At 40.5% G+C, this 144,179-nt stretch overlaps 1 protein-coding gene, 1 non-coding gene and 1 pseudogene across 4 annotated transcripts; 1 reads left to right on the forward strand and 2 right to left on the reverse strand.

The window, feature by feature from the left end:
• Nucleotides 1-10,827: 10,827 nt before the first annotated feature.
• LOC136332704 (U6 spliceosomal RNA) lies at nucleotides 10,828-10,936 on the reverse strand. Its single transcript, XR_010730866.1, has one exon. It is a non-coding gene; the product is annotated as a U6 spliceosomal RNA (small nuclear RNA).
• Nucleotides 10,937-17,293: 6,357 nt separating this feature from the next.
• MTDH (metadherin) lies at nucleotides 17,294-91,462 on the reverse strand. 3 transcript variants are annotated; one of them, XM_066266002.1, is made up of 13 exons: nucleotides 90,768-91,462; nucleotides 70,761-70,859; nucleotides 54,225-54,309; nucleotides 52,242-52,420; nucleotides 50,787-50,850; nucleotides 49,128-49,364; nucleotides 46,472-46,561; nucleotides 43,175-43,273; nucleotides 35,748-35,872; nucleotides 27,288-27,395; nucleotides 23,163-23,303; nucleotides 21,002-21,158; nucleotides 17,294-20,382 (listed from the first exon to the last, which is right to left on the reverse strand). In XM_066266002.1, exons 1-13 carry the CDS (start codon nucleotides 91,146-91,148, stop codon nucleotides 20,312-20,314), a joined length of 1,836 nt encoding a protein of 611 aa, XP_066122099.1. In that variant the 5' UTR covers nucleotides 91,149-91,462; the 3' UTR covers nucleotides 17,294-20,311. The 3 variants fall into 3 exon arrangements, with proteins under 3 accessions (XP_066122099.1, XP_066122100.1, XP_066122101.1); XM_066266003.1 differs by lacking the exon at nucleotides 46,472-46,561 and having other exon boundaries at nucleotides 90,768-91,460; XM_066266004.1 differs by lacking the exons at nucleotides 43,175-43,273; nucleotides 46,472-46,561 and having other exon boundaries at nucleotides 90,768-91,461.
• LOC136328501 (small ribosomal subunit protein eS12-like) lies at nucleotides 81,624-82,118 on the forward strand (annotated as a pseudogene).
• Nucleotides 91,463-144,179: the final 52,717 nt, after the last annotated feature.

Raw genomic sequence — 144,179 nt, forward strand, 5'->3', positions numbered from 1 at the left:
AGCAGCCAGAGCTAATGGGGGGGGGGGGAAGAGGGGCCAGAGCTGACCTTGGTCTAAAGAAAATTTACTTTAATAAAACACTTGATTTTCAACAGGATTTGAACTTATTTTCAAATTGGCCCTTATTTAAAAAAATTTTTTTTTTAAATTGACACTCATTTTAAAAGTGTTGCTTTTGAGACCCTGGCTGGTTGGCTCAGTGGTAGAGTGTTGGCCTGGCGTGCAGAAGTCCTGGGTTCGATTCCCGGCCAGGGCTCACAGGAGAAGCGCCCATCTGCTTCTCCACCCCTCCCCCCTCCTTCCTCTCTGTCTCTCTCTTCCCCTCCTGCAGCGAGGCTCCATTGGAGCAAAGATGGCCCGGGCGCTGGGGATGCTCCTTGGCCTCTGCCCCAGGCGCTAGAGTGGCTCTGGTCACAACAGAGCGATGCCCGGGAGGGGCAGAGCATCGCCCCCTGGTGGGCAGAGCGTTGCCCCCTGGGGGCGTGCCGGGTGGATCCCGGTCGGGCACATGCGGGAGTCTGTCTGACTGTCTCTCCCCGTTTCCAGCTTCAGAAAAAAAAAAAAAGTGTTGCTTTTGAGGAATGTAGAATGGTGCAGCCACTCTGGAAAAGAGTTGAGCACTTTCTCATAAAGTGAAACAAACAATTACCACACAGCACAGCAACTGCACTCCTGAGCATTTATCACAGACTAATATAAACTTATATTCATACAAAAATATATGCATGAATGCTCATTGCACCTTTATTCATAATGGCTCAAGCCTGGAAACTATCCAGATGTCCTCAGTGGATGAATGGTTAAACAAACTGGTACATATGTGCCTTGGAAAGCTATACCACAACGTGAATGAACTACTGGCACAATAATTTAGATTGATCTCAAGGGAACTATGTTGAGCGAAAAAAAGCCAATCCACAAAGGTACATACTGTATGATTTAATTTAGATAACAGTTTGCAATGATAAAATTATAGAGACAAAGAACAGAGTACATACTGCCATGGGTTAGGGACGGGTAGGGTTGGGGGAAAGTGTGGTTGTGACGGACAGCACAGGGGAAACTTGTGGTGTTGGGGCTGATCAGTATCTTGACTGGTGCTGATTATATTAATCTATACCAAGTAAAATTACAGCGTTGGATACTGACACAGAAGGACACCTAAGACTGAGGAAATATGAATGAGATGGTGGACTGTATCAATGTCAGTTTCCTGCTTGTGATATTGTACTATAGCTGCAAGGTATTACTTTTGAGAGAAACTGGGTGAAGAGTTCTGTATTATTTCTTACAACTGCATATGAATCTGTAATAATCTCAAAATAAAAAGGCTTAGTTTTAAAAAGGCTTTGCTTATAGTTGAAGATATTGCAGGATACGCAATTCTTTAAAAGAGCAAAGAAAAAATTTCATTGGTTGCTACTGAGGAACAGCACATATTGCAAAACTGAACCGAAGGCCTCGGGAAAGTTATAAATCACTTCTATTCTTGAGAAAACAACTGAGTATCATATCAGTATCCGCCATAATTCAGTGCAAGGATAAGAACAGCATGAGATGAAAGTAACCTAGATAAATTCTCAATATATTCTAAAGGTGAACTTTTACTTACCTTTCTTATTCTTTAAGCTCAAGATTAAACTGTACACTTGTGGAGGTCCAGATGGCAAATTTGCTGTTGGCCAATTTCTATGTTTGGACATTGGCAATTATTCTTGTCAAATGTAACCATTCATCCAAAAACAGCTCTTGCATTGCTACTGTGCTGAAGGCACTGTGGGTGCAGAAGTAGGTGTCAAAGAGTTTACATGAATCCACAGAGGAAGACAGGGCGTCAGTAGTACAGAGTGTAATGAATACCTTTGGACAAGTACAGATACAGCCCAGGGTTGTGCAGACGGCGAAGAGACTCCGTGTGTGTATGTGTGTGTGTAGAGTTAGGGATGAGGACTGAAGACATCAGGGAAAGATTCTAGGAGACAGTATTTAAACTAATCTTTTTTTTAAAAACAATTTTATTCATTTTAGAGAGAATGGGGGAGAAGCAGGAAGCATCAACTCCCATACGTGCCTTGACCAGGCAAGCCCAGGGTTTTGAACCGGCGACCTCAGCGTTCCAGGCTGACGCCTTATCCACTGCACCACCACAGGTCTAAACTAATCTTGAAGAGATTGCCTATGTAGCTCTTTAAATTTAAATACAAGTGAATTATAAGTTTAGTTTCTCTGTTGTATTAACCATATTTTAAGTGCTCAATAACTTCATGTAGTGAGTGGGTTTCATATTTGACAGCATGGATGTAGGACATTTCTATGATTGAGAAAGTTCTGGCCCTGGCCGGTTGGCTCAGTGGTAGAGCATCGGCCTGGCATGCAGGAGTCCCGGGTTCGATTCCCAGCCAGGGCACACAGGAGAAGCCCCCATCTGCTTCTCCACCCTTCCTCTCTGTCTCTCTCTTCCCCTCCCGCAGCCAAGCCTCCATTGGAGCAAAGTTGGCCCGGGCACTGAGGATGGCTCTGTGGCCTCTGCCTCAGGCGCTAGAATGGCTCTGGTTGCAACAGAGCGGCACCCCAGATGGGCAGAGCATCGCCCCCTGGTGGGCATGCCGGATGGATCCCAGTTGGGCCCATGTGGGAGTCTGTCTGACTGCCTCCCCGTTTCCAACTTCAGAAAGAAAAAAAAAAAAAACCCAGAAAGTTTTATAGGTCTGCACTTGCCTAGAATTTAACTATGCAGAGGTGAACAGCCAAGAAGAGATGTGCACAGGGCAGCAGTGAAAGATAATGGTGAACGGTAAGTGGAATCAGATCATGAATGACCTGCCTGGGAGTTTTAGGGGTACCAAGAGCATCACCCTTTCTTTCTCCATTTCACAATATATCCTGGTTACTATGAGATATCAATATATAGAGATTTTCCTTATTCCTTTCTATAGACATGTAGAACTCCATTATTTATTATTATTATATTTTTTTGGAGAGAGGGAGAGGGGGAAAAGCAGGAAGCATCTACTCATAGTAGTTGCTTCCCGTATGTGCCTTGACCAGGCAAGTCCAGGGATTTGAACCAGTGACCTCAGCATTCCAGGTTGACGTTTTACCCACTGCACCACCACAGGTCAGGTCTAGAACTCCATTATTCAATGTAATATAAATTATTCAACCAGACAGTACAGATAGATAGCTGTACTATTTCCAGTCTTTCACTATTACAGGTAAAATAATGCATCAGACATTTTATATTCTAGGCAGTGTCCTCTTGAACTTAGTGTTTCCGGTGGTGACCTCCTAGTGGCCCAGCCTAGATAGAACCCCCTTCTCTGTCTCCTCCTTGTTGGACTTGTGGCAGTCAAAGGATGGGTTGTGGGCTGCAAATGTTCTGTGTTCAAATCGCCATCTTGTGGTAGGCAATGGTAGGCACACAAGGCTGGAAGGCTATAGAGGTCAGTCATCAGCATTTACCAGCGTAATAATCTTTTGCTTGGACTCAAAGACGCCCTCAGTACCTTGTTAGCGTCATTGTCTTCTCGAGCTGTTACTTTGACTGTAATGCCTTGCCTGCCACTTAAGTCTTAAAAAGTCTTTGCATTGCTCTGGCTTTGCATTCAAGCCCCAGTGAAAGGGGTAGGGTTGCTCCATATTTGACTTAGTCTGCCAAGGAGTTTAGATAGAGTGCCTGGCCTTCTCTAAAGTGCCCTCAGCTTTATTTTTCTTTGCTTACTGCCTTAAAGGAATCATAAGATGACCTCCAGCCTATAACAAGGCTACATGGCTTTGCCTCGGTTCCATTCTGTAATTCTCAGTACTATACTTCATACTCCAAAAATCACACTTATAAATACTTTAAATTTATGTATTTGCTCATGTAATGCTATTTGTAATTTATTTATTGATTTTACAGAGAAGGGGGGGGATGAGAAGTATCAACTCATAGTTGCTTCACCTTAGTTGTCCATTGATTATTTATTGTATGTGCCTTGACTGGGCAAGCCCAGGGTTTCAAATTGGCAACCTCAAAATTCCAGGTTGATGTTTTGACAACAGCACCACCACAGACCAGGCTGAAACTTACTTTAAAACACTTCACCAGCCCTGGCCTGTGGTTCAGTGGATACAGCGTCAGCCTGGCATATGGACATGCCAGATTCGGTTCCCAGTCAGGTCACATAGGAGAAGCGATCATCTGTTTCTCTCCCCGTCCTTTTCCCCCTTCTCTCTCTTTTCTCTTTCCACAGCCAGTGGCTTGACTGGTTGGAGCACGGCCCCAGGCACTGAGGATAGCTCGGTTGGTCCATGTGCAATCAGCCGCAAGTGCTAAAAAAATAGCTCGGGTCTGACCTGTGGTGGCGCAGTGGATAAAGCGTCAACCTAGAAACACTGAGGTTGCCGGTTCAAAAAAAACCCTGGCTTGCCTGGTCAAGGCATATATGGCAGTTGATGCTTCCTGCTCCTCTCCTTTCTCTCTCTCTCTCTCTCTTTCTCTCTCTCTCTCCCCTTCTAAAATGAATAAAAAAAAAAAAATAGCTCGGTACCTGAGTGTTGGCCCCAGACAAGGTTGCCAGGTAGATCCTGGTTGGGACACCTGTGGGAGTCTACCTATTTCCCCTCCTCTACCTCAAAAACAAAAAAACAAACAAAAAAGTGAAGAGTGTGAAATAAATTTGTGTGTTAGTTTAAGCTACAGTAGGGGGAGCTGGCTATTCTAATTCTGGTGGTGATTTGCTAGCGCGGTATCATTAGATCCTGATCCAGAGAAAGTTACCATAAATATTTCCATTTCCCATATTTGTAGTCAGCACTGGCTTTGTCATTTGGCTTTTGATATTGCTTCAGGTTATTTATTTATTTTTTGAGAGAGAGGCAGGGAGAGAGACAGGAACATCAAGCTGCTCCTGGAAGCCCTGACTGGGAAATCGAACTGGCAACCTCCGTACTCTGGACAACGTTCCGACCCACTGAGCTATCTGGCCAGGGCTTCTGGTTTGTTTTCTGTAGAGTCAAAAATTTTTTTTCTTTTTTTTTAATATTTTATTTATTGATTTTTAGAGAGAGGGGGGAGAGAGAGAGAGAGAGAGAGAGAGAGAGAAGGGGGAAGAGCAGGAAGCATCAACTCCCATATGTGCCTTGACCAGGCAAGCCCAAGGTTTCGAACCGGCAACCTCGGTGTTCCAGGTCGACGCTTTATCCCACTGTGCCACCACAGGTCAGGCCACTTTTTATTTTTTATTCAGTGAGAGGAAGGGTGGCAGAGACAGACTCCCGCATGTGCCCCAACTGGGATCCACCTGACAAGACCACTAGGGGGTGATGTTTGCCCATCTTGGGTGTTGCTCCATTGCTTAACAACTAAATTCTTCTGAGTGCCTGAGTTGGGGGCCATGGAGCCATCCTCAACAAATGAGGCCAACTCACTCTAATCGAGCCATGGTTGCAGGAAGGAGAGAGAGAAAGAGGGAGAGAGAAGCGAGAGGGGAAGGGGTGGAGAAGCAGATGGGTGCTTCTCCTGTGTACCCTGACTGGAAATTGAACCCAGGACATCCACATGCCGGGCCGATGCTCTACCATTGAGCCAACTAGCCAGGGCCTGAAATATCTTTCAATGGATGATTGGTTAAACTGTGGTATATTTATACACAGTGGAATATAATTAAACAATAAAAGAGGAAGAATGATTGATACTTGCAACAACATGGATGGATCCCAAGGAATGCTGAATGAAAAAAGTCAATCACAAAAGGTGATATACGATTCCACTTATATAGTAGTCTCAGAATAACAAAATTGTAGAGCAGATTAATGATTGTCAGAGGAGTAGAATGAGGGCATGCTGGAGGTAAAGAGGAGTGTGTGTATGACTATAAATAGATGGCACAAGGTAATTCCTTTGTGGGGACAGACAGTTCTGTATCTTGGTCATGGTGGTAATTATACACATCCACAGGTGATAAAATTGCACAGGCTGCATATACATACACACATACATACACAAGTAAAAACTGGCAAAATCTGAATAAGCTCTGCCTGACCAGGCAGTGGCACAGTGGATAGAGCATCAGATTGAGATGCGGAGGACCCAGGTTCAAGACCCCCGAGGTCGCCATTGAGTGTAGGCTCATCTGGTTTGAGCAAAGCTCACCAGCTTGGACCCAAGGTCACTGGCTTGAGCAGGGGGTTACTCAGTCTGCTGAAGGCCCGCGGTCAAGGCACATAGGAGAAAGCAATCAATGAACAACTAAGGTGTCGCAATGAAAAACTGATGATTGATGCTTCTCATCTCTTCATTCCAGCCTGTCTGTCCTTATCTATCCCTCTCTCTGACTCTCTGTCTCTGTAAATAAAAAAAAAATCTGAATAAGCTCTGTTAGTTTATACCAATCAGAGTTATTGCCTGGTTTGGATATTGGACGGTGGTGGGATTCAGCCAGTTCTCACCAGTTCAGCAGAACCGATACCTAATTTTTTGTTGAGTTTGGCGAACTGGTTGTTAAAATGGCACTTGTAATCAGGGTTCTCTCTAAGGTGGGTGCCTGGGAAGCCGCCTAATGTGGAAATCACAAATTTGCATTCCTTACTCTTTTTTTATTTTTTAATATTTATTTATTTATTTTTTCAGAGACAGAGAGAGAGTCAAAGAGAGGAATAGATAGGGACAGACAGACAGGAATGGAGAGAGATGAGAAGCATCAATCATCAGTTTTTCGTTGGGACTTCTTAGTTGTTCATTGATTGCTTTCTCATATGTACCTTGACCGTGGGCCTTCTGCAGACCAAGTAATCCCTTGCTCAAGCCAGCAACCTTGGATCCAAGCTGGTGAGCTTTTTGCTCACACCAGATGAGCCTGCGCTCAAGCTGAGGACCTTGGGGTCTCGAACCTGAGTCTTCCACATCCCAGTCTGATGCTCTGTCCACTGCACCATCGCCTGGTCAGGCTCCTTACTCTTTTTTTTTGTATTTTTCTGAAGCTGGAAACGGGGAGGCAGTCAGACAGACTCCCACATGCGCCCGACCTGGATCCACCCAGCATGCCCACCAGGGGGCGATGCTCTGCCCATCTGGGGCGTCACTCTGTTGCGACCAGAGCCACTCTAGCGCCTGGAGCAGAGGCCATGGAGCCATCCCCAGCGCCCAGGCCATCTTTTGCTCCAATGGAGCCTCAGCTGCAGGAGGGGAAGAGAGAGACAGAGAGGAAGGAGAGGGGAAGGGGTGGAGAAGCAGATGGGCGCCTCTCCTGTGTGCCATGGCCGGGAATCAAACCTGGGACTTCCGCACGCCAGGCCGACGCTCTACCACTGAGCCAACCGGCCAGGGCCACCTTACTCTTTTTTAATGTTCATTGTTCAACAGCGTATTCTAAGCACCTGTAGTAATATTCATTCTGTCCATAAGTGAAAAGAAATTGATGGAACTATACTTGTAATATTTATTCATTTCATAAAACTCATTATACCTTTGATGAAATATTACATTTTAATTCCCTTGCATTTGTTACTTCAGTAAACAAACATACAACGTAAAAAGTGTAAAAAGTGCCAAACAACCAAGGGGTGACAAGTTGTCATTTGTTTCAGCTTTGTGTTATGCCAAAATTCCAAGATATTATGACTGCACTGGTGTTAATAGGACACAACGAACCCCGGGGTCTCAAACCTGGGTCTTCCGCATTCCAGTCCAACACTCTATCCACTGCGCCACCACCTGGTCAGGCACAATGAACCAATTGAAACAGATTTCAAGGGTTATCTTATCGCCCATTTTGGAAGCTGTGGAAGAATGCTCACCACTTTCCCATGACAAACAGGTTTGTTGTACACATAATTCTTTTGTATTTAATCTGCATAGCTTATGCCATTTATTAATTCAGCCTAGAAATTTTCATTTAGTGTCAATAAAATGAAGAAAATGCATGTTCTGACTGATGTTTAAGCACTCTTACAGTGAAAAGATGGTTAAGGATAATTCACACATAAGCTGATGATGCTCAGATAAAAGCGAAGAAAATTGCAAGTGAGGATGCCAATCAAGAAGCAATGTGGAAATATCTTAAATAACAGTTTTATTGTTTTTTGTCAGATATTATTTAATATTTTTAATATTTTAAAACTCTTACAACATAATCTAGTTTTGTGTCCCTCTTTTATTGTTCCTAAGTATTAAATGCATGAAATAATAAACTACCTTTCGGTATGTTGGTTTTTTATACTTAAAATGGTCATTGGGGCAGAGAACCAGTTGTTAAATTATTTGAATCCCACCACTGACATTGGACCATAGTTATGTAAGATGTTACAATCAGGATGTTGATGTGAAGGGTACACAAGAACTCTCTGGACTATTTTTTGCAACTTCCTCTAATTATTTTGAAATACATTTAGAAACGTAAAAAAATTGTTTCTAGTTAAACATGGCCAATCTTCTCTTTTACAGCTTTTAGGTTTCCAGTCTTGGTTAAGAGTATCTCCCTCACTCCTAGACTGCAATATAGTTTTCTGTGTTGTCTTTTAAGATTTTCTTTTAACATTTCAGTCTTTTTTTTTTTAAGTGAGAGCAAAGGAGTTAGAGAGACAGACTCCCACATGTGCCCCAATTGGAATCTACCTGGCAATCCCAGTCTGAAGCCGATGCTCGAATCAATTGAGCTATCCTTAGCACCTGGGCCGACACTCAAACTAATCGAGCCAATGGCAGTGAGATGGGAAGAGAAGCAGATGGTCACCTCTCATATATGCCCTGACCAGTGATTAAACCTGGGCCGTATTTGGCCTGACCTGTGGTGGCGCAGTGGATAAAGCGTTGACCTGGAAATGCTGAGGTCGCCGGTTCGAAACCCTGGGCTTGCCTGGTCAAGGCACATATGGGAGTTGATGCTTCCAGCTCCTCCCCACCTCCTCTCTCTCTCTCTCCCTTTCTCTCTCCTCTCTAAAATGAATTAAAAAAATAAAAACAAAAACAAAATCAAATAAACCTGGGCCGTACTCTGGGCCTACGCTCTATCCAGTCAGCCAACTGACCAGGGCCAACATTTTAATCTTTAATCCATCTGGAATTAATTTTCATATAAGATATTATGGGGCCCAGTTTTATTTTCTTCTGGGTAAGTTGTGCCAGTACCATTGTTACCAAACTAAAAGGGTTTGTTTGCCTGTGTGCATGAAAACCCAGTAGGATGTGAATAGGAGTTTGCAGCAAAGAAAGTAAAGGTTTATTTAAGGAAATGGGGCCAAACCTGGAGGCATGGGTTAACTAGTGTTCTAAAACCAGGCTACCTGCCTGACCGGGTGGTGGCACAGTGGATAGTGTCGGACTGGGATGCGGAGGACCCAGGTTTGAAACACCGAGGTCACCGGCTTGAGCGCAGAGTCACTTGCTTTGCTGTAGCCTACCCCCCCACCCGGTCAAGGCACATATGAGAAAGCAATCAATGAACAACTAAGGTGCTGCAACGAAGAATTGATGCTTCTCAACTCTCTCCTTTCCTGTCTGTCTGTCCCTCTCTCTGTCTCTGTCACAAAAAAACAAAACAAAACAAAAAAAAAACAAAACCCCAAACCTGGTTGCCTGATAGCCCAAATGGGGCCAGAACATATGTGGGAAAAATTACTAATCATGGCGATTAATGGAGTTGCGGTCATGGTCTCTACTATTTAGTTGGGGCAAGGGTAGGGAGTAAGTTGATCGTTGTATCAGGTCCTGGTGTCAAACATGGCATCTCTCTAGTTTTGTGAGGATGTGGTAGGAAAAGATTGGTCATTTCTGTGAGCCCGGGGCGGAAACACACTGAAGTCCAGAGTTATCTTTTTTTTTTTGGTGACAGACACAGAGACAGAGAGAGGGACAGATAGGAACAGACAGACAGGAAGGGAGAGATGAGAAGCATCAATTCTTCGTTGTGGCAACATAGTTGTTCATTGATTGCTTTCTCAGTGCCTTGACCAGGAAGCTACAGCAGAGCGAGTGACCCCTTGCTCAAGCCAGAGACTTTGGGCTCAAGCTGGTGAGCTGTGCTCAAACTGGATGAGCCGTGCTCAAGCCGGTGACCTTGGGGTTTTGAACCCAGGTCTTCTGCGTCCAAGTCCGATGTTCTATCCACTGTGCCATCGCCTGGTCAGGCTAGAGTTAGCTTTTTTTTTTTTTTTTTTTTTTTGTATTTTTCTGAAGCTGGAATCGGGAAGAGACAGACAGACTCCCGCATGCGCCCTACTGGGATCCACCCGGCACGCGCCCACCAGGGGGCGATGCTCTGCCCCTCCGGGCCGTCGCTCTGCCACGACCAGAGCCACTCTAGAGCCTGGGGCAGAGGCCAAGGAGCCATCCCTAGCGCCTGGGCCATCTTTGCTCCAATGGAGCCTTGGCTGCGGGAGGGGAAGAGAGAGACAGAGAGGAAGGGGGGGGTGGAGAAGCAAATGGGCGCTTCTCCTATGTGCCCTGGCCGGGAATCGAACCCGGGTCCCCCGCACGCCAGGCCAATGCTCTACCGCTGAGCCAACCGGCCAGGGCCTAGAGTTATCTTTAGTGTGACCAAAACTCTATTTCTGTGTCAACAGACCTGATGCTTTGTTAAGACAGTGTGATGCTGACTAGAATCTGATGTTTTACACTCACTTACAGGCTTAATGATTAAGGAAGGAAGTGAACTGAAAGAGAAAGGGTCATGGTAAGAAAATGGAGTTGCTGCATGGTTATGCTATCTACTATAAACCATTCTTTTACCACTGAACTAAAACACCATCTAAATTGTATACAAAATTCCTAGGTAAATGGGAAGGTATTTCTAGATTCTCTACCCTGGTTTCCCGACCTATTTTGACTATCTTTTTTTTTTTTGAGTTAAAAATATGGAACGCTTCACGAATTTGCATGTCATCCTTGCGCAGGGGCCATGCTAATCTCTGTATCATTCCAATTTTTTTTTTTTTTGTATTTTTCTGAAGTTGGAAACAGGGAGGCAGTCAGACTCCCGCATGCGCCCGACTGGGATCCACCCAGCACGCCCACCAGGGGGCGATGCTCTGCCCATCTGGGGCATCGCTCTGTCGTGACCAGAGCCATTCTAGCGCCCATCTGGGGCATCGCTCTGTCGTGACTAGAGCCATTCTAGCGCCTGAGGCAGAGGCCACAGAGCCATCCTCAGTGCCCGGGCCAACTTTGCTCCAGTGGAGCCTCGGCTGCAGGAGGGGAAGAGAGAGACAGAGAGGAAGGAGAAGGGGAGAGGTGAAGAAGCAGATGGGTGCTTCAGGCTGATGCTCTACCACTGAGCCAACCAGCCAGGGCCTCGTTCCAATTTTAGTATATGTGCTGTCAAAGTGAACACAACTATCCTTTTTTTTTAAACTTTTTTATTTTATTTATTCATTTTAGAGAGGGGAGAGAGAGAGAGAGGAAGAGAAAGAGAGGAAAGGGGGGAGGAGCAGGAAGCATCAACTCCCATATGGGCCTTGCCCAGACAAGTGCAGGGTTTTGAACCGGTGACCTCAGCATTCCAGGTCGACACTTGATCCACTGTGCCACCATAGGTCAGGCTCGACTATCCTTTTTTTGATAACTTATTATATTGGGTATAGAAGATATTAGTCAGGTTCCAGCTGCTCCATAAATGAATTTTGAATATCCTGTATGATTGGCATTACCCAGATAGCCAAAAGTAGATCTTCAGTATCCCTTGTTGCTGACAGACATGGGTGTGACTTGCTTCTGCCAAACACTAACAAGGAAAGGTCAGCAGAGGCCTGAGCAGAGCCAGTTGTTAGGGATGTTGGGGAGACCCTGGGGTACAGAGACAGCAGCCCCGAGCCCAGGTGTTCAGTCCTCCTCACAGGAGCAGTGGGCAGATGGGTTTTGCTGGATGAGCTTCTGAACATGTCCTAACCCTATTCCTGGTGGGTGAGTCCTTTTCAGCTTAAACTAGCCAAAGGGGGTCCTGGGTTCTACAACTAAGAATCCTGACAGATAACAAGCCATTTTATGCTTTATTCTGACTCCTGATATTCATAAGGCTGGTCCTCTACCCATCTCCTGCCACTGCCCACTTTTTTTTTTTTTTTTTTTTGGTGACAGACAGAGAAAGACAGAGAGGGGGACAGATAGGAACAGACAGGAAGGGGGAGAGAGAGATGAGGAGCATCAATTCTTCATTGTGGCACCTTAGTCATTGATTGCTCTCTCATATGTGCCTTGACTGGGGGGCTACAGCAGATCGAGTGACCTCTTGCTCAAGCCAGTGACCTTGGGCCCAAACTGGTGAACCTTGCTAAAATCATATGAGTCCGTGCTCAAGCTGGCGACCTTGGGGCTAAAAACCTGGGTTCTTCACTTCCCAGTCCGATGCCCTATCCACTGCGCCACCGCCTGGTCAGGCCCACTCCTTTTTCTTACTTGATTCTTTTCAAATACATAATTTGTTTCCACAATCTTTGAGGTACTTAAAAAAAATCTATTGCAGTCTTCCTGACCAGGCGGTGGCGCAGTGGATAGAGCATTGGACTGGGACGCTGAGAACTCAGGTTCGAAACCCCGAGGTTGCCAGTTTGAGTATACAGGCTCATCTGGTTTGAGCAAGGCTCACCAGCTTGAGCCCAAGGTTGCTGGCTTGAGCAAGGAGTTACTCAGTCTGCTGTAGCCCCGCTGTAGCCTCCCAATCAAGGCACATATGAGAAAGCAATCACTGAGAAACTAAGGTGCTGCAACAAAAGAATTGATGCTTCTCATCTCTCTCCCTTCCAGTCTGTCTGTTTCTCTCTGTCCCTGTCACACACAAAAAAAATCTATTGCATTCTAGCCCTGGCCGGTTGGCTCAGTGGTAGAGCGTCGGCCTGTCATGCAGGAGTCCCAGGTTCGATTCTCAGCCAGGGCACACAGGAGAAGCACCCATCTGCTTCTCCACCCCTCCCCCTCTCCTTCCTCTCTGTCTCTCTCCTCCCCTCCCACAGCCAAGGCTCCATTGGAGCAAAGTTAGCCCGGGCACTGAGGATGGCTCTGTGGCCTCTGCCTCAGGCGCTAGAATGGCTTTGATTGTGGCAGAGTGACGCCCCAGATGGGCAGAGCATCGCCCCTGGTGGGTGTGCCGGGTGGATCCTGGTCGGGTGCATGCGGGAGTCTGTCTGCCTCCCCGTTTCCAACTTCAGAAAAATACACACACACAAAAAAAATCTATTGCATTCTAATTAAAACTGAACTCAACTTATATATTAAAACTTGGAAAGATTGGTATTTAAAAAAATTTATGAAATATTTTATTTATTGACTTTAGAGAGAGGAGAGGTGAGCTGTGGGAAGCATCAACTCGTAGTAGTTGCTTCTCAGAGGTGCCCTGACCAGGCAAGCCCGGGTTTCCAACTGGCGACCTCAGCGCTCCAGGTTGATGCTCATCCACCATACACCACAGGGCAGGCAAGAGACTGGTATTTTTGTTTTTCAAATAATGAGCTTTTCATTTGTTAGACTGTCTTCTGTCCTTCGATAAGAGAGACTTCAGTTTTCATTTGGTCTTGTCTTTCTTGAAAATTTTATTTCTAGTTAGGATGGTTTCTGTTGTGCTGTAATCATAAGGTTTTCCCTATTTTTTTTTAAAGATTTTATTTGTATTCATTTTAGAGAGAGGAGGGAGAGAAAGAAAGAAAGGGGGAGGAGCAGGAAGCATTAACTCCCATATGTGCCTTGACCAGGCAAACCCAGGGTTTTGAACCGGTGACCTCAGTGTTCCAGGTCAATGCTGTACCCACTGCACCACCACAGGTCAGGCTGTTTCACTTCTTTCTCGAGGTGCTTATTCCAGGATAGGGAACTCGGTTTTTGTGTATCAGCCACTTCAGCATATTCTTGTCTCAGTGCTGGCAACTTTTATCTTGGCTTTTCCTCGTACGTGTACACAATCAGGGGAAAAAAGAATCTTTTCTGATGTTATACCCATTGTCAAATGTTTATATGTTAGTAAGTCTTGCAGAGGATAATGGTTCATAAAAACCGCTGCTGGTCCCTCAAAATAGATCTTCCCAGAGTAGAGATTCCTATAGAGCCCCCGAGACTGACCGTCGGAGTCTCCCCTGCACCCCATGCGTGCTGCCTCTGGAACAGGCTCCTGCCCTGCTCCCAGCAAGCCTGTGAGGCATGGCCCCTTACCTGGGCTGGGTCAAGCACCAGTACCCCTTTCTATACTGCCCTCTTCTATATAATACTGTATTTCTTCATTGCCTGCCATGCACCTTGTAAGTAAGTTCCCTTAATCAACTCCTGATGTATTTTTTTATAAGTGAGAGGAGGGGAGATAGTGAGACAGACTCCCTCATGGACCCTTACTGGGATCCACATGGCAACCCCCGCCTGGGGCTATGCTGTAATTAACTGAGCTATTTTTAAATTTTATTCATTTTAGAGAGGAGAGACAGTGACAGAGAGAGAGAGAAGAGGAGGGTGGGGAGGAGCAGGAAGCATCAACTCCCATATGTGCCTTGACCAGACAAGTGCAGGGTTTCGAACCAGCAACCTCAGCGTTCCAGGTCTAGGCTTTAGCACCTGAGGCTGACTGCTAGGACCAACTGAGCTATCCTAAGTGCCCTGGGCCAATGCTCCAACCAATCGAGCCACTGGCTGCAGGAGGGGAGGAGGGAGAGAACTGGGATCCTGATGCGATTAATGATGGAACTGTCAGCCTTTCTTTGGTTCTCTAGGCTCTGGGAAATTTTTCCAACACATCTATCTCTAAGACAATGTCACCTAGCAGGTAATCCAGTCTTGTTCTGATTTTACTCAAAATGACTTTAGTACTTCAACTATTTCAAGCTTAAAAAATTAAATTTCATATGATTATTGGATTTTTACAAACTTCTTTAGCAGTGTCGCCATCACTTTTTCTGCTTTAATTTTATAAAATGAAGTGTTTTAATAGATTTCCTGATACTGGCTGACACTTGCATCTTTGATGGGTGTTTTATTCTTTTGATAAATTACTTGATTTTATTTGATAACAGAAATGCCTTTCCTCATTCCTCTACTAAGGAAGGTTTTCTTCCATCTTTCATTGTGGTCATTTTACTTAAAATTTTTTTTTTTTTTTAATTTATTGACTTTAGAGGGGGCGGGGGGAGAGAGACAGAAAGACAGGAACACAGATCTCTTCCTGAATGGGCCCTGACCAGGAATCAAACCGACCACCTCTGTGCTTCGGGATGATGCTCTAACCAACAAAGCTATCTGGCCAGTGCTCATTTCATTTCTGACAAGAAATGAGAATAGTTGCAGGTAATCCAATATATATATTTTTAATTACAGACATTTTAGAACAGAAAGAAATCACTCCTAATCCCCCAATCTTAGGTGACTGACAGCTCTTGCTACTTTGCCATAAACCCTCTGGTGGTTTGTCAGGAAGTTTGCAGCCCCTCAACAGACTTCACAAGAAACCCTGCCCTAAGCTGGGCGCTTGCTGCTCTACTGAATCCCTCGGGGAAGCTCGTCTTGAGCCTTGCTATCCTCTTTGCTCGTGAAAAGGCCACCGTGTCATGTACAATACACTAACGCAACTCTGGGGGCACTACTCACATGCAGTCACTGTCCCCAAACATTACAATTTCCCAACACATTGTATGACTTGAAAAGGAGCACCAGGTAGGCTGCCCTGACACCATTCCAAGATGAAGTTAGATGTTACCTGGGACCCTTAGCCGGTTCTGGCATTAAAAAGGACCTGTGACAATTGGGGCACTTAACAACAGCTATTTTCATCCATGGCTTTCCCCCCTTGATCCTGTTACCAAACAACAACAAAAATCAAGTTACCCCCAAGAACTCCACTGGTAATGTTCTATTTCTTAAGCAGAATGCTGGTTTCAGGTGTTCATTTTATTATGCTATATAATTTATGTACATGTTACATATATATATATTCACTTTAAATGCTTTGACACAATAAATAAAAAAGGAAAGCACATATATACAAAAATGAATGTATTATCATGGGGATGACCTTGAATTTGCTTAAATTTTTCTTCAAATTAGTCTCTTCATAAACCTCAATACTAGAATGATTATTAGTCAGCAAACATCTACAATGCACCTCCTATACCTGTCCTGACATTAGGGTTAGAAGAAATTATTCTCGTTATTTAGAAAAAAATAGTAGTAATGGCTTATTGTTTTTTCAAGATTACTTTACATTCTATTAAGACCTGTTATAATCTACACTTGCTATATAGGTGTTACCGGCTACTGAGTTTCTTCAGCTGTTTTCTGGAATTTAAAGCTTTCACTGAGTGGCAGAAATTTCTTCCAGAATCTATTACATATAAATTGGACATTCTTCTTTTTTTATTTATTCATTTTAGAGAGAGGAGATATATATATAGGGGGGGGGGAGGAGCAGAAAGCATCATCTCCCATATGTGCCTTGACCAGGCAAGCCTGGGGTTTCGAACCGGCAACCTCAGCATTCCAGGTCGACGCTTTCACGCACTGTGCCATACAGGTCAGGCATAAATTGGACATTATTAGCTGCTACTTGGAGCAGCATATAATATTTCAGAATTTCGGCTGAATTGGACAAGCTAAAACCTGATCTTAAAAATGATGCTTGGGTACAGGATATGCAGCATGTCAACCCTATGACAGATACCACTGTGCTTCAGATCCAATTCTCTGCTGCTTCCCCAGTAATGAATCCTGAAATGTTAACTTGGCCCATGACAGCCCAGAGTAAAGAGTACTTCCCATTTCTCTTTGTAGCTAGGGATTAAGTGATAAATTTGGGTTGCTAAGCCTAGTTGGTATGAATAATCTGAAAGATGTGTTCTTAAAAGGAAAAGGGAAGATGCTGACAGGACATTGCCAGCTGGTGCAACTTTCTGCAACCATGATGTGAAAGCCACATGTTGAGACTAGGGAGGAGCAACACAGAATGAATGTGGCGCCCTGACCCTGTGGGGCCACCGTAGCCCTGGACTGCCTTCCAGACTTTTACATGCGAGAGAGATAAACTATCTTGTTTAAGTTGCTATTATTACTGGGGGACACAGCCAAACTATATAATGCCAAGTTTTAGTTGTTTTCTTAACCTAAAAGGTTGATAAGATTGATATAATGCATTTGGTGGCAGTTACATCTACTGCTAACATGATGAAAGATAGAAGCTGCTTTTCCTACAGAGAACACTGTGTGTCACAAACAAGGACAGTCTAAGAGGTGCTTAATCCAAATATTTGCAGGTAAGGCCTGCAAGTGCATTTTTGGCTTTAGATAGGAACATCAAGAACATAAGATGCAGAATGGACTGAAAATTCCCTCCCATAAGAGAACTATAATGAGCAATTTAAACAAAACAAAAATGGTTTGTTTTATTTACAATACTCAATGCATTTTACAAATAACATATTTGCATTCCCTAAGTCTTTTGGAAAGTAATTCCAGTTTGTGCAATGAGTTTACAGTAAAGACTTAAGACATCTATTAGACATTAATTTAGAATTAATTTCTAAATTTTGAAAGATATTTCACACTATATTAATAGAGGAGTGTTTTTAATTAAGAAAAACTAAACTCTGTAGTTAAATATTGCCCTTCAATATTTTTAGCCCAAATACAAACCAGATCAACCTATGAAATAATACCATTATATTTGAATGAATTATTTCCACAGCCCCTACCCCAACAAAATGCATGCACAAAGTAAATGGCAAATTACGTTAATGACATTTTATTTCAATATTTTTGGACTCTCTCAACTACCGTTTTGCTTAGTCCAGAATACAGATAGGCAGGATTCTCATCTGGGAAATCCTAAATCACTACTCCCTGATTTGGAATAGGGAAGAATTTTCAGTAGGTGGAGACAAAAGGGATCAGAAATATTTTAAAGTAGTTTCTCTAGGAGCTTTATTTGCTAATCAGAATAACGTTCCCCCTCCAGGCCTGATAAGACTAAAGGGATCGGTTATCTCCCTACTAACAGTTTGAGGAGCAGGTAATCCAAGCTCCCAGAGGACACCAGCCCCTTCTCTCTCCTCCTCCCTGAATAACTACTTGATTTTGTGCCTTCTGAGTTGATGACGGGGAACAATTCCTGTGTTCAGATTTGAGAAACTACTTTCATGTCACATAAAGACCTCTGAATCAAGCAAAGAGCAATCAACAATAACACTGTAATTTTGCAAGAGTTGCACCTCGTGTATGTGAAAGAGAGTGAACACTCAGAGCTGTCATCTTGTAAAATAAAAACCCCATGTCCTAGCTCTTGGGCAGGGAAAGGACAGAGGCTTCTCCACATCCTGGACCCACCCCAATGTAGCAATGCACTTCTCTGTCTCCTTAAAAGACAGTTTAACACCTGGTAGACATGGCAGACTGGGAGATGTTCAACTGGAGAAATAAAGTCCAACACTTGAAGCAGCCAACAAAATTTTAAGATAAAAAAATAGTGAGGTAGAGTTGAGAGAGTTCAATTAAATTTTTTGAGCACAGGTCTTTTGGCACACACTAAAATTAGACTAGACTCCTCACTGAACTTTCTCTTGTCAGACCTTTACAAAGTGCTGGCAACTTAGGAATCCTTGGATCTATTTAGGAATCATTTATGTAAAGCTAACAAAATAAAGTCATTTGAAGAAATCCATTCCTGCCACTTTAGCATATTTACCCCAATATCGAAACAAATAAAACAATGCTATCCATTTGCTGAATTTATTTAAACAAATCAATTTAGAAATATCATGTAATTAAACAAAACTTCTGACATGTAAACATACTGCCATGTTCCTGAAACAGATGTTAACGCCTGATAAGAGTTAATAATTGCTTGTTAGGAAAGCTGTCCATTAATAAGGCCAATCTTTAGCAAAACTAAAACCATTCTGTTTCTTTAGCTTTCCTAAGCTGACAATGCAATATTATAAACCACAATCAAATATAATAAAAACAACAACAACGCTGGATGGATAGATCAGTACCATTGGTTACAGCTACACAGTTTCATTCTTGGTGCCACATAAGAACAATTAAGCCAATCACATCAAATAAATCATGGCTTTTTTCTTTATCACAATTCACTAAGTGATGTTAATTATGGTCCTTGTCAAACACGTTTGGTAAAGGCTATTTACAGTGTACATGGCTAGGCATGCACTATTTATAGTTACAAAGATACCTGCCTGTTTGTTACAATAGAATTACACAGTGCCTGACAATGGTGAAACAGTTCACACATCATTTAAATCAATACCGTTTCAAGCAGGAAACGCTCCTTAGTTGACCATGACTGCAATAATTACATGAAAATTCTTATAAAAACACGAATCCCCTTCAAGAAATTGATGCATATTCTATGCACTACAGGTTAAGGCAGTAAAAAAATGTATTCCTGATAACTGGAGGTCTTGACATTGTCAATTAAAGCTGTCTGACTCTAGTTTTTCATTTTCCATCATATGTTCAAAGTTCTGTCTGTAGAACTAGTTTGTGAAAGATTTCATTTTTACAGTCAAAAAAGTATTAGTATGAAGGAGAGATGATGCTGGAAAAAAGTAATTGCTAGGGAAAAAATATAAGTTGCATTTTGCCTGAAAGTCTTCAAATCATAACAAGAGCATTATTTGTGAGCCTCATCCTTAAAAGTATAAAACAAATACATATAGTTTACCTTTCTTAATTTAAAATATATTGTTCTTTGAACAATTCAAGTAATGTAAGACTATCAAAAATAACTTCATAAGCCATAAGTGTCAACTGCATTTTTAATGTTTTAATTAAAAACTTTTTAAAAACTGTAAACTAAACCATGACAGTTTAGTTAAATAAATGATAAATGACTTATTTGCACTTGTGATTCCTTTAATACAAATTGCTACCAACAAATATGTAAAGATATGGCAGATTATGCATTTGATCAAAGCACTTTGATTTAAGCATAAAACAGATTCAAATGGTATCAGTTCCGTGCATAAGATCCAAGAAGTTGCCTACGAATTTGTAGGCAACCCTCTCTCTAATCAGAATCCTTTATTCCTCAGTTGCAGATGAGATAGGGCACAGTCTGTTGTAAACAGGGCACTGCTGTAAAACCAGAATAATTTTCTTAAATTAAGGTCATTCTCATTAAATTGAAAAGACTTTCCCCAAGTGTCTTCCAGCACTGTAGAATATTCTGCTGACCTCTTAATTTCATAAATTAACTTTCCTTTGATTCCATTTTTATGGTGGTTGTGTTCACAGTTTTGTTTTAAAAATTGGTTTAAATTTATATAAAACTCTGTACATGTTCACAAATTATTGCATAAACAGCATAATCTTCAAGACAGTGTTTGCAAACACGTGTCCAATTCAGGAAAAGAAAATTCACGTTTCCCGCCTTGCTTTTTTCTTCTTTTTTATTTGTTTGGGAGATTCCCAGCTAGTTTCAGACTTGGCTGAAAGGGAAGGCAGGGGAAACAAAAACGTTAGGAATAGAAGGACAGTAAATACTGTTACATCTCAAAAATATAAAAGTAGTATCAATTAAAACATGCTTTGAAATCCACTAAGAATGCCTTAAATGTTCAGTTTTCAAGTTGTAGACATGTTTTAGGTTATTCTATGTCTGCCTTTTTCTTTCCATTCCAATGTATTATTTGCTTTAACCATATAATGACATTTTAACAGTTTTGACCTAGAGAAATAATCAGTTAATGCTCGATCTAAGAATAACAGTGAAGATGGGTAAAAGGACACTAGCAGTAGCTGAGGGAGCAAAGGCGTGGGGAGGCACAGAACAGTCTGCAGGTCTGGAACATCTGTACCCAGAAGGGAGGGACCGAAGGACCAGGGCAGGCGCCAAGTCCTCTGTGTGTGTCTTCAGCCTGTTCTCACCTGGAGTGATTTCAGCTCCTTGGCCCTCACAGCTGAATCCACAAGGTTTCAAGGAACTGAGCTTTTGCAAGGGAAAGACAAGGCTGCTCTAAAATCAGAAGTCTATTTAGACTTCTGGGACAGTAACACTTTCAAACAGTACAGAGAACACACAAAAGAACCCTGAATGAGATTACTTACTTTGTGAAGGAGGCACACTATTTTGTTTAGTATTTGACTTAGATTTATCTGCCTCTTGTAGCACTGGTGGCACTTGGGAAGGGCTCTTGTCAGAATCACTTTTTGATAAAATAACGGATGGCTCGGTAGAAACAGCAGGTGGAAGAGTCTTGATAGGCTATTTTGGAATACAAATATTTTAGAATTTTGTAAGAAATTTCACAGAAAATTAAATACCATAGTAGTATCAAGAGACTGTTTAGCAGCAAATAAATACTGATGCTTTCCAGAAACAGCACAACTAGTACCTGCCCTCTAGTGACAAAATCAAGTTTACCTAAAATACTCACAAATACAGGTTGAGATAAAAATGGGTGAAGGGTTAAAATTACAAGATATTTATTGACTCTCAATAGGAGTAAATAATTTTCATTAACTTTCATGTTTTTTTTTCTTATAAATTGCATGATTTTATATTTGTTAGCAATTCAGTGGTTCTGTCCACTTCCCACCAACTTTGACTGACCTCCTCAAAACTTTTTCATGTGAAAGACAAAAAGAAAATGACTAACTTCAGAAATATCTGTGGGTGTGTAGGTGACACTCCTTCTCCTCCGTCTAAGGAGGCAGGGATATCTCAAACAGCAGCAGCAATAGCTTTAGTTTCCTACCCCAAGAAAAAGATGACCTGAGACAAAAGCTGACCATGGCTACTAGTCCTGCCAACCAAAACAACTTACAGTCAGGTCCAAATCTTTTATCCAGTCTTGTTCTGAAATCATAAAGCTTATTTAGGGCATAGATTCTGAGCTGTGACTCTCCTCTTTAACCTGGGGGCAGAAGGGAGGTAAACAAACTGACCTGCCTCACTGAGGTCTGTTAATGAACTGTCAGAACCAGGTAATAATAGAGTCCCTAATGTTTGGAGAACGTGAGGCTTTACCAGATGAATAGGTAATCATTTCATCCCTTAGCTTTACCTTGGATCATTATTTTGAATATAAAAACAAGGGTAAGTAATGTTTCCCTTGCCCTTTGTTCTTCTAGGCCTCGTGGGCTCTAGAGAACAGGGCGAAAACAAGAGGAGGAAGCTGTGTCCGCCTGGGCAATGGCTGGGACTCCTTCCTACGTCAGGTATCTGAAGCATCATTTCTGTTGTTCAGTTCAGTTTTCTTAATGTTCCCCATATTTATTTCATACCCAAAAGTCTTATTACTTATTTTTAATCTCCATTCCTCCTCTGTTCTTTCATTTGTTTATGTTCAATCACAAAAGGACTCTGAAATCACAAAAATCGCTTCTGAAAATAAGCAAAACATCAAAATGTCAAATGACCCTTTGTAGTCCTACTATTAAACCTATAAATGTATTGAACCCCTAATTCTTTTATCTCAAAATATTGTTAGGAAAATAAAAGCATAAAATGCACATAGGAAAAATGGTTAAGGTTTTGTTTTAGTACAAGACTTACAAACTCTTTCTCTTACTGGTAATTCAGGTTCTTGTCTAAAACGGTATTATTACGGTACAGATACTCCATAAGGGCAGAGGTTTTTCTTTTGACACCTTTGTTCTCTGATGTGTCCCCAGAATCTAAAAGGGTAGCATATAGCACCCAATACATTTTTTTGAAAGAGTATATAAATGAACCATGCAAGTCCAGTAGAATTTAATATACTTCAATATGATGTAAATTTACCTACACAGGAATCAGTTTAAAGTGCTATGGTCTGTGTCAGTGGCCTGGTCCTTTTGTAAAATGATGCCTCTGACACATCAAATATTTCCACAGAAGGCACATATTTCAAGAACCTGTCACCAAATTTAAACAAATGTTACACTTTGAGAGGTTGGACCATAGTCATTTTATGTGCAAGCTGTGGGGAAAGTGCAACCAGTCACATTTTCTCTAAGTTACCTATCAATCCCTTATATGCCTACATATTTAACAGGAGAAAATGCAGCCTTGCAGATCTGGTTTCGCCATTGATACTCATGTGACTCTGGACAACTTTATTAACTTCTCTAACCTCATTTACATAAAGGGCCTTACTTTTCTCACAGGGTTGTTGTGAGGGGTAAACCGAGTATTTTAAATGCTTAGCCCAATACTTTAATTAATTAATTATAATACAATTCTTCAAGTCATCAAAATTTTATTCCTTAAATATAAAAAAGTTACCTGGCTATTTTTGACGAGTGCTTCTCCTGAATCACTAGTGCTTATGGTTTTCAAAATAAAAGCTTTTTCCTGTTTTGGACGAACTTTAGAGGTACTCACTAGAAGCTCTTCTTTAATCTCTTTTTCTAATTCTTCTGGGTCCTACAGAGAAAAGTTGTCTATTAGATGGCATAAACCACCCATTTTTACTAATTAAAATCTATTTGGCCTGACCAGGCAGTGGTGCAGTGGATAGAGTGTCGGACTGGGACACAGAAGACCCAGGTTCAAAACCCCGAGGTCACCGGCTTGAGCACGGGCTTATCTGGTTTGAGCAAGAGGTCACTTTCTCTGCTGTAGACCCCCTCCCCATCAAGGCACATATGAGAAAGCAATCAATGGACAATTAAGGTGCCGCAATTAAGATGATGCTTCTCATCGCTCTCCCTTTCTGTCACCAAAAAAAAAAAAAAAAAAAAAAAAAAAAAAAAAAAAATCTATTTAGTTTGTTGTACTAATGTCAAGATATTTCAAAAAAAAGTTCTGGTTCATAAACTGTTCAAACAGCTTAAAAGAGCATATAAAAACAATTATTTAAAATTTATAATACATAGTTACATTTGGAACATACATTCATCATACCTGCTTGCTTTAGGGATTTAAATCAATTCTGAATTAAAAAATAATACACTCACATCCCAAAATAGAAACCACTCTAATTTACTAAACCAACTCAAACTGAATAAACTAAACTAGTATTTTTTCTTTTAAAAAGATTTTAGTTATTGATTCTAGAAAGAGGGGTGAGGAAAAGAGGGCAAGAGAGAGAAAGCTGTGGTGGGGGTATATGAGCGGAGGAGTGGGAAGTATCAACTCACATCAACTAGTAATTGATTCTAGTATGTTCCTTGACCTGGGCAAGCCTAGGGCTTTAAACCGGCACCCTGAGCATCCTAGGTTGATGCCATAGCCATTGCACCACCACAGGTCAGGCCTAAACTACTATATTTTCTTTAAAAAAAAAAAAAAAGTACATAGTCAATAGTCAATTAGTTGATATTTAGATTTTAGAAATTGCATTTCACTTAATGACTTCCTTAAAGTAATGAAAAATTTATATGTATATACAAATACATTTTCTAGACAAATTAAGTTTACATAGTAAAAAGGACAGATATAGGAATTTCAGTTTTGGGACACAGTCTATTTGTATAATTTCAAGGATAAATCATTTCTTGTTTCCCCGAACTTTAGTTTCCTTAACTATAAAATAAAAATTCCTAGATAATTTCTAAGGTCCTATCCAAATTTTAATAGGTTTTTGTTTGTTTTTTTGTTAGATTTTATTTATTCATTTGAGAGAAGAGAGAGAAACAGAGAGAAAGAGAGAGACAGAGCGAGAGAGAGGAGAGAAAGAGAAGGGAGACACAAGGGGGGAGGAGCAGAAGCATCAACTCCCGTATGTGCCTTGACCGGGTAAACTCAGGGGTTTGAACCTGCAACCTCAGCTTTCCAGGTCTACGCTTTATCCACTGCACCACCACAGGTCAGGCCGATCCTATCTAAGTTTTAATATTTCCATTCTTAGGCCTTCAGACTTTTAAAAAGTTTCAACAAAATAATCCTAAAACACATTTGATGCTGAGGTATGTGAAGTAAGTATGAACTAGGATATATTAAATAGGATCATCATTGTGAATTGCATTGTTCATTAGCGAACTCATACATATAAGTGACCACTTTTTTAAACTGGTTAAGATGATCTTGAAAGTTTCTTTCCAACACTGATATTCTATAAAACTTGCTCAGAATGATAGTGGGCTTTGGACTGTTATTGAAAATTTTGTTGTGAATTTAAGATGAGCAAGCAGCTTTGGAAGTATGTATGTAAGATTTGCAATCTGTACAAAGTTAATGAGAACAGCCGGTTCTATGCTAAATTAAATTCTAACAGTAAAAATCCCCCACCAAACCTATACCAAAAGCTAAATATAACTTTACTGAAAAAAGGACAAATTAAAACATGTAATCATTTATGGATAGGGTTTTATGTGTGATATACTTCACAAAGAACCTCAAGATACCTCATTTAAATAATGGCGAAACCAAAATTTAAAGAAAGATCTGGCCTGACCAGGCAGTGGCGCAGTGGATAGAGCATCGAACTGGGATGCGGAGGACCCAGGTTCAAGACCCCGAGGTCGCCAGCTTGAGTGCAGGCTGAGCAAAAAAAAAAAAAAGCTCACCAAAAAAAAAAAAAAAAAAAAAGCTCACCAGCTTGGACCCAAGGTTGCTGGCTCGAGCAAGGGGTTACTCGGTCTGCTGAAGGCCCATGGTCAAAGCACATATGAGAAAGCAATCAATGAACTAAGGTCTTCGCAACGAAAAACTGATGATTGATGCTTCTCATCTCTCTCCATTCCTGTCTGTTCCTATCTATCCCTCTCTCTTTCTGTCCCTGTAAAAAAATTAAAAAAAAAAAATTAAAAAAGAAAGATTTGACTTTTAAAGCCTTTATACTTATATATATATTTTCATTTATTTATTATAGAGAGAGAGTGAGAGAGTGAGAGTGTGAGAGTGAGAGAGTGAGAGAGAGAGAGAGAGAGGAGCAGGAAGCATCAACTCCCATATGTGCCTTGACCAGACAAGTGTAGGGTTTTGAATCGGTGACCTCGGCATTCCAGGTCAACGCTTTATCCATAGTGCCACCACAGGTCAGGCCTATTTACTATATTTTAAAAAAAAACAGATGAAACTTTTTAAAAAGGAATTCTCACAATTTAATGACCTTTTCTAATTAAGTTGAAATTTATAGAATGCATCCCTCAAAATTTCTTTTAAAAGGAATTTAATCCACAAGCCAGAAAGACCATATTAAGTAAAAAAAATGGATTTCAGATGGTACTGCTAACAAAGGATAGCTATCAATAACAGTTCTCATCAGTTAGCTTAGCCAATAGGAAAAGCATACTTTTATAGTTTTAGTTTTTATATCCACTGATCTTAGTCACATTAACATTAATGCCCACCAATTACTACTATAGAGAAAAAACAAATAGTGATAATGAATCAGTATCATTTATGAAGGGTTGTGCTTCTTACAACAAAAAAGAACTAAAACACATAGTTCCTTAAAAAGTCACGCCGCAACTTTTTCCAAAATAAAACAAATAGAAAAATTATATGCAGGTTTTCCTCTGGAAGTTCTGGCTATCTCCTACACTTAGAGGAATATAAACAATTATCTTACTTGGTTGTTAAAGTATGAAATAAAATTTTCATGAGCTGTAATGTAATGGTAATATAGTGCTTTCAAAAATAAATCCATGCATATTTCTGGTAATCTAGTATGTTTGAAATTAAAATGTTTTCATCTGTATTATAATTTTAAAAAATTTCTCCAGATAAGAAAGACCAAATAAAAGAAAAAGAAAATGGTGAGCAATAGAAAGTATGATAGAAGCCAAAAAAAGCAGGAAAGGATACTAAGTGGAAGAATCAACAAACTCCGTCAGCTGAAAGGCTCCAGGTATTATGCACATGTGAAATATGGTATCTCCTTTCCATTTCAGCATAAGGTAAACCAAAGTGCATCTGGGCTAATTTAAAATTTTACTCATTTCCCTTTGGGTTTACAACTTTGGTATTTTTTTTTAGAGCAACAAAGATTTTTTATTTTTACAGTATGACATATAAAATCTTTAAAATAGTCTGTGAATTTTCAAATAAATTTAATGTCTCCGTATGTCTTTTATTACTACACAGTCTTAGCGTCTGAATATTTTCACATTTCTGCAGCATGTGCTTTGTAAATAAAGCTTGTTTTTTCTTTTTAAGTGAGAAAAGGAAAGATAGAGAGACAGACTCCCACATGCACTGTGACTGGGATCCACCCGGCAACCCCAGCTGGGGTTGATGCTTGAATCAACCAAACTATCCTTAGTGCCCGGGGCCAAGGCCTGTAAGAGGGGAAGAGAGAGAGAAAGGGGAGGGGACGACAGAGGGGAGGGGAAGAGAAGCAGATGGTTGCTTCTCATGTGTGTCCTTTCCGGGGACTGAACCCTGGACACCACATGCTGGGCCAGCACTCTCTCCACTGAGCAAACTGGCTAGGGCTGAATGAAGCTTGTTTTAATATTCTACCTGTGCAGGCGAGTTATCATCACCTTGCTTCTTCTTTTTCTTCTTTTTCTTTTTAGACTTCCCAACTGAAAGAGCACCTTCTCCCTTTTCTTTATCATCATCTGAAATCTAATGTTAAAAGTGAAAGTGTTAAAATGAACCAACTGGTTAAGTTTTCATTACTCAAACAGTACTATAAAATAATTTCACTTATTAGGTTTAGTCTTTATCTTCTAAATACAAAGTAAGAATTAGCAATAAGCATTAACACTAATCTAAAATGACATGCTTAAAAAAATAGATTAAACTCCATTCTCCAATTTTCTACGATTGACCAGGTTTTCTTACTTCTTTCATCACTTACTATAAGATCAATTAAAGAGCTGTACAAATCTTGGTTTTTAAACTTATTGGATAGGTAACTTTTACTTCAGAGTTTAAATGCAGAACTATTTCCATTAAAACTGAATTTGACCCTGTTAAGAGAATGACAAGCTAAAGAGGGGGAGGAAATATTTGCAAACCATGTATCCACCAAGGACTTGTATCTACCAGGGGTCTCCAAACTTTTTACACAGGGGGCCAGTTCACTGTCCCTCAGACCATTGGAGGGCTGCCAAATACAGTGGTCCTCTCACTGACCACCAATGAAAGAGGTGCCTCTTCTAGAAGTGCAGTGGGGGCTGGATATTGCGGCCTGCGGGCCGTAGTTTGGGGACGCCTGATCTAGACTATATAAAGAACACTCAAAATTGAACAGTAAAAAAACTAACAATCCAATTAGAAAATGTGTAAAAGACATTTCATAAAAGAAGACAGATGGCAAAGCAGCATATGGAAAGATGTCCAGTATCACTGGCCATTAGGGAAATGTACACTAAAACCATGAGTTATCACTACGTGTATCAGAATGGCTAAAATAAAAAAAAAGTGTTAACATCAAGTGCAGGAAAACTATTATCACTCATGCATTCCCAGTGGGAATATAAAGAGATATAGCCACTCTGGAATACAGGCAGTTTCTTAAAATATTAACTATGCAACTACCACACAGCCCACACATTGCAGTCCTAGGCAATTATCCCAGAGAAATGAAAACTTATGTTTGCATAAAAACTTGTTCATGAATGTGTACAGCAGCTTTATTCATAACAGCCTCAGACAACCCAAATGTTCTTCAACAGCAGAATAGTTAAATACAGACATACCTCAGAGTTACTGCAGAGTCAGTCCCAGACCACCAATATTAAGCAAGTATGGCAATAAAGTAAGTTGTAATCTTTTTTGCTGGTGGAGGGTCTTGCCTTCAATTTGTAAAGAAACAAAGCATCTGTGAAGCACAGTAAAGCGAAGTGCAGTAACAGGAGGTATGCCTGCAGACTGAGGTATATCAGACCATGGACTACTATTCAAAAGTAAAAAAGAACCAACTAATGATACATACAAGGAGGATGAATCTCTAAAATAGAAAAACAGTATCAAAAGGTTACATACTATAATTCTTTTCACTGAACATTCTTTTTTTTTCCCCTGAAGTTAGAAGCAGGGAGGCAGTCAGACCGACTCCCCCATGCGCCTGACAGGGATCCACCTGACATTGCTCTGTTGTAGCTGGAGCCATTCTAGCCCTGAGGTGGAGGCCATGGAGCCATCCTCAGTACCTGGGCCAACTTTGTTCTAGTGGAGTCTTGGCTGCGGGAGGGGAAGAGAGAGAGAGAGGAAGGAGTGGGGGAAGGGTGGGGAAGCAGATGGGCATTTCTCCTGTGTGCCCTGGCTGGGAATCAAACCCAGGACTTCCACACGCCGGGCCGATGCTCTACTGCTGAGCCAACCTGCCAGGGCCTTCATTGAACATTATTGAAATAACAGAATTATATGGACAGAGAACAGATTACTTACTGGTTGCTATGAGTTTAAAAGGGGGAGGGATGGAGGGAAGAGAAACGACCATTAAAAAAAAAAAAAAAAAAAAAAAAGAAGCAACACGAGGGATCCTTGCAGTGATGGAAATTGTATTTTGATTATATTAACATCCGTAGCCTGACCGGGCAGTGGCGCAGTGGATAGTGTCGGACTGGGATGTGGAGGACCCAGGTTCGAGACCCCAAGGTCATCAGCTTGAGTGCGGGCTCATCTGGTTTGAGCAAAGCTTACCAGCTAGAACCCAAGGTCGCTGGCTCGAGCAAGGAGTTACTCAGTCTGCTGAAGGCCCGCGGTCAAGGCACATATGAGAAAGCAATCAATGAACAACTAAGGCAGGGGTCGGGAACCTATGGCTTGTGAGTCAGATGTGGCTCTTTTGATAGCTGCATCTGGCTTGCAGACAAATCTTTAATAATAATTAAAAAAAACATTAAAAATATAAAACACTCTTATGTATTACAATCCATTCGTTTCCTACAACCATGTTCATGGTTGTGAGTAGCTGGCGCCAATCACAGCTGTCCTCCAGGACAACATCAAATTTTTATTGGATAATGTATAATGTACACAGGTCGTTGTATGGCTCTCATGGAATTACATTTTAAAATATGTGGCGTTCATGGCTCTCAGCCAAAAAGGTTCCCAACCCCTGAACTAAGGTGTCACAATGAAAAACTGATGATTGATGCTTCTCATCTCTCTCCCTTCCTGTCTGACCCTATCTATCCCTCTCTCTGACTCTCTGTCTCTATAAAAAAACAAAAACAAAACAAAAAACAAACAAACATAAAAACACATCTATATCCTGGTTGTGATACTGTACTCTAGTTTTCAAGCTGTTACCACTGAGGGACACTGGGTAAAGGGTGAAAGTGACTTTCTAATCATCTAAAAATAAAAGGCTTGATTAAAAAATAGAATCTGTGCCTGACCAGTGATGGCACAGTGGATAGAGTGTCAACCAAGGGTGCTGAGGTCCCAGGTTTGAAACCCTGAGGTTGTCAGCTTGAGACTAGGATCATCGACACGATCCCACGGTGGCTGGCTTGGAGCTCAAGGTCACTGGCTCGGCTGGACCTCCCCACCCCCACCCCATGAAGGCAGGCATGAGAAGCAATCAACAAACAACTAAAGTGCCACAACTATGAGTTGATGCTTCTCATCTCTCTCCCTTCCTGTTTCTCTTGCTAAAAACAAAACAAAACAAAACAAAACTTGAGAATTTCATTAAGAACTTTGTATGACAGAAACAGTGAGTGAATTAGGCCTGCTAAATTAGTATTATTTGTATTGAGAATCTTTCTTCACACATAACAGAGTTGAATTTTTTATGGAAAAATGCTTTTTGCTTATTCTGCACAAGTTACAGGCAAGATTTCTAGACTATCCTTCTAGGAAGAGATGATATGGGTAACCACTATTTCTCTGCTCAGCACCATGGTCATAAGGATGATTTTGTAGGTCTCATGAACCAACAAATAGTTCACAAAAATTATTAGTAGAAAAACAAAACAAAACAAAATGCTGCATAACTTAGCTAACTATAATCCAACCATAAGAGGAATGTCGTTCTGTATGGCAAAACACTGCTTTTGTTCATGGGAAAAAGGCAGAAACAACTCCGTAACATTTTTTTTTAACTCAGATATTCTGAAAAATTTAAAATTACTTTATATCTCTTCTCAATTCCATTCCCATACTACCTTTTTTTTTTCTTTCATTTTTCTGAAGCTGGAAACGGGGAGGCAGTCAGACAGACTCCTGCATGCGCCTGACCGGGATCCACCCGGCATGCCCACCAGGGGGCGATGCTCTGCCCATCCAGGGCATCACTCTGTTGCGACCAGAGCTGGTCTAGCGCCTGAGGCAGAGGCCATGGAGCCATCCCCAGCGCCCGGGCCAACTTTGCTCCAATGGAGCCTTGGCTGTGGGAGGGGAAGAGAGAGACAGAGAGGAAGGAGAGGGGGAGGGGTGGAGAAGCAGATGGGCACTTCTCCTGTTTGCCCTGGCCGGGAATCGAACCTGGGGCTCCTGCACGCCAGGCTGACGCTCTACCGCTGAGTCAACTGGCCAGGGCCCCATACTACCTTTGTAGAGGTAACATTATGAATTTCTTTTGTGTTCACCCAATCAATTTTTCTATAAATATATGTATCTCCCCACACATAAAATCTGCATAAATGGCATCACTATTGTATCTTTCTATAATTTGCTCTTTATCATTCTTTGACATTCTAGTCATATTGAAATATTAAGGTTGCTTTATTTAATTTAAAAAATGTGTTTAATATGACATTGTACAAACATCACATTTTTTTTTTTTTTTGTATTTTTCCGAAGCTGGAAACGGGGAGGCAGTCAGACAGACTCCCGCATGCGCCCGACCGGGATCCACCTGGCATGCCCACCAGGGGGCGATGCTCTGCCCATCTTGGGGCGTCGCTCTGCCGCAATCAGAGCCATTCTAGCGCCTGAGGCAGAGGCCACAGAGCCATCCTCAGCGCTAGGGCAAACTTTGCTCCAGTGGAGCCTTGGCTGTGGGAGGGGAAGAGAGAGACAGAGAGGAAGGAGAGGGGGAGGGGTGGAGAAGCAGATGGGTGCTTCTCCTGTGTGCCCTGGCAGGGAATCGAACCCGGGACTCCTGCACGCCAGGCCGACGCTTTACCACTGAGCCAACTGGCCAGAGCCCAAACATCATATTTTATTTATCTTTTCCCCAACTAATGGGCATTTAGATGGCATACAATTTTTACTTAGAAATGTAAAAAATGACTTCTGAGTATACTCAGAAAAAGACCTGCTATGATATATGATAGTCTATTCAGTGGTTCCACTGTTAAATTCTGATCAACAGGCACTGGGGAAGTTACAGTTAGAGAATCAGACTTTTAGTTGTATGCTCCCTAAACATTCAATAAATACAGAATGATCAGTGTGTGCTAAGGTGCTATACTGGGAAACTTTTTTTTTTTTTTTTAAAGTAGACTATTAAAAAATTTTTTTTTAAAGATTTTTTATTCATTTGAGAGAGAGAGAGAAGGAGGGGGAGGAGCAGGAAGCATCAACTCCCATAGGTGCCTTGACCAGGCAAGCCCAGGGTTTCAAACTGGCGACCTTAGCATTCTAGGTTGATGCTTTTTCCACTGCGCCACCACAGGTCAGGCCAAGTTAGACTATTTTTTAGAGCAGTTTTAGGTTCACAACAAAATTGAGCAGAAGGCACATATTTCCATATACCACCTGCCCTCACACATGCAGACTCCCCAGTTATCAACATCCCCTTCAAAGTAGCACATGTGTTACAACAGATGAACCTACAATACACTGACATGTCATAATCACTCAACACCCACGCTTCGTGTTGTACACTCAATGGGTTAGGACAAACCATAGTGACATGGATCCACCATTACAGTATCATACGAAATAGTTTCACTGTCCTAAATACCCTCTGTGCTCTGCCCATTCACCCCTTCCCCCCAGGTTTTGGCAATTCCAGGAAGCTTTCGTGATCTGAAACTCACATTTACCCCCTCAGACTTGCATTTTACCTGGAAACTATCTCTTTCTACATTTATTTAGACCCTTAGTAGTAAATTCCATTAGGACCTCTCGTTCTCTGGTCCCTGAAGATGAGAGGTACTACATCCAATTAAAGGCCAAACCAAATCCACTTGTATCTAAGGTTCCCTCACTCCTATTGTTAGGATCTTATTCTATTAGTCAAATCTTTCTCATTTATATTTAACTTTTTCTTTATTCAAGATCCTTTCCCGCCTGACCAGATGGTGGCGCAGTGGATACAGCGTCGGACTGGGATGCGGAGGACCCAGGTTCGAGACCCCAAGGTAGCCAGCTTAAGCGCAGGCTCATCTGGCTTGAGCAAAAAAGCTCACCAGCTTGGACCCAAGGTCGCTGGCTCGAGCAAGGGGTTACTCGGTCTGTTGAAGGCCCACAGTCAAGGCACATATGAGAAAGCAATCAATGAACAACTGAGGTGTCGCCAACGAAAAACTGATGATTGATGCTTGTCATCTCTCTCCGTTCCTATCTGTCCTTCTCTCTGTCCTTTTTGTCTACAAATATGTTAAAGGAGTAGGCAAATTACAAATTTTGCCCAATGCCAGTTTTTGTAAATAAAGTTAACTTCTGTACTGCCTATGGCCACTTTTGCACTAGTGTATGGCTCTTTATTAAAATGTTTGCCGACCCACGCACACTAAAATCTCTCCTAACATTAAAATACAAAATCCTGCCTGACCAGGCGGTGGTGCAGTGGATAGAGCATCGGACTGGGATGCAGAGGACCCGGGTTCGAGACCCCTGAGGTCGCCAGCCTGAGCGCGGGCTCATCTGGTTTGAGCAAAAAGCCCACCAGCTTGAACCCAAAGATCGCTGGCTCCAGCAAGGGGTTACTTGGTCTGCTGAAGGCCCACGGTCAAGGCACATATGAGAAAGCAATCAATGAACAACTAAGGTGTCGCAACGAAAAACTGATGGTTGATGCTTCTCATCTCTCTCTGTTCCTGTCTGTCTATCCCTCTGACTCACACTCTGTCTCTGTGAAAAATAAATTAAAAAAAAAAAACACACCAAAATCCTCCCAACAAAATCCTTCTGATACCAGTTTGCTGTTGTCCACTACCTCCTCTCCATTCCTATCCAAACTTACTTAAAAATCTTATACAGTACTTGTTATTACTATTTCTAATCCTCGTTTACTCAATTCACTGCAATATGGCTACTACTCCAAGATTTTCAATAAACTTTTTTAAATTACGTACCAGAAAGCAAATAGCTCAGATGCTGTGATTCAGAACTGTCCTTCCTCAGTCTCTTTCACAGACCTTTCTATCTCCTCGAAATAAGGAGTTCCCCAGATTTCTAGGCTCATTCCATACAACTATTTAACTCTAGATTTTTCATAGATTCACTTACATTCAAAACTTTTATCCACCATGTAGTAATAATTTTGAAATACAGGTCTTTCCCCCGAGCTTTAACATGGTATGGCCAACTTCTCTTAGGCACAACTACAGAACACCCCACATTTAACACACCTGAAACTGAAGCAACCATCTTTTCTCCAATTAATTAGCTCTGGTTTCTATATTCTTTCTATTGGGAGCACCACTGCCACCTTCCCAGTTATCCAAAGCTACAAATCCTAGAAAGAGTTTTTTCTCCATTCAACTCTTATTCATATGCTCTGCTGTCTTGACTTCAATTTATTTTCAAATCTGTCCTCTATTCCATATATCATTCTTATCACTGCTGTCTGGGATTACTAAGCAACCTCTAAATTGATCTACCTGCCTTTAGTCACATATACCTCCATTCCTTTTTCCTACATGGATTGTCATAGTAGCCAACCAAACCAAATTACAATAAACAAACAACATGTTAGCTTAACATTTTTCCATTATTTACAGGATAACACCAAAGGTTTAAAACATGACATACAAAGACTTCTAGAATCCAGTCCCTGCCTCCCTTTCCAATCTCATCTCTGATAATGCTTTTTGTCACATTCTGCTTTTTTTCTAGTATGCCTTTGCTAAAATTCCCAAGTGCTTCCAGAATAACCAACACACACAGAGTAATGTTACTTTTGTCTGTTGATGTGCCCTCTTCTTTCTCTCCTAACTAGACTGCAGGCTCCTTAAAGACAGTAATTGTGTCTTATTGCTAGATGCTCAATTAATGTTTGTAGTATATTAATGGTCCTATTATCTTCAGAGCCTCTTTGGCTTTTCACCCTTATTCCTAAAACCAAACAGTAGCAAAATTTAATCAGTGCCTCTGTGTCTCCTGTAAATACCACTTCCGTTTATTTTTCTAAGCTATTGACTTAGTTCCTTATCTTCCATCCTGATTCATGGATGGTTTTTTTAATGCTTACCCTAAAAAGTACAAAATAGCCTCCAAAACAGGTCTTCCTATCTTTCTGCTATATCTAGCCTAATTTTTCCTAAACATAGGAAGGTATATCTCCTTTCATTTATTTATTCACTTACTGAGTGCCAAGCATGTTGCTAGAGCTACAAAAATAAAAACTTCGCGGTCCCTTTCTTTAAGGAATGCAGGCTACAAGGGGGAAGATGGACATGTAAATAACTGATCCTATCCAGCTGATTTCACACATGCGTACTATTTACTTCTTCACCGAACCTGTTATCATTTCCCTGCAGTGGTGCCTCTTTCATCATGTTCTCAGTCTTGTCTGTTGCTATGAAGCTTTCCTTAATCTTTCATTGAAAACCAACTTACTCTATTCTAAAATATATTAATAGTTGGTAGGCTACTATAATAATTCTGATGAGGACAGATCAATGTCTAATAGTGTTTTCCACGTAAAGTCCTCAATAATTTGTGGGAAAAATAACAGTGATAGAGAGAAGGCATGCAGGTAAACGATGATTGAACTAAATATGATTAGAATGCCTCTCTGAAGCAATTCTACCACTGGATATACTTATAATACAGACTGCATCCCCTAATAATTCTAATATAGTTGGGTGTAAAGAAATAAACATACCCGCCAATCCCTTTACTCACTTTTTGATCATCAGGAATTGGCTCCTGGGACTTTAGAAGTGAAGCTCTTTCTTCATCTACCCAATTCCCCCACTCTTCTGCTGGTGCATTCCAATCAGAGCTGGGATCAGCAGAAGACAGACCATCTAAAATTTAACAGTGTGAATTAGGTATCTATCATTTCTGCCAAAAACTAAAATGCAAAAACTAAAACTCCTTAGCTTGAACTAAGCTGTAATTTTAACTATTGTTCTTTTCCCCAGGCACATTTTAAAAGCTAGAAAAAACCCAGTAACATGATGGTAAAAAACAACAACCAACAACCCTTGCTCAACTTCTACTGGGCACATGATATGGCTAATTAAATGGAATGTCTCAGAAACTCCAGAAAATTTATGAATTAACTAGTAATTCCACCCTACCTACTTCCTTGTTATCTGTTTCCTGAATTTGCTCTTTTTTCACTGTTTAGGTCTAACTTGGTCTAAAACCTGGTTATTTCCATGTCCTGATTATTACGTTTGTAATGGATTATTTTCTAGAGTACAGAATTAGTCAATCTTTAATGGCAGTATCAAAATTATGCTCTTCACCTGAAATTTCTCCCTATATTCTTTCCTCTCCCCTCCTCCTGAGATTTTCAGGATTAAGTTCTTCTTCAAATTCACGAAGTCATGACAGAATACTTGACCTCTCCTTTTCACCCTCCTTTTTCTCCTCTTCAAGTGAGAGGAGGGGAGATAGAGACAGACTCTCACATGTGCCCTAACTGGGAAACTGGGATCCACCTGGCAATCCCCATCTGGGCTGATGCTTGGACCAATTGAGCTATCCTCAACACCCAGGGCCACACTCCAACCAATTGAGCCACTAGTAGCGAGAGGGGAAGAGAAAGAAGAGGGAAGAGGAAGGGGAAGAAAAGCAAATGGTTGCTTCTCATGTGTGCCCTGACCAGAGACTGAACCTGGGACATCATGATGGGCTGACAGTATCCACTGAGCAACCAGCCAAGGCCCTCTCCTCTTTTAATACTTGTATCTTCATTCCAAAACATGTGAGTCACTTTCAGGGCTTCTATTATCCTATTCTCATGAATAAATTTTTTTTTTTTTAATTTTTTACAGAGTCAGAGAGAGGGATAGATAGGGACAGACAGACAGGAACGGACAGAGATGAGAAGCATCAATCATCAGTTTTTCATTGTGACACCTTAGTTGTTCATTGATTTTCTCATATGTGCCTTGACCACGGGCCTTCAGCAGACCGAGTAACCCCTTGCTCGAGCCAGCGACCTTGGGTCCAAGCTGGTGAGCTTTTTGCTCAAGCAGATGAGCCTATGCTCAAGCTGGTGACCTTGGGGTCTTGAACCGGGGTCCTTCCGCATCCCAGTCCAATGCTCTATCCACTGCACCACTTCCTGGTCAGGCTCATGAATAAGTTTTTATTCTTGACTTCTAAATTCTTTTCTTTCAGTCTAGGAGGCACTAAATTTTAGCTTTGGGGAGCTATCACTGGCTTACTCTAAAAAGACAACCATTCTTTGGCTTTACCCTGATTAAATAAGTATCTTTCAAAGTTAATTCTTCCTTCCTCTTCTAGGACATTCTTGCATATATACTCCTGTAATGACGACTTATAGCCAGGTTTCATTTACACTGTTTTAAGATGAGAAAGGTTAGAATTTATTTCTAAATTAAGTCTAGAATTCTAATACTGCTTTACTAAAAAATCCAATCTTTTCCCACTAATGCCAAATGCTACTTTCATCAAGTACTAAATTCTTTCACATACACTTCAGTCCATTTTGGAATTTCTATTCTATTCTAATGATCTATTCCTGGGATAATCCATACATAATATAATTCTGTAATACATTTTAGTATCTAGGAAAACAAATATGTCAGCATTACTCTTATTTTCTTTGCTCTTCTTATTTTTCCATGTGAACTCTATTATTTTTGTTAAAAGGGGAGGTATTATAATACATCCTCATAAAGGCTTTAAAACTTATGTTTTAAAAGAATATATAACAATCTGGGTAAAACCTCACAGAAAAAAGCATAGACAAAACTGTATAATCTAAAATTTACAGCAGGAATAGACAGAAGGAAATAATACATTAACAATAAATATATCTTAGCAGTGGAATTACAGGAATTTCATCATATTAAGCACTTACTATATACTAGAACTTAAGCTAGGTAGGTACCAGAGAATAAAAATCATTATATTCATACATAATGCCTCCCACCCCCACGGATCTCAAGTCTATTCAGGGATGAAGATAGTGAAGTGTATCAGACAGAGCGATAGATTCTGTCACAGGCAGTGTAGAAAGGAAGAAGAAGGGCTAAACCACTAGAGGATAGGGAGAGACTGAAAATGTAAGCAAGAATTCATAGTCTAGTGGATGAAAAACATGGAACAAGAAATTACAAGTGCGAAATGCATTACAAAAAAGCAGTCTCTTCCTATGTTTCTGAACTGACTAACATAAGCAGGTATCCTGAGCCAGTACTACCCAGCATTAACAGGTTAAGAACATGGACCTTACAGTCAGTTTCTTATCTGAATATTGCTCTCCTACTTAATAATTATGGGATTTTTGTTAAATTTCTTTTTCTTTTCTTTTTTCTTGTGTGTGACAGAGAGAGGGACAGATAAGGACAGAGAAACAGGAAGGGAGATGAGAAGCATCAATTCTTTGTTGTGGCTCCTTACTTGTTCATGGACTGCTTTCTATTATGTGCCTTGATCAGGGGGCTACAGCAGAGCAAATGACCCCTTGTTTAAGCCAGTGACCTTTGGGCTCAAGCTAGAGACTTTGGGGTTTTGAACCTGGGTCTTCTGAGTCTCAGTTTGATCTTTTAGCCACTGTGCCACCGCCAGGGCAGGCTTGTTAAATTTCTTAACTGTAATGGGCTATATATACCAACTTCATAGGATTGTTGATGGAATTACATGAGATATATGTAATGGAGTTCATAGCAATGCAGAAAGCTTTTATTTTTTTAAACAAAGAAAAACCAGTTTCTAAGCTATCAGGCATATACAATTAATTTATTTATCATAATCCTGATAAATCTCATTAGACACATTTACAATGTCTTAATGTAGAAATCATTTTACAAATATATAGAAATCTAGTAGATGTCTAGAACCAATTGCTCATCTTATATCAAGCATTCATTAACAATACTGTTAGAAGATTTGAATGTGAAAGCTCATTGGTTTTGCCTAAACCTCACAAATAAGAAACCCAGATTTAGAAAATTGCTGTCCATGAGCAGATCTCAAAGGCCTCTTGTCATAAAAGACACTTTATTTTCTTTTATTAAGAAAATAAGTTTAGATCAGTGAATAACATATTCTCTTAACGAATATGGTGTGTGGATTGGAGATAAAAATCTAGTGAAGTACTTAGTAAAATTATTTTTTTAAAGACTTAGATGGTCATAAAGTTTGAGGATTAACTATATTATGGTTTAACTTATGTAAGAACATTAACAGAAACATAATCTCTATTGGCTTTATAAAACATTTTTAGTAATTTTTATTCTCAGTTTTTTAAAAAATTAACTAGGATCAAATAAAACTATTTTACAACAATAGCTCAATCACTAAAACCTAAAAACTGTCACCAGGAGACTTCTCAACACATAATTATTAAGATTCATGCATGGGACTAATGTGCTAATAAACTTCTTAGACATAGCTTCCTATTTTATTTTATTTTCTTAAGTGAGAGGCAGGGAGGCAGAGAGACAGACTCCCACATGTGCCCCAGCTGGGATCCACCCGGCAAACTCTCTATGGGGTGATTCTCTGCTCACCAGGAGCTGCTGCTGTTGCTCAGCAACCAAGCTATTTTAGCGCCCAAAGCAAGGCCATGGAGCCATCCTCGGCACCTGGGGCCAACCTACTCGAACCATTCAAGCCATGGCTGCAGGAGGAGAAAAGAAAGAAAGACGGGGGGGAGGGGAAGCGGTGGAGAAGCAGATGGTCGCTTCTTTTCTATGTCCTGACTGGGATTTGAACTCTGGACTTCCACACGCTGGGTTGATGCTCTGCCACTGAGCCAACCAGCCAGGGCCAGCCATAGTTTCCTTAAAACTGTATAGTTTCATTCATAGTATAGGTATCTCCATTTATAAGAGTAATTTCTTATTTCTCAAAATTCCCCCATTAGTTTGCCAATGTCTTTTCAAAGAACCATGCTAGCTTTCAATGGTAAGCAATTTTCTTCCCATTTAATTTGCTTCTGGTATAATGTTTTAAGTTTAAGCATCTCATAACAAATCTCTATTTTACCTCAGTAAGAAAACTGCAGCCTTGGCCAGGTTGCTCAGTGAATAGAGCACTGGCCTGGTATGCAGATGTCCCAGGTTCTATTTCCAGTCAGGGCACACTTGAGAAGCAACCATTTGCTTCTCTTCTTCTCCCTCTCCCCCTTCTCTCTCTCTTCCACTTTCGCAGCCAGTGACTCGACTGGTTCGAGTTGGCCTGGGCACTGAGGACAGCTCAGTTGATTTGAGCATTAGCCCCAGATGGGGGTTGCTGGGTGGATCCTGGTTTGGGTGCATGCAGTAGTCTAGCTCCCCTCCTCTCAAAAAAAAAAAAAAAAAAAAAAAAAAAAAAAAAAAAAAAAAAAGAACAAAATAGCTGTCAGATGTTTCTTGTCAGAACGTCATTCAGTTTTAACTTTAATAAAACAAGAGAGTTATATTAAAAAGATATTCTCCAGTGTTTGAACACACAATACCAATTAACCCCACAGAGCAGACTAATTTTGCCCCTAGAAAATGATACCAGCAATAGCACTATAGCATGTATAGAATATTTACTAGAATATTAGAACATCAGGCAGTGTTCTAAATGGGGGTGGGAGAGGAGTACTACTATTTCTACATTTGATGAAACAGGAATAGGACCATCATGTACCTGCCTAAGGCAAGGGCAAAGCAGTAAGATTTAAACCCAGATAGTCCTCAAAGCTCATGTTCTTAACCCACAGCATAGATTTCACTATGCTATGACAATAAAATCAAAGTTCTATTCAAAATATTCCCTTTTTTTAATAGGGGTTATGATGATGATACTTACTCTTGTATGAGGAGATAATTGATAGATTAACATCTGCCCTTAAAAAATAAGATGCTGTACTTTAGCATCTTATAGTAAGTGCCTGGGTAGAATCAATGCTGTTTTGTCAGATAATGATGTCTATGCCTCAAAACAGAGGGCCAATATATTAATTATATTACACTGTTAATTGTAAAGCTAGTATATACAGTTTATGGATTAGTAATCTCTAATACTAAATCACGCCCTGTACAAATTTAGAATAAATAAATTCACTGAGCACAAAAAATAGCCACATTAAAGATGATAACACAAAAAATAAAATTCATAGAGGAAATCAAGTTAAAGAGAAATTTCGGAACTAAATGACTGCAAATATAGCATAACAAACTTGAGAAAGGTGATGTTCCTGATACTTACTACTTTCAGCACAGTCACACGGACACATGTTTTTTGTCTTTTATTTTAGCAGCCAATCATATTTTCTGTATTACAAGAGTTCTGAGATAGATAAAAGTAGAGCTCTTCTGCCCAAGTTGGGAAGCCTAGATAGATTTGTTTGCTCAGTTTTCTTCAGCACACAGCTGCCCAAGACACCTCACTGCTATATTCTTAAAATTACTCCTATTGTTTCTATAATTACTCAATTCTATTCAGCACATACTGATCATTCTTCCCAAAGTACAGATGTGTTTTCCAAAAACAGTGCTTTCACATCTTTGTAATACCTTGGATTTATAAGATACTTTATAATTTACAAAGAGCTTTCATTTTCATTCAATACCTCATTAAAACATCTCAAAAATCTACAGAAGTATAATATAGAGATATAACATTATTTGTCCCATTTTACAGCTCATCTAGATTGCAAGTAACAAAGTCCAAGCTATATGAGGTACATTTTACTTATTGAATTGAGAGAGAGAGGAGGGGAGGAGAAAGATAGAGTTGGAGGAGTGTGAAGCATCAACTCGTACTACATAGTTGCTTCTCATATGTGCCTTGACCTGGGAAGCCCAGGGTTTTGAACCGGCAACCTCAGCATTCCAGGTCAATGCTTTATCCGCTGCGCCACCACAGGTAAGGCTGAGATACTACATTTTAAAGTCAGGATTAGAATTAGAGTATACCTTCTAAACTAGTAACTACAACCCCATCCTCCCTAATCTTTAGTCGGCAATACAAGACTTTTCACAACATGGCCCTTCCTGATCTATATTTAAAACTTCATCTCCCTTAATCTATAAGAACTGTGCTTCAACTGACTTAGAGACTAATCAGTGTACGGACTAATCCTTGTGCTGTTTTCATCTTACCCTCGTGATTACAATCATCATTAAAGTTGAACCATGCAGCGGTTAAGAGCATGAACCCTGGAGCCAGACTACAAAAGTCTGGTACCACCTCCTCCACTTAACCAGCTGTGTGGCTTGGCGAAAGTTAGACAACTTTTCTTTGCCTCAGGTTCTTAATACAGTAAAAGTATGGAAAAAATAATACCTACCTCATAAAACTATTATAAGCATTAAATTAATAATATTTACAAGATTTAATTAGACTGGTGCCTGGCACATAGCCACGTGTTTGCTTTTATCATTATTACTACGGAACATCGATGTAAAAATGCTGCAGTCAGTACTGAGGAGGTAAGAGTGAAAGTTCTTCAGAGAGTTTCAACTCTACTTGAAGAAACAAAACATATTTTTTAAAATACTTTTTTATAAAGACCAAAATGGGAGAAAATCCCAAAAGGTAAGTGCTGAATAAATAACAGAAAATAAGGTGCCATAAAATTCTGAAAAGGAGTAAATTCTGAGGTTTGGAGTTAGAAGGGAAAAAATCCAATTAAAAAAATTAAGATAGCATGAGCTTTTTGAACATAAAAACCCTAGTATTTTCCCTTTACTCTTTTTTTTATTCTTTAAAAATAACTCTTGCCTTTAATCTCCTTAGGCTTCTATTGAAAATTAGGCTAAACAAATGGTTGCGTACCAATAAAAAACCCTGCACACCTCACAAAGTTATAGCCATTCCTGTATATTCTATTACTCTATTATACTAAAACTACAAAGAGAAACAGAACATTCATTTAAAACAAAAATTTAAAAACCAGAGCAACTATAAGAAAATTTCATGTATAAATAGCATCTCAATCATGAAAAGTGAATTTAGTTCTAATTGTACAGGTATTCAATAATCAGTTTACAAGTAGTGCACTTGGGTATTAAACTATACTACTAATACCTAAAAGGCAATTAAAATTAAAGCATAAAGCATGAATTCAGGATGCTAGAAAGAAAATTCTGAAAAAAGTAACAAAAAACAAACAAAAAAACCAAAAACTGATAATGTTTAAAAGGACATACTTAACCCAGACCATTCATCATCGATATAGGGCTGATTACGGTTAACATCCCACTGATAATCAGAGGTGGTAGACTGAGAGACTGGCTCAGCAGTAGACCCTTAAATGAAAACGAATGCAATAAAATTAAAAATGGAATTTTCTAATGATGTTTCAATAACAATAGTTCTATACTTTGCACACGGATGCTTATTATTATTATTATTATTTTTGCATTTCTCCTAAAAGAAAAATTCAGACGTTATAAAAGAGTTAAGAAAAAAAAAAAGAATTAAGGGTAATTTTAGATTAGGCATGATAATCACTTGATCTAATTCACTGATCAGAACTATATATTTTCCCTAAAAACAATCCATTAGATGTTGTCTTTTATATTATATTCTTCAAACTAGTTACTTACAGATTTTAAAAGTTCAAAAAAGTTGTTTTATTTTTCTTTTTAATTGAGAAAATAATAAAGCATAAAAGAAATTCTGGATGTTTTAGGGTAGCCTATATCCTAGAACCCTGAAGGAAAGAACTAGAAAATGTCTTGAGTTTGCTAGAACCTTCTGCCTAAGGTAAAAAGTTAAAGAAGAGAGAGATACATGATTATCCTAGAGCAGTGGTCCCCAACCCCCCGGGCTGAGGACTGGTACCGGTCTGTGGGCCATTTGGTACCGGTCCGCACAGAAAGAATAAATAACTTACATTATTTCCATTTTATTTATATTTAAGTCTGAACTGCATTTTATTTTTTAAAAATGACCAGACTCCTTCTGTTACATCCATCTAAGACTCACTCTTGACATTTGTCTCGTAAGTTCAACAATTATATTTAAAAATACCAGTTTTTACGCTGGTCGCATAATTTTATTTTGTGCATTTATCCGTCCCACCTTAAAGGCCGGTCCGTGAAAATATTTTCTGACATTAAACCGGTCCGTGGCCCAAAAAAGGTTGGGGACCACTGTCGTAGAGAGCTGAGGCAGTGAGAAGCCAGAGAGATAAGAGTTAGGTTAGTAGTTTAGAGACCAAATTAAATTCAGGTGCATTTAATGAGAATACAGTTGATCCTTGAACAACCTGGGTTTCAATGATGTGGGTTCATTTATTCAAGAATTTTTTTCAATAAATATGTTGCAAATATTTTCTTTTTTAAAATGTTCTTTTCTCTAGCTTACTTTATTGTAAGAATGTAGTATTGTCCCTCGTCACATTGTGGTTCACTTTTTGGGGTCTCACTGTATCACAGATTTTTAAATTGTATATGTCTAATTGTGTACTGTGGATTTTTCGCTATATTGTGGGATTCTGCAGTATACAGGTATTTTTATATATTTATTATTTTAAATTATTTTTGCAGTAAAATAAGTGTGAGAAAGGTTAATAACAATGTTGGAAAGGTTTATAAGAGTGCGGGGAAGGTTTATAAAGACTTAAAATATATGTAAATATATATATAAATAATAAAATAAACATAAGGTTGCTACTTGGCAGATTTTCACCTATTGTGGGGGTTCTGGAACCTAACCCCGCAACAGATGAGGGACCTCTGCATGTAATGCATATAACATACAAAATATGTGTTAATAGACTGTTTATGTTATCAGTAAGGCTCTGGTAAACAGCAGGCTATCAAGTTTTGGGTGAATCAAAAGTTATATGCAGCTAAGTGGGGAGCGGGAAAAGCTCACTGTCTCAAACTCCTATGTTGTTCAAGGATCAACTATTGTCTTCCAAGTTTTTTCTGTTTTTACATATTTTGGGGGGATGTGCATATGGAGCATAGGTGGTGGGGTCACAAAGTCCTTTAGGAATCTGATAATAGCTATGGTAGACTACTGTCCAGAACTTATACAAAATTTGCATAGAGTATGGGACATATAAATTCATGGGTGTCAGGTCAAAGACCCTTGCTCATAGCCACAAATTCATTTCAGAATGCAAATATTCTCCATCAAGGTATATTTATTCCATGCCTTCTGAATAAGAATTTCCAAATGTATCAGAATCCTTAGGTGACTCTGATACTTTAGATTCAGGCCCACTTTAATAAAGAAATGGTTAAGAAAAATACCTGTTTGCATAAAAGACACAATCACTTCCTCTGATCAAAGTCCTTATAAATGCTAGCTAATTTTACTAGCATTTCACTAATATAACTGCTTGATATATACTCAAAATAGTTACATATTTTTGTGTAAATTTTAAGAGTAACACTATCAAATTCATATATAATTATATAATTAGCACACTAACCTATAGTAACACTTGCTATTTCTTTAGCAGCCCATGCTACTTTCTCTGAATATATGAAGAGAATAGAATCTGTGTTGCACAAAGTTGCCAAATAAAGGAAACAATTAACTTGTATCCCTGGAAGTGAAATGTTGACCAAAGAATGGCAAACTATGACTCAGAGGCCAAATCTAGCCACCCCTTTTTTGTATACTTTATGAGCTAAGAATAGCATCACATTTTTAAATGGCTGAAAAAAAAAATTAAAAGAATAATATTTAAAACCCAATACACTCCTCTATTTATATATTATTTCTGGCTGCTTCCCTGTTACAATGGCAGAATTAAGTAGTTGCAACAGAGATAACAATATGGCTTACAAAAAGCCTCAAATACTTATTATTGGTCTCTTTCCAGAAAATGTTTGCTGACCCCTATTCTAAAATAGTGACTCCAGACACTGTCGAACTACATAATTAAGACACTGGGTTCATGAATTCCAACATTAACCAAACATTACAAACTAAACTTCTCCCATGTTTAAGTAATATTTGCTAAGTATATATAGCTTTTAGATGATTAATAAAAGGTATATCTATTTAAGTTATGCTGAATTTATAGAAGTTTATTAGTAATAACGTACTTTCTCATCAACATATGCTCAAAGTAGAGTCATTGAGGGTCCTATAGCCTGAAAGGCTTCACTGTAAACAATGCCAAAGGCAAACAGAAACAGACGCCAAACTGCAAGTAGAAGTATGGTAGTAGTATGCTATTAACAGAATATCTTCACCCTGAAAGGAAAGCCTTCCATTTGCACTTGTCTGAGCGCCAGAGCACTTCCAGTTATGGTAAGACACAATCTTATCTCCACTACAGAAAGGAACTAAATCACTTGCAGATTAAGAATTTAGGTCTTTCTTTCCCTGTTATTAAGGCCTCTGCTCCTTTATATATATCTATTATTTATGTTGATAGCAGTACTTGATGCTGATTATTTTTTCAAATAGCAAGAACTAAAATTAAAAATTTTAAAAGAAATTTTTTGTTAACTGAATGAAAGACTGTTTTCACATACCAGAAACAGCAGAGTTAAGTGTGAGAGATGCAAAAGAAGCAGAATTCTGTTCAGAGGTATTCATTCCCCTATCCACACTAGACCAAGCAGCTGTTAAAATAAAGAACGTCACTTGGAACCTTCAATTTGCAATGAAACTCGAAAGATATGTACAGATTTAAAACTATGATAATATTATATAACCTTAGAAATCAGAACCACTTAATATAGCAATAGCTACTATTTACTGAATGTCTACTAGGTAGTGGGCTCTTTACACCAACCGCTTTTAATCCTAGGGCAACCCAGCAAGGCAACGTTTCAGAGCAGTTAAGTAACTTGCTGACAGCTAGAAAACAGCTGAGCCAAGACTAGAACTTAAGCAGATTTCCAAAGCCTGTTCATGTCTTTCTACCACCACAAGCTACCTTATTATTTACCATAATTAAGCTATGACTTTGGGCACTGAACTTGGTACTTGACATTCATTCAGCCAGCCAACCCTCACAAGTACTATAATATGAAGTTCATACAGGAGGTTAAGTTATTAGTCTAATTTCCATAAAGCCAGTATATGGAAAGACAGGGATTCATACCAAATTGATCTGAGCTAGTCCATGCTCATTTGATGACACCACGCTATCTTCTCAATATTTCCAAGCAATTTCTTATTTATATGTGAACATTTTAAGGAACATATACATCTATCATGCCAGTCACACCTGACTCTTCTCAGTGACTCACAGAAAACCTAATTTTATAGTTCCCTTCCAATTTTAACAAAGGTCCTAATCCATCTAGGCAGGAACTCGAATGTGCTGTTATTTGCAGCAACATTAAATATGAACCAACAAATTTATGTCCTAACTATGAAAATGCTACATAGCTTTTAAGTAAGTTGCAAATATCTTATATGGTCACAGTTCTTAATATTAATTGATAAAAATTGACCATCTCTTTTATTAAATGTGAAAGGATTCTTTACAGTATAGAAATTGACGCTTTCTTCACTGCTGAAATGAGGCTGGGAATTTAGGGATTGTCTCTTCTTCCAAATTTTGGTATTTCTACACAATTTTTGGACATTGCAGGGGGAGGAGGGGAAACAAGTTTAAGAACAGTGTTAGTATATAATCTCGTTTTCTTCTTGGCAACATTAGTCAACATCAATCTTTCCAAGCTTAAAAGTGATGAGAAAAGCAAATAACGTAGGAAGAACAGTTTTTTCTACTTTTTAATATCTGAATTTTTAAAAAATTAATTTTAATGGGGTGACATGGATAAATCAGGGTACATATGTTCAGAGAAAACATCTCCAGGTTATTTTGACATTTGATTATGCTTTTTCCTACTTTAAAAAATATACACTAATAAAAATTATCTGCATCAAGCACAACAGAAAAATTCTATTTTTGATGCACAAGAATTACAACTTAATTAAAAAAAAAAAACACTAAGAAGCCATTACACAAATAGGCAAAGAACACAAATAGACAATTCATAAAAGAAATAGACATGATCAAGAAAGTTGTGAAAAGCATTCAACCTCATTATTCATTTAAAAAAGTAAGCCCAAACAATTTATGTATTTTTAGCTTATCAGTTAGGATTTTTAAAAATAAGAACACACAACCCTGGTCAGCATATGACAAATGGCACTCATACTGACGCTGATATATAAATTAGAATTCTCTGAGAAAATACATTGACAACATGTTGTGTAGCACTGTAAACATTCATATTCCCTTTAATCCAGTATCACTCCCAAGAATCTATCCTAATGAAATAACCCCAAAACAAAGATATTCAATGCAATGTTATTAAAATGGCAAATAAGAAAGAAAATTTTTTCTCTGGTAACATGCAAATAGTTACAAACTGCTATGCTTGCTTATACAATTATGTTATAGGGCCATTAAATAAAAATGTAAAAAGAAAAATGTTTATTTTACAATATTAAATGGGAGGTAGGAACAAATTTGATTTGGATTATGTAAAAAAAATTGTACATAGGTTAAAAACAAAACAAAACAGTAGTTGGCACTGAGTGGTATGGTAATAGGTGGTGTGGGTTTTTTCCTTCTTTTTCTGCAATTCTCTATATTAAACATAGATTTCTTTTCTATAATGTACACACACCACACACACCTGAAACTAAGTTGATTTTAGCTTGATGGCTCTCAACAGAAAAAAGCTCAACTACCGATTTTTATCTTTAAAACCCAGGGGAAAAATTAATTACAAATAGGCAACTTATAAACAGTATGTAAATGGTTACTATAAACTGTACTGCCATTTACTATTTTTATTTAAATTCAGTAAACTACCGAAATTAATCAAAAAGACTGCTCACACATTATACTTATTACATCACTAAAAATACAACTATACCAGTTGTATACATGGGTAATCAAATGTGTTAAGTTTAAATAAGTTTTAGATAAAGTATAGTATAGATGTAAAAGCATTAAGTTAAGAGCAAATAATAAATACTATTATTTACTTAGCTGCCACTTTGTTCCATGTGAAGGACCTGAGATGAGTTTATTATTGCTATTATTTCTGTATGGCATTACTTATTTTTTAATTCATGGATTTTTTTTTCATTCCTGGAAAATTCACAATGTAGCAGATAAGCAATTTTAAAATGAATTTAAAATTTTCTAACATTTCTTACCAATGCCAGAAAATATTGAGCGGTCACTCCAACTCCTTCCCCAGTCTTTTCCATTTGCATTAGTGTCTCCAGGGTCCTGCCCCCAAGCGGACGGCTCACTTTTCCTCTTGCCTGCAGCCGCAGGTGAAACAGAGTTCCACTTCTCCTCACCTGCACTGATCTGTGAGGATAGTTTTACAGACTTTTCGTTCCAGCTTCCTCCATTGACAGTAAAGTTTTCATTCAATCCTGAAGAAACTAAAAAGAAAAATTAAAAATTGGTACATGGTTCCTTGTTAAAACTGGGATCTTTTCAAATTTCTAGGGTTGCCCAGTCTATATTTATCACTTATTACTTTCCCATACTGTCTTTTACATAGCTTGAGCTTGAAAGATAAAAATGAAGAATTTAAAAAATGGCATGACCACCATGGATGACTTTAAATTTAAAAACAGGAGATTTAAACTTAATATATATATATTCAGTAATATTTTTAATAGCAGAATGATTTGTTCAAAGGAAGTACAACAGAACAAACAGAAAAAAACAAACTGGTATTCTCAGAATACTTACCTACTAAAAATATAGACCTTAGTTACAGGTTCTTTCCTTAAATATTTACATACATACTATGAGGCAGTATTTCTAAAACCTGGCTCCATATTAAAACCAATTGAAAATTTTCTTTTTTTTCTTCATGCATGAAGGATAATTATTGCCACATTACTTATATTAGAAATGGAAAGTAACTTCATGTTATATCCAGCCTGCTCCTAGACTTTCATCATGTGAAAATTTTCTTAAAAGTAGATACTAGAGCCTCTCAGCCCAGAGGAATTAAAAACAGAATCTCTAAGGGTGGAGCCCAGACATCAGTATTTATACAACTGTATGCAGATATATGTACCTGAGTGTCTGCATGTATATATAAATCACATAGGTGTGTGTGCATATGTAAGTACACATTTCTTTTTGCATACATGTATGCTGTTTTCTAACCTTCCTAGATGACTGCAATGTATAGCCAGGGTTCAGAATGATGGAAATGAAGAAACCTGACAGTGTTAGGAACAAGCCTAAAATGAGTGGTGCCTTTTCATTTCTGAATTATGTTACTGTAACACTTTAAGTTTTTAGGTGAAGTATACCACTCTACTTAATTTAATCTTTATCATAAACAAGTAAATAAAGTATATTTTCTATTTTGAAGCACTGGATAACTTTAGACTATACTCTACTTACTGTGAAATACTTGATAGTGTTAAGGAAGCAGTTTAAAAGATTATAGGTATTAAGACTTTTTTTCTTAATAAATAGTAGAAAAGTCCTATAGCCCATATACATCTATATTAAACCTAAGTCCAAAAAATATCCTTCTTTTCTACATTGGCTTAAGTGAGGCAAACAAGAATCAAAATTGCTTATAAACTATTACTAAAAGAATATTTTTACATATGGAGGAGGGGGAAACAACTAGAACATACCAAAGACTGTTAGAAGCAGGAGTGATTTTACTTATTATCTATTTTCCAAAATCTCTAGACTGTGATGATATTACTTTGGTAATTAAAAATTATTAAGCCTCCCCCCTTCTGTGTTATTCTTGTGAGGAAAGAGATATGTATACCAGTTTATACTTTGATGGGCCTTCAATTTAAGTTACATGTAATTTCTCTCACCCTGAAGTGTAGAATCTCCTTTTCCAGACTTAAAGTTGCTAACTTGAACATTTAGATGAGAATCACCCGGTTGAAATAAAAGTAAAATTTATTTGATACTAAATAGGACACCATGCACAATAAATTAGGAGTAAAATACAAATTAATTTTCTTACTGTTTATAATAAATTTCTCCTTCAAGCACTAAATTCTTACACGAGAAAAGAGCCATTTAAAAAAACTCAACAATGTTATTTCACATGTCCTTTTAAATAATTGGGTTCTTTAGTTATCATATTCCTAGTCAACTAAAATGCCAACAAAGGACCTAGAAACTGCCCAAGTAAATAGTCTGCTGTTCTTTAATGGTTACCAGGATTCTTTTAGGTAGGAACTGGAGAAATGGACTCTGTAACTGGACTCAACTTTGCCACCACAATACCAGCTGCTGTTTCCACAATCCTGGAAGCAAACACATCAACTAAAAAATTTAGGCAGTATTTGGGAGCAGGGCTTAGGAAATATGGCAACGGGTGAGAGGACATGTTATATCAAAGATACTATTTTTCTGATGCAAAAAAGCATAAAAATCACAATGTATCAAAAAGCCAGCATGACAGAGGATTGTGCTAGCAAGGAAGGTATGTGCCAGACAGAGGATAATGGGTTACCAACAGAAACACTCAAATATGGCTAATATACAACAGTGAAAATGGATAAGTAGAAGTCACTGCTGTACCAAAGCAGTAAGTTACACCACATCATCAAGCAAAAGAATAAAGGGTAGCGAGGCCAAGGAAGTGACCTGAAGACAAGTGTGCAGTGGTGAGACAATTAGTAGAAAGGTGAAGGAAGGTAAGTAATGCCTTGAAGCAAGATGAAAAGGATCACTCTGCAGACTGCTGTCTCCAGGGTAAAAATAAAGCAATGTAAAGAGCTACCAAAAAGCCATCTGTATTAGATAATTTGAGCATTAGAGATCCTTGGGTAGAACATTAGGTCAAAAACCTCTTAAGCTCCAGTCTAGCTTCATCAAACACATTATGACATTGTCAAAAAGTTGGGGTGGTAAGAAATCCAGATAGTACCTGCACTACCAGAACATGCATATTTCATCTTGGAGTGAAAAAACCCACATGCAGAAGGGTGACAAACAATTGCATTTAATGTACTGTCAAGAAATGGAGATGTATTGGGGCAAGCGATACACAGAAAAAAGAGGCAACATTATTTTCTCATGTGACTCAAGGCACAAAGGCAATTTTAATTTAACAGGCCGTTTATTATGCAATATGTAACAAGTTACCACTGATGGAATCAGATAAACCAATACACAGTCTACCATGCTCTTGCTAAAATGGTATCAGTACAATGATGTAAGCAGTTAAAAACATTTCAGATTTTGATGTAACAATATTTTGTAATCAGATGAAAAGGAGCTGGATTTAATGCATCACTCTTATGTTTCACTAATATACCTTTATTCTTCTTGGAACCAACAGGAAATGATGTAGTTGTAAGTTGCTCGGGGGTAACTGTGATGGTATTTTCTATCCCAGGGATAGTTGAATCCAATGAACCAGAATCAGTCTGCACCTTATCACGTTTACGTTGCTGTCGTTTTTCTCTGTGACTAATTTTAGTTTCCCAGGTTCCTGACATAGCCCCAGGGGAAAAGAAAGTTATTCAGTAAGGGGAAAACAAAAAAACTATAGTTTGGGTGGGGGGGAATGGAGCAGTGCACACAAAATAGCATGATAAATTTAAATATTAAACTAAACCCCAAAAGTGCTAATTATATTAATTTATCCTAAGATTTATTCTAATCTCATATTGTTTTAGGGAGCTAGCTGCTATTATTTATTTATCAAATCTCTCACATGTGGTTTAAGAATTAAGAAAAATGATATAGCCTGACCAGGCGGTGGCGCAGTGCATAGAGCATCGAACTGGGATGCAAAGGACTCGGATTCGAAACTCCAAGGTTGTCAGCTTGAGCGCAGACTCATCTTGTTTGAACAAGGCTCACCAGCTTGAGCCCAAGGTCACTGGAATGAGCAAGGGGTCTCGCTCTGCTGTAGCTCCCTGGTCAAGGCACATATGAGAAAGCAATGAATATCCTAAGGTGCACATGACCAGGTGGTGGCAGAGTGGACAGAGCGTCAGACTGGACACAGAGGACCCAGGTTCGAAACTACAAGTCTCCAGCTTGAGCATGGGCTCATCTGGTTTGAGCAAGGCTCACCAGCTTGGACCCAAGGTCGCTGGCTTGAGCAAGGGGTCACTTGGTCTGTTGTAACCCACCGGTCAAGGCACATAAGAGAAAGGAATCAATGAACAACTAAGGTGCCACAACAAAGAATTGATGCTTCTCATCTTTCTCCTTTCCTGTCTGTCTGTCCCTCTCTCTGTCAAAAAAAGAAAAATGATATAGAAGTCTTCTTGTATACCTTAGTTTTGCTTGATAAAATCAATAGGCCAGTGTTATATATTCAACTATTAATAAATGGGTTTATTAGGTGATAATAATAAGTGGCTTACTAAAAAATTTTGTATTCAGCCTTCTAGGAATATCATATGTATGAACAATGGGGAAAATCCAAACCACATTCCTAGGAAACAAAGACAAAACAAATGGCGTTTTGCTCAGGATACTGAGCAAGACCTTATATTTCTTTTTTGCGACCAGAGCCACTCTAGCGCCTGGGGTAGAGGCCAAGGAGCCATCCCCAGCTCCCGGGCCATCTTTGCTCCAATGGAGCCTTGGCTGCGGGAGGGGAAGAGAGAGACAGAGAGGAAGGAGGGGGGGTGGAGAAGCAAATGGGCGCTTCTCCTATGTGCCCTGGCCAGGAATCGAACCCGGGTCCCCCACACGCCAGGCCGACGCTCTACCGCTGAACCAACCGGCCAGGGCGCAAGACCTTATATTTCAGGGCAGTTCTTTTTAGGAAAAGCACTATTAGATCCTTAAATAATTTAGATAAAAAAATGTTCCCTAACAACATCACAATTAAGATCTATAGATATTAAAAAGAAGAGGTAGATACAAGATTCCTGGCCAGGGCACACAGGAGAAGCGCCCATCTGCTCCTCCACCCCTCTCCCTCTCCTTTCTCTCTGTCTCTCTCTTCCCCTCCTGCAGCCAAAGCTCCACTGGAGCAAGCCCGGGCTGAGGACGGCTCCATGGCCTCTGCCTCAGGCTCTAGAATGGCTCTGGTTGCAACAGAGCCGCGCCCCAGATGGGCAGAGCATCGCTCCCTGGTGGGGATGCCGGGTGGATCCCAGTCGGGCACATGTGGGAGTCTGTCTGACTGCCTCCCCGTTTCCAGCTTCGGAAAAATACAAAAAAAAAAAAAAAAAAAAAAAAGATTAAGTGAAACAAATGCAGCTTCAAAATAATCCAACTTGGTAAAAAAAAGAATTAAGTTTTTTTCTATAATCCTTTCACTGTTCAAGTACCTTCATCAACTTCCTTTCCATCATGGCGGGAACTGTTTTGCACTGCTTTAGCATCTGACTTTGATTTCTTCTTATTTTTCTTTGACTGAAAGTAAAATAAAATGTTACTTAATATTTCATGTTTCTGAAAAGATAGGATTCAGTAAAATACGTAATAAAATATGAAACTGACAACCAAAAAAATTAATGTTTGATTAAAAAACTTAACCCACTAAAATAGCAGTAAGATAAGGTTACCATTTATTAAGTGTACTACATGCTAAGTACTTTACACTCGTTTTATTTTTTCTTTATAAAACTCAATGGCAATGACATTTTAGAGGTTAGTAAACAAAGACTTAAGAGATGTTAAATATTAAGTAGGCTGTTCTGGGTCACATTAATGGTAGAATCAAATTAGGAAATAGGTCTATCCGGCTCCAAAGTCTGTGCCCTTAGCCATCATCCTATCCTAACTTAAATCATAAATACAGTACTATATAGTGTTTTTAGAGCACTAAAATAAAAACCTTTTGCTAGTGTTAAGAAAGATGATGTACTGATTATTGGTTTTGGATTTCATAAAGCAGACTGTTGGCATACCCTATGTATGAATAATAAACTGAGTCAACTGTATGAAGTAGATATTTTATCAGCTTCAAAGCAATGTGAAAATACCTAGGATCTGTAAACGGTAGATGTTTAATAATTCATTTAAGAAAAACTATACACAAAAGATATGGATACTTTAGAATGGCCTGCCAATGCTCTTCTGCTAATATTATCATATATTCCCCTTTCAAAAGCTTGCTAAGAAACTTTGTAAAGCCATGATTTCTACATTCAGGGGTTTCCAGAAGAGAATTAAAGTGATTTATCTTATACTTTGTGTTCATTACTTTAACTATTTATTGAGATTAGCAATGTATGTAGTTGTATACTATCTTAAATTTGTTTACAACTAAAAAGAGGCTGTATCTCCTGAAGTCTTTCTTATGGGTAAACAGTAAGTGTAAGTAATAAATGACAGCTAACTGATTTTCCTATGAATAAACTATAGTATTTGCAAATATTCTCAAGTGGCATGACTTATTAAAGGTAATTAAAAATTGTCTTTGAATGGTGGTGGCACAGTGGATAGAGAGTCGACCTGGGATGCTGAAGTACTAGGTTCAATACCCCGAGGTCATTGGCTTGACCGTTGGCTCATTGACATGGCTGCTGACCTAAGTCCAAAGGTTGCTACTTGGGGAAGGGGTCACTGGCTCAGCCAGAAACCCCTGGTCAAGGCACATATAAGAAGCAATCAATGAAAAACTAAAGTGATAACAACTACGAATTGATGTTTTTCATCTCTCTCCCTTACTCTGTCTCTCGCTAAAAAAAAGTCTCTGACGATGCCTGTATAAAAAAACTATTAAGGGCCTTGGCTGGTTGGCTCAGTGGTAGAGCGTCGGCCTGGCGTGCAGAGGTCCCGGGTTCGATTCCCGGCCAGGGTACACAGGAGAAGCGCCCATCTGCTTCTCCACCCCTCCCCCTCTCCTTCCTCTCTGTCTCTCTCTTCCCCTCCCACAGCCGAGGCTTCATTGGAGCAAAGATGGCCCAGGCACTGGGGATGGCTCCTTGGCCTCTGCCCCAGGCGCTAGAATGGCTATGGTCGCGACAGAGCATGCCCCGAAGGGGCAGAGCATCGCCCCCTGGTGGGCAGAGCGCCTGGTAGGCGTGCCGGGTGGATCCTGGTCGAGCGCATGCGGGAGTCTGTCTGACTGTCTCTCCTCGTTTCCAGCTTCAGAAAAATACAAAACAACAACAACAAAAAAAACTATTAGGCCCTGGCCGGTTGGCTCAGTGGTAGAGCGTTGGCCTGGCGTGCAGGGGTCCTGGGTTCGATTCCCGGCCAGGGCACACAGGAGAAGTGCCCATCTGCTTCTCCACCCCTCCCTCTCTCCTTCTTCTCTCTCTCTTCCCCTCCCGCAGCGAGGCTCCATTGGAGCAAAGATGGCCTGGGTGCTGAGGATGGCTCCTTGGCTCTGCCTCAGGCACTAGAGTGGCTCTGGTCGCGACAAAGCGACACCCCGGAAGGGCAGAGCATCGCCCCCTGGTGGGCAGAGCGTCGCCCCTGGTGGGCGTGCCGGGTGGATCCTGGTCGGGCGCATGCGGGAGTCTGTCTGTCTCTCCCCGTTTCCAGCTTCGGAAAAATACAAAAAAAAAAAAAAAGTAAAAAATTATTATCTGTTAAAAACACCCCTTATTTTGTTTTAAGATTGAATCATGGCTTCTTTGAGTAGGCGTAAATGTAAGAATAGTCCTGACACCTTCTGTTATATATGTGGCTGTTACACACTTCAGTGTCAAAGGCGCAATATTTCATCACTTGTGACACGTGCATATATTGCCTATTTTCAAGTTCCCCTTGGCGATCAAGACAAGAATTAGACTCCTCATACTGTATGTCATAATTGTGAGGAAATGCTTCATGACTGGACAAAAGGAAAACGCAAAGGAATGCTTTTTGTTATTCCCATGGTCTGGTGTGAATCTAAGACCACAAAAGTGACTGTTATTTCTGTCTGATTCATACAAAGGGCATCGGCAAGAAAAAAGGGCATATGATCACTTATCCTAATATTCCATCAGCAATATGACCTATCCCACACTCTGAGACACTCCCAGTTCAGTTTTCAATGCTTTTATTTCTTCTAAGGATGAAGAAAGTGAACATGGTGATCAAGTGTATTTTGATAAGATATATGAGGAAATGGTTGTAGAATCTGAAGGGTCTTCTTCTAATGCCAAGTTGTCATTAACCCCTCAGCAGTTTAGCCAACCCGAATTGAATGACTTAGTAAGAGATTTGGGCCTATCAAAGAATGCGGCTGAGTATTAGCCTCTAGACTTCAAGAAAAGAATGTACTTCACCTGTCAGCTAAAGTATCCCATTTCAGGAAGCGTGAACAAATTTTTGCGGACTTTTTTCCCCGAAGACAAACACTTTGTTTACTGTCATGATATCAGTAGTCTTCTCAGTCAGCTAGGTGTTACCACTTACAGTCCAACAGAACGGTGGCTATTTCTTGACAGCTCTAAACGGAGTCTGAAACGTGTTCTTTTACACAACGGTAATGTTTATTCCAACTGGTTATTCAACTCATCTATGAGAAGATTTTGAGAAGATTATGATGACATAAAAACTGTCCTTGAGCCTGACCAGGCGGTGGCGCAGTGGACTGAATGTCGGACTAGGATGCCAAGGAGCCAGGTTCGAGACTCCAAGATTGCCAGCTTGAGCAAAAGCTCACTAGCTTGGACCCAAGGTCGCTGGCTCAAGCAAGGGGTTACTCGGTCTGCTGAAGGCCCACAGTCAAGGCACATATGAGAAAGCAATCAATGAACAACTAAGGTGTCACAATGCGCAAAGAAAAACTAATGATTGATACTTCTCATCTCTCCGTTCCTGTCTATCCCTCTCTCTGTCTCTGTAAAAAAAAAATTGTCCTCGACTTACTGAAGTATGAGGAGTATAACTGGATCATTTGTGTGGATCTTAAAATTGTAAATTTCCTGCTAGGACAACAGAGAGGTTTCATGAAGTATCCTTGCTTTCTGTGTTTGTGGGACAGATGAGCTCGGGAAAAATACTGGACACAGGAGTGGCCGAAACGTGAAGCTCTGGAAGTAGGGATGCAAAATATTGTGAATGAACCTGTAGTTAGTCAAGACAGGATCATTTTTCCCCCACTTCACATCAAACTTGGCTTAATGAAGCCATTTGTTCAGGCTTTGAATAGAGAAAGTGAATGCTTTCAACATATTATTTCTGCTTTTCTTGCCTTGTCTTTTGAGAAGATAAAAGCAGGTGTATTTGATGGACCTCAAATTCGAATCCTCATATGTGACGAAGAATTTGCTAGGAAGATGAATAAGGAGGAGAAAGCATGGCAGTCTTTTGTGGCAGTTACAAAGAACTTCCTTGGCAACCAAAAAAGCAGAAAACTATGAACTTCTGGTTCAAAGGATGCTGTTGGCTTTCTGCAACATTGGATGTAACATGAGCATTAAGATTTACTTCCTGAACAGTCACCTTGATAAGTTTCCCGAAAATCTTGGAGCTATTAGTGATGAGCAGACTACCGCTGGAGCATCAAAGGAGATTGTCCTCAACAAGTATACAAATGCACGAGCTACAAACTGAAATTTTTGCCTGAATAGAATTTAAATAAGTTTTGCGCAAATTTTATGATTCAAATAAGTGTTTTAATATGTTCTATTTTGAAATTGTAGACAAATTCTGATGCAATCATATCTTTTAGAGTATTAGTGTATTTACCTCATTATATAAATATTTTCACAAAGATGATGCCCAAGAAGATATTCTACTTCATTATGTTAAACTAAATGTTGAAAATTTTATAAATGAAAACCTAAAATCTTAAATTGCAAAAAAAACTGTAGCTTACAGAGAAAAACTAATGTCAGACTTGAGATCAGCACACTTGAATTAGGTAAGAACAAGTGTTTCTGTGCATGCAACAAAAATTTCGTTCCCCAGTGTTATTTTTACATTCTCTATAGTTGACTTGCATTCGTTTGTGTCACTGCATATTCTTATCATCATTGACATGTATCATATTTAATGTCTTGCTTTATAACATCTACCAAACCAGCCTCATATCCACTTTTTAAAAATTAAGATTATCATCCACACACCATAATATTAATCTTTTAAAAGTGTACAATTCAGTGGTTTTTAGTATATTTAAAATTGCACCACTACCATCATTATCTAATTCCAGAACATTTTCATCACCCCCTAAAAGAAACGGTACCATTAGCAGTCCCTCCCCAAGCCCTTTCCTCACTGGCACCCTCCTCCATGGATCTCTTCTATCTCTGAGGGCTACCCTTAAATCAAGATAACTCACTGAGCATCTGTCAATACACAGCCTGGAGCATGGAGCAGCAAACATTTTCCATAATGGACCAAATAGTAAGTATTTAGGCTTTGCTGGTCATATGGTTCTACATTTAGCAACTGCACCACTCTGCCACTGTAGCATGAAAGAAGCCCTACATAGTATATAAATGAATGGGTATGACTGTGTTCCAATAAAGTCTTATTAGCAAAATCAGACATCTGACTGGATCTGGGGGGTGCTGGAGTTTGTCAGCACCTGATCTGGAGCAACACTGTCTAATAGAAATAATGCAAGCCACATTAAATTTTTTAGCAGACATGTTAAAAGGTTAAATAGGTAACATTAATTTTAATAATATTTATCCCAACACATCCAAAATACTATCATTTTAAAATGTAAATCAATAAAAAACTATTAATAAAATAGTACGGAAAAGAGTACTTGAATAGCCACATGTGGTAGGTAGCTATCATACTGGACAGTGCAGAACTACAGGAACTAACTAAAAGTGGTACCCCATCTTACAGATAAGGAAACTGAGGCCATAAAGAATGAGATCATAGAGTTTATTAAGTGGTAAAGCCAGGACTTACTCTAGCTCTCACTTCAGAGACTGCTCTCATAAATTGCTATTCTCTTTCTACATTTAACTCCAAATACAAATTTAGTCACATATTAGCTATGTGATTTGGGCTAAATCACTCTAAACTTTTTTTCCCAACTGTTATTTGAGATACTAATTCTTACTAACTTCACACAACAAGTTTCTTTTAAGGATTAATAAGATGTGAAAGCAGATTGTTAACTCAAAGCAGTATAAATATGATTTTTTTTAAAAAGGAAGGAAACTATAAAAAAAGATAGAAATTACACTCATAATGAAATATACGGTGATTTTGTTACTAAGATTACAGAAAAACAAAAAAGATGATCTTGGCTTAGGCTTCAGTTTTGTTTGATTTTATATACCTTTAGAAGTAGCTAACTAAAAAAATAATGCTCACTCTGATGAGATTTAATAATATACTATTAAAAACTTTAATAAATATGCATACATATAATTAATTTGCCCCAGTCATCCAACTGAGATGAATGTCTTACTTCTGAGCAGTTCCGCTACAGCTAACATTTTTGAAGGAAAACCGGGAGCACACAGAGTTCTTGTTACCAGTGTCTCTCCCCACCCCTGATTTGTTGTCAGACCCCACCCACCATGGATACGGTAAAATCACTATACTTGCCGCTCTTGAATGGTCTTCAGGCAATCAAGCTTTATTAAATACCTACCTAAGTGCCTGACACTGTTTTAGAACCTCAGTATATGGAACTGAATAAAAGTTTCTACTTATGGAAACTGTGCCATAATCTAATAGGAGAAATTATTATCCTCAAGGGCTTCCCTCCCAATGCTCACCTCCTAACATATTCACACCAGTCCAATTAATTTACATTCCCATTGTTTAAAAATTCCAGACATTTCCTACCAGCTATAAAATCTAGTAACTTCTTTATATGACATATAAGGTCTTTTACAAATTAATCTCAACCTTGCATTTTTTTATTCACATATATAATCATTTGTTTTCAACAAGATGGTCACCTCAAAACATTCTTATCTTTGCCCAAGTTACCTGACTGTGGATTATTTCTCACAATAAAATGCTGCAGGCAGGGTGTGTAGGGGGATTTTCTTTGTTCCTGAACCATCTGTTCCCCTACTGATGATGTTCAATGTATGACCTGTACTCATTATTTTTCTTTAATCCACCTCAAGTTCCAACCTATTTGCTTTATCCTTGTCACTTCCCCTCATTCTCTCCCCTAAATACATAATCTCAAATCTCTACATTTAATACTGCTATGAATTTCATTATTTGTCACAAACTTCCTGTAACATTTCCAATGCTGTGCAAGTGTTCACTGTTTTTATAATGATAATATGAACTTCTTAAAGGCAAGAGAATAAGACATTTCATTATACTTTTAAAAGATTCTTTAGTTTGCTTTAATTAAATGACTCATGATAGGTACTGATATACAAAGATGAAAAAGAAAAGAAATGCATTCTTGAGAAAGTCTATAGTGCGTCACATATTAGCAGGAACTTATGTAGCACAATGCAAACTACCCTTCAAAAACCGTCCTAGAACATTATTTGTGACAGACATCACTTCAAACATTAGAAGTTATTTAAAAATTTGCTTGTAAAGTAAACCTTTTTCTACTGGCTTCCATTATAATTTCACATTTTGTCTCTTCTCTATCTCATACACACAATAGAGATATTATAAAAATTTACACTATAATAGTCTCATTAGAAGAAATCTGTCAGTTACATGTTAAATATATATGTATATGTATGTATTCATAATATAAATAAAATAACTCCTGAGAGAAGAATGAGTGTACAGAAGTAGATGTGAACAAAACCAACTCCTTATCTGTATCCCGGATTTCATTTCATTATTGTTTCATGCTGTGACCTTTGATCACTGTCCTTAGCAAGCATATCAAAGCTTTCTAGTTGATGAGTATCCATGTTACTTAAATTGTAGCCCTAAATATTTTTGTTAGCAACAGCAAGAATGGCATGATAAATGAGGTAAATATCAAACTGGTAATATACTGCTCACAAAAAATTAGGGGATATTTTACAGCTTCATATTCATTTTGAAATATCCCCTAAAATTTGTGAGCAGTATAGTAACGAGTATAAGCAACCATCCACCACAAGGCTCCCAGGAGGAATGGCCCCTTGTCCATTTGTCTTTTCAATCATGAGTGCCAAAATTATACTATAAAAACAGTACTGAACAGGGGTTTGGCAGTGAAAAATAATTTGTGCACATGTTGGGCCAATCTTCCCATAAGTGAACTATCCTAAAATATAGTAAATTCTGTTATATTCAGTGAAGTTGCCGATTTCATGTTTTAGTTTGAAGATACCTTCTTGTTTCGGTGGCCGTTATACCTTTGATCCACTGTTAGACAAATGTGTTAAATGGACCATGAATACATCACACGGTAGGTATTTAGTGAGTTGTGGCTTAAAATAACATTTGCACTGTGAACAACTAATGATTCCTTTTAAAAAAATTTAGCCTGACCAGGCGGTGGCGCAGTGGATAAGAGCGTCGGACTGGGATGCGGAAGTACCCAGGTTCGAGACTCCGAGGTCGCGCGCGGGCTCATCTGGCTTGAGCAAAGAGCTCGCCGGCTTGGACCCGGGGTCGCTGGCTCTAGCAAGGGGTTGCTCGGTCTGCTGAAGGCCCACGGTCAAGGCACATGTGAGAAAGCAATCAATGAACAACTAAGAAGTCGCAACGCGCAACGAGAAACTGATGATTGATGCTTCTCATCTCTCTCTGTTCCTGTCTGTCTGTCCCTGTCTATCTCTGCCTCTGTAAAAAAAAAAAAAAAATTTAGACAGGCCTGAGGTGGTGGTGCAGCAGATAGAGTGTCATACTGGGATGCGAAAGACCCAGGTTCGAGACCCCGGGGTTGCCAGCTTGAGCGCGGGCTCATCTGGTTTGAGCAAGGCTCACCAGCTTGGACCCAAGGTCGCTGGCTCGAGCAAGGGGTTACTCAGTTTGCTGTAGCCCCCTGGTTAAGGCACATATGAAAAAGCAATCAATGAACAACTAAGGTGCTGCAGTGAAGAACTGATGCTTCTCATCTTTCTCCTTTCCTGTCTTTCCATATCTGTCCCTCTCTCTGACTTTCTGTCACACACACACAAAAAAACCACATAAACAAACAAAACAAAACAAAAAATCAGACGATAAAAAAGCTTTGATAAATAAATCATTAGAGCCACTTTTGTTAATTTTAAAATTGCCAAAGAATATATACAAACTAGGATGGGCTGATAATTCCTTAAGAAACTCTAATGCCTATGAAATTAGTTTAAAAAATGCAAATAAGCGCCTGACCAGGAGGTAGTGCAGCAGATAGAGTGTCAGACTAGAGCGCTGAGGTCACTGGTTCAAAACCCTGGGCTTGCCTGGTCAGGGCACATATAGGAGTTGATGCTTCCTGCTCCACCCTCCCTTCTCTCTCTCCCCTTTCTAAAATGAATAAAGTCTTAAAAAAACAATAAACTAATTACAGATTGTATAGCTATACCTATTATAAACAACTATATTTTCCAAAACATTTTAGTGAAAAGAGTGGCAAATTTTACATTTGCAATTATCTTTAATGCTTGGCTTCATTAAAGACAGCTGGATTCATATATCTGCTTTGCAGTCAATTTACTGATATGTTATTTGATTGAAGCACATGGAAGAAAATCTGGCTACAGAAGACCTGCAATCAGCCCAATTGCCCATCAATACACTGGATAAAACAGCAGTGGCACATATAAACAATGGAATATTACTTGGCCATAAAAAATGAAATGTTACCATTTATGACAACATGGATGACTCAGAGTGTGTATTAGGCTAACTGAAATAAATCAGAGAAAGACAAATACCATAGGATTGATTTCACTTACATGTGAAATCTAAAAAACAGCCTGACCAGGCGGTGACACAGTGAATAGAGCGTTGGACTGGGATGCGGAAGGACCCAGGTTTGAGACCCCAAGGTCACCAGCTTGAGCGCAGGCTCATCTGGTTAGAGCAAAAGCTCACCAGCTTGGACCCAAGGTCGCTGGCTTGAGCAAGGGGTTATTCGGTCCGCTGAAGGCCCGCAGTCAAGGCACATATGAGAAAGCAATCAATGAACTAAGGTGTAGCAATGCACAACGAAAAACTAATGATTGATGCTTCTCATTTCTCTGTTCCTGTCTATCCCTCTCCGACTTTGTCTCTGTAAAAAAAAAAAAGACAAGCAAACAAAATTAAAGCAGACTCATAATACAGGGAACAGACTGATGGTTGCCAGAAGAAAAAGGTTGGGGGGATCAGGTGAAAAAAGTGGAGGGATTGAGAAGTACAAATTGGTAGTTACAAATAGTCACAGGGATGCTAAGTACAGGGAATGCAGTAAATTACAATGTAATAACTATGTATGGTGCCAGGTGATTATTGGAAATATCAAGGGGAACACTTTGTAAAGTATATGATTAACTACTATGCTGTGGGCCTGAAACTAATACAAAATAATACTGAATGTAAACTGTAATTTAAGAATAAAACTTTTAAAATCTGGCTACATACACATAGAACAGTAATCAGAAAAGGGGGGGAGTATTTTAATAGTTTTTTCATATAACTGTAATATTATTTGATATTACACCAAAGATTAGTGGTTTCCAGGGGTTGGGGCTAAGGCGAGAGGAGGAGAAAATGGTGAACAATGGCTAATGGATACAAGATTTCTTTCTGGGAAGAGGAAAATAGTAAAAAAATTTAGACTGTAGTAATAATTGTACAACTCTGCAAATACACTAAAACCGTACCCTTAAAAAAGGAAATTTTATTACCATAAAATACCTCAAAATAAAGCTGTTTAACAACAACAACAAAAAACTCCAATGTGTTTAGAGCTTAGAAAGGGCATGAAGTAAGAGATTTGAATTACAGGCAGGGTTTTTAGGTTATGGTCGAGATTGTGGAGTAAAAGCAACAGGAAGTCAGTGAAGGATTTATAGGTTGAGAAAGAAAAAACCTTGACAGTTGGTAGTTTCTTAAAAATTGTTGCAATGTAGAACCTGAAACTGTACCAATTAACTTTCCATACTTCTATTACATTAAAATCCATTGGTCTATCTTGCACTTTGAATGAATCTTTTATAGTTGCCTGATTTTTTAACATACAAGCATCGATCATTTGGAAAATATTGGTTCATGGAGTACATCTCCCAAAATGTAAAAACATTCAATTATACACAATATTTTTAATTTTATTTTTAATTTAATTTTTTAAAATTGATTTGAGAAAGAAAGGATTCAGACAGACAGAAACATAGATCTATCTCTGTGTGTGCCCTGACCGGGTATCAAAACAGCAACCTCTTTGCATTGGGATAACACTAACCAACTGAACTACCTGGCCAGGGTATATATAAAAAAAATTATATAGCCTGACCAGGCGGTGGCACAGTGAATAGAGTGACGGACTGGGATGCGGAAGAGGTTCGAGACCCCAAAGTCGCCAGCTTGAGCCGGGCTCATCCAGTTTGAGCAAGGCTTATCAGCTTGGACCCAAGGTCACTGGCTCAAGCAAGGGGGTTACTCCATCTGCTGAAGGCCCACGATCAAGGCACATATGAGAAAGCAATCAATGAACAACTAAGGCATTGCAACGAAAAACTGGTGATTGATGCTTCTCATCTCTCTCCGTTCCTGTCTGTCTGTCCCTATCTATCCCTCTCTCTGACTCTGTCTCTATAAAAAAAAAATAATAAAAAAAAAATATATATATAAAAATAATTTTTTTTTTAATTTTTAATATTTTTCTGAAGTGAGAAGCCGGGAGGCAGACAGACTCCCGCATGTGCCCAACCAGGATCCACCCGCATGCCCACTAGGGGGCGATGCTCTGCCCATCTGGGGCATTGCTCCATTGCAACCGGAGCCATTCTAGCACCCAAGGTGGAGGCCATGGAGCCATCCTCAGCGCCCGGGCCAACTCTGCTCCAGTGGAGCCTTAGCTGCAGGAGGGAAAGAGAGAGAGAGAGAGAAAGGAGAGGGGGAAGGGTGGAGAAGCAGGTGGGCACTTCTCCTGTGTGCCCTAGCTGGGGAAATCGAATCCGACACTTCCACACACTAACTAGGTCAATGCTCTATCATTGAGCCAATTGGCTAAGGCATGTACAATATTTTTTAAAAAATCACATTTGTTATATTACAATTGATCTCATCAGAAATTCTTTCAGTACTGGGATGCTATCAAACTCATGGTGGCAGATATAAATTTTCCAAATTTCTGATTTTCACTTGGCAATAAATCATTTTGTCATTTGTTACAAATACTATCAGTTGTTTTCCTTGAAGTGACAGGATTTTCTCGATTATTTTTGAGAAAATGTCTGCAAATACCCAAGTCTAAATGACCATGTCCTGTCTATCAGTAGTTCTTTCAAGTGAAAATGAAGTAACATAAAATAAGTGGCTAGTCCAGCTCACAACTTAATTGTACGTTATTTTTTCTCAAGAACATCTTCAGTATGCAGCATAATTCATGCATACAGTACTTCCCATTTCATTATACAGAATTAAAAAGCATGTACTCAAAAGTCCAGATTTAATAAAATAACTACTTTTTACTGCTTCATCAAGGGCACTCTTAAGTGAAACTAGCATTTATTTTTTTTACTTTTTAAAAATTTTTTTTAATTATGAGTGGTCTGCAGTAACGGCTACCACTACTAGTACATAGTTTGGTGCCACTGCCTTGGTTTGTGCTAAGGAGTCAGGAATTTTACTCATTATTTCTTATGCACCATTAGTGCAACTATCAAAACAATGAAAAAGGCAAATAATGCCTTAGTTACAAAAATAGTTTTGTTTTCTGCAACCCTTTCTCAGTTCACAGACCACACTTTTAGAGCTACTGCCTCAGGAAAATTGAGGGAGCATACTTATTAGCTTGGGCAAGTCACTAAACTTTTTAAAAAACTACATTAAAAAAATTAGTAATACCTTCCCAAGTTTTTAATCAAGATCAAAATAGGTGAAAGCATGTTGTATAACATGTAGCATCATAAAAATGTAAGAGCTTACTAATATATGTAATGAATGATAGCAGTATTTCAGCATACAGAACAATAATATGGTGACCAAATCCTATATGATTTTGAGTATTGTTTCTGTTATTAGGTTTTTATACTTTTATCTTAATTAAGACTCTTACAATCATAGATGCAAGAATGATTTGTTAATCATAAATGTGCCAGGTTTTACATCCTGTTATACCCAATCTATATGTTTTTATCTATCCCCACTCCACCCTGAGCAGTCAAACTTGTCTAGGGCTTTCCTTTAAGTATATCTGAATATGTTCCTTTGTTTCAGCTTTGAATACGTCTGATTGTGTTCATTTGTTTCTCTCTCCTGCCAAAACTGGTCTCCCCCCTTCTACTTACTGAAATACCATCCCCATCCTTAACAGTCAAATTAAGTCAATCTTCTGACTACGCAATAGGATAATGTAACTTCGCTGAATAACTGACACTCAGTGCCTTGTTACCTGATCTCTCTCTTGGCTTGCAAAATCCTTAATTAGACCGTAATCTTTCTGAGGGTAAGTTCATATCTTACCTTTCTCTTTATTCCCTTTAGCATCTAACAGCACAATGCATTCAACCTGGATCATTGTCCTATGTGTAGTCTACTGGACATTAGCATCAATGAAGCATTGACCTTCATATTCAAAAGACTTTATAGACCCAAGATCTATAACTTGTCATATATAGTTCTCAATGTTTTATTATGAGGCTTATTCAACTGAAAGGACAACGAATTCACTATTACAGCTTAGAGTGCAATTACTGTATGGGCAAACTGCACTTGTCACAGTGCCCAAGATGTGGCTCTGAGAGAAAAACAAATATACAGTAATGTATATTAACGTGAATAGACAGATCTAAGATGATGTTTGTTTATAAAGAAAGATAATATGAAGTCTAGAAACATTATTTACATTATACACAAAAACACAGTGTGCCTGACCAGGCAGTGGCGCAGTGGATAGAGCGTCGGACTGGGATGTGGAAGACCCAGGTTTGAGACCCTGAGGTTGTCAGCTTGAGCGCGGGCTCATCTGGTTTGAGCAAGGCTCACAAGCTTGAGCCCAAAGTTGCTGGCTCGAGCAAGAGGTCACTCAGTTTGCTGCAGCCCCCCAGTCAAGGCACATAGGAGAAATCAATCAATGAACAACTAAGGAACCGCAGTGAAGAGTTGATGTTTCTCATCTCTCTCCCTTCCTGTCTGTCTGTCCCTATCTGTCCCTCTATCTGCCACAATAAATAAATAAATAAATAAATAAATAAACAAACAAACAAAAAACCCCACAGTGCAATAGCATAAAAAACTACCAGAAATGAGAGTTACTTGGACAGAACCAAGTTAAAAAGCATAAATTCAAGATGCAGGATGGCAAACAGAACATTAGCCATGAGTGGTAGCATTTATTATTATGCAAAAAGTGAAATCAAATAGGCAACAGACTAAAAGTAGAACCTTTGTACTGAAAGAGCAACAGCAATTCAGAGGAGGAGGAACTGTCAAGATATTAAAGTGCCTGCCAGGGGCTTTTATATCGGAATGAGTGTAGTTTGAAACCTACTTCAGAAACTTTATGAAATTAGTGTCTATACTTCAGAGTCTTTATCTGTAAAATGTGCTATTACTACTTGCCTGGCACGTTTTGAAAGGGTCAGAAATATAAGGCAGTAAAAGTACAGACTTTGAAGTCAGATGGGTCTGGGTTAAAATGGACTGTATTTTTTAATTGCTTAGATAACTTAAGCCTCAGCACTCTTTTGAGAATAAATAATGTGTACAAATACTCTATCAAGTCTTAAACGCACACCCAGTAAGTGCTCAATAAATTTTCCCCATCAGATATATGTAAATATATTCATACATATATATTTATATATACCTCAGCTTACACAATGCCTGCCATATTATACTTAACAAATGTCAACTATTACAATTATTTCCTATCTTAAATTTCAGAATAAATACAAATTTCAAACTGTAGTTTTACTGTATGCCCCCATATATAAGACGCACCTTTTTCGAAAAAAAAAAAATTGGGGTGTAAAAACTGGGTGCATCTTATATAGTGGTTATAGATTGTTTTTTACTTCCATTTCCCACTTTTTTGTGTGGATGAGAAATTGCATGAATTTTATGATAAGTAAAACTTGAGTTCAATAACTTTATGTAATACATTCCCCCCCCAAATTTCAGGCCCCAAAATTAAGGTGCGTCTTATACATGGGGAAATACGGTATATCCTGATACACCCAGTCTATAGATGATTAATCAATCAGAGATAAATGATAGTTCATTAATTATTCCAACTTCAAAATTTTCAGAATTTAGGGAATGGAAACAAGGGTAAGTATAAAATGCTCACAAGTAGACAGAAAGCCCAGAAATAAGGAAACACTAGATGGCATAACTATTAGTCTATTATCAAGCATATAAAGTACTCACGGGATAAATCAGGGGTCTCAAACTCGCGGCCTGCCGGTCGCATGCGGCTTGCCAAACAATTTTGTGCGGCCCGCAGACTAATCCACGAAGTTCAAAATATTTTGAATAAAATTGAGTAAGCCTAGGGGCCTACTTGTATTTTTCATTTCTCTAGCATCCTAGCTAGATATTAGCTTAGTTAACAGCAGTCGTGATGCGAACTACAGTTTCTGGTCGTTTTGTGACACTGAGTAAACTGCATGTACGATTGTGCTTGTTGTACTGATTTTTTTTTGTTTTCAACTGCAGTGAGAAAAGTGTTGCGTAACAGTTGCCTTTTGTAGACCTAGTGCGGCCCGCCGAAGGGCTATGATCTTGCTCTGCGGCCCACATGCTGAGTTGAGTTTGAGACCCCTGGGATAAATTCACAATCCCTAAATTGAATGCTTATTTGTTAATACAGTCATTTACTATTTATTTTCTCTCAAACACAAAAGTCAGACATTAATTTCTCTCCACACCTAGCCTTCATATTAACCCTTTCTACCTGCAGCTAACTCCGTTAGCCCTAGATCAATTTCACTGGGTTACAGGGAGAGAATTGATTTCACCAGTTCTGCAAGTATTTTGAAATGTAAGCATTAAGAAACTGTAGCAACCATTTCATACCATTATTCTACAGAGCTGGAGCTGCTGCACCCTGGTTCCTAGAAACCAATTACCTATCTGTGGTTGTTTCTTGTTTGTTTTTCCTGAAAAGGAGTTATGTATGCCCAGGGTTAAAAAGATAAAAAAAAGGGAGGGAGAGTGCCAAAAGAAATTAAATGATGTCATACTATGAACAGTTTCTTGTATATTTTGCCTAATTACAAACTAAATTAAGTCAAGTAAAATGGGTCAGTTCTAACACTGACAACTGGAAACTAAAAAAAAAAAGAAAAAGAAAAATCACAGAAATGTACCATTTATGGTATATGTTACCCTGGTTGGCAAACTGCAGCTTTTTGGCCTCTTGAGCGTGGCTCTTCCACAAAATACCACGTGTGGGCGCTACCTCGATGAGGAACGTACCTACCTATATAGTTTAAGTTTAAAAAATTTGGCTCTCAAAAGAAATTTCAAGCATTGTGCTGTTGATATTTGGCTGTGTTGACTAATAAGTTTGCTGACCACTGTGTTAGACCATCTTACTTGAAAACTTATGAGTGTACATTCAAACCTTTTAATAATGACTTGATTAATACAGCATTTTCTTTTTTTAAAAAAAGTCAAACTATGTCATAACAGAAATCTATTTTAAGCTTTTTATTTCAGAAATGTACTATTAACAAAAATAATACAATTTTGTTTTCAAATAAGAGGTATATTACATATCTGGAACCTTCACCACCCCTCCATCAGCTACAATAAATTGAGATCTTTGGTTTTCCTTGAAGGAAGGTGGGGGTATATGTACAATTTTGCAAAACAGAAAAGCATCATTTTTATATATTGCTTTCTTTATTAAGAGCCTTGCATCTAATTATATATGCTCCGAAACTTACCTTTTCATTTTTCTTATCTGTCTCTGATGGCTGCTTTGCTGTTATGCTTCGAGGAGTTGGAACCACTTCCTCAGCCACTTCAACAGTCCGTCCGTTTGGCTGCACCGGCAACAAAAAAGACTTGTTATCAAACTGCTTGACAAATCAAACTATGGTTCATCAAACCAAAGATTTGTACTCAGGAAACAGAATATACTACAAACAGAATATACTACAAAATCTTCCCCTGATTCAAATTTAAAAGGTTTTATCTATTATTTGATAAATCATTTATTAACCTAATAAGTGTGCTTTATAATATAATAATAAACTTATAAACAAAATTCTGTACCACAAATTATTTTTTTTTACTTCACCCAGGTATCAATCAGTCCCTTGAACCAAAAATAATGGGATAAAAGCAGGAAAAAGAACTAAACTGTATTTGCACTATTTTTTTCTACATTTATAAAATGATAGGTACGACCTATTCAAAAGCTGACAAACTTTATCAGTAAAGGGCCAGAGAGAGCCACAAATGATATACATAAATGAATGAAGATGGCCGTGTTCCCCAAAAAACACAGGTGGAGGGCAGATTTGGCCCATGAGCCATAGTTTGTTGGTCTCTGTATTAGGTACTCACTAATGTCCCCTGTAATTCCTGGGATTTAGAAGCTTTATAAACCAACTGTGACACCTTAAAAAGGCTACCTTAGCTTTCCTAACATTTCTAAAATAAAATGACAGCACTTAGAGGTGTTCATGAGTATAATTAAGTCTGTGAATTCCAATTTTGGCTTTTAATCATAATCACTAGTTTGTTTTTTTAAATAAGCATATCTGAATCCCATCACTATTTATTAATACATTCAGAAGTTTGAAGAATTGGGCCCAGGATCTGTATTCTAACCTCTTCTTTCTGTATTCTACACTTTTTTCACTTGCCCATTCTCCTCATAATCAACACAGGAAGCTAGTAAATCAACACCCTAGTTTCAGTTGCTTTATTTCCAGTTCTTGCAGAACAGACTTCTATCAGATTACTCATTATAGCAGAACCATACTCAAGAAAACAACATGGATGTTCAAAGTTTCTATAATGTGACATTATCTGCATTTGTACAAAATTATCAGGAATATGCAGTTGGAAAAAGAGACCATTAATATCCTAAAGCCCAATCTGTAGGCTTCCCAAAAATTTAGGACAGAAAAAAATCAAAACAAAAGCTGTCTTTTAGAACTGATTAAATTCCTAATTAATGGAAATTTAATCTGCTGTGTCTTAAACAACATTTAAAAAATACTCATAGTTTAGAGTCTTCTTTGTAGTCAAGCAGGCTCTTCAATAGTTTACAAGGTAATCTGAGTTGTAAAAACTTATATATTTTAATTCCCCCATTCAATTTTGGCTGCCACAATCAGACAGAAAGCGTGAGCAAGGACCCTTTTTTCTTGCATTTGCATGGGAACCTAAGCATCAGACATTAACTACTCCAAGTCTGTCAAACAGATTAACAATCTGTTATGCCAAGTAGCTCAGTTTGTTAGAGCATTGTTCCAATACACCAAAGTTAAATCCCCAGTCAGGGCACATACAAGAATCAATGAACAAATGCATAAATACATACATGGAACAACAAATCGATGTTTCTCTCTCTCTAAAAACAAACAAAAAAACAATAATAATAAAAAAAAAGTCAGACAACTAATGCCAAAACTAGGTCTCCTCACTCTTCTGTGCTGTTCTGCATTTTAACACTACTTCTTTGAATCTATATATATGTATGGGGGGAGGACATGGGGGCCAGATGTGGAGAGAGGGGAAAGAATAGTGGACAAAGAAAGGTAAGAAACTCCAAAACCGAGTTTGTACTTAGATCATATCCATACCAGGAATATAAAACTTTAATTCTACTTTCTAGAATCACCATCTTACTTGTCAATGCTCATGCTATTTCTTAGCTCTTACTCTCTTCTCTAGATAAACTTACTTTTTTCTTATTTCCTGTAGTCAGCCTCACCTTTCTATGTAAGCCTTATCACCAACTGAAGGATCTTGCAGCTCCAATTTAAGTTTCCTATCTCTTTACCTCACAGCTCACAAAGCTTACATCTGCGAAAACTTCATTTAACTAATACCTTCAGGAAACTTTCCATCACAGTCACTTATATAGCACCTCTATTTTACTCATGTAAGCAACTACTCTGATGAGAAATTAAGTGGTTAAAAACTATCCAATGCAATTCCTTTGAGAAAAACTGCAAACACCGTTATAACAGCCTCCCAAGTGAAAGATGAAGAAAAAATCCTTTAAACAAATACAAAATCTGAAGTTTTAATCAAATCAGTTACTAGCAGTGGGAATATTGTTTCCATTTCATAGACTCTGAAATGATCAGCAAGCCAAAGGCTCTCTAGCGTGTGCCAATTTTATTTCCTTTTTTGCAACATCAATTATGTAACATCAATTATGTAGCTGTTCTCTCTGGTTTATACAGATTCCTAATTTTTCAGTAACTCTTGGGCTTTATATAGCTCTCATAATTACTGGTATTCTGTAAGTCATCAATAACTTCCCACAAATGCCTGATACCATGAAGCAGTAAGCCTTCTATCCCAAGAGTCAAGTCAACAGAGTTCTTGGGTAGCAGGAAAAAAGGACATACCATAGTGCTTGAGCCTCTCCTAGCCACCAGCAACACTAATCTATCCTCTTATTCTGTCACTGGTGGGCTAAGAAGACCTTGTCCTGGGAAATTATTGACCACATTTAAATTAGCAAATCCCTAAATGAAAGCATATTATGTGTATCTGCTCACACAAAAAGCAACTAAGTTATAAACCAATACTTCAAATTCAATGTGACTGCTCATCTGGGTTTTACACGAAAGTATTATTTTCTCTGATCACAGAACCTTAAGATATATGGTGTTTGTACAAATTAACAATTACACAGGCCTCCCACTGTACCTAGTTTTAAATTTTCTGGAAAACTTTGAGGTGTTCCCCTCCAGGGCCAAACAAAGGTCATTATATATAGTGTGTGCAATCTGTATTTTAAATTAGACTATCCAAGAATGCCCTTCAAATTTGATAAAAATCAACCAGCAACAACAACAAAAAAATATTTCTTATATAAACTCCTTGTAGGCAATGCCATGTCTGTATTATTAGATATATTTTCCACCAACTCCCAACTCAACCCCTTTTAAAAAAAATACATTCACAAAAGAACACTATGCAGGTGTGTGGAGTGTGTATGTGCCTGTGTTGAGGGCGTGGTTATAAACCAGAATAAAGACACCTGGCTGACAATCAGAAAAATAAAATGGAGGAGGGGGCACATGGCAGGGGAGCAGGGTCTTATTAACCTTTGATTTCAAGGAAATCAAGTTCTTCATGTGAATTAATCTGCGCTTTATTAATTCCATAAACATCCATTCCCAGGCACTGGGCTAGGGAATCTCAGGAACAAGGACATATGAAAGAAATTTGCCCTCTACAAGTTTGAAAGTTGAGAATAAGAAGATATTCTTTTTCTTAAGAAAGTGTTTTTTTATTTATTGATTTCAGAGAGACAGTAAGGGGGGGGGGAGAGGGAGGGAGAGACAAAGAGAGTAAAAGAGGAAGAGACATAGATAGGAACATTGAGCTGTTTCTGTATGTGCTCTGACCCAGGATCGAACTGGCGACCTCTGTTCGTCCGGATCATGCTCTAATCAACCAAGGTATCCAGCCAGGGCAGAATAAGATATTCTCAATAGACTTCTATTCTTTTGAGTAGCCTTTAAATATTTGTTAAACTGGTTCTAAATTGCAAACAATAAACAAACAAACATCTAATGTTAAGAATATATAAGATTAAACATTTGATGTCAAAAATGAAACCATTTCGCCTGACCAGGAGGTGGCACAGTGGATAGAGCGTCAGACTGGGATGTGGAGGACCCAGGTTCAAGACCCTGAGGTTGCCAGCTTGAGCAAGGGGTCACTTGGTCTGCTGTAGCCCCCCGGTCAAGGTACATATGAGAAATCAATCAATGAACAACTAAGGAACCGCAATGAAGAATTGATGTTTCTCATCTCTCTCTCTTCCTGTCTGTCTGTTCCTATCTGTCCCTCTCTGACTCTATCTCCTACAGAAAAAACAAACAAAAAAACCATTTCATCCTATTTTCCCTTATTTATGTAAATTTTAAAAAGATTTTATTTGTTCATTTTCAGATAGAGAATATGAAAGAAAAGAGAGCAAGACAGGAGGGGGGAGGAGCAGGAGATATCGACTCCCATATGTGCCTTTACCAGGTAAGCCCAGGGTTTCGAACCGGCAACCTCAGGGTTCCAGGTCAAGGCTTTATCCACTGTGCCATCAGTGCCACCACAGGTCAGGCCTGTTTATGTAAATTTTATTTCTACACACAAAATGTAAAAACCATTAACTTCAAATCACTGGGAAACTTCTTAAATTTAGAAACTAGAAGGGCATGCCTGATCAGGTGGTAGTGCAGTGGATAGAGTGTTGACTTGGGACGCGGAGGACCCAGGTGTGAAACCTCGAGGTCTCCAGCTTGAGCATGGGGTTGTGGCTTAAGCATGGGATCATACACATGACTGCATGGTCACTGGCTTAAAGCCCAAGGTCGCTGGCTTGAGCAAGGGGTCACTGGCTCTGGTGGAGCCCCTGGTTAAGGCACAAACTAGAACGCAATAAATGAACTAAAGTGTCACAACTATGAGTTGATGCTTCTTATCTCTCTCCCTTCCTCCTTGTCTGTCCCTCCCTTCCCTCTCTCTCTCTCACTAAATAAATAAAAAAAGGGCGGGGGGGGGGGACCAGAAGCGCAGTCTACCAACTACCCTCCTACGCCCCCCAAAAAGAATATTAAAAGACCATGGGGGCTTCAAAGTTGCACAAACCTGGGATTAAGGCCCAACTTCTATATTTAACCACAATGATTTTGATCGTTTTACTTGACTTAACCCTCAATTTCATTATTTTTAAATATAAAGAAAATATGTACTTGTCTTATATAGGTTTCTTGTGAAAATGATAGTAAATGAGAGAGAACATGGGAAAGCATATTTTGCTTAATTTAAGAAAGTTTCTTCCCTTCAATATCCTTTCCTTTTCAAAGCTATGATGGCCCATACCCTCATCCTCATGTTCCATCATTCAGGCCATTTTTCATACTAACAAGCTCAAAATAAATGTTAAGTCCTGATGGTCAAGAGGGCCGAAAACAGTACAAGTATCCTCTAGGCCTAATGCTTTGGACAAATTCTTTTGGGAAGTTAACAGAATACAAAATATGTAAACAGCAGCCTCTCAGAGGCTAGAAATAGTTCAGGCCATTCTAGATAATGTTACCTTTCTTTTTAAAAAACTGATTGTAGTTTTATCATCTTCCAAGAAAACTATATAATATTCACTTCTGTTCATTCACTTAATATCCAGTAAGTAATTACAATAGAATAATATATAAAACCCTTGACACAAAGACAGCGAGGCATAACCCCTGTCCTCAAGAAGCTCAGAACCTAGCAAAGGAAGAAGACAAGCATATAACAGCACATAGCACAATCTAAAAAACAACAGAGAAAGAAGTATACTTGGCTCCCTGCTACACCTCCTTAAAGGGAGAGTATGGGTTTTGAAGGCAAGCTGAGACCAGGGTTGAATTTCCAAATGCGTGTCACCTTGGACAAGTTACTACTTCACTGGAATCTCAATTTTCTTATCTGAAAATTATATTGAGCATACAGGAAGCTTAAGTATATAGATATATAATATCTATCATAAAAAAGATAAAAAGGCAAGATTTAGAAATTCAAGAGGCAACATCATTAGCTGATTGATCTATCAGATAGACCAGAGGTCCCCAAACTTTTGACACAGGGGGCCAGTTCACTGTCCCTCAGACCGTTGGAGGGCTGGACTATAAAAAAAACTATGAACAAATCCCTATGCACACTGCACATATCTTATTTTAAAGTAAAAAAACAAAACGGGAACAAATACAATATTTAAAATAAAGAACAAGTAAATTTAAATCAACAAACTGACCAGTATTTCAATGGGAACTATGCTCCTCTCACTGACCACCAATGAAAGAGGTGCCCCTTCCGGAAGTGTGGCGGGGGCCGGATAAATGGCCTCAGGGGGCCACATGCGGCCTGCGGGGCCCATAGTTTGGGGACCCCTGAGATAGACCAACAATAATAATTCCCTGTGACAAGAATCTTGCTAGATGCTTTACATGCATTATCTTATTAAATGGACAACAACTTGTTTTGGTCAGTTTCTTAGTTTCAGTTGTGAAGAGTTCTGATACAAATTCAAGATAGACTGTCATTCATTTGAAAGTGCAAACTATGTTTTTCCTTTGCCAAATGTTGTGCACATATCAATTATGTAAACTAAACATATGCATAAAGGACAGATTTGGTTACAGTAATTTATTTTTAGATTCAAGCCCAAATTAAATTCTTAATGACTGAGAGAATAATCTTACAAATAGGCCCCATAATTCAAATTTGCAAATCTTGCTATATATCATGAAACATTTGCTTTAGTAGTAAAAAAAAAAAAAAAAAAAAGATTCTTAAGCCTTCCACACAGCTAGCCAAAAACTCAACTCTTTCAGGAGTTCCAAACTGTCTACTGTTGACTTCATCGGAAATCCTTAGGGCTACTTTTATAGGATAAAGAGATAATACTCTATCCCTGTCACATGGCCAAATAATGCTAAAGCTGATTTATTTGTTTATTTTAAAGATTTTATTTATTGATTTTACAGAGAGAGGAGAGGTGGGGTGGGGGGAGCAGGAAGTATAGTTGCTTCACTTTAGTTGTTCACTGCTTGCCTGTTGCTTGTTATATGTGCCTTGACCAGTCAAGTCTAGGGTTTCAAACTGGTGACCTCAGCATTCCAGGTTGATGTTCTATCCACAATGCCACCACAGACCAGGATAAAGATGAGTTTTGAAAAATTAAATACAGCTTTTTTTTTCAGGAGTTTACATCTGATGTGTATACTAAGATAAGGACTGGCCTGACCTGTGGTGGCGCAGTGGATAAAGCGTCGACCTGGAAATGCTGAGGTTGCCGGTTCGAAACCCTGGGCTTGCCTGGTCAAGGCACATATGGGAGTTGATGCTTCCTGCTCCTCCCCCCTTCTCTCTCTCTGTCTCTCCTCTCTGTCTCTCCCTCTCCTCTCCAAAATGAATAAAAAAATAAAAATAAAAAAAAAGATAAGGACTTAAAGTGACACAGCAGACATATATCCACATACTTCTTTCTTAGGTCCTAATGGAAGCATTCTGGAATACTGGCATTCTATGGAACAATTTGAAAACTACTAGCATAACTGGAGAGAAAACAGTAAATTTTAGCAAATCGAATACATTAAAGAAATCATACATCACGATCAAGTAAGATTGATTCCAAGAGCACAAGAATGGTTCAATATATGCAAATCGATCAACGCAATACACCACATCAACAAAACAAAGGACAAAAATCATATAAAACTATCAATAAATACAGAAAAGAAAAGGCATTTGAAAAGATACAACATCCATTTACGATTGAAACACTCAACAAAATGGGTACAGAATGAAAGTACCTCAACATAATAAAAGCCATATATGACAAACCATCAGCCAATATCATACTAAATGGTGAAAAACTGAACGCTTTTCCTTAGAATCAGCAACAGGACAAGGATACCCATTCTCTCCACTCTTATTCAACACTGTACTGGAAGTCCTAGCCCAATGGTTGGCAAACTCATTAATCAACAGAGCCAAATATTAACAGTACAACGATTGAAATTTCTTTTGAGCCAAATTTTTAAAACTTAAACTATATAGGTAGGTACATTGTTATTAACTTAATTAGGGTACTCCTAAGCTGGCCAAAGAGCCACACTCAAGGGGCCAAAGAGCTGCGTGTGGCTCGTGAGCTGTGGTTTGCCAACCACTGTCCTAGCCAAAGCAATCAGGCAAGAAAAATAAATAAAAGGAATCTATATTGGGAGAGAAGTAAAGGTATCACTTTTTGCAGATGACATGATTCTGTATATAGAAAACCTCAAAGACTGCTGAAAAACTATTAGAAATAATAAGCAAATGCAGTAAGGTCACAGGTCACAAAATCAATATACAAAAGTCCATTGCTTTCCTATATGTCAACAACAAAACTTCAGAAAATTAAAATAACATTCCTTCAAAATTGCAACAACAAAAATAAATAAAATACCTAGAAATGAACTTAACAAGGGATGTGAAGGATCTATATACTGAAAACTACAAAGTATTATTGAAAGATAGAAAAATACACAATGAAATGAAAAATATTCTATGTTCATGGATTGGAAGTATTAACATAGTTAAAATAGCCATATTACCCAAAGCAATATTCAAGTTCAATAAATCCCCATCAAAATTCCATTGTCATTAAAAAAAAAAAAAGAACAAAAGAATCATCAGATTTGTATGGAACCATAAAAGACCCCGAATAACCAAAGCAATCCTGAAAGAAAAAAATGGAGCTGGAGGAATCACATTACCCGACTTCAAATTATACTATAGAGCCACAATACTCAAAACAGCATGGTATTGGCAGAAGAACAGACATACAGACCAGTGGAACAAACCCAAGAGCCCAGAAATAACACCACACATACTATATACGGACAAATAATCTTTGACGAAGGAGCTAAAAACACACACTGAAGAAAAGAAAGTCTTCAATAAATGGTGCTGGAAAAACTGGAAAGCCACATGCACAAGAATAAAATTTGACTACAGATTGTCCCCATGCACAAAAATTAATTAAAAACTGATTGAAGACCTAAATAAAGATCTGAAACAATAAATCACAAAGAAGAAAACATAGTACTAAACTCATGGACCTTGGCTGTGGAGAACAATTTGTGAATTTGACTCCAAGGGCAAGAGAAGTAAAGGCAACAATCAATGAATGGGGACTATATCAAACTAAAAAGCTTCTGCACAGCAAAAGAAACAAATAACAAAATAAAGGAGCTGCCAACCAAATGGAAGATGATATTTACAAACAGCTCTGATACGGGGTTCTTATCCAAAATATATAAGAAAACTCACAAAGCTCAGCAACAAACAAGCAAACAATTCAATTAAAAAATAGGTGAGGACCTGAACAGATGCTTATCCCAAGAAGACATACAAATGGCCAACAGATATATGAAAAGATGCTCATCTTTGCTAGCTATATATTAAAAAAACACAAATCAAAACTATAATGAGATACTACCTCACATCTGTTAGATTGGCTACTATCAGCTAAGACAGGTAATAACAAGTGTTGGAGAGGCTATGGAGAAAAAGGAACCCCCATTCATAGCCATTATGGGAGATAGTATGGTGCGTCCTCAAAAAATTAAGAATAAAATTACCATATGACTCAGCAATCCCTTTACAGGGTATCTACCCAAAAAACTTGAACACACTGGTACACATATACACATGCACCCCCATATTCATTAGAGCATTACGTATTCACAGTCGCCATGACCTGAAAACAACTAAAGTGTCCCTCAATAGAGGACTGGATAAGGAAGATGTGGTACGTATATACAATGGAATACTATTCAGCCATAAGAAATGATGACATAGTGACATTTACGACAACATGGATGGAGCTTGAGAACATAATACTGAATGAAGTATGTAAATCAGAAAAAGCTAAGAACTGTATGATTTCACGCACAGATGGGATATAGAATTGAGACTCATGGACATAGATAAAAGAGAAGTGGTTACCAGTGAGAGAGGGGTGGGAGGGAGGGAAGAAAAGAAGGACAAATATATGGTGATAGAAAATGATTTAACTTTGGGTGATGGACACACAATGCAATCAAAAGTTCAAATGCTAGATATGTTCACCTGAAACCTATGTACTCTTCTTGATCAATGTCACTCCATTAAATTTAATTTCTAAATTAAAAAAAACCCAGTAAATTTTAAAACTGGTCAAATAACATTAAATTCTCATTTAGATCTCTTGATTTTGTTTGAATAATAATAGTAATTTAAAAAGACTTCCAAGGCTTTCACAATCTTGAGAAATAGTATATGAATCAATAATGCCAAAGCACAACAAAAATAAGTGTTCAGAGGATTTATTGCTGCTCTTGGTATCTAAGGTGAGTGTAATTATTAAAGGTCTTTTCTGTCAGAACTATTATTGAAGGTGTTCTCTGGCAGAATAAAATGACAGATGAAAAAGTTCTGTGATATAACCAAAGCATGGAGTCAAATTCTGGAGTTTTTCTGTAAAACTCATTCTATTTTTCAGCAGAAACTTCTGATTCTAAAAGTAAAATTTAAAAACAATAAAGAAAGTTATAACTCACTGGAAATACTGGGTTTGTCTCTGAATAAAATGTATTATCCTGGAAGGTACTATTAAAAACAAAGAGGTGGAAACCATAAAAATCCTGGAAGAAAATACAGGCAGTAGACTGTCACCATCTCTCGAAGCAGTATTTTTGCTGATATATCTCTGTGGGCAAGTGAAATACAGGACAAAATAAACAAATGCAACTCTATCAAACTAAAAAGCTTTTGCCTAGCAAAAAACACTATTAACAAAATAAAGACAACCCATTCAATGGGAGAACATATTTGCTAATACATCTGTAAAGGTGTTAATAACTGAAATTTGTAAAGAACTTAAACTCAAAACGAGTAAGACAAACAATCCAATTAAAAAATCAGCAAAGGACCTGAATAGACTCTTCTCCAAAGAGGACATACAGATGGCCAATAGGCATATGAAAAAATGCTCATTATCACTACTTATTAGGGAAACGCAAATTAAAACCACAATAAGCTCTTTCCCTGCCGCCGCGGAGCTGCGCGGAGGCGGAGGCTTGGGTGCTTTCAAGATTCGGCTCCACCCATAACCCACCACCATGGCCGAGGAAGGCATTGCTGCTGGAGGTGTAATGGACGTTTATACTGCTTTACAAGAGGTGCTGAAGACCGCCCTCATCCACGATGGCCTAGCCCGCGGAATTCGTGAAGCTGCCAAAGCCTTAGACAAGCGCCAAGCCCACCTTTGTGTACTTGCATCCAACTGTGATGAGCCTATGTATGTCAAGTTGGTGGAGGCCCTTTGTGCTGAACACCAGATCAACCTAATTAAGATTGACGACAACAAGAAGCTAGGGGAATAGGTAGGCCTCTGTAAAACTGACCGAGAGGGAAAACCCCGCAAAGTGGTTGGCTGCAGTTATGTGGTAGTTAAGGACTATGGCAAAGAATCTCAGGCAAAGGATGTCATCGAGGAGTACTTCAAATGCAAGAAATGAACAAATAAACTTGGGTTTTGTTTCTCAAAAAAACAAACAAACAAAACAACAACAACAAAAAAAACACCCCACAATAAGATACCACTTCACACCTGCCAGAATGGCTTCCATTAACAAATCAACAGTCAACAAGTGCTGGCAAGGGTGCAGAGAAAAGGGAACCCTTCTTTGCTGCTGGTGGGATGCAGATTCCTGCAGTCACTGTGAGAAACAGTAAGGCATTTCCTCAGAAAATTAAAAATGGAACTACCTTATGACCCAGCTATCCCACTTCTAGGAATATATCCTAAGAATACCAAAACAGTATTTCAAAAGAGGATATGCACCCCCATGTACACTGTAGCACTGTTTACAATAGCCAAGATCTGGAAACAGTTCAAGTGTCTCAGTGGACAAGAAGATAAAATAGCTGTGGTGTATTTACATGATGGAATACTATGTGGCCATGAAAAGGGAGGTCTTGCCTAACCTGTGGTGGCGCAGTGGAAAAAGTGTCAACCTGGAAACGCTGAGGTTGCCAGTTCAAAACCCTGGGCTTGCCTGGTCAAGGCACAAATGGGACTTGATGTTTTCTGCTCCTCCCCCCTTCTCTCTCTCTCTCTCTCTCTCTCTCTCTCTCCCCTCTCTATAATGAATAAATAAAATCTTTAAAAAAAAGGGGGGAGGTCTTACCTTTTGCAACGGCATGGATGGACCTGGAGATTATTATGCTAAGTGAAATGAGCCAGGCAGAGAAAGACAAATATCATATGGTTTCACTTATATGTGGGATTTAATACAAAATAAACCGAGGAACAAAACAGAAACAGAGGCAGGGTCACAGGGAACAGATGGACAGCTGTCAGAGGGAAAGAGGAAGAGAGGATGGGATCAAAGAAGGTAAAAGGATTAGCCAAATTATATATATGTAACACAGATACAGACAACAGGCTAGCAATTTAAAGGGAAAGGGGGAGGGAGATAAGGGGAGAGGGGCAAAGGGGTGTAATGGGAACAGAAAGAGACTTTGCATGGGGTGTAGGGGGCATGATGAGGGGGTGTTAACTTGAGTGAGACACTTGACACCATGTCAACACAATAAATTAAAAAACAAAAACATAAACAAGCCCAGAGAGGTATAGTGGAAATTAGGATATTGCTTTACCTTTGAAACTCTTTTGCTCTATGACCTTGAATAAGTCACTTAATCTCTCTGAATCTTAAGATTTCCTTTCTGTAAAATCAGAAGTATTTGTTTCACTCAGAATTTTTTTACTCAAATTTACCTTTTACTAATACCCAGGATATGGCAAAACCACTACCCAAGAATAAAAGATGCAATTCTACTGGAAATATCATAAACACAAATTTATTAGCCCAACAACAGATTATCCAATTAAACAATGAGGTGTTATTTTTAGCTACTCTGTCCCGCATTTAGTTCAACAATAATTATCAAAGGCTCTTATGTGCCAGCTAGGTACTATCTGCCACAATATATCAAGGCTTATAATTTAGTGGAGGGAAAAAATGCCAAAAAAGTATATGGTCAGTAAAATAAATTATTTACAAACTGTGAATAACTACAATAAAGGAAACATACAAGGGGTTGAGACAGAAAATCAATGGGGAGATCCTGGCCAGGTAGCTCAGTTGGTTCCAGAGCTGTCTGGGAATGCTGAGGTTGTGGGTTCAATCCCTGGTCAGGGCACATTCAAAAATCAATCATTGGCAATACAAATAAGTGGAACAAGTCAATGTCTCTCTCTCATCTTCTCTAAAAATCAATTTTAAAAAAATTTAAGAATTGAACAGGTTCAAACAGAGTGATCAGGAAAGGATTTTCTGGGAAGGTGAGCTCTAAAGGCTGATTAAAACAGGACAAGACTGTTTCATACATGTTAATAATAGCTCATGTAAAGGTACTGGGTTGTGAAAGTGTTTGAAGAGCTGAAAAAGGATTACTGTAGTTGGAGGTAGCAAATGAGAGGATACTAACTCAAAACCAGCTTAGAAAGAAAAACAGGTGTTGGGCCATATAGGAAAGAAAGCAGCCTAGATTTAAAATGCAAAAGCTACTGAAATGTTGCTTTTAGACAAGATCTGGTGATTTGTTTTTAAAAAGACTCCTTTCTAGGGTGTTGAGAAGGGTTAGAAGCAGTCAACAGGTGACAGTAAAGTAAGTAGTCAGAGAGAATATATATTTTGAAGATAAAATTGATGGCACTTGCTGATGGATTTGATTATGAATCGAGAAAAACAGGAAGATGTGAGCAAAAGGGAAGAAGCAAGAATAAGTCTTAAGATTTTCGGCATGAAAAACTGAATCATTTACAGAAATGGGGAAGACTGGGAGGGGGCAGAAAATTATGAATTGTTTTGAATAAGTCAAAATTTAGGACAAATGTCAGGTCTCTAATTGGAGATATCAAGTATATACCTACACAAAGTTCAATGAGAGGAATGGTCCAGTTAAAAATACAGCTGATGCCCATTTCTCAGGGATTCCATATTAACAAATCTGTCTACTCAATAAAATTTATTTCTAACCCATAAATCAATATTTGAGGTGCTTTCCTGATCATCTGTAGACACACACAAAGCTTCAAAACAATCTGAGTCACCCTACAAGCATGTTCCCAGGCAACACTCTGCCTTCTTGTTTTAGCTCTCATAAAAAAATATATATATCATATAAAACACATAAAAAAGACTCTTGGCCCTGGCCGGTTGGCTCAGTGGTAGAGCATCAGCCCAGCGTGTGGCTGTCCCAGGTTCAATTGCCAGTATAGGCACACAACCATCTGCTTCTCCATCCCGCCCCCTTCTCCCTCTCTTTCTCTTCCCCTTACGCAGCCATTGCTCAACTGGTTCCAGAACATTGGCCCCTCTGTGTTGAGGATGGCTCTGTACAGCCCCCCCACCCCCACCCCCACCCCCTGCCTCAGGCACTAAAAATGGTTTGGTTTACCAGCATGACCCTAGATGGGCAGAGCATCAGCCCCAGATGGGGGTTTCCTGGTGGATCCTGGTCTGTGCGCATGCGGGAGTCTGTCTATCTCCCCTCCTCTCACTTGGAAAAGAATAAAAAAAAAAGAAAAAAAGAAAAAAAAAGACCAACTCTCACTGGAAAGCTAGGGAAGGCTTTCTTGCAGAGGTAGCACTGTAGCTGGGTCTCACTGAAGGATAGGTAGAAATTGGTAGAGATATTAAAAAAGGACCTTTTGCCTGACCAGGCAGTGGTGCAGTGGGTAGAGCGTCAGACTGGGATGTGGAAGGACCCAGGTTCGAGACTCCGAGGTCGCCAGCTTGAGCGTGGGCTCATCTGGCGTGAGAAAAAGCTCACCAGCTTGGACCCAAGGTTGCTGACTCGAGCAAGGGGTTACTCGGTCTGCTGAAGGCCCATGGTCAAGGCACATATGAGAAAGCAATCAACGAACAACTAAAGTGTTGCAACAAAAAACTGATGATTGATGCTTCTCATCTCTTTCCGTTCCTTTCTGTCTGTCCCTATCTATCCCTCTCTCTGACTCTCGCTCTGTCTCTGAAATAAATAAATTTTAAAAAACCTTAAAAAAAAAAAAAAGTACTTTACTAGAAGAAAAAGAGATAAATAAACACAGAAATCCAACTAATGGTAATGCCACAGGGGTAATGGTAAGAGATTAACTCAAGATGAGGTTAGATCTTGAAGAGGTTTGAGTGACATGTCATAAGCTAGATTTTATTCAAAAGGTGATGGGGAAACTACTGCAAAGATGTGAACATGAAAAGTCACATTATTTCAGTGGGGCTTTAAAACAATTTAACTTAAGGCGTCAACCTGGAAACAATGAGGTTGCCGGTTCAAAACCCTGGGCTTGCCTGGTCAAGGCACAAATGGGAGTTGATGCTTCCAGCTCCTCCCCCCTTCTCTCTCTCTCTCGCCCTCTCTCTCCTCTCTAAAAATGAATAAATAAATTAAAACAATTTAACTGACATGAGTGGATAGAAAGGATTGACAACAAAGAGACTAGAAGCAGGAAAACCAGTTAGGATGTTGTTAGGATACTCTAAGCAAAAGGAATTAAGTGCAAATGTAGGACAGTAGCAGTGGAACTGGAACAGAAGTAATGACTACAAAAGACACAGAATACTATTAGAATGATCTATTGGCTACAGAAAGATGAACCTTGCCTGACCAGGTGGTGGCGCAGTGGATAGAGCGTCAGACTAGGATGCAGAGGACCCAGGTTCGAGACCCTGAGGTCGCTAGTTTGAGCGCGGGCTCATCTGGCTTGAGCAAAAGCTCACCAGCTTGGACCCAAGGTCGCTGGCTCAAGCAAGGGGTTACTTGGTCTGCTGAAGGCCCGTGGTCAAGGCACATATGAGAAAGCAATCAATGAACAATAAGGTGTCGCAACGAAAAGCTGATGATTGCTGCTTCTCATCTCTCTCCATTCCTGTCTGTCTGTCTCTGTCTATCCCTCTCTCTGATTCTCTCTGTCCCTGTAAAAAAAAAAAAAAAAAGATGAACCTTACAAATTTTATCCAGATGAGGCAAACATAGCCATCCACCGTATCAGCAAAAAGGTGGCTTATATGGTTGTTTACCAGGCACAAAGAATAGGAGTTATAGAACTATTTGGGAGAGACACCTTACTAAATACATTATACATTCAATAATTATTTATTGAGTGTCAAGCACTATGAAAGGCAATACAGTAGCAAACAACAAATTACTACCCTTTTTTTCACTTAGCTTATAGATATTGACAACTGCCCCATGGCAAATCTTTATAAGAATTCCTACACTAATAGAAAAATAACTTATTTACTAAAACAAAAAAAATTTTTTTTTTTTTTTTTTAGAGGCAGAGATAGACAGGGACAGACAGACAGGAACGGAGAGAGATGAGAAGGATCAATCATCAGTTTCTCGTTGCGCGTTGCAACTTCTTAGTTGTTCATTGATTGCTTTCTCACATGTGCCCTGACCGTGGGCCTTCAGCAGACCGAGTAACCCCCTGCTGGAGCCAGCGACCTTGGGTCCAAGCTGGTGAGCTGTTTGCTCAAGCCACATGAGCCCGCGCTCAAGCTGGCGACCTCGGGGTCTCGAACCTGGGTCTTTCTGCATCCCAGTCCGATGCTCTATCCACTGTGCCACCACCTGGTCAGGCAAAACAAAAAAATTTTTGAAGTTGATCCTGGTGATGTGCTTTCAAGTTAAGTTCAAAGCAACAATTGTTTTTTTTTGTGTTTTTTTTTTTTTTGCATTTTTCTGAAGCTGGAAACAGGGAGAGACAGTCAGACTCCCGCATGCGCCCGACCGGGATCCACCCGGCACGCCCACCAGGGGGCGATGCTCTGCCCATCCTGGGCGTCGCCATGCTGCGACCAGAGCCACCCTAGCGTCTGAGGCAGAGGCCACAGAGTCAACCCCAGCGCCCGGGCCATCCCTGCTCCAATGGAGCCCGGCTGCGGGAGGGGAAGAGAGAGACAGAGAGGAAGGCGCGGCGGAGGGGTGGAGAAGCAAATGGGCGCTTCTCCTGTGTGCCCTGGCCGGGAATCGAACCCGGGTCCTCCGCACGCTAGGCCGACGCTCTACCGCTGAGCCAACCGGCCAGGGCCCAAAGCAACAATTGTTAAAGACCAACTATCTGTGATCTCACATCTATCTACATCATTGCTCAGATAAAGTCAAATGAAAATTTTTTACTAAGTGCCTGTTTAATACTCACAAATGAACTAGGTGTCATGGAAAATGCATGGGAGATAACAATGATTTCCAAAAATGCCAAGAACTAAGATCAGGGAAAAGTGCCACCCGCTTCACTTTTAATAGGGGAACAAACTGCAATTCATGCCCTAAAAGACCTTTGGCAAGATATGAATACAAGATAAAACCCAAACTAATGTAAGAATAAAAAAAACCAAAACCCACTTATGAATGTTTTAAAAGCTAAACATCACCAGCTCTAAAAATAAAAACAAGCTACTAGAAGCAAATTTGGAAAATTTGTGTTAAAATGCAGATTTTCCTGGACCCAGTTCAGATATTTTGAATTTATAGAGCAGTAGAGAGGCTCAGGAATCTACACAAGACTTCAAAGCAGGTCTACTGCAAGTAGTCAGGGTAACACTTTGAGGAATTCTGCAGTGTTTTAACTTACCTAAGATCTTCAATTTATAAGCAAGATAAGCTAAACAGAGCAAGGTTAAATGCCTTACTCAAGTTTAAAGTTCCTCATCTCTGCCAGGTTGACAGAGTTGGGCCTTTGCTGTTTCTTCAGCCTCTCCTCACTATCCTGTCGCTACCCACTTCAAAATTAAATTCTGTGTCTGTTTCTTTCATTGTCACCTGGGCCCACAATGGGGTTGGTTGCATTGTTAATTTTTTTGAGTATATCTTTTTCCACAACTGGAGTAAAAAGCTCCCTGGGGAGAAAGCGAGCTTTTACTTTGGTATCCCTTCACAGTGAAACATGAATAATGTATTCCTTTCCACAGGAATCTGCAAGCAGTATCCTGCTTTTCTTCAAGGATACTTAGCACAGAGCAAAGTTTATGAGTACTAAAAAAATAGCAGTTTATACTTCTTAGCTCTATAGTGTTGTTCTGTGTATCATGCCATAAAGCCACATACGAAACCAATTTAGTAGGTCACAAATATCACTAAAGAAAAACAAGTTAGATATGTGTATGAGAAGATATGTAATGTAAATGTATTTCTTACTGTCAGTTGCAATTGGGAAAGTTTGAATGTCACAACTTTATAAATGTTGACAAACTCCAACACATCTTTACCATTAGGTAGACAAAGATATTTTCTTACCCAATTAACATCAACCATTAGGTTTTTTTTTTTCTTCCCATTCTCCACTCCTCAAAGCTAACAGAAGATTTGTTTATTCATTCTCCCTTTCTTTCATTCAAATAAAGAGAAGGGATAAGCCATAGGTCTGATGAGCATTTTTCACAGTACAACTTTCACAGGAGTCTGTGTTCTTTAGATGTGTCATCTGAGTGCTATGATGCATTTTGCATAGCCTCACAAAGCACCTGTCCCTTGACACAAATCTAGTCTATCTGAAATTTTAGACATCCCAAACAGGGCTTTGATGTTTTCACAGCCTGCTTCAACCACACAGGGATTAATTAATTAATATATGTGGTTTTTTCAAGATCACTTTTCCTCATCTTGAGCCAGGTTCTCTATTTCCACCATAACATTACTTTCTGGTAATCCTTGATACTCTCTACAAATTTAGGTATCATTACATATGCTCCAAATAAGTACTATATTCTCCTCTATTAACTAAAGGTAGTATTCATATTGGCAAAGTTGTACCCCGTTGCAGGTTTTGTATGTATCTTGCATCCTTATTCAGCATGCAAAATGTGAATACTTATCTAGGCCCAATAAGGTACTGTGATCTGTCAAGTCTCTAATACAGCTTTCTTCTTTGTACTGTTACTCTCATTACTTAAGTTTGAATTCCCACTTCCTCTAATAACTTTCCTAAATTCTTCCGATGGAATTGTCTCCCACCCTTCAAACCTCATTAACACTGCTCACACTTATACAGCACTTTTCAGTTTATGCAATATTAGAACCACTTATGAATCTGTCTCCTACACTAGTGTCTCCACAACTGACTCTAAAAGACCTCAGTATATACCTCCCACTGCCCAACAAACACCAAGTGAATTCAGCATGGTTTAAGGCCTTGCTTACACTTACTTTACTGCATTTAAAAGGTGAAGAGCTTAATTCAGTGGATGTAAAAATAGTTTAGGAGCACACCCTTTATACTGCTGTTCAACTGTAAAGTATATTTTTTAAACAAACAAAACTATGAAAGATACAATGGAAGAACCACGGGGAAAGGGCAATAAAGAATGAAATAAAACACGAGACGTGATAGAACGGATGTGATGCTCTCTGCATTTCCCTACGTGGCCCGGTAAATCGGGTGCCGGAAAACCTCTGTCAGCCTGCACCATTCTGCCCTGTCATCCCTAGCACTCTATTTCTAACCTCCCACACCACTTTGCTGAACTTGCCTTGCCGTCTCCCAGGGCCACGTACTCGACAGTGTATCAAACAACCGACTCCCTCTCGCCCTGCTTCTGTTCCGGCCTCCATTGGCCACATTTAGCGGATAAGAGTGGGCAACCATTTCCCTTTAACAGTCCCCACTAAAATGGAAGTGCGTCTAGACCTGGGTACCTTTAATCCTCTGTAAGCCCCAGAGTTTTTAGGTCACCGTATTTCTTTCAGCGCTACCGTCTCGCTGCGACTTGACCTAGACGTCGGTCTTGCAGGCGCAGTCTCTCCCTAACTTCCCGACACCACCTGAAGGTCCCACTACACAGGCAGCGCACTCCGCGGGCCCCAAGCAGAGTTGGGAGGCTGCTTTGGCGGCCAAAGTTCCCCAAAATGGCTTGATCTCTGGGCTCTTTAATTTAAAAATATCCCAGACCGCCTAACTTCCTTCCTCGAAACTGTCTCAGCCGCCCGCCCCACACTTCCCGAGTTTCCACCGTGCCCCCGAGAGCCCCCTCCACCCGGGAGACCTGCTTCCCGGCTCCACTGACCTCGCTCGCCTCCCTTCCCGTCCCCGGCTGGCGCGGCCGAGGCTCGGCCTGCCGCTCGCTCCCGGGGGCCCCCCGCCCCAGCTCGTCCGCCGCTCCTCCCCTACTTACTTTGGGCTTTTCGGGTAATTTCTTGCGGTTCTTCTTCTTCTGCTCCTCGCCCCTGAGATTCTTGAGCAGGGCTAGGTCGTCAGGGGCCGAAGCCGGGGCGGCCGCCGCCTCCTCCCGCTTGCGGGGCGGGCTCCTCCGCTTCTTGCGGGCGCCCGCGCAAGCCGCGGCCCAGCCGTAACCCAGCAGGAAGAGCAGCAGCAGCCCGAGCGCGCCCGTGCCCACCAGGATCACCCAGCCCGGGTACCGCTTCGGCTCCAGCCCCAGGTCGAGGCCCAGCTCGGTGCGCAGAAAGCCTAGGCCGACCGAAAGCATTTCTCGCAACCGGGCCGAGCCCTCCTCGGCCTGCTGGGCCAGCGTGTCCTGCCAGCTCCGTGCAGCCATCTTCCCTCCCGTCAGAGGGACTCACGGGGTGACGCTGGGCGCAGGGACGCCGTGGAAGAGTCGAGGGAAGCAAGGCAGGGCCGGGCCGAGTGCCTCAGGCCGAACGCATCGCGCCGGAGCCGGGGACCGGTCGCTGCCGCCGCCTGGAAGAGAGGGGGCTTCCCCGTTCCCCCCTCGTCAGCCTCACTCGGCCACCGCCAGAAGGGGGGCGGCGGGAGGGAGTGTCTCCAGCGGTGGCCGCTAAGCGGCGTCTCGGCGCCAGTGCCAGGCCCAGCTGTCCTCCCCCGGCGGAACAATGGCGGCCCCAGCCGCGATCCACGCCGCGCGCGGGGACGACGGGCCAGGACCGCGGGTCACGTGGGAGCCGGGGGGCGGGGCGGAGTGTGACGCGGCGGGCCCGCGGGGTGGGAGCTGTTGGGGCGAGGGCGAGGCGGCTGCGGTTGGCAGTGACTCTTTCGGGCCTGGTGGAGGAACTGAGCACGGGGACTGGTGACTGGACGGGAGGCCAGGAGGAGTTAACTCGAGAGGAACCTCCGCGGGGTGGCTGGTGGCTCGGAGCTAGGAGACGTGGCGCTTTGAATGAGTCCGGGGGAGGGGCTCCCGTAGACGCTGGAGTTGCGGGTCAAGGGGCTGGGCCGGCGGCGGGGAAGGGTGAAGAGTGAGGAATGGGGTCACAGGGTCTGGGTCAAAGTCTCCCCTAGTAGGAGTCGGGCTTCTTCATCCTAATTCTGGGAGTGGTGGTGTAGTACAAGCGGCTATTTCCCCTGAGTCACTGGTTAGTTAGATGGTTCCAAAGTGGGTTTAGCTGAGTCTGAGACCGGGCACTCCTCTTGCAGGGCCTAGATTTAATTCACAGAATAGGCGTTTCTCTTCGGGGGCCACGAACACAAACTGCGTGGCCCACTAATCGCCAGCCTGGCTGGGGCGCGTTCGCGTCGTCTTGCTCATTCACACTTGATCTCGCTGTTACTCACCAGAATTCCAAAGTTTGTGGGCGGCACTGTTTACCTACGACTTTGTAGCTTCACTAAGAGAATCACACTAGATTGTATTTAGATGTAGCAGTAGCTTCTTCGTTGCCCGTGAAGTTTTTATATACTACAAGAGTACAAAGGAGTTGTAAAAATTTCTTTTATAGGCTGTGTTGAAGGATAGGAGGAAATGAATTACCTTTTCAGATTTTAATTACAAAGATGATGTTTAGGTACTACATTAGGGTTTTTAAACTCCATTAAATGAAAATTAGCATGTAAAAAGTGTCTGAAGTGAACTAAATAAAATACATGCTTTCTCAAAAAATAGAAAGGGGATAAAACTAATACGACCAAATACCAAAATATATTAGAATATTTTGACTTACTTTGTAACTGTTGTAATGCATGTTGTGACTAAGGGGTGGGAAAGACTTTTGTAAATAATAAAAATAAACTATTAATAAGCTTTATACAGACTTATTGTTGAAGACAGTAGACATTACAGAGCAAAAAACTCAAATGTCGTCGAATCTGCTTTAACTCTATCTAAAAGGTTCCAAATTCCATTTATGTTTATGAAATTAGGTTCATGATCCTGCATTTATGTTTTATTGCCAGAGACCAGAAATGAGAGTGATGACTTTGCTACATTCCACTGCCCGTTCTAGTTTAACACTGGTGGATTTATGGATTAAGCTATTGTACAATAATGTCAGGGTTTGCCTGTTCCTTTGGCAGCCTAACAAATATTATGTAAAATCATTATCACCTTTTACTCGTGAATGTCCCTTAACCTTAAAAATAAAATCCATGTTTAATGTATTTGGTAATACATGCAGTCATTTTTATCTATAACTTTATAGTCATCATTCCACATAATTATATTTTAAAAACAAAAATGGGGTCTTACACTATTTACTGTTTTGCCCTTAATATGGTCATGAACATTCATGTCAATTGAAAAAGCCATTCTAATAAAGCTCACTGGAACACACTTGTACGTTAAGACCCACAAGTTAAGTTTATTAACTTGCAGCAGAATAAAAATTAAGTAAAACAAATGAAGCAATGTTTTTTGTTTGTTTGTTTATATTTTTCTGAAGTTGGAAACAGGGAGGCAGACTCCCACATGCGCCCGACCGGGATCCACCCAGCATGCCAACCAGGGGGCGATGCTCTGCCCATCTGGGGCGTCACTCTGTTGCAACCAGAGCCATTCTAGCGCCTGAGGCAGAGGCCACAGAGCCATCCTCAGTGCCGGGGCCAACTTTGCTCTAATGGAGCCTTGGCTGTGGGAGGGGAAGAGAGAGACAGAGAGGAAGGAGAGGGGGAGGGGTGGAGAAGCAGATGGGCGTTTTTCCTGTGTGCCCTGGCCGGGGATCGAACTTGGGACTCCCGCACGCCAGGCCTATGCTCTACCACTGAGCCAATTGGGCAAAGCAGATTGTGTGTAAAAGAGTTAATATCAGGTCTGGGCCTGAGTAGACTCAGAATCCTAATTCTGTGTAAATGGCAAAGTTAAGTGTATGAACCAATATTAAGTTCAGGCTACAATAAGGAATAAAAAGGATTGATTTGATCAAATGGGTCTGTAGCTTGGGAGACACAGATACAGGAAGCAAACTAAGTGTGTACTAGGGGAGACAGAGGAGGCCCCCTTTTATAGTGAAAGTTCCTATGGGGTGGGAGGGTGGGTTGGAGGCTTCCCAATTAGGTTCATTTGACATAAATGAGATATCCAAATTTGTATACCTCCCTCTGGTCTGAGTCAAGTAGTCCTGATTGGTCATTATGGAGCAATTCTGATTGGATTGGGCAGGTCTTAGTTCATTGGTAGAAAGACAAAACCAGGAACTCCATATGATAGTTGACTCAGCTGGGTAGACAAGCAGACCATAGTGAGAGAAGCCAGGAGTCAGTCTGAGGTTCTTTCTGGTATATAGAATACATGAGAAACCCCTGTCATCAAATGACTGCCAGGCTATTATTTATAGACTTTGGGCCCTCAGTTGACCATGGAAAGTCAATCTCAACAGAAAAATTCCTTTTTGAGGTTCACTTCAAAGGAATCTTCTCAGGGTCTACAAATGTGAAATGTTTCTAAAACCTCTTACCTGAAGCACCTGGGTTGTAATTAAAGGCTGCTTTTTCTAAGAGTAAAAGTGATTTATAGAATGAAATACCACTCATAAAAAGAAATAGACTATATACATGCAACAACGTAGATGAATCTCATCATAAAAATGCTGTGTGAAAGCAGGCAAGAAAAGAATGCATATGTACTATTTGATTCCATTTATATAAAACTAGAAAATGCCAATGTCACTTGATTAAATTTGATTTTCTAAATAAAGTTATAAAAAATTTAAAAAATAAGTGTTCTCTTAAACTCTTAGAAAAACCTAGAAAATGCTAACTATAATGACAGAAAGCAGATCAGTGGTTACTTAGTAGGGGTCAGGGAGTGCAAGGAGAAGTGGGAGGGAGGGATTACCAAGGGCTACCAGAAAACTGGGGAGTGACAGATTGTTCATTATCTTTATTGTTATGGGGTTTTTTTAAATTTATTTTTTATTTTTCTGAAGTTGGAAACGGGGAGGCAGTCAGACAGACTCCCGCATGCGCCCGACTGGGATCCACCCGGCACGCCCACCAGGGGGCGATGCTATGCCCATCTGGGGCGCCGCTCTGTTGCAACCAGAGGCATTCTAGTGCCTGAGGCAGAGGCCACAGAGCCATCCTCAGCACCCGGGCCAACTTTGCTCCAATGGAGCTTCGGCTGTGGGAGGGGAAGAGAGAGACAGAGAGGAAGGAGAGGGGGAGGGGTGGAGAAGCAGATGGGCGCTTCTCCTGTGTGTCCTGGCCGGGAATTGAACCCAGGACTCCCGCACACCAGGCTGATGCTCTTATCACTGAGCCAACCGGCCAGGGCCACTGTTATGGTTTTATGAATATATCTTATGTATGTCCAAACTATCAAATTGTATACTTTATATATTATAGTTTAATATATGTCAATTATACCTCAATAAACTATTAAAAAATTTTTTTTAATTTTATTTCTTTTTTAATTTTTTTCTTTCTGAAGCTGGAAATGGGGAGAGACAGACAGACTCCTGCATGTGCCCGACCGGGATCCACCCGGCACGCCCACCAGGGGGCGAAGCTCTGCTCACCAGGGGGTGATGCTCTGCCCCTCCGGGGCATCGCTCTGCCGTGATCAGAGCCACTCTAGAGCCTGGGACAGAGGCCAAGGAGCCATCCCCAGCGCCCGGGCCATCTTTGCTCCAATGGAGCCTTGGCTGTGGGAGGGGAAGAGAGAGACAGAGAGGAAGGAGGGGGTAGGGGGTAGAGAAGCAAATGGGCGCCTCTCCTATGTGCCCTGGCCGGTAATCGAACCCGGGTCCCCCGCACGCCAGACTGATGCTCTACCGCTGAGCCAACCGGCCAGGGCAAAAGAAATTTTTTAAAGAGTGGCCCACATGGCTCAGATCCTTAGAAAACTAGGATGTTTCATTCTCACTGATGGGATTTCTAACAGTTTTTGCCAGTCTATGATTTTAAAAAACAAGATTTCTCAACATGATGATATCCTTGATGTTATTTATAACAAAAACAGTTTTTGGCAGATTGCCCTGGATATTGTGGAGAGCCAGCAGCGGCAGGAGGCCGGGGCTGAGGCTGAGGCTGAGGCTGAAGCTGAGGCCTGGGCTGAGGCCAGGCCCAGGGCTGCAAGCCGGGCAGTGGGAGCTGGTGTTTTCAGTTCCTCTTTGGAAGATGAGGAGAATCGGGCTGGAGTTGCAATCTGCAGTCTCCAGAAGGTGAAAGCCCAGCTGAAAGCAGCACCTACTACGGCCCTGGTAGGTCTGCGATTTTGGGACATAGGGCTGGACAAGCTTGCCGGAGCAGAGATGGAAATGCTGACTGCCATTGCCACGTGCTCCTCTTTGGGACAGTGTAAGACCTGCCAGGACAGCAGGGATGAGGGGGGTGGCTGATGCCCCATGTGCGTGGACTGATTTCCTGGATTACGACTGGAGTGGGCACTGGCTCCTTTCTTGGATGGATTTACGGATTACGGATTTTGGACAATGTGAAATACCCTGATGGGGGTGGGGGGCGGCTTTGCAAGAAGCACTACCCTGCCCTGGGAAGCTTTTCCTGTGGCTAGAAAGAAGGCTGAGGATATTTTGCACTTTGGGCTAAATGCTCAGAGACTGGTGAAGTGTACCTTTGTGATTATTGAAACTGTATGATTTGTGCTGTTGTAACTTGTGTAATGTGCTAATTTCCTTGCTCAGGGATGCCAGTGGTGTAGATTGTGGGTAGTAAAGTGAGCATAGGGGTGGATTGTTTGGCAGATAAAATATATTATGCTCACTTTGTTAAAGATGGCGCTGCCCACGTGAGGCCGTCGCCCAGGTGATATTAATGTGTGTTGAGAATCCTTGTAGCCTGGGGCTTGGTTTTGGGATTAAGCCTTTCCTACCCTTTTTGATGTGGGGCGGTACAATCCAATCATGCCTCAGAGAAGTGACCTTTTATTAGAGACTTCCTTATTTTGTATATTGGATTAAAGGTTATGAATCTACACTATAAAATGGGGGCAGAACAGGAGCTTGCTCTCTTGGTTCCTGAGATTATCATTAGAGGAGAGAGCACAGCAGAAAGCAGAAGGAGGCCACGTGTAGTAGGCCAGGAGAAGCAGCCAAGATGGCGGAGTGTTGAGTGAGAGGCCAGTTTGTGCAGTTTGACGCTGGAGAAGGAAGGAGATGGGAAACAGAGGTGAATAAGTCTGGTGAGCTAGAAACTTTTGATTCTAGGAAACTCAGATAAGTCAGTAGCTTTGTGAGCACTGAATGTGAGTGGGTTTTGGAGCCCAGTGTGTTTGTTTTTACTTGCCCGCCAGGTGCAAGCTAGGATTAAAGACTATGGCCCACCAAAACAAAACAAAACAAAACAGTTTTTTACATTCACTTATTTTCTGTCTCTACTGTAATTTAACATGCTTTATTGTTGAATAGTCAGATTATTTACAGGTTTTGTTATTTTTCCCCCATTAAATGCAATTCTATCATGAACATACTAGTAACTAAATCTTTGTGAATATCCATTAGCTATTTTTTTTAATTTATTTTACTTATTGACTTTAGAGGGAAGAGAGAGAGAAAGGTGGTGGGGGGGAGCGGGAAGGAACAACTCATAGTTGCTTCTCATATGTGTCTCAACTTGGCAAGCCTAGGGTTTCCAAGCAGCTACCTTAGCAGTCCAGGTTGACGCTTTTTCCACTGCACCACTGCAGGTCAGGCTCCATTAACTACTATACTTCTTTAGGATAGAATCCTGGAGCTGTAATTTCTTGAGCCATAGTCCACTGTAGGTCAAATAAATTTGCAAATATGATGTTTATGTTTGCTCGCTTATAATTTGCATTGGGTGTGGGAGACAGGCTATAAACTGGCATGGTCCTTATAGCCTAAGGCTTAGATTTAAGACTAAGCCTTTCCCACCCCTTTAATACTAAGATCTTTTCAACATCCTTCTAATACTAAGATATCAAAACTAAGCTTTTCCCCACACCCTTGACTGTTGCATGATGTGGGGTGATGCACTCTTATGAGGAATCCCATTTATGCCTCAGATAAGTGGCTTTGTATCAGAGACTTCCTTATTTGTATACTGGCTTAAAGGCTTTAATTTCTACACTATAAAATAAGGGAGACCAGGGGCTGTTGCTCTTGGTTCCTGAAATTAGCATTGCAGTGGAGAAGCAGCCAAGATGGTGGAGTGCAGAAGGAGAAGCCAGTTTGTGCAGAGTCTGTGCAGAGAGAAGGAGATGGGGAACAGAGGTGAATAAGGCTGGTGGGGCCTTTGATTCTAGGAATACTCGGATGAGTCAGTGGCTTTGGGAGCCCTGAATGGAAAGGGAAGTGTTTTCCCACTGTGTGTATTTCTTGCCTGCCAGATATGAGCTAGGATTAAAGGTAATGGCCCACCAGTGTAAAGCCAGGAGGCATAACCAGGGCCACTATCACAACAGCCGCCTGGCTTATGCAGGTTTGCATTGGATTCGGACAGTCGGTAAAGAAACAATGGAGCCAAAAACTGATGGGCCATAGTCTTTAATTCTAGCTTGCACCCGGCGGGCAAGTAAAAATACACACTGAGCTCCAAAACCCAGTCACATTCAGTGCTCACAAAGCCACTGACTTATCCGAGTTTCCTAGAATCAAAGGTTTCTAGCTCACCAGACTTATTCACCTCTGTTCCCCATCTCCTTCCTTTTCCCAAATACAAACTCTACACAAACTGGCATCTCACTCAACACTCCACCATCTTGGCTGCTTCTCCTGGCCTCCTCCACGTGGCCTTTCTCTGCTCTCTTCTGCTCTCTCTTCTAATGATAATCTCAGGAACCAAGAGCGCCCCAGCTCCCGTTCTGCCCCTATTTTATAGTGTAGCTTCACAACCTTTAATACAATATACAAAATAGGGAAGTCTCAATACAAAGTCACTTTCTGAGGCATGATAGGATTGTACCGCCCTACATCAAAAAGGGTGGGAAAGGCCCTGGCAGGTTGGCTCAGCGGTAGAGCGTCGGCCTAGCGTGCGGAGGACCCGGGTTCGATTCCGGCCAGGGCACACAGGAGAAGCGCCCATTTGCTTCTCCACCCCTCCGCCGTGCTTTCCTCTCTGTCTCTCTCCTCCCCTCCCGCAGCTGAGGCTCCATTGGAGCAAAGATGGCCTGGGCGCTGGGGATGGCTCTGTGGCCTCTGCCTCAGGCGCTAGAGTGGCTCTGGTCGCAACATGGCGACGCCCAGGATGGGCAGAGCATCGCCCCCTGGTGGGCTGAGCCTCGCCCCTGGTGGGCGTGCCGGGTGGATCCCGGTCGGGCGCATGCAGGAGTCTGTCTGACTGTCTCTCCCTGTTTCCAGCTTCAGAAAAATGAAAAAAAAAAAAAAAAGGGTGGGAAAGGCTTAATTCCAAAACCAAGCCCCAGGCTACAACGATCCCCAACACACATTAATATCACCTGGGCGACGGCCTCACGTGGGCAACGTCATCTTTAACAAAGTGAGCATAATATATTTTATCTGCCCAACAACCAGTTCTTGGCTCTGTTATTCCATTACCGTCTGACCCAATCAAATGTGAACCTGCACAGGCCAGGCAGCTGTGATGGTGGCCGTGGCTACTGGCTTTACACCCACAATATATAATTTAACCCTTTTACATAATTTGGAAGTTTTAAGGAAACTGAGCTAATTCTTTCTACTTAAAGCCTCTCATTTCATAGAAAATAATGAAACTTCACAGGGTTGAGGGTCATACTGTAGAGTCAGAGTGTCTGAGTTTAGGGAAGAACCCAGTTGTTGGGCAGATAAAATATATTATGCTCACTTTGTTAAAGATGGCGCTGCCCACGAGGAGGCCATCGCCCAGGTGATATTAATGCAGGGGTCCCCAAACTACGTCCCGCGGGCTGCATGTGGCCCCCTGAGGCCATTTGTCCGGCCCCCGCCACACTTCCGGAAGGGGCACCTCTTTCATTGGTGGTCAGTGAGAGGAGCATAGTTCCCATTGAAATACTGGTCAGTTTGTTGATTTAAATTTACTTGTTCTTTATTTTAAATATTGTATTTGTTTCCATTTTGTTTTTTTACTTTAAAATAAGATATGTGCAGTGTGCACAGGGATTTGTTCATAGTTTCTTTATAGTCCGGCCCTCCAACGGTCTGAGGGACAATGAACTGGCTCCCTGTGTAAAAAGTTTGGGGACCCCTGTATTAATGTGTGTTGGGGGTGGGCTAAAGGCAGGCAGAATCCTTGTAGCCTGGGGCTTGGTTTTGGGATTAAGCCTTTCCCACCCTTTTTGATGTGGGGTGGTACAATCCCATCATGCCCCAGATAAGTGACTTTGTATTAGAGACTTCCCTATTTTGTATATTAGATTAAAGGTTTTGATTTCTACACTATAAAATGGGGGCAGAATGACAGATTACTCTCTTGGTTCCTAAGATTAGCAGAGAGGAGAGAGCAGAGAGCAGAGAAAGGCCACGTGGAGGAGGCCTGGAGAAGCAGCCAAGATGGCGGAGTGTTGAGTGAGATGCCAGTTAGTGCAGAGTTTGTGCAGGGAGAAGGAAGGAGATGGGGAACAGAGGTGAATAATTCTGGTGAGCTAGAAACCTTTGATTCTAGGAAACTCGGATAAGTCAGTAGCTTTGTGAGCACTGAATGTGAGTGGGTTTTGGAGCCCAGTGTGTGTTTTTACTTGCCCGCTGGGTGCAAGCTAGGATTAAAGATGATGGCCTATGTAAAGCCAGTATCCAGGGCCAGGACCACCATCACAGCAGCCTGGCCCATGCAGGTTCGCATTGGATTCGGACAGTCGGTAAAGAAACAATGGAGCCAAGAACTGATGGGCCTTCATCTTTAATCCTAGCTTGCACCCGACGGGTAAGTAAAAACACACACTGGGCTCCAAAACCCACTCACATTCAGTGCTCACAAAGCTACTGACTTATCCGAGTTTCCTAGAATCAAAGGTTTCTAGCTAACCAGACTTATTCACCTCTGTTCCCCATCTCCTTCCTTATTCCAGATACAAACTCTGCCCAAACTGGCTTCTCTCTCAGCACTCTGCCATCTTGGCTGCTTCTCCTGGCCACATGGCCTCTATCTGCTCTCTCCTCTAATGATAATCTCAGGAACCAAGAGAGCAAGCTCCTGTTCTGCCCCCATTTTATAGTGTAGAAATCAAAACCTTTAATCTAATATACAAAATAGGGAAGTCTCTAATACAAAGTCACTTATCTGAGGCATGATGGGATTGCACCACCCCACATCAAAAAGGGTAGGAAAGGCTTAATCCCAAAACCAAGCCCCAGGCTACAAGGTTTCTGCCTGCCTTTAGCCCATCCCCAACACACATTAATATCACCTGGGCGACGGCCTCCTCGTGGGCAGCGCCATCTTTAACAGAGTGAGCATAATATATTTTATCTGCCCAACAGCCTACCAGTTTTTGGCTCCGTTGTTTCTTTACTGACTGTCTAAATCCATTGCGAACCTGCATGGGCCAGGCTGCTTTGATAGTGGCAGCTGCGGCTCCTGGCCTTACACCAGTCTTCCCACCACTCTTGACCCCTTGGTTTCTCTTTTTTCCCCCCAATATATTGTGTGGTCAGGTCTTAGGAATCTTGTGTATATTTGTTTGCTCAGGATGCCACAACAAAATACTATGACTATGTATCTTGAACAATTTTTTTTCTCTCACAGTTTTGAAATTTAGAGGTCCAAGATCAAGGTACCAGCAAGGTTAGGTTCTGATAAAGGCTCTCTTCCTGGCCACCTTCATGCTGTGTTCTCCTATCTTCCTGTAAGAATACTAATCCAATCACATAAGTGTCCTACCTACCCTTATGACTTTTTTAACCTTAATTACTTCCTTAAAGGCCCTGTCTCCAAATACTGTCACATTGAGGGTCAGGCCTTCAACATACGACTTTTGGTGGGGAGAGGGAACAATAAACATTCAGTCCATAATAATGCAGGAAGCTTATTTTGAGAGCTGATGAAAGAAAGATGTTGACTTGGATTATAAACTCTTGGTTTACAGGATTATACTCCTAGGAGGGTAATTTTACAGTAAAACAGGAAACTACAGTTGAGTGTGCCAAGATTTGGAGATACGGTCAGGAAAGGATAATCCTCAGAATAAATCTAGTTAAGAATTAGTTAATAATAAAATTATCTGCAGAAGTATCTGAAGCTGGAAGATAGTTTATTATAAGTATGTTGTTGAAAATGCCGCGGTATTTCCTGATCTCTTTAAAAGATCAGAGGATATTCTAAGAACCTGTATGGAACCAAAAATTGATCGGGGCACGAGGGTAGGGGCCTGGGAAACAAAAGACTGAATGTGATAACAAAAGTGAAAGTTGTGATGTTTTCATTCAGTGAAATGCCATATAGCAATAAACACACCAAAGGATATTTACATTCTGATACTATGGATATAAAGTTTAAACAAGTTTATAGATAAAAGTGTAAAAGCCTGCATGCGAATAATGAACAGCAAAGTCAGGATAGTGGTTATTATTAGGGAGAGCAAGAGAGAAATAGGGTTGAGATGAAATATATACAGGGGCTAACATGGATTTATAATGTTTTATCTCCTAAACTAGGTGATAGGTACAAGAGTGCTCCTTATCTCTATTTTTTGCATGCCTGAAATACCTTGTAATTAAATTTAAGTGACAAAAATTAAATGACATAAGCCGTAGTTTGCACAGAAGCTAGACAAAATAATAGTCTCCCCTGACTACACAATTGTTGGATTGCTGTAATGTTACAGTGAGTGAAATATATGGGACCATCTTAGTTTAATAGGCACCCCTTGAGGCCCTCTAATCATCTTTGCTCTGATTTCATGGTCAGCATACCATACCCAGGTTGTAACATGGCATCTCATGTAGATTTAGTACATAAGAGAGAATGGTTTGAAGAGCTGACTTAAGTACTCTGATACTCATAGTAATACTGATTAGTGTAAATCATGTATTCTCAACAGCAATTTTGTTACCATGGGGTGAAAATTATTGCTTCTCAGGGGAAAATAACCTTTTAAAATGTATAAAGTATAGATATAATACACTACATGTACAGATATACAATATATTTTTGGCATTAAATTTCATGTGGCAATTAGGGAAAAATATCTAAAAAGCCCTTTAGAGAAGTGGTAATAAAAAAAAGGTTGAGAAATACTGGTGTGAAGGAAGAAATTGACACTGTTTTGTGAATTAGACTCTTGTGTTTTTGGTTTAGCAGTCTCCTTGAGTCATTCATTCAACCATTTTTTTTTCAACTGGTCTTTAATTAAATCCCAACTATTTGCTTTAAATGCATGCTGTTTGTCCTCAATCTCAGAATGTAGTGAGAATGATGGACCCTTTCTAAATAGCCTTAATACATGAGAGTATTGCTATAGTAAGTTGATTTGAGTACAGGGATAGTTCTGGATACTGTGATGCAACTCCCAGATTCCCTCTTCAGTCATGAAGGACTTATTTCTCAACTCTGAGAGTATTACCAGAAGACATCTCTTAAGTGTCAGACTTCTGGGGCTATTACTGTGGAAAACTTCCTTAGCCAACGTATGTCTCCTTTTAGGGATAGCTCACATTCAATGACTCATCAGCCTGGAGTTGTAAAGTTCTTACCTTCTAGTTCCAATTTGGGATAATTTTAAAAGCCATCCCAGCCCCAGAGCACTCCCTGGGCTTAGTTGAGGACTGTTGGTACTACATCTGGGCTCAGCTCTCCCTCTGCCTAATTCTACTTTCTTCTTCTGCTGGCATTGGTTCCAAGAGTATTACCTTATATCTGTCTAAAAGGCAGCTTCCCAGAGAGCCCTCCCTGTAACAGGGATGATGAGGTGTTTACAAAATGTTTCCTATCACCAAGAAGGGAGAGATTATTTCTGCATATGAGTAGTGGAACACTTTAAGTGCAATATACAGTGTGTCTGTAAAGTCATGGTGCACTTTTGACCGGTCACAGGAAAGCAACAAAAAATGATAGAAATGTGAAATCTGCACCAAATAAAAGGAAAACCCTCCCAGTTTCTGTAGGATGATGTGGCAGCATGTGTGCATGTGCAGATGATGACATAACACCGTGTATACAGTGGAGCAGCCCACAGCCATGCCAGTCTAGATGTGGACAGTACAGAGGACAGTTCAGTGTGTTCTGTGGCTCGCTAAATTCGCAACGTGAATATCGGCGCATTTATAACGAAGCGCCACCACATAGGAATAACATTACTCGGTGGGATAAGCAGTTGAAGGAAACCGGCAGTTTGGTGGAGAAACCCGGTTCTGGTAGGCCATCAGTCAGTGACGAGTCTGTAGAGGCTACGGGATAGCTACCTAAGGATCCCTAAAAAATCTGTGTGAGCCCACATTGAACTGCACTGAATAGGTATGAAACTGGGAGAGTTTTCCTTTTATTTTGTGCAGATTTCACATTTCTGTCATCTTTTGTGGCTTTCCTGTGACCGGCCAAAAGTGCACATGACGTTATGGACACACTGTAGGTTAAGTCTTGAGGGATGAGTAGAAAGGGGAGGGAGTGTGTAAATCCAGAAGCCACGGCCACTATCACAGCAGCCCGGCCCATGCAGGTTCACATTGGATTCGGACAGTCAGTAAAAAAACAACGGAGCCAAAAACTGATGGGTCATCATTTTTAATCCTAGCTTGCACCCGGCAGGCAAGTAAAAACACACACTGGGCTCCAAAATCCACTCACATTCAGTGCTCACAAAGCTACTGACTTATCCGAGTTTCCTAGAATCAAAGGTTTGTACCTCACCAGCCTTATTCACCTCTGTTCCCCATCTCCTTCCTTTTCCTTGCACAAACTCTGCACAAACTGACTTCTCATTCAACACTGCACCATCTTGGCTGCTTCTCCTGGCCTACTCCACATGGCCTCTTTCTGCACTCCTCTCTGCTCTCTCCTCTAATGCTAATCTCAGGAACTAAGAGAGCAAGCTCCTGTTCTGCCCCCATTTTACAGTGTAGATTCATAACCTTTAATCCAATATACGAAATAGGGAAGTCTCTAATACAAAGTCACTTATCTGGGGCATGATGGGATTGTACCACCCCACATCAAAGCGGGTGGGAAAGGCTTAATCCTAAAACCAAGCCCCAGCCTACAAGCCTACACATTAATATCACCTGGGCAACGGCCTCCACATGAGCAGCGCCATCTTTAACAAAGTGAGCATAATATATTTTATCTGCCCAACAGAGTGGAAGAGAAATTCCAAGCATAGGGGCCAGCAAAACTGAAGGCCTGGGACATGAGAGAACAGGTATATATCTAGAGTATGGTGAGCACTGTTCTGTAACTAATGATAAAGTTCTTAAGATTTTGGTGAGGAGGTCCTGGCCGGTTAGCTCAGCGGTTGAGTGTCGGCCTGGCGTGCAGGAGTCCCGGGTTCGATTCCCGGTCAGGGCACACAGGAGAGGCGCCCATTTGCTTCTCCACCCCTCCCCCTCTCCTTCCTCTCTGTCTCTCTCTTCCCCTCCCGCAGCCAAGGCTCCAGTGGAGCAAAGATGGCCCGGGCGCTGGGGATGGCTCTGTGGCCTCTGCCTCAGGCACTAGAGTGGCTCCGGATGCAACAAAGCAAAGCCCCAGAGGGGCAGAGCATCGCCCCCTGGTGGGCATGCCGGGTGGATCCCGGTCCGGCGCATGCGGGAGTCTGTCTGACTGTCTCCCTGTTTCCAGCTTTGGAAAAAAAAAAAAAGATTTTGGTGAGGGACTGAAGAAAAAGGAGTTGTCAACCCTGACTCCCAAGTTGCTCATTTCCAAATAGACAGATGGTGGTGTCATTCACTGAAATCGGGAATCCTGGGAAAGAAAGAAGCTTGACAAGCCAAGATTAGTAATTTGGTATTATATACATTAACTTTTAGAAGTCCAGAATATCCAGATGAAGATCAAATAAGCAGGTGGATATATGGGTGTGGACTCCAGAGGAGAAATGAGAGTCGGAGGCACCCCTTGGCTTCCTTGCTTCAATCATATTTTCATTTCTCGATCATTTGATGCTTCTACTCGTACGAGCCCCTTGCACTTGCTCTTCCTGGGGCATGGAATTTATTTACTTGCTTTTTCTGGTTAATTTCTGCTCAGTCTTTTCAACTCATATGGTATGCTATTTTCTCCCAGAGGTTGGGCCCAACCAGCGCTCAGGTCACTTCCTCATGCTACATATTTTCATAGCACCACACATTTCCAAAGTATTTGTCAAAATGTAATTTCACATTTATTCATAAATTATTTTCTCTCTCCTTCTGACAGTATTTCTATGAGAACAGAAACTGTCTGGTTTTGCTCATCACTGAACGCTTATACCTAGCATAATGCCTAGCTGCCCTAGCACATGGTAGATGTTCAGAAGATATTCAAAAGAATACTTGATTTTTTTTTTTTAGATTTTATTTATTCATTTTAGAGAGAGAGTCAGAGAGAGAAGGGAGGGAGGAGCAGAAAGGATCAACTCCCATATGTGCCTTGACCAGGGAAGCCCAGGGTTTTGAACCAGCAACCTCAGTGTTCCAGGTCGATGCTTTTACCCACTGTGCCACCACAGGTCAGGCAAGAATAGTTGATATTAATGATAATAAAAAATATACCCCACAATAGCTATTTACACATGGTGCAAACAGAGATACATTCTTTTATTTATTTATTTTTATTATTTATTTATTCATTTTAGAGAGGAGAGGGAGAGACAGAGAGAGAGAGAGAGAGAGGAGAGACAAAGAGAGAGAAGGGGGGAGGAGCTGGAAGCAGCAACTCCCATATGTGCCTTGACCAGGCAAGCCCAGTGTTTCGAACCGGCGACCTCAGCATTTCCAGGTCGATGCTTTATCCACTGTGCCATCACAGGTCAGGCCAGAGATACGTTCTTAATTGAAGGTATTAGTATTTTGTGGAGGAAAGATACTCAGATGACCCCAGTCATTCTGGCTCCTACTATTCACATCCTTGTGTAATCTCTACCCTTGAGCATGGGAGAGACCTGTGACTTGCTTCTAACCAACAGAACATGGCAAAGGGTGATGTGATATTACTTCTGTGGTTATATAAGTTTGTAGTTTCCACCTGCTAATACACTTTTTTTCTGTTGCTGGCTTTGGTAAAGTAAGCTTTCATGAGGAGCCGCCCAGGTGGTATGAAACTAACAGCCAGCAAGAAAGTAAGACGCTCTGTCTAAAAACCCAGAAAGAAATAACTGAATCCTGCCAATAGTCACGAGTCTGGAAACATATCCTTCCCTGGTAGAGCATCACATAATGCCCCAGTCCTGGCCAACACTTTCTGAGGGACCCTAGAGCAGAGCAACCAGTTAAGCCATGTCCATCTTCCTGACCCACAGAAACTTCGGGTTGTTTTAAGCTGTTAAGTTTGTGGTAATATTGTTATGTAGCAATAGAAAACTCATTTTGAGATTTTAGTACCCTATAGTGGGGTGCATCTATAATAAATACCTAAAATTATGGGAGTGGCTTTGAAACCAAGCAGGGGTCAAAGGCTAGAAGAATTTTGAGGAGCATGAAAAAGCCCAAATTGCCTTGAACAGACTGGGAGTGGAAGTATGGACTTTAAAGACATTTCCAGTGAGTCTTACGGGGAAAAGAGGAGCATGTTTTTGAGAACTGGAGGAAGAAACATCTTTGTTATGTAATGGTAGAAAACTTAATCAGATGTCTCCTAGAATTATGTGAAAAGCAGAACATGTATGTGATATACTTAAGATATATAGTTATGAAAATTTCCAAGCAAAAGTGGGTTTCTTCTTGATATTTATGATAAAATGCAGAGGAGAGAAATAAGAGAGGAGATATAAAAAAAAGGAGCCGGTACTTGATGATTTTGAAAATAGTCTCTTCAGATAAGAAATGATGGTAAGCCCTGGCCAGGTAGCTCAGTTGCTTAGAGCATTGTTCTGATAAACCAAGGCTGCAGGTTTGATCCCTGGGTCAGGACACATACAGGAACCAATCAACCATCTTAACCATTTATAAAAATTAAAAAAAAATGATGCTAATGCTAAAACAAGTGACTCTCAAGCACTGACTAGAAAAGTGGCATAGAGAAAAAGAGGCAAGTGTGACTACACAGCCTTTTGTTAAAACCCTCAGATGATCAAAGTATCCAAGTACTCAGTCCCTCAAAAGAGATAATGGAGATTAGAGGTGTATCTCAGGAAAACTGTCTATTAGAAACATAGGTCTTGCCCTGGCCGGTTGGATCAGTGGTAGAGCGTCGGCCTGGCATATAGGAGTCCCAGGTTCGATTCCCGGCCAGGGCACACAGGAGAAGCACCCATCTGCTTCTCCACCCCTCCCTCTCTCCTTCCTCTCTGTCTCTCACTTTCCCTCCCGCAGCCAAGGCTCCATTGGAGCAGTGTTTGCCCGGGCGCTGAGGATGGCTCTGTGGCCTCTGCCTCAGGCGCTAGAATGGCTCTGATTGCGGCAGAGCGATGCCCCAAGATGGGCAGAGCATCGCCCCCTGGTGGGCGTGCCAGGTGGATCCCAGTAGGATCCCAGTCGGGCGCATGCGGGAGGCTGTCTGATTGCCTCTCGTTTCCAACTTCAGAAAAATACAAAAAAAACCCAACAACCAAAAAACAAACAAACAAACAAAAAAAACATAGGTCTTCTAGGAAGTCAAGGGTATTGTTCCTCAGCAAAATCAGCAAGGGCCCAACGTGGAGAAATTTTTACCCAGAAGAAATTTTTAGATAGGGCTTTTGTTCAAGGGAATGAAACCCCAGTAAAATTCACATAAGGTTCACAAAGATTTTGAGAAAACGTCACCAAAAACATTGCCAGTTTGAACAGAAAGGGATCGAGAAAGTATAAAATAAAAAAAAGCTATTGGAATTCCAAAATCCTGGACAGAGGCAGGTTGACAAAATTAGTCAGCTGCAAACTTACATATATTTACTTTTCATGAAAAAGGAAGGGAAACTCCGAATATGGAAGCAGGAGTCCAGAGAGTGAAGTCAAGACTTGCAGAGAATTATTCCTAGACCTGGAAACCTAGTCTAGGAAGTTCCAACATTTGCTGTGATATATTTCAGAACTGCTATGACCATCCATGTCTCTGTGCCTTCCATTTTCTCCCCTCTGAATGGGAATGTGTGTTGCTGTTTTCTTTGCCTGTCACATCATTGTATGTTGGGTGTCTAGGAGGCAGAAAACTTTTCTCTGTGGTTTCACAGTTCCCCCCCACAACTGCAAGGAATTATGTTCCAGGAAATATATTTAATAAAACTATAGGCATACCTTGGAGATATAATAGGTTTGGTTCCACACCACTGCAATAAAACTAGCACAGCAATAAAGCGAGTCACAATCTTTTTGCTGCTGGTGAAGGGTCTTGCCTTCAATTTGTAAAAACTGCAACATCTGAGAAGCGCAATAAAGTGAAGTGCCATAACACACGGTATGCATGCACCTTTAAGTGCTTCATCTGCATCTGGGCCTGATTTAGATGATGAGATTCTAGTCTTTGAGTGGAATGCAATGAAACTTGTGAGGGCCTTGGGAGAGGCTGAATGTGATTTGTATGTGGAAGTGATGTTAATCATTGGGGACCAGGAGGTAGACTGTAGTAGGCATTTCCAAGATGGCCCCAGTGATTCCTCTCTTCTGGTTTTATGCCTTTGTATAATCCCATTCCCTAAAGTATCTTGCTTCTAGGAACCAGTAGACCCTCAACAATGGGAGGATATCATTTCTTTGATTAGTTTACAGAAATTCTGACTTCCATCTCGCTAGGGGAGTTTCTCCCTTGAGGGCTTTGACGAAGCCAGTTGCCATGTTGATAACACATATGGCAAGAAACTGAGGGCAGCCTCTGGCCAACAGTCAGAACTGCAGCCTTCAATCCAACAATCCATAAGTAACTGAATCCTGCCAACAACCATGTGAGGGAGCTCAGAAACAAATCCGTCCTCAGGGGTCCTTCAGATGAGACCTCAGCCCTGGCTCATGCCCTGATTGCAGCCTCATAAGAGACCTTAGAGGACACGTTTAAGCTGTGCCTGGATTCCTTATTCACAGAAACTGAGATAATAAATATACGTTAACTTGCTAAGTTTGTGGTAATTTGTCACACAGTAATAGAATTAATGTACCTCTTACATGCCAAAGTTGGAAAGGATAGGCAAAACCCAGTGTTGCAAGGCTTTGGAAACAGACTTTCTCATACAGTATTGGTGACAGTAAATTGGCATAAAACTTTCTGAAGGCAGTTTGGCAATAGATGTTTTTAAAAATCAAAAGCTCAAATGGTGAATAATTTTTGGCCCAACAAAGACTACCATTGCAAGAAAATTGTCCAAAAGAGCCTGACCAGGTGGTGGTGCAGTGGATAGAGCGTCGGACTGGGATGCGGAAGACCCAGGTTCGAGACCCCAAGGTCGCCAGCTTGAGTGAGGGCTCATCTGATTTAAAGAAAAGCTCACCAGCTTGAGCCCAGGGTCGCTGGCTCGAGCAAGGGGTTACTTGGTCTGCTGAAGGCCCGCGGTCAAGGCAATATGAGAAGCAATCAATGAACAATTAAGGTGTTGCAACGCGCAACGAAAAACTAATGATTGATGCTTCTCATCTCTCTCCGTTCCTGTCTGTCTGTCCCTGTCTATCCCTCTCTCTGACTCTCTATGTCTCTGTAAAAAAAAAAAAGAAAAGAAAAAAAGAAAAAAAGAAAATTGTCCAAAAGAAATAATTGGACAAATACACAAGAGTGAAATCATATATCTGTTATATTATAGTTTATTATCTCAGGAAATTGGAACAATCTAAAGAGGTGATTGTTTGAATACATTGTGGCATATACAAGAATACAAATATTATGTAGCCATTAAAGAGTATTTTATACATATGAATATTAATTACTCAGACATGGAAAGCCACTGGTGAGTGAAAAGAATCAGGTTACAAAATAATGTAGTTGGTGTTAGTTCGTTAAAATGTTAAAATATATATATTCATATAGTAGGATAAGAGACATGTGGAAAGGTATTCCCCCCCCCCCCATCTTTACACTAGTTTACAACGAGCCACATATAGGAACTAGAATTTTGGAGTTTTTTTTATATACTCTTCTGAATCATTTAAATATTTTATATGGAGATGTCTTTTTAATCAGAACAAAATAGGATTTCTTTTCCTTTGTTGATACCTGACATACAGGTGACTGTGCAGAATGTCCTATAAATACCCTCAAAAATCACAGAAACAGCATGGTACACCTGTGCCTAGATGCCTGAAGAAGCCATTAAGTCAGGGATCCGGAACCTTTTTGGCTGAGAGAGCCATGAATGCCACATATTTTAAAATGTAATTATGTGAGAGCCATACAATATGATTAACACTAAAAATAAGTAAATGTGTGCATGTTATGTAAGACCAACACTTTTTTTTTTTTTCTGAAGCTGGAAACGGGGAGAGACAGTCAGACAGACTCCCACATGCGCCCGACCGGGATCCACCTGGCATGCCCACCAGGGGGCGATGCTCTGCCCCTCCGGGGCGTCGCTCTGCCATGACCAGAGCCACTCTAGTGCCTGGGGCAGAGGCCAAGGAGCCATCCCCAGCGCCTGGGCCATCTTTGCTCCAATGGAGCCTCGGCTGCGGGAGGGGAAGAGACAGAGAGGAAGGAGGGGGAGGGGTGGAGAAGCAAATGGGCGCTTCTCCTATGTGCCCTGGCCGGGAATCGAACCCGGGTCCCCCGCACGCCAGGCCGATGCTCTACCGCTGAGCCAACCAGCCAGGGCCAAGACCAACACTTTTAAAGTATAATAAGTCTCTGAATTCTTTTTAATAATGTTGTTAAACTGTTGCTAACCAATGATAAATAAAGTACTTCTTACTATTAATGTGACTTGTGGTGCTGCGTGGTTTTGCTGATGGCTTTGTAGTCTGGTTGATATGTGGTGAGGTTAAGCTTCATGCAGGTGTTGAGACTTCCATCCGTTAAACGTGATCGTAGGTTGGTCTAAATGTTCTTTAGATGTGAGAAAGACTGCTCACATGCATACATAGAGCCAAACATTGTCAGTACAGCAACACTCACACGCTGCAGTGTGTGGTATGTGACGGGAAGTGCGTTCCAAGTTTTGACAATCAGCTGGTCCGCGGGGTGAAGTTTTTTCATTTCTCCCCACTTGTGTTTGCTCACTAACTCTGCTTGCTGTCTTGCAAATCTTTCCAAATCTTCATTCAGTGACTTGAACTTATTCACCCACATGTCTGAGGCTTTCAGGTTAGCAGCTTATAGCTCAAAATCTCTGATGGAGACACCGGGGATGTAACTCAGGTCGGCGCTGTTCACTGCACACTCGTGTGGATGGGTGATGAACTTAAAAAGATGAGTGTGCTCATAAAATTCTCCAAAGCACGCTTTGAATGATGCAGGAGATTAGATGTGAGCCCACTAGCTGCTGGAGATCAAGATGTTGAGCAGGGTCACTTGCTGTGCATGCATCTTTAAACTCTCCCAGTTTTTCAAAGTATAGTAAATGACGTGTTTCAATGTCAGTGATGAAGAGTTCCAGCTTGTTTTCAAATGCAAACACTGCTTGTTGAAGGGATAAAACTGTATTTCCAACACCTTGCATTTTCACATTGAGCTGGTTCAGATGTTCAGTCACATCCACGAGATAGTAGAACTTCAGGAGCCACTCAGTGTTAGCTAACTCAGGATGCTCGATGTTTTTCATTTCAAGAAAAGTCCAGATTTTGCTCAGACAAGCCATGAAACAGCTGAGCACCTTCCCTCTTGACAACCAACGCACATTGCTGTGCAGAAGCAGACCAGGATAGTTATTCCCAACTTCATCCAGCAGTGTTTTAAACTGGCGATCATTTAAAGCTCAGGCAACAATAGAGTTGACCACCTGAATGACCAGTGACTTCACCTCACCAAGCTGCTTCCCACACATCTGAGCACAAAGCGCCTCCTGATGTAGGATGCAGTGAAAACTTAGGATGGGTCTCTTTTCATGTTCATGAAGAAGTGCTACAAATCCTCTGTTTTTCCTCACCATGCACGGAGCACCATCAGTACACACCGAGATAAGTTTATCCATCTGTAGATTTTTTCTTTAGTAAACTCGGTGAAAGACTTGAATACATCCTCCTTTTTTGTTGTCTCTTTCATAGGCAAAACAGCAAGACTTTCCTCACATAGTGTGTCACCGACAGCATACCTTACAATCACGCTGAACTGGGATAAATGGCTTATGTCTGTTGACTCATCCAAAGCGAGAGAAAAGAATGGTGCTGCATTTATGTCTTCACTTGCATTGCTTCAATTTGATTTGCCATCATAATGGTACGATTGTGATCAGTTCTTGCTGACAGAGGCATGTCTTTTATTCATTTGATTATCTTGTCTTTATCTAAAAAGTCGTCAAAAAGTTTATTAGCAACATCAAGCATGAATGTTTTGGCATACTCCCCATCTGTGAATGGCTTTCTGTTTCTCACAATTGCTAAAGCACCAGCAAAGCTAGCCAAATTGCAGTCACCTTGTTGGGTCCAAACACGGAGTTGCTGCTGACTAGCTTGCACTCTGCACCGTAGCTCTTGACATGCTTTCTTCCTGCTGTCCCCCACTGGATATTTCAATGTAAATGTAGTATGGCATGTGTCGAAGTGCCGCTTTATATTTGACTGTTTCGTCAATGCAATTTTATCATTGCATATTAGACACACTGCAGAACCTGCTCTCTCCACAAAGCTGAATTCCTCTGTCCATTCCTGCTGAAAAGTACGGTACTCCTCATCACTTTTCTTTTAGCCATCTTCTTCATCAAAAGGGTTTCTGCAATTAGCTAGCTGACTATTTGATTAAAAGGAAAGAAGTTTACTTCCTGACCTCACAATGACCATAATGTGTGTGTTACACATTATCTAATAAAAATTTGGTGTTGTCGGAGGATAGCTGTGATTGGGTCCAGCCACCCGTAACCATGTACATGAGTGCTAGGAAATGAATGGATTGTAATGCATGAGAATATTTTATATTTTTAACATTATTATTTTTTTATTAAAGATTTGTCTGTGAGCCAGATACAGCTATCAAAAGAGCCACATCTGGCTCAAGAGCCATAGGTTTCTGACCCCTGCATTAAGTGTTGTGACATTTTAAATCTGAACAGACACTGATGATCCAAGTGGGATATAAATTCTGAATTGTATAAAATCATTCATTGTCTGTACCAGGTAAAGCTGAAGCAGTAGGAACTATTTTATATGTTACACATTTGGGCTTCACATATGAGCAGCTTATTACTGACCCATAGAAAAATTTCTCCCAAGATGATAATCATTTTTTGGGGGGGTGATATATATATATATATAATGTTAATGTAATTTAAATTTAAAATGCCTCTCTGGGAAATGTTTCCTAGGAGTTGTAATATTTATTTCAGTGTCATGTTTCATTGAGGTCCACTTTGCTGACTAGTGCCACTACTAAAATTTAAGATATGTCAATCCTTGTGTTTCTAAGGTTCCAGTTAAATTTTTCTGAACCTGTGAAACCTTTATTATTAAGAGGAAAACTTCTGTAGAAGGTGATAAGAACTCTCCTAGAAGAGAGAAAAAAAATACCTCAAAACTCGTTTGAGACCTAATGTTCATAAAACTGAGTGGCTATTCCGGCGCCTGAGCACACAAGAAACTGGTGTCTAGTGGGGAAAGACCAAAGTGTTTATGTATATTAGAAACTTCAGATATTCAAAAACTGACAAAAGTACTGAGGGTGTAATCTAAAAGAAAATAAACTTTAGCAATCAGTAAGTTTATCCCTCCAGTGTGGCCTTGCTATGTCTAATGTATTCTACATTTGATGGGCTCTCTCTCTTTCTCTGCTTAGAATATGGTACAAGTGAATTGAAAGTATGAGGTATGGTTACTATTTGGAGAAATCCATTTTTTTTTTTGAGTGAGAGGAGGGGAAATAGATTTCTGCATGTGCCTCACCCAGGATCCACCCAGCAACCCCTTCTCTGGGGCTGATGCTCAAATCAACTGAGCTATGCTCAGCACATGAGGCTGAAGAAAGAAGGGTGTGAGGGTGAGCAAGAGAAGCAGATGGTTGCTTCTCATGTGTGCCCTGACTGGGCCAACACTCTATACACTGAACCAACTGGGTAGGCCTGAGAAATTCTTTTTGTTTATGCTGTGACCCTTAATCCTGATGAGCCATTTTATGAATATATGTGAATCAAATCTATCCCGTTTACTAAAAAGAGGACATTTTTGATAGCACATTCTGTGATAAGTATGTTAGGACATTATTTTTTTTGGAAAAATAACAAACAACTTAATATTGAATACCTAATTACTTAAAAATAATATATATTTCACACTTGTATTTAGTTTTGACCAAGACAATTATCAGCTTCTTATTCATTTTCTATGAGCATCAAATGAAATTCAATGAATTGTCAAATATATGTGAAAGTGCAGGACAGATACAAATTCACCAAGTAGGCAATTACTTTATGTTTACCATTCCTGTTCCTAAAAGGTTAATTCTCTATGTGTACTTTGATAACAATTAGAGTAAGAAAATCCCCATTAATGCTTCAGTTATAGCCTCTTCTTCCAAATAGTCTTCTATCATAAGAAGCAAGATCTTAGAGAAAATTTTTTTTTTTTGTATTTTTCTGAAGCTGGAAACGGGGAGAGACAGTCAGACAGACTCCCGCATGCGCCCGACCGGGATCCACCCGGCACGCCCACCAGGGGCGACGCTCTGCCCACCAGGGGGCGATGCTCTGCCCCTCCGGGCGTTGCTCTGCCACAACCAGAGCCACTCTAGTGCCTGGGGCAGAGGCCAAGGAGCCATCCCCAGTGCCCAGGCCATCTTTGCTCCAATGGAGCCTTGGCTGCGGGAGGGGAAGAGAGAGACAGAGAGGAAGGGGGGGGGTGGAGAAGCAAATGGGCGCTTCTCCTATGTGCCATGGCCGGGAATCGAACCCGGGTACCCCGCACACCAGGCCAATGCTCTACCGCTGAGCCAACCGGCCAGGGCCAAGATCTTAGAGAAATTTAAAAACTTTGCCTACAGTGCCCTGGCCAGTTGGCTTAGTGGCAGAGTGTCAGCCTGGTGTGTGAAAGTTTCAGGTTTGATTCTTGGCCAGGGCACACAGGAGACACGCCCATCTGCTTCTCCACCCTTCTCCCTCTCCTTTCTCTCTGTCTCTCTCTTCCCCTCTCATAGCCAAGGCTCCACTGGAGCAAAGTTGGCTCGGGCGCTGAGGATGGCTCCATGGCCTCTGCCTCAGGTGCTAGAATGGCTCTGGTTGCAGTGGAGCATCGCCCCCTGGTGGGCATGCCGGGTGGATCTTGGTCGGGAACATGCAGGAGGCTGTCTGTCTGCACCCCCACCCCCCACCCTGCTTCTCACTTTGGAAAAAAAAACAAACCCAACAAAAAACTGAAAAAAAATCTGCCTCCAGTTGAGCTATAACAAATATTGGAGTTCTTTATTGAAACAGTAGGATAATACCGGTGATGAGGAGTAGCATGAGCTAAGGTTTGAAATAGAAAATAGTGGTGTGTCTTTGGAGAATTTTATTCCACTGGAGCTGAGGGTTGGGGTTAGAGAATAGTGCCTGCCTGGTAGAAACTACTAGAGTAATAGGATGTCTTAGTCAGCTCAGTTTGCTAGAACACAATACTGTACTACAGACTGGAAAACTTAAATAACAGAAATTTATTTTCTCACAATTCTGGTGACTAGAAGTCTAAGATCAAGATGGCAGCAGGGTTGATTTCTCCAGAGGATGCTCTCCTTGTCTTGTAGATAGTTGCCTTCTCCTGTGTCTTCAAATGGCCTTTCATCTGTGCTTGTGTTGTGAGAGAGAGAGAACTCAGACGTCTCATCCTCTTCTTATAAGGACACTTGTCCTGTCAGATTAGGGCCCACCCTTATGACCTAACTTAACCTCAGTTACCTCCTTCAAGGCCAAATCCTCGCAACAGTCACACTGAGGATTAGGGCTTCAATATATGAGTTTTGAAGGGGACATAAGTCAGTCCATTACAGGGTAAAAGCTGGGATTTTTCTTTAGGGCCTTTGAGGACAAAGATATAAAATTGATTTGTTAGTGTCCCTGGCAAGAACTTAAGTTCCATGGGGGCAGGAAAGATGTCTAACTTGTACTTTGTGGCACCCTTAGCACTTACTATAGTGCCAATTAATATAAATATTCATCCAACTGGTGAATTAATGAGTGATTGTATAGTGGGTGGAAGGGAGGCTGTTTCAGTGGTCTGAGATGTGAGGTACTATGTGCCTAAACTCAGTGGTGGTGGAAATGAAGCGAAAGGGGGACAATTAGTGACAATAAGAAGGCAAAATAAAGGGGAGGGAAGAATCATAAATGACTGATATTCTTTGATTGAGTATTATGGTGACCACTATCCCATTTGTGAAAAAATAGAGAAGTTGAGAGAAGTTGATTTATTGCTATGAATCCTCATTTTGAAATGAGATGCCGCTAAGGACTTATGCATAGTCTGTGAAACTGAAAGTCCTCATAGCTTCTCCCAGAAGTTCCCTAACGCTTTCCAAAGGTCATGTGGTTTCTTTCTTTTTTAGCAATATTTAGAGCTTCTGTTTTCTAAATTACCACTCTCACCCAATTTTGGTAGCCCAAAGAGAATTAGAAAGACTACACACATACATTTCTTCTCTTCTTCTAATAATATACTTCTACCATTACTATCTCTTATTTGTGGTAGCCACAGTAGGACAAGAAATTATGGGGAGATTGAGCATCACAATGAAATAAAACTTATAGATCTCTTCCTGACTGCTTTTTTTCTTTTTTATTTCTTTTTTTTAATTTTTAATTTTTCTGAAGTTGGAAATGGGGAAGCAGTCAGACAGACTCCCGCATGCGCCCGACTGGGATCCACCCAGCATGCCCACCAGGGGGCGATGCTCTGCCCATCTGGGGCGTCGCTCTGTTGCAACCAGAGCCATTCTAGCGCCTGAGGCAGAGGCCATGGAGCCATCCTCAGCGCCCGGGCCAACTTTGCTGCAATGGAGCCTTGGCTGCGGAAAGGGAAGAGACAGAGAGGAAGGAGAGGGGGAGGGGTGGAGAAGCAGATAGGCGCTTCTCCTGTATGCCCTGGCCGGGAATCGAACCCAGGACTCCTGCACGCCAGGCTGACACTCTACCACTGAGCCATCCAGCCAGGGACTTTTTTCTTTATAATTCTAAAACAAATGACTTAAAACTTCACACTTAGTTCTCTAGCTGAGTTATTTATGAATTGAAATTTGTATCTAAAGCAATCTCCTCTCTGAAATTTATTATAGTTACAACAATCTCAGTTTATATTAGAAACTTTTGAACATGTTTATTATCTCTTCTGAACAAACTATTCTAAGCCAACTTTAAAACTGAAACTCAAAAGGTTGTTAAATATAGACTGAGAATGATTTGATTATATCTGCTAAGAGGATTTAGCAACAGGATTATTTGTTTTTATGAATAATTGAAATACCTTCTTTTGGATTTTGCCCTAGTTGCTCCAAAAAGAGCCAAGTTCAATGCATTTCCCCTAATAGATTGTGTTAATGTCATTTATGAGTAGACAGCATTGTGCATAATCTAGAAGATAGTGTTTGTTTACTGGATTTGGATTTTTAGCCAATGTCCATTTTAAACTACTACATGATGTTAATGCACATCAAATTTTAGCAAATTTATCATCCCTCTTTATATAGAAATGTATATAATTCTTTGAGTGTATTATTGCTCCTTGACTTAAGTATTCTATAGCTATTAGTGAAAGTAAAATAGCAATTAGTAACCCAAAGCATAAATTCTAAATGTAATACAGTTGAAATTGAAATTGTAGGGTGTTTCAATTAGGATACAGATTAAGATGCCCTAACAAAGATTTATAGAGGTTTAAACAATATAGAATTTCCTCATTTAACAGTCTGATTAATTTCTTACATAATATTGGATATGTTGGCTCCATCATTCTATAGTTCCATCAGTGTCCCTAAATTATTAACCTCATCTTTTTGGACCTAGGTACCTTGTCCAAGTTCCAGGCACCAAGATGGGAGAAGGATTAGGATAAAAAGACGCATCTTCCACTCTAGGGGTACAACCAAGAAACTGCATATGTCACTCTGCTTACATTCTGTTGGCCAGAACTTAGTCAAATGGCCACACTTAGCTACAAGGGAGGCTGGAAATATGCCTAGCAAAAAACTCAGGATTTTATTTCTTAAGAAAATATGAGCCTGACTGGTGGTGGTGCAGTGGATAGCGCTTGGACCTGGAATGCTGAGGTCCTCGGTTTGAAACCCTGAGGTTGCTGGCTTGAGCATGGGCTTGCCAGCTTAAGTGTGGGGTTGCTGGCTTGAGCCCAAAGATCACTGGCTTGTCCCCAATATCGCTGGCTTGTGCAAGGGGTCACTGGCTCAGCTTAAATGCCCCAGTCAAGGCATTCATGAGAAGCAATCAATGAAAACTAAAGTCATGCAACTATGAGTTGATGCTTCTCATCTCTCTCCTCTCCTTCTGTCTCCCTTCCTGTCTCTGTCTGTTTTTCAAATCAATAAAAATGCATATTAAAATGATGAACTGTTTTTTTTTTAAACGAGAAGATGGATATGGATATGGCATGCCAAAAGTTACTTTAGTCTCAAATGAATGCTCATTAGACTAAGCTGGTTGATTCTGGATTCAACTGTGAAGAAGAAAAAAAAGATAAATTATGCATCATTAACAAAATATTAAAAATGTATTGTTAAAAACCGAGCCTAAAAGATAAAGTATAATTAGCTATTTTAATTTTTATGGGTTTTAGCAATGGAAGCCTCTTTATAATTTGCTAGTCCAGTAATTTTAAAATGGTGTGCCACAAGAAAATTTAAAATATGCAATATTTTCCCCTTAGATGGTTAAGTAAAAAAGTGACAACAGCCTGACCTGTGGTGGCACAGTGGATAAAGCATCGACCTGGAAATGCTGAGGTCGCCGGTTCGAAACCCTGGGCTTGCCTGGTCAAGGCACATATGGGAGTTGATGCTTCCAGCTCCTCCCCCCTTCTCTCTCTCTGTCTCTCTTCTCTCTGTCTCTCCCTCTCCTCTCTAAAATGAATAAATAAATTAAAAAAAAGGGACAACAGCCAACACAACAATATCCATTTGCTGTGAATGAATCAAAATTATATTTATTTTTTTATTAGATTGGCAAAAATAAATATTTTTTGGTGTGCCACAGAATTTTAGTAATTAGTTTTTGTGTGCCATGAGATGAAAAATGTTGAAAACTGCTGTGCTAGTCCATTGTTTGACTCAAAAATTTGTCCTTTGGATTGAGTAACACACTTTGTATGGAAACAATGAACAGCTTATTTGTAATTAAATTTCTGGCTTGTTCTTTGTTCTGAAATTTTATGGTAGGATCAGTGTTACTGAGAAAGCTAGATGCTTTGAGTGGCCAAGTTTTCAGTTAAGAGTGTAGGGTGATGTGTCTCACTAGATAGCACTTCCCTGTTGAACCATAGAAGGTGCTTTGCCTTTGTGTACAGGAAGACTCTGTCATTGGGTATTGTCAGTGCCCATCTTAACCAGAGCTGCTTTGGAGGGAAGCAACATTCTCCATTCTCCTAGCAAGAGCTCTGCTGTGGCACTGTCAGCCCACCTGGGAAGAGGAAAAAGACCACAACCTGAGGGCAAGTGAAGTGCCACTGCCCTGGCCTGGGTCCGTGTGGACTGGAGGGAAACATAATTGGAATGGTCAGTGGTCCCAGCTCAGCAGAGAGAAGAGTCACATGATACTTCTCTGCTCTGGCTCATTTGAGAGTATCATAACCTCTGCAGGCAGTGAGGGAATGATTGGGGCAGACATCTCCTTTAACACAAGAGCCACTATGACTTGAGATGCTTAATACCAGACCAGGACTAAGTAGCCTTATGCTTGGACTCCTTTGAGGAGTCCTCCAAGTTTCATCCAGAGATTATATTTTGTATAGTAGTCAAAGATCTCTAACAGGCCCTGGCTGGTTGGCTCAGCAGTAGAGCATCGGCCTAGCGTGCGGAGGACCCGGGTTCGATTCCCGGCCAGGGCACACAGGAGAAGCGCCCATTTGCTTCTCCACCCCTCCGCTGCGTTTTCCTCTCTGTCTCTCTCTTCCCCTCCCGCAGCCAAGGCTCCGTTGGAGCAAAGATGGCCCGGGCGCTGGGGATGGCTCTGTGGCCTCTGCCTCAGGCGCTAGAGTGGCTCTGGTCGCAACATGGCGACGCCCAGGATGGGCAGAGCATCGCCCCCTGGTGGGCAGAGCCTCGCCCCCTGGTGGGCGTGCCGGGTGGATCCCGGTCGGGCGCATGCGGGAATCTGTCTGACTGTCTCTCCCTGTTTCCAGCTTCAGAAAAATAAAAAAAAAAAAAAAAAAAAAAAAAAAAAAAAAAAGATCTCTAACAAATGAGATATCACAGCTTCTTTCTGGCTCCAGTGGCATGAATTTTCTGCCATTCCTTTAGATTAAACAATAAAGCTGAAGAAATTGTCCTTGAAAGCCATAGTCTCTCATATTTTCTGGGAGGGCAAGGCAGTGGGATATTGTATTGCTGGCCGTCTTTAGTTCATAACCATTTATAATTAACCTGTTTATCTGATTAACTGGTTGCCACATCAGGAATAAGAGAGATTAGAATAAGTTTATCAGCAACTATACAGTCTGAATGGTCAGGGGCTTTCTTGAGGGTGTTAAGATAAGAAGGGCATGGCCTGAGTGTTGTGTTGCACAAAGGTTACTTGGTTACTGCAACAGAAAAATAGGAGTGGCACACAAGTTTCATCCAGTGAAACATTCTCCAAGGCTGCTCATGCTCTGGCTTCTAGGAATGTCTGGGATGAAAGCAATGTACATTTATATAGTAGTCCAAGTCACAGTGGTTTAATATATTACAAATGTTTTTCTCTAAGGACTTTTTTCATCCATTTACACTACAGTGTTTTCAAAACTATAATTTTTTTTTTCTGAAGCTGGGGAGAGACAGTCAGACAGACTCCTGCATGCACCCCACCGGGATCCACCTGGCACGCCCATCAGGGGGGATGCTCTGCCCCTCCGAGGCGTCACTCTGTAGCGACCAGAGCCACTCTAGTGCCTGGGGCAGAGGCCAAGGAGCCATCCCCAGCGCCCAGGCCATCTTTGCTCCAATGGAGCCTCGACTGCGGGAGGGGAAGAGAGAGACAGAGAGGAAGGAGAGGGAGAGGGGTGGAGAAGCAGATGGACGCTTCTCCTGTGTGCCCTGGCCGGGAATCGAACCCAGGACTTCTGCACGCCAGGCTGACACTCTACCACTGAGCCAACAGGCCAGGGCTCAAAACTATAATCTTTATTATGAATTTGGATTGAAATTTTTATTCTATAGTCAGAATGGACAAGAGCATGAAGCTTTAATGATGTATCTCTAACCTAAGCAGGTTAAAAAACCCCACTACATTTCTTTATATATAAATACTTTTATTAACTTTCATGGGATTAAAGATAATTCCTTTAATAATTTAAAAGAAGCTGTTAATCAATTGAAAATGCATTGGACCTGGATCCAGAGGTCCGAGGTCATTGTCACAGGTCCCACTGAAATGATTTTGTTATGTTTTTAATCAATTAGATACCTAATTAATAATTTACAATGGCAAATTCACCTTATCCATGATCAAAACATTCCTATTTACTGACCAAGGGTTTAATCCTATATCAGGGTATTTGAGAGTAAGTATAATATTATTTATGATGTCATTTCTCATGATTTTAGTTCCTCTTTTGTACTATTAGAGGTTTGGCTAAGATAATCTTTTAGATTCCTTTTAATTCTAAAAATTCCCATTGCATGGTCTGCATCATGGAAAGGTGAAACCTCACATACAATGTACAAAGTACATGGGGTTAGTGCCAGGTGCTGTGATAAGCACTTAATGTATACTACTCCTTGCAACTTACCAGGTAGGTGTTACTTTCATCCCCTTTTTACAGATGAAGAAACAGACCTTGCAGGCAGTAGATAAACTTATTCAGTATCCTACAACTGATGAATGGTAGAATCAGGACTTTGAACACAAGTCTGCAGGGTTTCAGAGTTTGGGGGCTAAAATCTATGCCTCTTAACTGTCATCTAGTAGCAGCTTTGAAGACTAACTTCCTAAGAGCAATATAAATTCTGACAATAAATTTTACTTTTTAACAAATTATGTAGTTGCAATATACATCTAGATAGTTTCAATCTATACATATTATAAGTTCATAAGATTTGAGAATAGGATGGGTAAAGAGATTTCTGAATACAAATGGCAAAAAAACCACCAGATTAAATTACCAGTATCTTGCTCCAAAGCTAATGGAATGAACAATAGTAGTAAAAAAAAAAAAGAAAAAAGAAAAAAAAGAAAAGGCAACACTTCATGAAGGACATTCAAATAAAGAAGAATGACTTTACATTATAAACTTCAAAAAATGATGGCCAATGAGAGTGACAAGGTTTGGTGTAGCTCCTTTTTTCATGTAGCCCCTGACATGTTTTCAGGGAGAAAATGGTTTTTTTGTTTGTTTGTTTTGGGGTTTTTTTCATTTTTCTGAAGCTGGAAATGGGGAGGTAGTCAGACAGACTCCCGCATGTGCCTGACAGGGATCCACCGGCATGCCCACCAGGGGGCGATGCTCTGCCTCTCTGTGGCGTCGCTCTGTTGCAACCAGAGTCATTCTAGCACCTGAGGCAGAGGCCACAGAGCCATCCTCAGTGCCTGGGCCATCTTTGCTCCAATGGAGCCTTGGCTGTGGGAGGGGAAGAAAGAGACAGAGAGGAAGGAGAGGGGGAGGGGTGGAGAAGCAGATGGGCGCTTCTCCTGTATGCCCTGGCTGGGAATCGAACTTGGATCTCCTGCACGCTAGGCCGACACTCTACCACTGAGCCAACCGGCCAGGGCGAGAAAATGGGTTTTAAAATAAAAATATATACCTTCTCCAAACAAACAAGATTCCCTGAGAGTGCTTCATAACTTAATGATACTATTATTCCATAAAACTAAGGCTCAAAACTGGGATAGTAAAACAACAGAGTGAAGTGAACAGATAAGTTTCAGAGCTAAGGAAACTAACTGAGATACCAAAGAGCGCCATTATAGATCTAATAAATAATTTAGGAAGAGCAAGGACGATGGTTGAAAATAAAATTAGTGGCAGAGAAAATGCTTATAATAATCAGTGAAGTCAGAGAAAATGGACAAAAAAATTAAAATATGAGCAATCAATACGGAGAACAGAGACCATTTAACACACACTACAAATGAAATAGGAAAAGTATTTGGATGTGTAATAAAAGAAATTTTCCTGAAATTAACATATTGAATCCTTATGTATGGGTTATGCTACACATAATCCTAGCATACACATTATGCATGGTGTATGATAGAAAAAATTGATAAAGCATAATAAACATGGAGACATACTTTGGTTTATAGACATTTAAAGATAAGAAAAGAAAAAAAATAATTTATTGATTTTATAGGGGGTGGGGATAACAAATAGTATCAACTCATGGTTGCTTTACTCTAACTGTTCGTTGATTGCTTGTTATATGTGCCACGACCAGGAAACCCCAAGGTTTTGAACTGGCTACCTAAGTGTTTCAGGTCAATGCTCTATTCACTGCTCCACTACAAGCCAGGCAGAAAAGAAATCTTTAGGTATTTAGGAAGAAAAAGTAAGTCACTTATAAAGAAAATTGGGCTTGCGTTAGACTTCTCAGCAATATTCAAAGACAGAAAGCAGTGTACCAATATTTACAAACTTCCAAGGACAAGAAAGTGTGACCCAGCCAAATGAGTATTTGGTTATAAAGTTCAGCAAGCAGGCTTTCTGAAACGTGAAAAAACACAGGGAAGGTAGTGTTTAGAATATAGTATGTAAGAGATATAAAATCTGTGAGCCCTTCTTGAAACAAGAAATTGGTGTTGAAATCCAGGCAAAGCCCTGGCCAGTTGGCTCAGTGGTAGAGCGTCGACCTGGCGTGCAGGAGTCCCAGGTTCAATTCTTGGCCAGGGCACACAGGAGAAGTGCCCATCTGCTTCTCCACCCCTCCCCCTCTCCTTTCTCTCTGTCTCTCTCTTCCCCTCCCGCAGCCAAGGCTCCATTGGAGCAAAGTTGGCCCGGGCACTGAGGATGGCTCTGCCTCAGGTGCTAGAATGGCTCTGGTTGCAACAGAGCAACGCTCCAGATGGGCAGAGCATCGCCCCCTGGTGGGCATGCCGGGTGGATCCCAGTTGGGCGCATGCAGGAATCTGTCTGACTGCCCCTGTTTCCAACTTCAGAAAAATACAAAAAAAAAAAAAAAAAAAAAAAAAAGAAATCCAGGCAAAAAAATAAATGAAGATGGAGAATTTAGAAGTAGTACAAAAACTGGAAATGAGCCCTGGATCCATTAAAAAAAAAAAGGAAAAAGAAAAAGAACAAAGTCTAAATAACTAGTAGTACTACAATTACAGAACACAATATGATGGTTTATAACCTGGCAAAGTAAAATATAAGCAATGAGAAATGAAATGTGGAACAGTGTAGGTAGGAGAATTGCAAGAGTGTTTCACCTCATCTTTCATAACAGAGTCAATTCATGCCATCAAAATTAAACCACATAGTTAAAAAAAAAAGTAGCAGCATTTCCAAGCCTTTGATGAATTTTACAATCTCTTTGCTCAAACTGAGAGCCAGCAAGGCAAGCCAGCATGTGTGTGCCAGATTTGCCTACAGCTGTGTTTTGAATTTGTGAGGCCCGTTTAGTGTTTTTTAAATATTTTTAAATCTGAATGTTATTAGGTGGTAGTGAACTTGCCAGTTAACCCTTCTTTACCACTCACTGTCTTATTTCACACAGGGGCTACCTAGTCTTGCCTTTGGAGGACTCTTTAGGAACTAAAATTTGTGCTGAAGAATCATTATCTGAAGTTCAATAGTTTCTAGAATAAGGTGAAATAATAACTGACCCATAGATACATTCTGTACATTTGTTTCATAAAACATAGTTTTCTCTGACATAACAAGTGATATTTTTCTATGCTATAAAGACAGAAATCTGTCTCCTGGCAAATGCAGGCACTACTGCCCCATCTTTATTTCTTTATTATTTTATTTTGTTATTTTTAGCGAAGAGAGACAGGAAGGGAGATAAGAAGCATCAGCTCGTAGTTGCGTCACATTAGTTATTCATTGATTGCTTCTCATACTAGCCTTGACCAGGGGGCTCAAGCCCAGCCAGTGACCCCTTGCTCAAGCCAGCAACCTTGGGCTCAAGCCAGAGACCTTGGACTTCAAGCTAGCTACCTTTGGGCTCAAGTGAGCAACAATGGGATCATGTCCATGATCCCACACTCAAGCCAGTGACGTGGCACTCAAGCTGGTGAGCCTGTGCTCAAGTTGGCCATCTCAAGGCTCCAAACATCGGTCCTCAGTGTCCCAGGTCCATGCTCTATCCAGTGTGCCACCACTGGTCAGGCTGCCCTATCTTTTTTCTTAATGTGGCTGTGACCAGGCCTTTAACTGCAGTGCAATTGTGAGTGCTACAAAGAGAATGACTTTCATGAACGATCCCTCTCACTATGCGAAAACATGCCAGGGAAGCTTCTCCTTATGTGTTGTTTTACTCTATTTAAAGCCTTTGGGGATTAGCTGCTGTCACCTCTAAGCTATGTCACTGGATCAGTTCTAACTTTTAGTCCTTTAAATAAACTACAGATTGGGACTGAACTGGAGCCAGAAGAAACAGCTGATTGGCTGTGAAGGTCCCTTTTGGAGGTTCTCTCCTGACCTTAAAGGCTGAACTGGTCATTCTAAGAAAAACTGTGTGGGCAGCCTGTGGGTGTACTCTGATGGCTTTAGGAGGGACATCTGATAGACACTGAAAGAACTAGTACTTCAGCAGGAGACCAGAGATTAGGTACTGAAAAACAACTGCAGAATTATTAATTTAGTATTTCCACCTACATTTTACTATATTATCTCCTCAGAAATCTGCTGAAGACAAAAGACACTACCTTAGAAAAGCAAAACTAGCCTTTTTAAAATAAGATTTTACTTATTGATTTTTACGGAGAGGCGAGAGAAAGAAAGGCAGGGCAGTGAGGAGCAGGAAGCATGAAGTCGTAGTTGCTTCTCCTAGGTGCCTTTACTGGGCAAGTCTGAGGCTGCGAACTAGCGACCTCAGCATTCCAGGTGGTCGCTCTATCTACTGCGTCACCACAGGTCAGGCAAAAACTAGTCTTTTATTTGAATTAAATCCTGCAGAAAATAAGAGAGGCCTCTCCCCCTCGGTATTGAAGTGCTAAATATTTCCATATTTGGAAATGGGAAAGAATAAAAGCTGGACTGTATGATGGTGGCGGTGAGAATGGGCGAGTGGTGGGTGGTCCCTCCCCACTCCCGTTTCACTGCACCCATCATGCAGTCATACCATGTCAACGGGCGAACCAAAGGCTCATACCATATCATAGGAAGAACTGAAGTCTGATTCCTAATCGAATATGGGAATAGAGAAGAAATCAAGCTGGATCACTTGAATGGCAGTTGAAGGTTACAAACAACGTGTTCTGACTAGCCCATTTCTTGCGTTTGTGGTGATATCATTACAGTCAGAGCATTTCCTCCACCGAGATGAATTTCCTCTGTCTTAGCAGGGCTTACAATGACAATTCTTTTAGGATAACCTCTCTGACAAGTTATCCAGTACAGATGGACTTCTTGTTCATAATTTTTTGTGTCTGAAAAAAAATTCATGAGTTTGTGCAAAGCAGATAACAACCTATTGATTAACTTCAAAATTCAGCACTGAGAAAGGTAAATTGCTTGCTACTAAAGTACTTCAGGATACAAAAGAAAAAAAGACCAAAAAATACTTCCTGGATATATAGGCAATGATATATATTTTTAACCTATTTAATCTGATAAAAACTCTCAATGGAGATTGTGTCCCCCATTCTGCATTCTATTCTATGATGTCCTTTCAGTTTATACCTGAGGGTGGTATCATTCATGGAAAGGACAGCCACATTTACTAGTATTTAATGAATGTCCAATTTATTATAACTATAAATTGGAAAAATTGTCTTAAGTGTCTGACTTGTTATTTTAATAATGAATCTTGTGAATTTTTGTAAAAATTAAAGACAATATGCTGTCACTTGCTTTTAAATTAATCTCCTATTAGTTTATAATTTTTAAAGATCAAATTACCCTAAGCCCTGGCCGGTTGGCTCAGTGGTAGAGCGTCGGCCTGGCGTGCAGGAGTCCCAGGTTTGATTCCCAGCCAGGGCACACAGGAGAAATGCCCATCTGCTTCTCCACACCTCCCCCTCTCCTTCCTCTCTGTCTCTCTCTTCCCCTCCTGCAGCCGAGGCTCCATTGGAGCAAAGTTTGCCCGGGCACTGAGGATGGCTCTATGGCCTCTGCCTCAGGCACTAGAATGGCTCTGGTTGCAACAGAGCAACGCCCCAGATGGGCAGAGCATCACCCCCTGGTGGGCATGCCGGGTGGATCCTGGTTGGGCGCATGAGGGAGTCTGACTGCCTCTCCATTTCCAACTTCAGAAAAATACAAAAAAAAAAAAGATCAAATTACCCTAAATAAAACTACTGATTGAGTTTCCTTAAACATTTTAAACTGCTACAACAAGTTTAATACCGTGAAAGAAAAACATAAAAATGGAGCTGATATTGTCAAGAGAGGAATCCAAAATGGAGCTGGGAGGCCTTCAGGAAGTGGAGCTAGCACACTGTCTCTAGGTGAGACTAAACTTTTGAACTGGGCTAAACCAAATGACTGCACACTCATACAATTTCTGGAGTTGGCTCTGTATCATTAAACTTTCTCTTAAGAAATAAATTTTACCTAGCAATAGGCATAAGCAATCAATCATGCATAGTACAGTATAAGTCTGTTTGCCGGCACTAATCACAACTCTTCCAAAATGACCTGTGTATTCCCTCGGGAAATCCAGTTTCCTGTCTTTATAAACTCTGTCCTCTTCTTTCCTCTTCAGAGCAAGATTTTCTTCCAAATCTTTGTGTTATGAATTGCAATTCCTAAAATAACATCAAATAAAGGTTTTGTTTGCCTTTTATTTCTTGGACAAAACTGGTTGACATTACATGGTATCAAAAGTGGGATCCAGAGTGACTGCCTTCTCCTTCAGCATCTCTGAAGATTTGTGTAGAGTACACATAGGAGTCCATTATCATCTCCTTTTTGGTCCTAGATCATTGTTGTAAGTCCTTCTGGATCCAAACTGCTTTGGTTGAGAGAGTTGATCTGACTGCCTCTGTCACCAGGTTTTTGCCTATGGAATTTAAAACTCCTGCCTGATGAGTAATTACTTTATTGAGAAACAGAAAGTTTACTTGTAACACCTGCTGGTCAGTCACTTTCTGAAACTTCTGCTGGATTTCTATACAAAAATTATGGGCTATATTTCTGTACAAAAACTTTTTGTCTTACTGGATCATAATTACCCAAGATGATTTACAGTTAAACTAGCCAAGCTGGGGCTCTTTTGAAATCCCCAAGTTAGTCTATCTGTGTAGTCAATTGGAAAAGGACTAGAAAACTAAGCAACCTAACTGGGAAGCATATTTTAATTGGCATTTTGAAGTCTCCAAATGTATAAATGATTAAAAAAATTGTTTCTCTCTAAAACACTAATTCTAAATTAACCAGAGAAAATTCCGAATTCTCTCAAAGGCTTACTAAACTTGAGGAATCTTTTTTCTTCTATTTTTTTTAAAGGAAACTTCTAAATGTTCCTCTGACATCTCCCTCTTCTTATTTGCTGGTTGGCTGTCCTCCTCTTTACCTTTCACTGGCTAACCTTCCTTTTAATAAAGATAAATTTCAGGCTCCATTAGGACATGCCTTCCTGCTCTTATTTTGTTTGTTTGTTTTTTTCCAGAGACAGAGAGAGAGAGTCAGAGAGAGGGACAGACAGGGACAGACAGACAGGAACGGAGAGATGAGAAGCATCAATCATTAGTTTTTCGTTGCGCATTGTGACACCTTAGTTGTTCATTGATTGTTTTCTCATATGTGCCTTCAGCAGACCAAGTAACTTCTTGTTTGAGCCAGCAACCTTGGGTCCAAGCTGGTGAGCTTTTGCTCAAACCGGGTGAGCCTGCGCTCAAGCTGACGACCTTGAGTTCTCGAACTTGGGTCCTCTGCATCCCAGTCCAATGCTCCATCCACTGCTGCACCACCTGGTCAGGCTGCCTTCCTGCTCTTACTACTCCATTTAAAGTATTCAATGGGCATGACCTAGGATGACAAACTCATTGCTTATACCCCATGGACTAAGGCTGAGCTCCATGCCATTACTGAAGCTTTCCCTAATCTCATAGAGGACCTCATTGAGTTTGCTAGATAATTTTTGCTCTCTATCCAAAGATATGATCCAGGTTATCTGACTTTATCAGCTCATCCCATTGCTCATAGGAGATGGACATCCAAAGAACGGCTAAATGAGAAGGAAGAGCAAAACCCTATGAGAGGTTTTTCCTATTGAAGATGAGAAACCAACACAAAGCTTCAAAACTGGCTAAATGGTTTCATGAAAAGATACCCGAAGCTTTTCATCTATAATAGTTATTGATTGAAAAAAAATGCAAGCATCTGTTCAAAAATTTGATGTAACTTTTTGATTACTATGATATATTTGAAAAAGTTTTTAAACAGTATTTCAACATAGATGAAGTCAATAATGACACCTGAATGCTTTTATTTATTTATTTTTTTCTTCAGAGAGAGAGGGATAGACAGGAACAAAGAGATGAGAAGCATCAATCATCAGCCCTTCGCTGCGATACCCTAGCTGTTTATTGACTGCTCCCTCACACGTGCCCCGACCGTGGGCCCTCAGCAGACCGAGCAACCACTCACTCAAGCCAGCGCCCCGGGTCTAAGCTGATGAGCTTTGCTCAAACCAGTCGAGCCCACGCTCAAGCTGGCGACTTCAGGGTCTCAAACCTGGGTCCTCCGCGTCCCAGTCCGACGCTCCATCCACTGTGCCACCACCCGGTCAGGCCTGAATGCTTTTAGATTCAGCTTTTGTGGAAGGTGTATAAGACAAACTTGAATAACAGGTAAAACCAAAATTACAACTTAACTGGGCTACCATGCAAACCCATGATTTAATATACCATGCTGAGCAGCTCTCCCAAGATAATAAAAAAGTTAGCTCCCTCAAAAAAAGCTATACAAGCTCTAAATGCCCAAATTCAGTCAACCCAAGTAATAAACCTACAATTACAGCAATTGATGGCAATATCTACCTTTCAAGGTCCCCAAAGAAAACCATCATTCATGGGGGTTTGTTATTATTGCAAAAAGCCTAGACATTGGAAATATATTATTTAAAGGTCAAAAGGAAATAAGAGGCTAATAACCCATAAAATCTGTGAATCTCCCTCAAGGATTCTAATCTTTGTTTTCTCAGTGATAGGGTTGCTTTGGGATCAAAAGGGGATTTTTCCCAAGCTCCTCATTAATTTTTTTAGAGAAATCGATCTATTGGGAATGAGGTAACGAAGGCCCTGGTAGATACCAGAGTTTCTGTATTGGTTCTTAATCTCACTACCCTTACCATTCCCTTTCTTTGCAGTACTGAAACCAAACCATACAAATGGTGGAATTTCCAATAAACTCATGACAATCTCCAAATCTCTTCCAATTCCTTTTCAACTCAGACCTATTCAGAGAACCCTCCTATTTCTTTTGGTTTCTTCTGCCCCTAACCATTTCCTAGATGAGACTTTCTTGAAGCTCACAAAGCCCATGTTTCTTCCTCACAAAATGTGACAACGTTCTTACATCTCAAACTTCTAACTAATGATCTTCAAGAGGACTCATTCATAGACTCATCCATAGCTATTCCAGGGTTTTTAGTTACCTTAACTGATCCAAACCCTCTTTTTGCTTCCATTCCAACTCCTTCAAGAACTAGCAAAATATGGAGATAGGTATCTATAGAGAAACTTCAGTTCTGTAAGACTTCAATATCTGGGATATTTAGTTAGTGATAAAGGTCTTCTCTTGGGCCTGACCTGTGGTGGTGCAGTGGATGAAGCACCGACCTGGAACACTGAGGTCACCAGTTCAAAGCCCCGGGTTTGCCTGGTCAAGATGCATATGGGAGTTGATGCTTCCTGCTCCTCACCCTCTTCTCTCTGTCTCTCTCACCCTTCTCTAAAAATGAATAAATAAAATCTTAAAAAAAGTCTCCTCTTGGATTCCAATAGGATACAGCATAGTTTAAAACTTTCCAAAACATGGCCCTGGCCGGTTGGCTCAGTGGTAGAGTGTTGGCCTGGCGTGCAGGAGTCCCAGGTTCGATTCCTGGCCAGAGCACACAGGAGAAGTGCCCATCTCCTTCTCCACCCCTCCCCGTCTCCTTCCTCTCTGTCTCTCTCTTCCCCTCCTGCAGCTGAGGCTCCATTGGAGCAAAGTTGGCCCAGGTGCTCAGGATGGCTCCATGGCCTCTGCCTCAGGTGCTAGAATGGCTCTGGTTGCAACAGAGCAATGCCCCAGATGGGCAGAGCATCGCCCCCTGGTGGGCATGCCAGGTGGATCCCGGACGGGCACATGCGGGAGTCTGTCTGACTGCCTCCCCATTTCCAACTTCAGAAAAATACAAAAAAACCCAAACAAATAAAAAAAAAAACTTTCCAAAACTTGGCTGGGTTTATAGAAATTGGATTTCTAACTTTTCTGTCATGGATCAACCTCTATAATCCCTTTTCACATTTGAAGAGACAGAGTCTCTGGCATGGACAGAGGAATTCCAGAAAGCCTTCAATGAAATAAAGCAGTCTTTATGGTCCACTTGCTTTAGAACACTTTAATTTTGATTGCTTTTTTTTTTTTTTTTTTTTTTTACAGAGACAGAGTGAGTCAGAGAGAGGGACAGATAGGGACAGACAGACAGGAAGGGAGAGGGCTGAGAAGCTTCAATTTTTAGTTGTGGCACCTTAGTTGTTCATTGATTGCTTTCTCATATGTGCCTTGACTGGGAGGCTCCAGCAGAGCCAGTAACCCCTTGTTCAATCCAGCAACCTTGGACTTTAAGCCAGTGACCTTCAGGTTCAAGCTAGCAACCATGGGGTCATGTCTATGTTCCCGTGCTCAAGCCAGCAACCCCATACTCAAGCTGGTGAACCTGTGCTCAAGCTGGATGAGCCCGTGCTCAAGCCAGTGACCTCAGAGTTTTGAACCTGCCTCCTCCATGTCCCAGTCTGATGCTCTATTTACTGCGCCACCGCCTGGTCAGGCATTGATTACCATTTTTGTCCATGAAAGAAAGGGAAATGCAATAGATGGCTTGACTCAATGGCACGGAAGCCAACATAAGCCAATTGAATACTATAGTCAACAATTAGGTCTCGTAGCCAAAGGTCTCCCTCCCTGTATGAGAGCTATTGCAGCCACTGTTAATTTACTATAACATGTAAAAGAGATAATAATGGGCTCTCCACTCACTGTATACCTCATTTAGTGGAAGTTCTACTTAACTCTCATAGTACTCAGCACCTTTTTGCTATGATGTTCTTTTATTGTCATCATCTAATAGGACTGTTGCTCACTGTAATACTCTGAATTCTGCTACTCTCATTCCTCCACCCTTCAAGGACACCCCTCATGGCTGCTTGACATTAATAGACTGACTGCTATAATTCCTCAAACTGATTTATAAGAAACACCTCTTGAAAATGCTGAGTTAGTTTGGTTTGTTGTTGGTTCTTAACTAACAGATGAAACAGGACACTATCAAGCAGGCTATGAAAATGGCTTTCTAAATAAAACCACTGGGGCAGTCCACTGCCTCAGGATCTTGTGCTCAACAGGCAGAGCTAAATGCATTAATTTGAGCATATAGCTTGGCTGAAGGTAAAACAGCTAACATTTATACTGACAGCAGGTATGTCTTTGGTGTTGCCCATGACTTTGGTATGCTCTGGAAACAGAGAGGATTCTTGACTTCTTCTGGACAAAATTAAAAATGTTCTTATGTTGTAGAACTCTTAAATAAGACTATCCAATTACCTAAATTCATTCAGTGATCAACCCTATGGAAAGTGGAAGTAATCATTTGGCTGACAGGGCCTAATTATATACTCTCACCTGAGGGAACGCAGTGTTTCCTCTTATATGGGACCCAAATATATGTCACCTTGCCAACTCAATGGCAAAGCAGATGTGGTATTTTTACATTAGTATCTGATGTTGTCACCAGGAAAACTCTCCCTTCTTCTGCCATCATCCCCAGTTTGGCTCTTTTATCTATAAACTTTGAACAAAATGAACCGATGGAATTGGGATTTTGTTTATGGTTTTTTTTTGATCCTGTCTCCACCTCAAACATCATAATATATTAGAGAAGTGAGATTTTGCGTATATCTTTACAAGAGTTTTCTTTCTATGTTACGGAGTAACTGAATTAGAAAAGTCTATCAGAAGTCTTTCTATGCTTGTACCACAATCATGGAATGCTATTGCCACTGCTGTTGAAGAACCAAAAGGTATGAGTGGTAGTCTGGCCAATATAGTAGTACTACAGAAACATGGGGCTGTAGATGTGTTAGCTGCTCAGCAAGGTGGTGCTTGTGCCCTATTAGGAAAGGAATGTTGTTTCTATGTCAATAAATCAGTTAAAGCGATACAACAGCTTGAGGTTCTGAAAAGTAGTAAAATCCTTGAATAGACAGAACATTATCTTAAGTTAGGTGTAGACTTATTTAGCTGGCTGCCTACAGGAATCGGGGCCTGTATTATTCTGTATTGTAGGCTTTGTGACCCTAATTCTGGCCAATGAGATGTAAACAAAATTCATAGGATAGAAGTTTTGGGAAAATGGTTATTTTCCTCATTCAAAAGTTGCACAGTTTGAAAAGATGTGTCTTTTTAAATTTCCTCCTATCTGGAAAGTGGATATGAGGTAACCCTCTTAGGACCATGAAGGAGAAAGTCAGATGCTAAAGACTGAATAGCAGGAAGCTGAAGAAAGCGAGGCCTTCATGATTTCCTTGAGTAAATGTCTGAAAACTGGTTTACCTCTTTTGGACATCTTGTTATATAAGAAAATGAATTTTTCTTTAAGAAACTGTAATAGCCCTGGCCGGTTGGCTCAGCGGTAGAGCGTCGGCCTAGCGTGCGGAGGACCCGGGTTCGATTCCCGGCCAGGGCACATAGGAGAAGCGCCCATTTGCTTCTCCACCCCTCCGCCGCGCTTTCCTCTCTGTCTCTCTCTTCCCCTCCCGCAGCCGAGGCTCCATTGGAGCAAAGATGGCCCGGGCGCTGGGGATGGCTCTGTGGCCTCTGCCTCAGGCGCTAGAGTGGCTCTGGTCGCAATATGGCGACGCCCAGGATGGGCAGAGCATCGCCCCCTGGGGGGCAGAGCACCGCCCCTGGTGGGCGTGCCGGGTGGATCCCGGTCGGGCGCATGCGGGAGTCTGTCTGACTGTCTCTCCCTGTTTCCAGCTTCAGAAAAAAAAAAAATGAAAGAAAAAAAAAAAAAAAAAAAAAAAAAAAAAAAAAAAAAAAAGAAACTGTAATGGATTTTCTGTTACCTGCAGGCTAAATTTACTCTTTTTATTTATTTATTTATTTTTATTTTTTACAGGGACAGAGAGAGAGTCAGAAACAGGGATAGACAGGGACAGACAGGAACGGAGAGATGAGATTCATCAATCATTAGTTTTTCGTTGCCATTGCGACACCTTAGTTGTTCATTGATTGCTTTCTCATATATGCCTTGACCGCGGGCCTTAGCAGACCGGGTAACCCCTTGTTTGAGCCAGCTACCTTGGGTACAAGCTGGTGAGCTTTTTGCTCAAGTCAGATGAGCCTGCGCTCAAGCTGGCGACCTCGGGGTCTCGAACTTGGGTCCTCCATGTCCCAGTCTGATGCTCTATCCACTACGCCACCGCCTGGTTAGGCTATTTTTATTTTTTTAAGATTTTATTTATTCATTTGAGAGAGAGAGAGAGAGAGAGAGAGAGAGAGAGAAAGAGAAGGGAGACACAAGGGGGGAGGAGCAGGAAGCATCAATTCCCATACGTGCTTTGACCAAGTAAGCTCAGGGTTTTTGTATTTTTCTGAAGTTGGAAACGGGGAGGCAATCAGACAGACTCCCGCATGTGCCCGACTGGGATCCACCTGGCATGCCCACCAGGGGGCGATATTCTGCCCTTCTGGGGCATTGCTCTGTTGCGACCAGAGCCATTCTAGCGCCTGAAGCAGAGGCCATGGAGCCATCCTCAGTGCCCAAGCCAACTTTGCTCCAATGGAGCTTTGGCTGCGGGAGGGGAAGAGAGAGACAGAGAGGAAGGAGAGGGAGAGGGGTGGAGAAGCAGATGGGTGCTTTTCCTGTGTGCTCCGGCCGGGAATTGAACCTGGGACTTCTGCATGCCAGGCTGATGCTCTACCACTGAGCCAACCAGCCAGGGAAGCCCAGGGTTTTGAACCTGCAACCTCAGCTTTCCAGGTCAAAGCTTTATCTACTGTGCCACCACAGTTCAGGCTAAATTTATTCTTTTTTTTTTTTTTGGATATTGTTCCGAAGTTGGAAATGGGGAGGCAGTCAGATAGACTCCTGCATGTGCCCGACTGGGATCCACTCGGCATGCCCACCAGGGGGCAATGCTCTGCCCATCTTGGGGTGTCGCTCTGCCACAATCAGAGCCATTCTAGTGCCTGGGGCAGAGGCCACAGAGCCATCCTCAGCACCCGGGCAAACTTTGCTCCAATGGAGCCTTGGCTGCGGGAGGGAGAGAGAGACAGAGAGGAAGGAGAGGGGGAGGGGTGGAGAAGCAGATGGGCGCTTCTCCTGTGTGCTCTGGCCAGGAATCGAACCCGGGTCTTCTGCACACCAGGCCGACGCTCTACCACTGAGCCAACCAGCCAGGCCAGGCTAAATTTATTCTTAATTGTCTAATCATTTGCCACTAGCTAACTGTGGCAGCTAGTGCATACTCATAGTTCCTCTCAGAGTCTGTAATCTCACTACTCAAATATTCTCGATGAGGTCAGTACCATAGTATAGTGCAAAGAGTGACTTCAGAAACAGCCAGGAGAATCCTGGCCCTGTCTCACTAGCTATGTGACCTCAGACAAGTTATTTAATCCCTTTGAGCCTAAATCTTCTCATCCATTGATTTGAAACTGAGGTTGAATATCTCCAGGCTATTGTGAAGATTAAATGAGCTAACAAACAAAATCTCTAGCATAGTGCCTTCTGGGTCAAGGTAGGTATTCAACAAATGCTGTCTCCATTTCTCTCTTCCTATTACAGAAGTGAATCAGTTCCATTCATAATATTTCAAACCTATCTTTTACTAGTTTAAAGATAAATAACGGAAGAATATCAGGATTTTGGCATGCTAATGTTTAGGCAAATACTTGCACAAGAAGCCAAATAAGGTGAGGTTGTCTGTGCAGATGGAAAAGGTGGTATTGTGATGATCTATGGAAACACTGGATGGTTACTCTTGAAGAGTATGAGATTAATAAAGATGATGATGACAGCAGCAAATATTTGTTAAGCACCTAACCTGTGCTAGTCCCTGTGGTAAGTGCTTCATATGCCTTATCTCATTTTTAACACTCAAGAACTATAAAGTGGCTACTGTTACTATATCCAGTTTACAGATAAAGAAATGAAAGCTTAGAGAGCTTAAATAAGTTTTCCAAAGTCACCCAGTGCTTGAGTTGGGGCTAGCCTGTAGCTCTAATCAACTGTAGTAAGGTCATACTGGTGAACATGGTCTTTCGATGAAGTATAAATCAGTGGTGACCTGAAGTTGGTTGTGAAAGCCTGTTATGTATATCTTTTCTCAAATCTGTGTTCAGTATGTCACATTGGTGGCTTGAAAACGGCCATAGTAAGGGTATTTACAACATAGTAATTGGTAAAAGTTACAAATTAGGTGTCTCCCCCACTTCCATGCCCTGAGATCTGGTTGATAAGCATTTACTAGCACACCACTAGATAGAATATAGCTGCTTTAAAAACACTCTGAATCAGGAATATGGTGGATATTAGATATTAAAGTATTGAGTAAGTCAGGGCATGGAAACTTTTTGAACACTTATACTAAGTTGTTTGCTAGATAGATTCCTGTGAACAGTGGAATAGCAGAATGATCCTTGGGACTATAGAGAGAAGGTAGTCAAGCTAGAGTGAGGGTCTAAGGCTCTCAAACAAAAATTATATAGCGTATATTTCTGCACTTATTTTAAGATCCTTTTTTTGAGTTTCTTCTTTGTGCTAGTACTTCTGTGTGTCACATATAGAAACAAGTAAAATAAAATTCATCCCTTGGTGAAGCAAATATATACACAAATAATTACAATATAATGTGAGAAGAAAGTAATAAAAAGCTAAGCTCATAAATTTTTAATGAGGTGGAAATTTATTTGTCATTACTACAGTGAAGAACCCTTTTAGTGCTTCTTGGATCTTTTGAGGAGAATACTTTTTTATTATGATGGATTATGTTAAAAAATAAAGGCTTAGATTATACAGACATTGTCTTGGTGCTGTCTCAAGTTGTGCTGTAAGTGTGCCCAGCTATAGAGACTGACATTAGCACCCATTTTTCCAGGAAAGTTGGTAAAGAGGGCTAACTTTAGCTTCTTGAGGTCGACTTTCTTCTTCCTTTCAGGAGTCTTCATGTCTCTTCAGGTTGTGAACTAGGAAATGAACTGGTATGTCACAACATTTATTGACAAACTGCCTGTCTCTTTGTCATTTCTATCACTGTGTTAAACACAGTTTTAACCTCTTATCTTCAACTTTATAATAAGCATATTTCCCCCCCCTGCTGCTAAAGGGATTTCAGCAAACTTTTGGAGGTTAGAGAAGGGTTATCTTTGAAATCTCTGTCATATTAAAAATAACACCTCTCCAATTTAATCATTTTAGGGAAAGTGAAAAGGTGATGAGAAGAGGCTGGGAGGGAATGATTTTAGAAATATTTTGCTATTAATGTAGACAGACTAAAAAAATATTTCCCCAATTTTTGTGTTACTCACAATGTAATCATTATAGATACAACATACTTTCAAGTATTATTAAACTTTTAAACATTATAAATTATACAGACATTGTCTTGGTGCTGTCTCAAGTTGTGCTGTAAGTGTGCCCAGCTACAGAGACTGACATTAGCACCTATTTTTTCCAGGAAGATCCTCTTCTCTACTCTGGAGGAACATCCAAAGAGTGGCTCATCTAGTTGTTGGGGCTGATGAAGAATAATTTCTGGGAGCTACATTCCCCACTGTCACCAACATCTTCCATGATACCACATCGTCCTTGTCTTAGGATAGATATGACTTCTTCTTTGAGGTCTTCCCCATCTTCAGTTGTCCCTTCTCCAATCCTTGCTGAGTTCAGGCAGTGATGTGTTCACAAGAGCCAACTGTGAAAATTTAAAGAATTTTGTGAGATAGTTATTAAACACAGCCATTATTCCAAACTAAATATATTCATTTGTACTTAAATTATACTAAAACAAAGATTATAAATATTCAAAGCTCCCCATTCCCTAATTATTTTATGACATCGTACTATTATTTATGCTCTTCATGTTATTTATGTCTATTATATCTGTATGGTAGAAAATTATATAATGGTGTGCTACTACGGCACATTTCTGTCCAACTCTGTGCTCTCTGTGTCCTGTGATATCACATTGGTGCTTAAAATTGGCCATGTTGTTCCCATGGAAATTTACATCACAAAATCTACAAATGCTACAAATCAGGGCCTAGTTTATTGTTTTGTTGATTGTTTAGACTTAAAAAACTGATGGAGAAAATATTAATAATGTTTAAAAGTTTAATAATACTTAAAAGTATGTTGTGTCTATAATGATTACATTGCAAGTAACATAATTGAGGAAATATTTTTCTAGTATTTGAAAACACTTATTTGGCAAAAAACTCATTAAACATTATTGATGAGCGAGTCAAATTCTGACATAGTATTTGTCACTTCACTTTCATCTTTTGTAGATGAAATTATTTGCTAAGCCTGACCAGGCGGTGGCACAGTGGATAGAGTATAGGTCTGAGACACAGATGACCCAAGTTTGAAACCTGGAGGTGGCCGGCTTGATCTCAGGCTCATTCAGTTTGAATGCGGGGTCATTGGCCTGAGCATGGGATCATAGACGTAATTCCATGGTTGCTGGCTTGAACCCAAAGGTCACTGGCTTAAGCCCAAGGTCACTAGTTTGAGCAAGAGGTCACTGGCTTGGCTGGAACCTCCTGGTCAAGGCACATATGAGAAAGCAATCAATGAACAACTAAGGTGCCACAACAAAAAATTGATGCTTCTCATCTCTCTCCCTTCCTGTCTGTTTGTCCCTGTCTGCCTCTCTCTCTGTCTCTCTCCCTTAAAAAAAAAAATTTGCCCAAACCCATATTGGAATTGTAATCTTTTCTCTGTTGCAGCCATACCTTGGTTACAGATACAAGATATAAGCCTGACCAGGCAGTGGCGCAGTGGATAGAGCGTCGGACTGGGATGCCGAAGACCCAGGTTTGAGACCCTGAGGTCGCCAGCTTGAGCGCGGGCTATTCTGGTTTGAGCAAAAGAGTTCATCAGCTGGACCCAAGGTCGCTGGCTCCAGCAAGGGGTTACTCGGTCTGCTGAAGGCCCGCGGTCAAGGCGCATATGAGAAAGCAATCAATGAACAACTAAGGTGTCATAATGCTCAATGAGAAACTGATGATTGACTGCTTCTCATCTCTCCGTTTCTGTCTGTCTGTTCCTGTCTATTCCTCTCTCTGACTCTCTCTTTGTCTCTGTAAAGGAAAAAAAAAAAAAAAGATATAAGCAAAAACATTTCACTGTCTACATGGAATAAAGAGTATTATATGGCTTATTATTATTTGTTAACTGTGTGCTATACATTCTTTGTGTCAGTAATATTTATAACAAACCTATGTATCTACAAACACAGAAAATGTTCTGTCTCAGAGTGCGAGCTGATAATCATTTACCTGCGCATTACTACATTCAGGCCTCCCTTCCTTGGCAGCACTCACTGCATCATAGCTCAAGAATAAAAAGTGTATTTTAAAAACCTAATGCCGGCCCTGGCCGGTTGGCTCAGTGGTAGAGCGTCGGCCTGGCGTGCAGGAGTCCTGGGTTGGATTCCCGGCCAGGGCACACAGGAGAAGTGCCCATCTGCTTCTCTACCCCTCCCCCTCTCCTTCCTCTCTGTCTCTCTCTTCCCCTCCCGCAGCCAAGGCTCCACTGGAGCAAAGTTTGCCCGGGTGCTGAGGATGGCTCTGTGGCCTTTGCCCCAGGCGCTAGAATGGCTCTGATTGAGGCAGAGCGACGTCCCAAGATGGGCAGAGCATCGCCCCCTGGTAGGCATGCCAGGTGGATCCCAGTCGGGCATATGTGGGAGTCTGTCTGACTGCCTCCCCATTTCCAGCTTTAGAAAAATACAAAAAAAAACCCCCAAAACAAAAACAACAATAACAAAAAAAACAATGCATACATTTCATTAATTTTTGTTGTTGTTATTTTTCTGAAGTGAGAAGCAGGGAGGGAGAAAGGCTCCTTCTTGCATGCGTCCAACTGGGATTCACCTGGCCAGCCCACTAGGGGGTGATGCTCTGTCCTCTGGGCAGTTGCTTTGTTGCAACCGGAGTCGTTCTAGCGCCTGAAGTGGACGCCACGGAGCCGTCCTCAGTGCCTGTGCCAACTTTGCTTCAATGGAGCCTTGGCTGGGGGAGGAAAAGAGAGAGATAGAGAGAAAGGAGAGGGGTAAGGCTAGAGAAACAGATAGGTGCTTCTTCTGTGTGCCCTGGCCAGGAATTGAACCTGGGACTTCCACATGCTAGGCTGATGCTCTACCACTGAGCCAACTGGCCAGGGCCAATATTCTTTTTTTAATTAAAGAATTTATTTTCCAATTACTGTTGACATTCAGTATTATTCCATATTAATTTAGGTCTTCATTAATATTCTTATATGGTGTTATATAAATGACTCTTATTAAACAACTCACTGTGCAGTGTAATGCAGCATTTTTCAAACTTTTTGCCTATAACACAATAATAAAGGCATTTAAATGGCAATTCTTTAATGCATATGTATACATATGTAAATATATGTGTAAGGCAATATATATGCATGTGTATTTATATTTTAAACTAAAGTTTTCTAAATTAATACTTGATACATGGAATGCACTCTGATATTTTCTACCCTGGCTTAGTCTGTTTTATTTTATCCTTTAAAAGTTCCTGGTTGTGTTCCAATACATTGATTTTGGAGTTATTGGGTCTCAAACTGTTTTTGAAAAATACTTGTCTTTTGACTACAACTCTCAGCAAGAAGGCAGGGTATTCTATTTTATTATTGACTAATTTTAGGCAACTTATTCACTGTTCTTTATCTTCATTTCTCCATGAAAATGAGCATCATTTCTGTGAGAATATGGTTAAGAAAGAGTGGTCCATGTTGTACTAATAAATGAACCTCAAAATCTCATTAGCTTAGCAGAACAAAGTTAATCTCTTGCTCACAGGAAATTTGATGAAAGTTGCTGACTTTCCAGGGTATTTGTCCTCCTTGTTGTAACCTGCCAATCCAGGCTGCTCCCATCTTGTGAACCTTTATCTCAATATGTGGCTTCCATGACCATCAGGGTTGGGAAAAGAGCTAGAGAGTAGCAATGTCTCCTAAATGCTTCCTCCCAGAAGTGACACATTTCTTCTTCCAGCCCATTAGCTAGATCCAATTGCATAACCCTGCTTAATTGAAAGGTTGGATGGAAAATTTGGGAGACAGCAAAGATAGTCTATCAACACTAAATATCTTAGTGAGTTATCTGGTAAAACAAATATTCAAATTTAGGTTCCACTTTTATATTTTCTCATAGCACCCTTTACTTTATAGGTTATTTGCTTTTATATTTATAGATTTTATTATTTTTTAATTAATATTTTAAATGTATTGTGTTTACATGAATTTAAGCATCCCGCTCAATATAATACCCTCACCCTTCAACAATGTGCCCTCGTTACACCCCTTTTGCTCCCCTCCTCCTGACTCCTCCCCCACTTCCCTCTGAGATTGGCTGTCTTGTTATCTGTATCTGTTATGCATATATAATTTCACTAATCGCTTCAACTTCTTGGATCCAGTCCCTTCATTCCCCTTCCCTCTGACAGCTGTTCCCCTGCTCTCCGTGACCTTGCCTCTGCCTCTATTCCATTCCAAAGTTCACTGTGTTCATTAGATTCCACATATAAGTGAGATCAAATGATATTTATCTTTCTCTACCTGGCTTATTTCACTTAGCATAATAATCTCCAGGTCCATCCATGCCATTGCAAAAGGTGAGATTTCCTTCTTTTTCACAGCTGTATAGTATTCCATTGTGTATATGTACCATTTCTTTTTTACCCCCCACTCATCCACTGATAAACACTTGGACTGTTTCCAGATCTTGGCTATTGCAAACACTGCTGCAATAAACATGGGGGTGCATATCTTCTTTTGAATTATTGGTTTGGAATTTTTAGGATGTATTCATAAAAGTAGAATAGCTGGGTCAAAAGGCAGTTCCATTTTTAATTTCTCAAGGAAACACCAAACTGTTTTCCACAATGGCTGTACAAGTCTGTATTTCCACCAACAGTGCAGGAGGGTTTCCTTTTCTCCACACCCTCGCCAGCACTTTGTGTATTGATTTGTTAATGAAAGCCATTTTGACAGGTGTGAGGTGGTATCTCATTGTGGTTTTAATTTACATTTCTTTGATGATTAGTGACAATGAACATTTTTTCATATGCCTATTGGCCATCTGTATGTCCTCTTTGGAGAAGTGTCTATTCAGTTCCTTTACCTATTTATTTTTTTCTCCTTCCAACGTCTTTAATAAGTATTATCCTGGCTCTTATTCTTTGCCTTTCTTTTTTTTTAAATTAATTTTGATGGGGTGACATAATAAATCAGGGTACATATGTTCAGAGAAAATATCTCCAGCTTATTTTGACATTTAATTATGTTGCATACCCATCACCCAAAGTCAAATTGTCTTCTGTCACTTTCTATCTGGTTTACTTTGTGCCCCTCCCCTCCATGGCCCCCTCCCTCTCCTCCCTCCCCCTGCCCCCGTAACCACCACACACTTGTCCATGTCTCTCAGTCTCATTTTTATGTCCTACCTATGTATGGAATCATATAGTTCTTAGTTTTTTCTGATTTACTTATTTCACTCAATATAATGTTATCAAGGTCCATCCATGTTGTTGTAAATGATCCAATGTCATCATTTCTTATAGCTGAGTAGTATTCCATAGTATATATGTACTACATCTTCTTTATCCAGTCATCTATTGAAGGGCTTTTTGGT

The sequence above is a fragment of the Saccopteryx bilineata genome, chromosome 3, assembly GCF_036850765.1.
Source record: "Saccopteryx bilineata isolate mSacBil1 chromosome 3, mSacBil1_pri_phased_curated, whole genome shotgun sequence".
NCBI classification, from domain to species: domain Eukaryota; kingdom Metazoa; phylum Chordata; class Mammalia; order Chiroptera; family Emballonuridae; genus Saccopteryx; species Saccopteryx bilineata.

What these genes read in the sequence shown, in the direction of transcription:
- MTDH (XM_066266002.1), bottom strand. Translation starts at nt 91,148, where the DNA reads ATGGCTGCACGGAGCTGGCAGGACACGCTGGCCCAGCAGGCCGAGGAG. An exon ending in GTTCCAAGAAGAATAAAGGT is followed by an intron (nt 50,851 to 52,241) that starts ATATTAGTGAAA and finishes TTTCAACCGGGT; the next exon opens with GATTCTCATCTAAATGTTCA. An exon ending in TAGTGTGCCTCCTTCACAAA is followed by an intron (nt 20,383 to 21,001) that starts GTAAGTAATCTC and finishes CTTCCCTTTCAG; the next exon opens with CCAAGTCTGAAACTAGCTGG.